This window comes from Amblyraja radiata, chromosome 3 (assembly GCF_010909765.2).
Source record: "Amblyraja radiata isolate CabotCenter1 chromosome 3, sAmbRad1.1.pri, whole genome shotgun sequence".
Classification (NCBI taxonomy): Eukaryota; Metazoa; Chordata; class Chondrichthyes; order Rajiformes; family Rajidae; genus Amblyraja; species Amblyraja radiata.
Window position 1 is genome coordinate 104,943,690 of NC_045958.1, and position 144,179 is coordinate 105,087,868.

The 144,179-nt window shown below is 49.5% G+C and overlaps 1 protein-coding gene and 1 pseudogene across 2 annotated transcripts; one reads left to right on the forward strand and one right to left on the reverse strand.

Moving 5' to 3' along the window:
* Positions 1–4,050: 4,050 nt before the first annotated feature.
* dab2 (DAB adaptor protein 2) lies at positions 4,051–65,654 on the reverse strand. Of its 2 annotated transcripts, XM_033018501.1 has the most exons (15): positions 65,443–65,653; positions 43,962–44,125; positions 32,676–32,815; positions 30,027–30,125; positions 28,764–28,895; positions 27,767–27,853; positions 27,370–27,387; positions 25,534–25,584; positions 24,790–24,852; positions 19,150–19,668; positions 18,360–18,477; positions 13,340–13,927; positions 9,746–9,831; positions 7,070–7,141; positions 4,053–4,558 (listed from the first exon to the last, which is right to left on the reverse strand). In XM_033018501.1, the coding sequence occupies exons 2-14, from the start codon at positions 44,038–44,040 to the stop codon at positions 7,076–7,078; spliced, it is 2,046 nt and encodes a 681-aa protein (XP_032874392.1). In that variant the 5' UTR covers positions 44,041–44,125; positions 65,443–65,653; the 3' UTR covers positions 4,053–4,558; positions 7,070–7,075. The 2 variants fall into 2 exon arrangements, with proteins under 2 accessions (XP_032874393.1, XP_032874392.1); XM_033018502.1 differs by lacking the exon at positions 19,150–19,668 and having other exon boundaries at positions 4,051–4,558; positions 65,443–65,654.
* Positions 65,655–134,879: 69,225 nt separating this feature from the next.
* Positions 134,880–144,179, forward strand: part of LOC116971583 — an 11,007-nt pseudogene continuing 1,707 nt past the window's right edge.

Consider the following 144,179-nt stretch of genomic DNA (forward strand, 5'->3'; position numbering starts at 1 on the left):
TGGAGCTAAGGAATAGGCAACGTTTCGGGTCGAGACCCTTCAGATCTATCTATCTCTGCCTTAAAAACATCCACTGACGGCCTCCACAGACTTCTGTGGCAATGAATTCCACAGATTCACCACCCTCTAACTAAAATTCCTCCTCATCGCCTTCCTAAAGGAACGTCCTTTAATTCTGAGGCTGTGACCTCTGGTCCTAGACTCTCCCGCTAGTGGAAACATCATCTCCACATCCACTCCAGCCAAGCCTTTCACTCTATCCAATTTCTTTGACTCTATAATTTGCCCAGTCTCATTTTCACTTCACGCTGCCTCGACAAGGCCAGCAGCATAATCAAGGACCAGTCTCACCCCGGTCACTCCCTCCTCCTCCCCTCTCCCATCGGGCAAAAGGTACAGATGAGTGAAAACGCACACCTCCAGATTCAGGAAGAATTTCCTTCCAGCTGTTAACAGAACAATTGAACCATCCTATCACCAACAACAGAGCGGTCCTAACCTCCCATCTACTTCAGAAGAGTCTGAAGAAGGGTCTTGACCCGAAACGTCGCCCATTCCTTCTCTCCAGAGATGCTGCCCGTCCCGCTGAGTTACTCCAGCATCTTGTGTCTATCTCCCATCTACCTCATTGGAGAACTCCAAACTATCTTTAATGGCATCTTACCTTGCCTTACCTCATTCCCTTTACACTCTTTCAGTTCACTGCGGGCGGCTTGATTCTAATCATGTATAATATTTCTGCTGACTGGACAGCACGCAACAAAAAAACTTTTCATTCTACCTCGGTACACGTGAAAATACTAAACTAAACCGCCCAAACTAACCATCCTGAAGTCTGCAGAAGGGCTCCAACCGTCCTTTGTCTCCAGAGATGCTGCCCGACCCACTAAGTTACTCCTCCTGCACTTCGTGTCCATCTTCAGTGTAAACCGGCGTCTGCAGGCACCCACTTTGGGATGGTCTGTGTTAACTCAATTACATGGCGAACCCATATTGAGTTACGTAGAAAATAGGTGCAGCAGGAGGCCATTCGGCCCTTCGAGCCAGCACCGCCATTCATTGTGATCATGGCTGATCGTCCCCAATCAATAACCCGTGCCTGCCTTCACCCCATATCCCTCGACTCCACTAGCCCCTAGAGCTCTATCTAACTCTCTCTTAAATCCATCCAGTGACTTGGCCTCCACTGCTCTCTGTGGCAGGGAATTCCACAAATTCACAACTCTCTGGGTGAAAACATTGGGAACATTTTTCCTGCATCTAGCTTGTCCAGTCCTTTTATAAAGATCCTGAATCTGGTGGTAGGGGCGGCATGGTGGCGCATCGGTAGAGTCACCGCCTCACAGCGCCACATCTAGCTTGTCCAGTCCTTTTATAATTTTATATGTTTCTATAAGATCCCCCTCATCCTTCTAAACTCCAGTGAATATAAGCCTAGTCTTTTCAATCTTTCCTCATATGACAGTCCCGCCATCCCAGGGATCAATCTCGTGAACCTACACTGCACTGCCTCAATCACAAGGATGTGGTCTCACCAGAGCCCTGTACAACTGCAGAAGAACCTCTTTACTCCTATACTGAAATCCTCTTGTTATGAAGGCCAACATTCCATTAGCTTTCTTCACTGCATGCTGTACCTGCACACCAACTTTCAGTGGCAGGTCTCGCTGTACCTCCCTCTTACCCAACCTAACCCCATTGAGATAATAATCTGCCTCCTTGTTTTTGCCACCAAAGAGTTGGAAAGGCTACGGAGAAAATTGACACGGCTGTTGCCAGGACTCGAGGGTCTGAGCTACAGGAGAGGTTGAGCAGGCTGGGACTCTATTCCTTGGAGCGCAGAAAGATGTGGAGTGATCGTATAGAGGTGTATGAAATCAAGGGGAGGAATAGATTGGGCAGATGTGCACAGTCTCTTGCCCAGAGTAGGGGAATGAAGAACTGGCCGGCGGGTTTAAGGTGAAGGCCTTTGAGATCAGCCACAATCACAATGAATGGCGGTGCTGGCTCGAAGAGCCGAATAGCCTCCTCCTGCACCTATTTTCTATGTTTCTATGAAGGGGGAAAGATTTTATAGGCATTTTTTCCCCACACAATACGTGATGGGCATAAGGTACGAGCTGCCGGAGGAGGAAGTTGAGGCAGGGACTATCGCAATGTTTAAGAAGCAATTAGACAGGTACATGGATAGGACAGGTTTAGAGGAATATGGGCCAAATGCTGGCAAGGTGAGACTAGTGTGGCTGGGGCGTGTTGGTCGGTGTGGGCAAGTTGGGCTGAAGAGCCCTGTTTCCACACTGTATCACTCTAGTGTTCCCCTCTCCTCCCCCTTCCCTCCCGGCTCCAGAATCTGAGAACAATGACCAAGAACACCCTATTTAATGCTGCATTAATACATTTAATAAAAGATCACATTAGACTGATTACATTTGCATTACAGATAAAGCTTAGGCAATCTAGGGTGTCCAGTTTGCTGAGCCATTGGAGTGGAGATTGGATGGGTCAGAGCTGGGCCGGTGGGGACTAGTGGACGGAGTGTCGGCAAGGTCAGGCGGGCGTGGGGGCAATGCTGGTGTTGCCACCAAATCAAGCCTACACACCTTGGGTAGAACTTCCCCCCCCCCCCCTCCCCCGTGGTCCACAGAGGGAATCATTGCATCTGCAGTGAACACGTGTAGGTGAGGGGATGCGTTGGAGCGCGACGCACACTGGCTGTGTTGTGGTGCGTGTATGCTGGGTTTCAAAACACTACTTCAGTGGGCAAGGCTTGTAGCTGCAGGAAGCAAAACACTACACTGGTGAAGGGGTGTTTGGGGACTAGTTTGAAGTGAATTATTATACAAGCGTGCGAGTAGTGTATGCAGGCACTTTATAAGTGTGTGTGTGTGTGTGTGCACATGTGTGTGTGTGTGTGTGTGTGCACGCACGTGTGTGTGTGTGTGTGTGCGTGCACACACGTGTGTGTGTGTGTGTGCGTGTGTGTGCACGTGTGTGTGTGTACGCACGTGTGTGTGTGTGTGTGCACATGTGTGTGTGTGCGCGTGTGCGTGTGTGCATGTGTGCGCACATGTGTGTGTGTGTGCGTGTGTGTGTGTGCGTGTGTGCGCACATGTGTGTGTGCGTGTGCATGTGTGTGTGCGTGTGCGTGTATGGGACCTCTCGTGTGAGTGCAAGTGTGCAGCAGCAATGTTGGTCCCATTCATGAAGTGAATCCATGCCGGGGTTTTGCAGGGACCCGTGGGACAATTCCACATAGTACAACCATAGTGAACCGTTGTACATTGCCTTGTGGTTCCCCCGGGGGCTTTCATTTGGCTTCATTCAGGCCCTTATTCATCTTAGTGCTAAACCTTCCGTTGGAACCGGAAGTTTAAAAAAAAGTGTGCAAAATTAGCATTTCTTCATTTCAGGCTGGGCTCCCGCTCCCGCTCCCCCATCATTCTAGTGCTTGCATCGCCGCATCTGTAGTCTAGCCCCACGCCCAACCTCACGGCTGGAGACAGCACCTAGTCTTGGACACCAGGACCCCGTGGAGAAGGGGGGAAGATAGAGGGGGGAGATAGAGAGGGGATGGGGAGAAAGGAGGCGGTGGGGAGGGGGGGATGTGGGGGTTGGGGGGAGGAAGGGGGGGGGAGAGAAAGAGGGGGAGAAAGAGTGGGGATGGGGAGAAAAGAGTATGGGAAAGAGGGGGGAGAAAAGGGGGGGGAGAAAGGGGGAGGAGAAAGGGAGAGGAGAAAGGGAGGGGGGAGAAAGGGAGAGGAGGAGAAAGGGAGAGGAGGAGAAAGGGAGAGGAGAAAGGGAGAGGAGAGAAAGGGGGGGGAGAAAGGGGGGGAAAGAGTGGGGATGGGGGGAAAGGAGGAGGGGAAAGAGGGAGGAGAAAGGGGGAGGAGAAAGGGAGAGGAGGAGAAAGGGAGAGGAGGAGAAAGGGAGAGGAGAAAGGGAGAGGAGAAAGGGAGAGGAGAAAGGGAGAGGAGAAAGGGAGAGGAGAAAGGGAGAGGGGAGAAAGGGGGGGGGGGGAGAAAGGGGGGGGGAAAGGCGGGGGAGAGAATAGAGGAAGGGGGTGGAAAGGGGGGAAAGGGGAGGGGGGGAGGGGGGATGAGAAGGACGGGAAGGGATGAGAAGTCACAGTTTGGGAGATGCACTTCCCAATGTCCAAGCCTCCTTTCACATGGGTCTATAAATCCTCCATTGCCAAGATAGCAGATACTTCCCAATAAAGGCACTGAATGGTCGGGATTGAGTGATCAATATGAGACACAGGAAACAAAACAAAAAGCAGACAATTCAAAACATTGAAAAAAAAGGTGCACAAAATACACCGAAAGATGCCGCCAACAGGAGCCAAACCCTTCCACCAGACCAACACCCGCTGGCAGCTTAGACCGGCCTCCATCTCCTGGACACTGGGCAACATTCACGGTTGTAATCAATTGAAGTGAACAGCCAAGGGGATGGGTACAGTCCCAGCTTTGGTCAGTCGGTATGGACGGGGCTGAAATCCACAGGTATAGTCAATGCGGTCCACGGTGAGCCAGTTCCACTTGTCAAGTCATCTGCCCTGTGTGCAGACACAAGCCAGAGGGTCACTGTCGGACACAGCGGGTCCCGGAGAAAACAGAAACTCACAACGTCAAGGCAAAGGTCCATTGCATAACACGCAGGCACAATAGTCCATAGAGTCATAGAATGATACAGTGTGCAAACATGCCCTTCGGCCCAACATGTCCCAGCTGCACTAATCCCACCAGCCCACTTTTGTGCCATATCCCGCCACACCTGTCCTATCCATGTACCTGTCTAACTGTTTCTTAAACGTTGGATTAGTCCCAGCTTCAACTATCTCCTCTGGCAACTTGTTCCATACACCCACCCACCCTCTGTGTGAAAAGGTTACCCCTCAGATTCCTATTAAATATTTTCCCCTTCACCTTGAACCTATGTCCTCTGGTCCTCTATTCTCTTACTCTGGGCAAGAGACTGTGCATCTACCCGATCTATTCCTCTCATGATTTTATACACCTCTATAAGATCACCCCTCATCCTCCTGCATTTCAAGGAGTCCCAGACTATTCAACCTCTCCCTATAGCTCACACCCTCGAGTCCTGGCAACATCCTTGTAAAAGGAACATTTTTAGTGTAGGAAGGAACGGCAGATGCTGGTTTTAACCAAAGAGAGACACAAAAAGCTGGAGTAACTCAGTGGGACAGACATCATCTCTGGAGAAAAGAAATAGGTGACGTTTTGGGTCGAGACCTTTCTTCAGATTGAGAGTCAGGGGAAAGTGAAACAAGAGATATAGACGGTGATGTAGAGCGGTATAGAACAAATGAATGAAAGATATGCGTGAAGAAAGCAAAGAAAGCAAATGGCCTTTATAACAAGAGGAGTCGAGTATAGGAGCAAAGTGGTCCTTCTGCAGTTATACAGAGCCCTATTGAGACCACACCTGGAGTATTGTGTGTAGTTTTGGACCCCTAATTTGAGGAAGGACATTCTTGCTATTGAGGGAGTGCAGCGTAGGTTTACAAGGTTAATTCCCGGGATGGCGGGACTGTCATATGCTGAGAGAATGGAGCGGCTGTGCTTGTGCACTCTGGAATTTAGAAGGATAAGAGGGGATCTTATTGAAACATATAAGATTGTTAAGGGTTTGGACACACTGGAGGCAGGAAACATGTTCCCGATGTTGGGGGAGTCCAGAACCAGGGGCCACAGTTTAAGAATAAGGGGTAAGCCATTTAGAACGGAGATGAGGAAACACTTTTTCTCACAGAGAGCTGTGAGTGTGGAATTCTCTGCCTCAGAGGGCGGTGGAGGCCAGTTCTCTGGATGCTTTCCAGAGAGAGCTAGACAGGGCTCTTAAAGATAGCGGAGTCAGGGGATACGGGGAGAAGGCAGGAACGGGGTACTGATTGGGGATGATCAGCCATGATCACATTGAATGGCTGGCTCGAAAGGCCGAATGGCCTCCTCCTGCACCTATTGTCTATTGTCTATATGCCAAAAAGTAACAATGATAAAGGAAACAGGCCATTGTGAGCTGAGGGCTACGTTAAAACGAGTTACAGACAATGAGACTCAACAAGACGACTTTGAAGTTAGAGAACATTTCATACCACTGGGGTGTAAGCTGCCCAAGTGAAATATGAGGTGCTGTTCCTCCAATTTGCGCTGGGCCTCACTCTGACAATGCAGGAGGCCCAGGACAGAAAGGTCAGTGTGGGAATGGGAGGGGGATTTAAAGTGTTTAGCAACCCTGTGATCATGTAGGCCCAGGCAGACTGAGGGAAGTTGTGAGCAGCACAGTGGTGCAGCGGTAGATTTGCTGCCTCACCGCCCCAGCGACCCGGGTTCGATTCCGACCGCGGGCGCTGTCTGTACGGAATGTGTACGTTCTCCCTGTGACTGTCTGGGTTTTTTCCGGGTGCTCCGGTTTCCTCCCACACTCCAAAGGCGGGCAGGTTTGCAGTGTGGGAGGAAATCAACGTTGTCAGAGAAAACCCACGCAGGTCACGGGGGGAATGTACAAACTCCGTACAGACAGCACACGTCGCCAGGATCGAACCCGGGTCGCTGGGGCCGTGAGTGCTGTACGGCAGCATCTCTACCGCTGGGCCACTGTGCGGTCTATTCTCCTGCCTTCTCCCCATAACCCCTGACACCCTAATGGCCCTGTCCCACGGTACGAGTTCATTCCAAGAGCTCTCCCGAGTTTGCCCTGATTCAAACTCCGAGATTTACGGTAATGGCCACTCGTCGGTGCTCGGGGCTCTCGTGGACATTTTTCAACATGTTGAAAAATCTTCATGAGTCTTCCCGAGCTTACCTGCCATTGGCGAGTCTTCCCAAGTACCTGCCGTTAGCGCTAAGAGCCGCCAAGAGATGTTCCCGAGCTCCGACGTACCCGCTACGTTCATTCTCCGTGCTTACCACGAGTTTGATTATTTTTTAAACCCGGGAGAGCTCTTGGAATGAACTCGTACCGTGGGACAGGGCTATTACTAACCAACAACCTATCAATCTCCGCTTCAAAAATTGACCAAAGATCCAGAAGATCTCACACTTACCGAGTGTTAAGCAAATGGGTTTCCAAAGTGATCTTCGAATGGATCCGAAGATTGCTGTGAAATTGGAGCAGCCTAAACAAAATATAAAGTCACTTTAACCAGGTTTTAAACATCAATGGCTTAGCTTTATCGACTCAAAGACAGACGAGATGTCATCTCCCTCTCTCTCGCACTAGTCCATCATGGACTGACTGACCTTCCCATCAGCAAAGGGATCTACAGTACAAGAGTGGCTGTCTCAAAAAGGCAGCCGGCATCATCAGGGACCCACACCACCCCGGCCACACTCTCAGTTCACTCCTGCCGTTGGGAAGGTGGTACAGGAGCCTGATAACTAACATCCCGGTTCAGGGCAGCTTTTTCCCTGCAGTTATTAGGCCATTAAACATAAGATAGACACAAAAAGCTGGAGTAACTCAGCGGTTCAGACAGTATCTCTGGAGAAAAAGAATGGGTGATGTTTCGGGTTGAGACCCTTCTTCAGACCCGAAGTCACTCAACCCGAAATGTCACCCATTTCTTTTCTCCAGAGATGCTGTCTGACCCGCTGAGTTACTCCAGCATTTTGTGTCTATCTTCGGTTTAAACCAGCATCTGCAGTTCCTTCCTACACTGGCTATTAAACGCTACAACCTCCAAATACATAGACTTGAGGACATAATTTTTGGCTTAGTAGCATTGGAGTCATAGAGTGATACATTGTGGAAACAGGCCCTTCAGCCCAACTCGCCCACACCGGACAATAATGTCCCAGCTACACTAGTCCCACCTGACTGCGCATGGCCCATATCCCTCCAAACCTGTCTTATCCATGTATCAGTCTAACTGTTTCTTAAATGTTGGGATAGTCCCAGCCCCAATTACCTCCTCTGGCAGCTTGTTCCATACACCCACCACCCTTTGTGTGAAAAAGTTACCCCTCAGGTTCCTATTAAATCTTTTCCCCTTCACCTTGAACCTATGTCCTCTGGTCCTCGATTCTCCAACTCTGGGTAAAAGACTCTGTGCATCTACCCGATCTATTCCTCTCATGATTTTATACACCTCTATAAGATCACCCCTCATCCTCCTACGCTCCATGGAATAGAGACCCAGCCTACTCAACCTCTCCCTATAGCTCACATCCAAAATCAGTATCCTGTTCCTGCTTTTCCCCCCATATCCCTTGATTCCGTTAGCCCTAAGAGCTCTATCTAACTCTCTCTTGAAAACCTCCAGTGAATTGGCCTCCACTGCCTTCTGTGGCAGAGAATTCCACAGATTCACAACTCTCTGGGTGAAAACTTTTTTCCTCATCTCAGTTCTAAATGGCCTACCCCTTGTTCTTAAACTGTGGCCCCTGGTTCTGGACACCCCCCAACATCAGGAACATGTTTCCTGCATCTAGCCTGTCCAATCCCTAAATAATTTTAATATGTTTCCATAAGATACCCTCTCATCCTTCTAAATTCCAGTGAATACAACAAAGGAATTTTGCCTGGAGCTGGTGGGTCTGGACAAGGCTAGCACTCAGTCGCTGAGTGCAACAATGCCTCAGGAAGAACTCAACAGGTCAGGCAGCATCTGTGGAGGGAATGGAAAGATGGCGTTTTGGGTCAGGACCCTTCTTCACACTTGCTCACTGCTGGGTGAGGTGTCATCTCCGTTCAAACCATCTCCAAGGACCTCATCTGTGGAACTGATGCGCTACAATGCTGAGAACTATATTCTGCACTCTGTATCTTCCCCTTTGCTCTACCTGTTGTACTCGAGTTTGATGTGGTTGTATTTATGTCTGGTATTTTCTGATCTGAACCGCTCCCGTCCGGCAGAAGGTACAGAAGCTTGAAAGCGCGCACCACCAGACTCAGGAACAGCTTCTTCCCCTCTGTTATCAGGCTTCTGAACGGCCCTTCCACAAGCTAGGGTGCTGTCCAATTCACCTCTACCCCATTGCAGACAATAGACAATAGACAATAGGTGCAGGAGTAGGCCATTCGGCCCTTCAAGCCAGCACCGCCATTCAATGTGATCATGGCTGATCATCCCCAATCAGTACCCCGTTCCTGCCTTCTCCCCACATCCCCTGACTCCACTATCTTTAAGAGCCCTATCTAGGTCTCTCTTGAAAGCATCCAGAGAACCTGCCTCCACCGCCCTCTGAGGCAGAGAATTCCACAGACTCACAACACTCAGTGAGAAAAAGTGTTTCATTGTCTCCGTTCTAAATGGCTTACCCCTTATTCTTAAACTGTGGCCCCTGGTTCTGGACTCCCCCAACATCGGGAACATGTTTCCTGCCTCTAGTGTGTCCAAACCCTTAACAATCTTATATGTTTCAATAAGATGCCCTCTCATCCTTCTAAACTCCAGAGTGTACAAGCCCAGCCGCTCCGTTCTCTCAGCACATTGGACTTTGTCTGTGGAACTGATGCGCTACAATGCTGAGAACTATATTCTGCACTCTGTCTCTTCCCCTTTGCTCTACCTATTGTACTGGAGTTTGACTCGATTGTATTTATGTGTAGCATTATTTGATCTGTTTAGATAGCGTGCAAAACAAAGCTTGTCGCTGTACCTCAGTAACATGTGACATTAATCTTCACGGCACCTCAGTGACTGAGGGACAAGTACCAATATTAACCTTATCCCCACCATCCCAAGCTCAGCGTTCGATCATTGAAGGCTGGTACTCACTGCGGGAGGGGCAGCAAACGGGTCTCCACTCAAGTTAAAGAGATTCTGCACGGGAGCACCCGGACTAGCAGAGGTTGCTGGCAGTTCTGCAGAAGCAACAAGATCAGTCGTCAGCATCGAACCAAACCACGCCTCGTGTGCAAGTGCGCACATGCACAACGTGTGTTTGCAAGTGTGCAATAGACAATAGGTGCAGGAGTTGGCCATTCGGCCCTTCGAGCCAGCACCGCCATTCAATGTGATAATGGCTGATCATCCCCAATCTGTATGCACGCATGCATTCACACAACCAAGGTTCTGGAATCAAAGAGCAGGGAAACAGGCCCTTCGGCCCGCACACGCTGCCCTGACCATCAACCACACACTTACACCTATCCCATTTTCTATTCTCCCACATTCCCATCAAAGTGGGCGGCACGGTGGCGTTGCGGTAGAGCCACAGCCTCACAGCACCGGTGACCCAGGTTCGATCCTGACTATGGGTGCTGTCTGTACGGAGTTTGCACGTTCTTCCCGTGATCTGTGTGGTTTTTCTCCAAGATCTTCTCCAAGATTTTTTCCAAGATCCTCCCACACTCCAAAGACGTACAGGTTTGTAGGATAAATGGCTTGGTATAAAATGTAAAAATTGTCCCTATTGTGTGCAGGAGAGTGCGGGGATCGCAGGTCGGTGCGGACTGTGGGCTGAAGAGCCTGTTTCCATGCTGTATCTCTAAACTAAACGCCCCCAGTTCCTACCCCTCATCCACACACTGGGGGCAATTCACACCAACAAGGAACTTGTTGTACATGACTATAGCTTCATCGGAATCCGCTTTGCAGACACCAATTATCCTACAAACCCGCACGTCTTTGGGATATGGATGGAAACCGGAGCATCTGGAGGAAACCCACGCGGTCACAGGGAGAACGGGCAAACTCCACACAGGCAGCACCTGAGTTCATAAGTGATAGAAGCAGAATTAGGCCATTCGGTCCATCAAGTCTACTCCACCATAGATCACCATGGCTGATCTATCTCTTCCTCTTAACCCCATTCTCCTGCCTTCTCCCCATAACCCCCGACACCCGTACTAATCAAGAATCTATCTATCTCTGCCTTAAATATATCCACTGACTTGGCCTCCACAGCCTTGTGTGGCAAAGAATTCCACAGGACTTCAGATTTCGTGTCTATCTTCGGTGTAAACCAGCATCTGCAGTTCCTGCGTGCACATAGAGCGTGCGTTTGTTATTTCTCCACAGCCCACACCAAGATGTTCCATCTGACGGGCTGCTTCTCGACAGGTTATATCCCCTCTGGGGTACACAAAATTGCTGGGGAAACTCAGCGGGTGCAGCAGCATCTATGGAGCGAAGGAAATAGGCGACGTTTCGGGCCGAAATCCTTCTTCAGACCTATATCCCCTCTGGTCTCTGACTGATTGCTCACGCTTGCCCCCTGCTGGTGCCTCCGCCCAACATCACCACCTCTTCCGACCCCTCAGATTTAGCCACATGGAGTATTGAAGATCCAAGGACCCAAAGAGCTGGAGTAACTCAGCGGATCAGGCGGCATCTCTGGCGAGAAGGAATGGGTGACGTTTCGGGACGAGACCCTTCTTCGGACTGAGAGTCGGGGAGGAGGGTTTAACGAGAGACATGAAAAGGAACAGAACATATCAGAGCCGGCACCGATGAACCAGGTGGAGCCCACAAGTGTCCATTGTTAGCTGTGGAAGAGGTGATAATGAAGGGATATGAACAGTCACACTAGCAGGATGACTAGGGTGGGGCAGGAACTGAGAGAGAGGGAAAGCAAGGGTTACTTGAAGTTAGAGAAGTCAATGTTCATACCGCTGGGGTGTAAACTGCCCAAGCGAAATATGTGGTGCTGGTCCTCCAATTTGCGCTGGGCCTCACTCTGACAGTGGAGGAAGCCCAGGACAGAAAGGTCAGATTGGGAATGGGAGGGGGAGTTGAAGTGCTGAGCTACCGGGAGGTCAGGTAGGTTAAGACGGACTGAGCGAAGGTGTTCAGCGAAACGATCGCCGAGCCTGTCCCTGTTGTGATTAGGGGGAGGGGGAGCAAGAGCGGAGCTGTGGGATACCAATTAGACACGAGTGAGGGCCTCATCTATGATGGGAGAGGGGAACCTCCCATTCACTCTAAAGAAAAGAGGACTTCCCTGATGTTCTGGTATGGAACACCTCATCCTGGGCGCAATGCGGCGTAGACGGAGGAATTGGGAGTTGGGGATAGAGTCTTTACAGGAAACAGGGTGGGAAGAAGTGTAGTTGAGGTAGAAACATAGAAAATAGTTGCAGGAGGAGGCCATTCGGCCCTTCGAGCCAACACCGCCATTCATTGTGATCATGGCTGATCGTCCCCAATCAATAACCCGTGCCTGCCTTCTCCCCATATCCCTTGATTCCACTAGCCCCTGGAGCTCTATCTAACTCTCTCTTAAATCCATCCAATGATTTGGCCTCCACTGCCCTCTGTGGCAGGGAATTCCACAAATTCACAACTCTCTGGGCGAAAAAGTTTTTTCTCACCTCAGTCTTAAATGGCTTCCCCTTTATTCTAAGTCTGTGGCCCCTGGTTCTGGACTCGCCCAACATTGGGAACATTTTTCCTGCATCTAGCTTGCCCAGTCCTTTTGTAATTTTATATGTTTCTATAAGATCCCCCTCATCCTTGTTTGATCCTGTGTGCTGTATGTGTGGAGTTTGCATGTTCTCCCTGTGATCTTGTGGGTTTTCTCCGAGTGCTCCAGTTTCCTCCCATACTCCAAAGACGTGCAAGTGTGCAGGTGAATTGGCTTGGTATAACTGTAAATTGTCCCTAGTATGTACGGGGTGATCACTGGTTGGTTGCGGTCTCCGTATATGTATCCGCGCTGTATCTCTGAACTAAACTGCCCAATCGAGCCACCAGAGGGAACAGAAATTGAAATTATAACAAATGTATTTAGGGTGTAGGGTACTGTTAATGTGCGGGGATCGCTGGTCGGGGCAGACTCGGTGGGCCGAAGGGCCTGTTTCCACGTTGTATGTCTAAACTAAGACAGGTTTTTAACTAGTACGGGTGTCAGGGGTTATGGGGGGAAGGCAGGAGAATGGGGTTAGGAGGAGAGATAGATCAGCCATGTTTGAATGGCGGAGTAGACAGGATGGGCCGAATGGCCTAATTCTGCTCCTATCATGAACTAGTTCTAACTGAATAGTGAAAGGCCTGGATAGAGTGGATGTGGAGAGGATGTTTCCACTAGTGGGAGAGTCTTGGACCAGAGGGCACAGCCTCAGAATTAAAGGACATACCTTTCTGAAGATGAGGAGGAATTTCTTCTTCTCAGTCAGAGGGTGGTGAATCTGTGGAATTCATTGCCACAGAAGGCTGTGGAGGCCAAGTCAATGGATATATTTAAGGCAGAGATAGATATTGTTGATTAGTGCGGGTGTCAGGGGTTATGGGGAGAAGGCAGGAGAATGGGGTTAGGAGGGAGAGATAGATCACCATGATGGAGTAGACTTGATGGGCTGAATGGCCTAATTCTGCTCCTCTGAGTTATGACCTTGTTGTAACCGCGCGGCAGGAAGTCCAGACCGTTACCGTTTGTCGCCGCTGAAGGGATTTGGTTGATGTCAAAGTCATCGTGGTCGCCGATGTCCTGGGCCACCCCCACTTTGTTGCCGAAGTATTGTGCGAAGGGGGCGGAGGTGCCGGGGAGGGTGGGCTGTTCACTCCGGCGTGCCGGGATGGCCGGCGGCTTGGCTATCTGGAAGTCCTTGAACATCTCCTTCACGCTCTTCTTCTCCCTGTCCCCCAGCGGGTCTAGGGCGGTGAAGGCCCCGGTCTGGGGACTGGTCGCGGGGGCCGGCCGAGGCGGGGGAGGGGGCGGGGGGGACGTGCCCGAGGGCGGCATCAGCGGATGCGAGGGGCCGAAGGGGTTGGAGCCGAAGGGGTTGGCCTGGGGCAGGGCCTGGGTCCACACGGGGGGTGGCAGGGACAGCTGGCCCCAGCCGGTGGGTGGAGGGGCAGCCCCGAACGGGGGAGGCTGGCTCCACACCGTGCCCGCGTGGCCACCAAACACCACCGGCGGCACAAAGGGGCCGGCACTCCCGAGGATGGGCCTGGGGGGCAGAGGGCCGGCCTGGCCAAGTGGTTGTCCCCAAGTGGGCTGAGATGGTCCGGGTATGCCTGGAGAACAAACAGAGCACAAACAGAGTCATACAGCAGTGAAACAGGCCCTTCAGCCCAAACCCAACATGCCCCATCTACACTACACAAGGCACTCCATCTACACTAGTCCCACCTGACCTCATCCCTATAAATCTTCCTTGTCCATGTCTAAGTGATGATTGATTGAGAGGATTAGTCAGAGTTATATAACATGGAAACAGGCCCTTCCGCCCAACACACCCATGTTGGCCAAGATGCCCCTTCTACATTACACAAGATGCTCCATCTACACGAGTCTGCATTCGGTCCATATCCCTCTAAACCTGTCCTACCCACGTACCTGTCCAAATGTCTAAGTGTTGGTTTAGTCAGAGTTATACAGTATGGAAACAGGCCCTTCAGCCCGACCCTTCCATGCGTGACGAAACAGGAGCACCCGCAGGAAATCCACGCGGTCATAGGGAGAACGTACAAACTCCATACAGATAGTGCCTGTAGGGGTGGTTAGGATTGAACCTGGGCCCCTGGCGCTGTGAGGCAGCAACTCTACTGCTGCACCAGCATGCTGCACAAATGCAGGCAATTCAGTTTAGTTTATTGTCACGTGTACCAAGGTACAGTGAAAAGCTTTTGTTGCGTGCTGACCAGTCAGCGGAAAGACAATGCATGATTACAATCGAGCCGTCCACAGTGTATAGATACACTATAAGGGAATAATGTTTAGTGCAAAGTAAAGTCCGATCAAGGATAGTCCAAGGTACACAAAAATGCTGGAGAAACTCAGCGGGTGCAGCAGCATCTATGGAGCGAAGGAAATAGGCAACGTTTCGGCCCGAAACGTTGCCTATTTCCTTCGCTCCATAGATGCTGCTGCACCCGCTGAGTTTCCCCAGCATTTTTGTGTACCTTCGATTTTCCAGCATCTGCAGTTCCTTCTTAAACAAAGGATAGTCCAAGAGTCACCAATGAGGTAGATAATAGTTCAGGACTGCTCTCTGGTTGTGGTGGAATCAGTTGCCTGATAACAGCTGGGAAGAAACTGTCCCTGAATCTGGAGGTGTGCACACTTTCCAGATTCCATTTTTATACTTCTGTACCTTTTGCCCGATGGGAGAGGGGAGAAGAGGGAGGGGCCAGGGTGTGACTGGTCCTTGATTATGCTGCTGGCCTTGCCGAGGCAGCGTGAGGTGTAGATGGAGTCAATGGAAGGGAGGTTGGGTTTGTGTGATGGTCTGGGCTGTGTCCAGGATTCTCTGCAATTCCTTGCGGTCTTGGATGGAGCTGTTCCTAAACAGGTGCAATGGGGAGGTCCAACTGTTTTCCGTACTTGGCCCCAACCCAACCAGTGTTGTGCCAAGTTGGGAAGTTCTCCCAATGACCGAGCTTCCCCTACTAGGGTCACACACCGACCCTTTGGACCAACCTGCCCATGACACCCAAGATCTGTGTTGAGCCTTTCCTGTGCCTTCTCCGGAGACGGTTGACAGGCCTGGCTTTATCAGGGCCGGGGATGGAGGTGGTTCTCTCGGCCTACGCCGACGATGTAATTCTGATGTTCACCGACCCTGTTGACCTGCGGAGGATGCGTGAGTGCCAGCAGGTTTTCTCGGCTGCTTCCTCCGCCAAGATCAACTGGGGGAAGTGTTCTGGTCTCTTGGTGGGTAGGTGGCAGGTGGACTCCCTGCCGGAGGAGATGGCAGGTTTTGCGTGGAATACCACGCACCTCCTCTATCTGGGGGTCTACCTGAGTCCCGATGAGAGGGGGTGGCCGGCGAACTGGCAGGAGCTGGAGGCGAAGGTGATTGCCCGGCTGGGACGTTGGTCCGGCCTACTTGGTGTGCTCTCTTACCGGGGCAGGGCTGTAGTTATTAACCAGCTGGTGGCCTCTCTGCTGTGGTACCGGATGGCCACTATGGTCCCGTCCTCTTATTTTATAACCATGTTACAGAGGAGATTGGTCAACTTCTTCTGGGGCGAGAGGAACCACTGGGTCTCTGCTGGGGTTCTGAGTCTCCCATTGGAGGAGGGTGGTCAGGCGCTGGTCTGTATTTGCACCCAGGTGGCGGCTCTCCGACTCAGGACCCTGCGGAGGTACATCTACTCGGACTACCCCCCTAAATGGCACGTGTTGGCGACGTATTTTTTACGCCAGGGGCGCTGCTTTCAGGAGGGCTCACGGCTCCCATTAGCGGGCATGAGTCGACGCGCTAGGCGGGAGTTGCCTGGCTTTTACCGTGACCTCTTGAAGGCCAGGAATTTGGTCACCTTCAGCCAGGGCCCTACTCCTCAGGGGGAGGGGGGTGTCGTGGCTGTGATGGTGGGTGTTGAGGAGAGACGTGTGCATGGAACGATTCCGGACGAGCTTGCCCCCGTTCAGTCGGAATTGTTCATAGGGCCCAAGGCCCGGGTCCCTCCCCGAGAACCGGCCCCATGCAACATGAGCCGACTTTCCGAGATGCCCAGCGTACCGTTCTGTGACGCGGAGAGGCGCGTACTGTACAGGCTGCTCCTGCACACTCTCCACTTCCTCGCCCTCGTCTTTCGTCCAGACACACCCTGGCGGTCCGTGTTACCACCTGACAAGGGGAGCGGTCCCCAGTGGAGGTCTCTCTACAAGGGAGTCCTCCCCCTTTACATCGGGGACCTGGGGTGGAGAGTGTTGCACAAAGCCGGTTCACGGACTCCTCCCCTGCTTGTCATTTCTGCGGTGAGGTAGATACCGTGTTCCATGTGTACATAGAGTGTGAGAGGTTGCAGCCACTGTTCGAATATCTGAAAGGGCTGCTCCTCAAGTTTTGGCTACATTTTAGTCCAACATTATTAATTTATGGGCACCCGGTGCAGAGGGGGGAAGGATGGGAGGGAGGAGTGGGCCTCCCTGTCGGTCTGCTCCTGGGCCTGGCCAAGATGGCCATTCGCGGGTCCAGGCAGCGGGCAGTCGATGGCCGCACACCGGTCGCCTGCCTGCCCCTTTTCCGGGGTTACGTCCGAGCTCGCGTGTCCCTAGAAAGGGAACACGCGGTGTCCATGGGGACTGTGGAGGCCTTCTGTGCACGCTGGTCACCACAGGAGGTTGAATATATTATCGATAAGAATGTTAATATTTTAATTTGATAATTTTGTTTAAGTGTTAAGAGGGAACACGTGGTGTCCATGGGGACTTTGGAGGCTTTCCATGAATACTGGTCGCCGTTGAAGGTCGAGTGTTTTGTTGATAAACGGAACACTCGACCTTCAACGGCCATTCGTGGGTCCAGTTGACGTTGATGTTATTAATTTGACGATCATTTGTTTGTAAACTGTCAGCATAGGCAGTCTTTGATTGTGTTAATACTCTATGTTTATGTTTATTTTTTGAATAAAAGTAGTTTCATAATTTAAAAAAAAAAAAAAGATGCCTTGTCTAAGCTAGTCCCATTTGCCCAGAGTTTACAAATGTTACACCACAGTTCATAGGAGCAGAAATAGGCCATTCGGCCCATTGAGTCCACTCCGCCATTCAATCATGGCTGCATTTTCCATCTCAACACCATTCTTCTGTCTTCTCCCCATAACCCCTGACACCCGTACTAATCAAGCATCCATCAATATTCATTAAAAAAATATCCACTGACTTGGCCTCCACAGCCTTCTGTGGCAATGAATCGCACAGATTCACCACCCTCTGACTAAAGAAATTCCTCCTCGTCTCCTTCCTAAAGGAACGTCCTTTAATTCTGAAGCTGTGCCCTCTGGTCTTAGACTCTCCCACTAGTGGAAACATCCTCTCCACATACATTCTATCCAGGCTTTTCACTTGGGTAAGTTTCAATGAGGTCGCCCCTCATCCTTCTAAACTCCAGCAAGTACAGGCTCAGTGCCGTCAAATGTTCATCATATGTTAACCCATGGTCTTTCTTGGAAACCCCCTCAGGGGCGTGAAGAATGCCCTCTGGAGCTTGCTATAGGGGTAACTGGCGGGTCTTGCAAATATGCACAAGTCTATCATTGTTACACCACAGTTCAGTAACAGCCTCTCACAAATGTTGATTGCTCAATCACAGATGAGGGGGGACCTCATTGAAACTTACCGAATAATGAAAGGCTTTGGTAGAGTGGATGTGGAGAGGATGTTTCCACTGGTGGGAGAGTCTAGGACCAGAGGTCACAGTCCCAGAATTAATGGACATTCCTTTAGGAAGGAGACGAGGAGGAATCTCTTTAGTCAGAGGGTGGTGAATCTGTGGAATTCATTGCCACAGACTGCTGTGGAGGCCAAGTCAGTGGATATATTTAAGGCAGAGATAGATAGATTCTTGATTAGTACGGGTGTCAGGGGCTATGGGGGGAAGGCAGGAGAATGGGGTTAGGAGGGAGAGATAGATCAGAGATGAATGAATGGCAGAGTAGATTCGATGGGCTGAAGGGCACAATTTTGCTCTTGTCACCTGTGACCTGATGAAAGTGTTACCTGGGCTTGCCAGTGTAGATGTAGAGGCGGGCACGTTGAACAAGTCCAAGGCTCCGAGACCGGACGGGGCGGAGGGCTGGGCCATGGAGTTGTTGGGACCAATGCCGTCGCTCACGGTCTGCAAGAGATGAGGAACATTAAGGCTTCTCCAGAGGCAGGAAGGAGAACGCGGAGGGTGACAGGGAGGAAACGTGGACCATGGGGGTCTACGGGGTGGGGGGGATATCACAACACCCCGCTTCGCACTCATTCCACGCGCAGCCGCATAAACTGCCCGCAACCCGACCGCACAAGCCACATATTAAATCGCAAACGGCATTAGTCCGGCGTTAGTTCACGTGGCAAGCAGCCTCCCATAGTGCAGCGTTGCTCCCCCAACAGGAGCGATCCCAACCCCTCCTGAACTCCAGGAGGAGAAGCAAGGCAGAGGTGGAGCGAGGTCTAAGCATGCACGTGCCAACCCGCGGCATTGAGCGACGGACAAAGGTTGTCCACCGGACACGCAACCAAGGACTCCTTCCAAGCAGATTCCAAATTCCGAGGTCTTCCCAAAGCGGAGACCTCGGGAAGCAATTTGGGAATCTCAAGGGAGACTCCAAACCTTCAGCAGGTTACATCCCCTGAACTTCACCTCCTGGAGGTTGGAACTTGGAAGATCTAGGAGCTTGAAAGGAGGGGGGAGGTTAGAACGTGGAAACTCTAGGAGGCTAAGAGCTTGAGAAGCAGTGGGTTACAGCAGCCTGGAGCGCTGGTTATTGTGGGGTTAGTAGTTATTGCGAGGGTCGGTCACCTGAACGCCTCTCCTGCCCCGGCCTCCTTTGCTGCTCTGCGGAGGAGGGGAGAGCGTGATGGATTCGAGACCTTGTGCCAGGAGGTAGTTTGCAGTAGCCAGAGGGTCTGGTCGGAGCCCATTCGACACGGCCGCTACAGTGACGGGATGGGCCGGCTTGCTGACCGAGTCACTCGGGCCGGGGGCCAGTGGCAGTCCGTTTAGCGGCCAGGGTGCGGAGTCGAGGCTGGGGCCGGACAATTGGTCAAAGTCAAGGCTGTTGCTGGAGTCGCCGGGGAAGCCAAGGGCTCCCTCTGTCTGGCTGCGAGGAGCGGCGGAGTCGGCCGGTGGAGGTGCTGACTGCTTGGGCTCAGAGAAAGGATCATTGCCAAAGGGATTAGGGTCAGGCGTGGGGAAAAAACTGAGCGAGGACGCAGCTGTCTCATCTTGAAAGGGTTTGCCCGGCGCACAGGTGGTCAGGGGGTCCAATTCGGGAGAAGACAAGTCCAATAAGCAGCCCGAAGAGCCGTCATTACTTTCCTAATCATCGACAGAGAGGGAGAGAGAGAGAAGGGGGGAGAGAGAGAGACACAGAGACATTTAATCACAGGATCAATAGGCGCTAGAGAGACTACACAGAAATAGAGGTTGGTCATAGTTACAGAGCCCTTCGTTCCAACTTGCCCATGCTAACCCATACAATACAATACAATTTATTTGTTGTCATTTGAACCCAAAGGTTCAAACGAAATTTGGTTTCTGCAGTCATACAAACAAGAAGAAGAACCAAGACACAACACAATTTACACAAACACCCATCACAGCGAATCTCCTCTTCACTGTGATGGAAGGCAAAGTCTTATCTCTCCCCTGCACTCCTCGTTCTCCTCCCGATGTCAGAGTCAAAGCCCCTGGCGGGCGATGGTAAATAAGTTCCGCGGCAATTATAAAGCCGCGCCAGGCGATGCAAGGCCGCGCTCTGGGTCTTGGAGCCCCCGGCGTGCGCTAACAAGTTCCGCGGCCATTTAAAGCTGTGCCGGGCGATAAGGCCCAGCTCCAGGTACTCCTCAACCCCGCAACTCGGGCGGGAGAAGTCGCCGTTGCAGAAGCCCCGAAAAGCGGTCACCCAGCAGGGACCCGCGGGCTCCCGGTGTCACCGTCCACCGGGCCCACAGCTCACCATTAGTCCACACCTCTCTACGCCCTTCTCATCCATAAGTGATAGGAGAAGAATTAGGCCATTCGGCCCATCGTCTACTCCGCCATTCAGTCACGGCTGATCTATCTCTCCCTCCCTCTCAACCCCATTCTCCTGCCTTCTCCCCTGACACTCCCACTAATCAAGAATCTGTTAATCTGTGGTTTAAAAATATCCATTGACTTGGCCTCCAGTCTTCTGTGGCTACAAATCCGCAGATTCACCACCCTCCGAATAAAAATATTCCTCCTCATCTCCTTCCTAAAAGAACGTCCTTTAACTCGGAGGCTATGACCTCCTAGTCCTAGACTCTCCCACGAGAGGAAACATCCTCTCCACATCCACTCTATCCAGGCCTTTCACCATTCAGTTAGAACAAGTTCATAGGTTGTTATGGAGCAGAATTAAGCCGTTCGGCCCCATCGTAAGGAGAGGATTTTGTGTCTAGCCTTCATCAGGTAAAATACTGGTTCACCAGGGACGTCAAACCTGTAACACCCAAGGCCTTTAGTGGTTCAGTGACTGAATAGTATTGCAGCATTTGCCTCAAGCTGCCACCGTATAGCCCACGTGCATAACGCAAGACAAGATGCCAACCGTCCTAGAGTGAAGGTCACTTCAGTTCAAGCTTTGTCGCTGGCCCAGAGTGGGCAACAGGTTGGCATTTGCCCACTTCAACTTGGCCAGCTCAGCAAGCAACCAGTGTCATTTCCCACAGGGTAGAGGATTCTAAAACTAGAGGGCACAGGCTTAAGGTGACAGAACTTAAGGTGAGATTAATGCGGGAGCTCAGGGGCAATTTTTCCACTTGGGAGGCATCTGTATGTGGAACGAGCTGCCAGGAGAACCTTTAAATGGATATAATTACGACTTTTAAAAGATATTTGGACAAGTATGGACAGGAAGGGTTTAGAGGCCACAAATGGGGGCAAAAATGTGACTGGCGCAGAACGGCAGGATTCAGTGAGGCACGGTGGCCCAGCGGTAGAGTCGCTGCCTTACAGCGCCAGAGATCCGGGTCCGATCCAGACTACGGGTGCTGTCTGTACAGAGTTTGTATGTTCTCCCTGTGACCTTTGTTTGTTTTCTCCGGGTGCTCCGGTTTCCTCCCACATTCCAGGGTTTGTAGGTTAATTGGCTTCCTACATACTAGGGACAGTGATCGCTGGTTGGAGTGGACTCAGTGGGCTGAAAGGGCCTTTTTCCACGCTGTATCTCTAAAGCCATCTTGGTCAGCACTGACAAGGTGGGCCGAAGGGCCTGTTTCTACGCTGTATCGTTCTAGAACTTTAACATTACACAGCAGCGAGCTCACAAGGCCACGTTTAACACTGTCAAGAGAAGGCTGGCGTAAACAATAGAATTGTAAAAGTCCTCTAATCCTCCCGGAATGAGAACAGCTTCTAGCAAACACTGGTTGGAGGATTCATGCCGGAGACATTTCTGGCCACAGCCCAATTCAAGTCTGGCATGGTGGCCAATTCCTCCGGCATGCCGGCAACTCCAATGTGGACTGGAATAACCCACAGTGAACTCCACAACATTCCCAAGATAGACACAAAAGGCTGGAGTAACTCAGCGGGACAGGCAGCATCTCTGGAGAGAAGGACCGGTGACGTTTTGGGTCGAGGCCCTTCTTCAGACTGGGAGTCGGGGAAGGGGGAGCCACAGAGATATGGAAGGGTAAGGTGAGAAACCAGGAGATCAAAGAGGACAAAGTGCAAGGAAAATGTAGAATAGTATAGCGGCGCCTGCTGGCGCACGCAGGTATGGAACCCGGCGTTCGGGAAGCCGCAGTCACGTGACTCGGGAGGGGCTGCGGTTTCGCTTTCGCGCCACAGTTGTTTGCTGACCACCGTTGTGGTCAGACGTGTTTGCAGAGGCCTGTATGCCAAGGAGTGATTGTGTTAATAAATTAGTTCAGAAAACTTGGTTGTCGGCTTTGCCAAAATAGATCAATAAAGAAAAAGATAGATAAATGTGGAATTGTTAGTTCGGGGAAGGTGACAACGAAGCATACAGAGATAAAATGTAATCAAGGAGACAGTCTGACTGGTCGGTAAACACGGGTGGGAAGGGATGGAGAGTGTGGAAAAGCAAAGGACACTTGGAGTTAGAGAAGTCAATATTCATAACATTCCTGCTTGTTCTGGCAAACATTAACTGTACGCCTTCCCACTCAAATATCTGTTGCAACAGGATTTGATCACTCGACACAGACCTGCTCTAAATGTGTAGGAAGGAACTGCAGATGCCGATTTACACTGAAAATAGGCACAAAATGCGGGAGTAACTCAGCGGGACAGGCAGCATCGCTGCTGAGAAGAAATAGGCGTTGGGACCCTTCATCATATTGAAAGTAGGGGCTGGGGAGCGGGAGGTGAAGAGTTAGAGGCGAGAAAAGACCACTCCTTCATCCCCGCCCCTTACTTTCAGTCTGAAGAAAGGTCACCTACCCATGTTCTCCAGAGATGCTGCCTGACCCGCTGAGTTACTCCAGCACTCTGTGAAACGTCACCTATCCATGTTCTCCACAGATGCTGCCTGACCCGCTGAGTTACTCCAGCACTCTGTGTCTGTCGTACACCCGTTCTCAACTCTGCCTCCATTAGAATCCAGTCTCATGTGACCTATGGCATATCATTGTGTTGAATCATGCATGACTCTTACAAACATCTACAGCTGCACCGTAGAGAGCACACTGTCGGGATGCTTCACAGCTTGGTTTGGGAACAGCTCTGTCCAAGACCGCAAGAAATCACACAGAGTTGTAGATGTAGCCCAGTCCATCACACAGACCACGCTCCCCACCATTGTAGATGTAGCCCAGTCCATCACACAGGCCACACTCCCCACCATCGCCTCCATCTACACTTCACGCTGCCTCGGGAAAGCAGCCAACATAATCAAAGACTTGTCCCTGTCCCATCCCGGTCATTCCTTCTTCTCCCCGCTCCCGTCCGGCAGAAGGTACAGAAGCTTGAAAGCGCGCACCACCAGACTCAGGAACAGTTTCTTCCCCTCTGTTATCAGGCTTCTGAACGGTCCTTCCATAAGCTAGGGTGCTGTCCGATTCACCTCTACCCCATTGCAGATGGGAGAGGGGGAAGAGGGAGTGACCGGGGTGCAACTCGTCCTTGATTATGCTGCCGGCCTTGCTGAGTTAGCGTGAGGTGCAAATTGAGTCAATGGAAGGGAGGTTGGTCTGTCTGTGTGATGGTCTGGGCTGCCTCCACAATTTGCTGTGATTTTAGCATCACGGGGGCACGTTTACTGTGTAAAAGCAAACCATCACTGGCCACCCTTGGGAGAGGACAAGGGCTTGCTCAGCTGGCAATCCAACAAGACATCGAACTGGCCGCAAAGGTCAGGTAGAAATGCAGCCAGACCAACAAGATCCAGTGGGCCACGTGGCCTGTAGAGGGAGCCACCGAGCCGGTCCCTGCTCGTTGGCCTCAAGACCAGAGATGGAGCGGGCGATGGTGGATATGAGGAGCAAGGCCAGGAGGAGAGGCAACTGGGGCCTTGCCTTACGCGCCCCTCAAAACAGGTGCCCCCCGCGGGCACAAAGCTGGGCGGGCGAGGAGAGGGACATTGGTTCACTGGTCGACCCACACGTTTAAGGGATGGCGATGACTGGAGGCCCTGCAGCAGCCTGGAGCTCGCCTGGAACGAGGGTTGCCAACTGTCCCGTGTTAGCCGGGACAGCCCGTATATTTGGCTAAATTGGTTTGTCCCGTACAGGACCGCCCTTGTCCCGTATTTGACTGCTACTACTCGGGTCGAGGGGACTGTCGGGTCGGAGCACCGCGTCCGGCCCCGCCTCACCCGTCCCGACGTAGTGCAGCCCATGGAGTGCAGCAGCAGCAGCGCCTCGCCCGTGGCCCTATCGGTCGGCAGCCCAGCCAGCTGTTCAACCTCGGACCTTCGCCTACCGCCGAAACCACCGCCACCCCTCCTTCTCATGGCCGATCATCGGTTCATGAGTTGGATGGGGTGCCGGGGCCAAAACTCCTCAGCTGGCCCGCCGGCTGGGCTTTGTGTGTAGTCCAGCACCCGGGACAACTCATCATTCACCCAGCCACGGCCGAGTCGGTCAACGAATTGCCGTCGGGAATTTGTCCCGTATTTTGACCTTTTGTCCGTTATTTGGGAGTGGGAAAGTTGGCGACCCTAGCTGGAGCGGGAATCGCTCATAAGACCTCGAGCGTGGACTGGACATGGAAAACGGAGCCAAAACCTGGCGACTCTTGCCCGCGGTCTCAGTGGGCCTTCTCTGTACACTCTGCCAAATCGGGGATCGTGCTTAGAGATGGCAATACTTTATTGAACTGTACGCAATAAAAGAACTTCATCGCGTGTTTCACCAATATCGCGTCATTGAACATTGAAGGATGGTACAGGCCGAGAACAGTGGCCTCAGCGTCATGTACGCTGCCCAGGCCAGCAGAGACTTTGCTTACCGTAGGGGAGTGGATGTCAGGAGGTGTGGACATGTCGCCAAACAACTGCAGTTGGTCAATATCCTGCGGAAGGAAAGGAAACAATACAAGTTAAAATTCACAACAGGTTGGTTCATAAGATCATCAATGAGAGGAGCAGAATTAGGCCATTCTGCCCATCAAGCGGTAGAGCCACTGCCTCACAGCGCCAGACACTCGGGTTCGATTCCGACTGCCGCCGCTTGCCTTTACGGTGTTTGTACGCTCTCCCAGATTGGACTTTACTGGCTTTATCGTGTACTGAACATTAACCCCTTATCAAGATAGACACAACATGCTGGAGTAACTCAGCGGGACAGGCAGCATCTCTGGAGAGAAGGAATGGGTGACGTTTCGGGTCGAGACCCTTCTTCAGACTGGTTGGACAAGGGTCTCAACCCGAAATGTCACCCATTCCTTCCCACCAGAGATGCTGCCTGTCCCGCTAAGTTACTCCAGCATTTAGTGTCTATCTTCGGTTTAAACCAGCATCTGCAGTTCCTTCCTACACAATCCCCTAACATGTGTATGCACAGTGTAAATGGCTCGATTGTAATCACATATTGTCTTTCCGCTGACTGGAGAGCACGCTACAAAAGCTGTTCACGGTACCTCTGTACACATGACAATAAATGAAACTGAACTGAGATGCAGCAGCTTTAATTATTAGCTAACCACCCCCCCCCCCCCCCCCCCCCACCCAAAAAAAAACAAAATCCGACTTACATTCTTAATGCCGGACACTGCATCATCAAACTTCAGCAGTGGACTGCAATTCTGTTGGGGGGGGGGAGAAACATGGTAAACACTGTGCCACTATCAGTCCACTCCATAAGTCCCAGATGGTACGCACATGGGTTGAAATAATTGCATCTCATCTTAGAATAAAGGGGAGGCCATTTAAGACTGAGGTGAGAAAAAACTTTTTCACCCAGAGAGTTGTGAATTTGTTGAATTCCCTGCCACAGAGGGAAGTGGAGGCCAATTCACTGGATGGATTTAAGAGAGAGTTAGATAGAACTCCAGGGGCTAGTGGAATCAAGGGATATGGGGAGAAGGCAGGCAAGGGTTATTGATTGGGGACGATCAGCCATGATCACAATGAATGGCGGTGCTGGCTCGAAGGGCCGAATGGCCTCCTCCTGCACCTATTTTCTATGTTTCTTTGTGCGGCACGGTGGCGCAGCAGTAGAGTTGCTGCCTCACAGCACCAGAGACCCCGGTTCGATCTTAACTACGGGTGCTGTCTGTGCGGAGTTTGTACCTTCTGTTACCACGTGGGTTTTCTCCGGGCGCTCCGGTTTCCCTCCACATTTTCTAAGAAGTGCAGGTTTGTAGGTTCATTGGCTTCGGTAAAGTGCAAATTGTCCGTGGCGTGTAGGATCGCGCTCGTGTGCGGGCCTGTTTCCGCACAGTATCTCTAAATTCTGAAGTAAATCTTCAAAGGGGCAGGTTTCATAAAAACATAATCAAGAAACATTGTGTCAGATAGGAAAGGGGCATTTGAGTGACTTTGGGATAGGCGCATGGCTATGCTGAGAATGGGGAGGGGGGAATAAGGATTACGGAGAGGTAGGTAAGAGTTGGTCTGGGCATCATGTTGTTCGTAGACACTGTGGGCCAAAGGGCCTTATCTGAAGATAGACACAAAATGTTGGAGTAACTCAGCGGGACAGGCAGCATCTCTGGAGAGAAGGGATGGGTGACGTTTCAGATCGAGACCCTTCTTCAGACTGAGAGGCAGGGGAGAGGGAGACACAGAGATATGAAAGGGTAAGGTGTGAAAATGGGAGATCAAAAGGGACAAGGCTCAAGGGAAATGTAGAGTGAATCATTGTTAGCTAGGTGAAGATGACAACGAGGCATGCAATGTAAAATTGAATCAGGAGGACAGTCAAACTGGTCGGAGGACTAGGGTGAGGAAGGGGATGGAGAGAGAGGGAAGGCAAGGGTTACTTGTAGTTACAGAAGTCAATGTTCATACTGCTGGGGTGTAAGCTGCCCAAGCGAAAGATGAGGTACTGTTCCTCCAATTTGCGCTGGGCCTCACTGTGGAGACAGTGGAGGAGGCCCAGGACAGAAAGGTCAGTGTGGGAATGGGAGGGGGAGTTGCAGTGTTGAGCAACCGGGAGATCAGGTAGGCCTGATACTCCGCTGTAGTGTTCCATGTTCTGATATTTATGTCCAGAAGGTGGGATGTAGTTTGATGAATCAATGGCTTGGGTTTCGTTGAGAGATCCCTTCTCTCCAGATACTGCGTGGAAACAGGCCCTTCGGCCCACTGAGTCCGTGCTGACCAACGATCACCCCGTACACTAGTTCTATCCTTCACAGGAGGGACAATTTGCAGAAGCCTATCAACCAATAAAACGATACGTCTTTGGAGTGTGGGAGGAAACCTGAGCTCCCAGAGAAAACCCACGCAGGTCACGGGGAGATGGTCCAAAAACTCCGTACAGACAGCACCCGTAGACGGGATGGAACCCGGGTCTCTGGCGCTGTGAGGCGGCAACTCTACCGCTGCGCCATTGTGACGCCCTTCCAGAACATTGGAGATCTTACCTCAGTGGGCTTGTCATCCTGAAAGACAAAAGAAAACGAGGAGTTGAGTTCTGGCAGCACGTAGAATGGAGCGGTGTTGTGTCGCTCATTGGCAGAGTTAGACTGGCTGCATTGAGTTGGTTTTCATCATGGCATCATCTTGCACTAAACGTTATTCCCTTTATTCTGTATCTGTACACTGTGGGATTGTAATCATGTGTAGTCTTTCTGCCGACTGGATAGCGCGCAACAAAAATGCTCTTCACTGTTAACCAACCGACCAACACATTGATGTCCGAGCCCACACCCACAAGCCTCCCCCACCCAATGTTCCACCCACAGCCAGACCACCCCATTGGGAGGATGGGGGGGGGGGGGGGGGGGGGGGCTCCCTCCTTGCCCTGAAGAGCTTCCTCACCTCGGCCTGATTCTCCACTTCCTCCTTCTTCTTCAAGTTGTAGACCAGCTGGAAAAGGTCCTTCAGATCCACGACCAGCGGCTCTGCCTGGGAAACAACAGCTCACATGAGGGGAATAGCACAGGGTCCCGCGAGGTTCAAGTGGAAACCATTCACACCGACCAGGACAATGCTCGGCAGCTGCAATTATAGCAGCGGCGCAGCGGGTAGACCCGCTGACACACAGCACCAGACACCCAGGCTCAATGCTGCCCTCGGGTGCTGCCTACGCGGAGTTTGCACGTTCTCCCCGCGACCGCGTGGGTTTCTTCTTGTTTGAGACTTTATTTTAGAGAAACTGCATGGAAACAGGCCCTTCGGCCCACTGAATATACGCCAACAGGCGATCCCCGTACACGAGCACTATCCCGCGCACTAGGGACAATTCACAATTTTACTGACACCAATTAACCTAAGAACGTGTAGGGATGTGCCAGCATTGGGGAACATTTCGGGTCAGGCCACTTCTTCAGACCAAGAACAGACACACAGAGTGCTGGAGTAACTCAGCGGGTCAGGCAGCATCTGTGGTGAACATGGATAGGTGACGTTTCACAGAGTGCTGGAGTAACTCAGCGGGTCAGGCAGCATCTCTGGAGAACATGGATGGGTGACGTTTCACAGAGTGCTGGAGTAACTCAGCAGGTCAGGCAGCATCTGTGGTGAACATGGATGGGTGACGTTTCACAGACTGCTGGAGTAACTCAGTGGGTCAGGCAGCATCTCCGGAGAACATGGATGGGTCGGGGAACCTTTCCGATCCCGAAACGTCACCTATTCCTTTTTCTCTGGAGATGCTGCCTGAGCCACTGAGTTACTCCAGCACTGTGTCGATCTTCGGTATAAACCAACATCAGTTCTTTGTCTCTACGTTGGTTATGGAACGTTTAGTTTCTTTCCCCCACACCCACGTGGCCACCGCACCCTGTGCCCACCCCGTCATGGAGGGTCACCGTACCTGCTGGGCGGTCTTGATGGCGAAGAACTGGTGCTGGCCCTCTGCTCCACACACGTAGCCAAAGGCGCGGTTGTCGGTGACGTCGCGGGCGATGAAGGAGATCCTGTTGACCGTGTGTTCCTGTTCGATCACCTGTGTGGGGGCGGGTGGTACGAGGGCCGCAGTCAGTGACAGGAGCCCTTCACCCACACCCATCCCCTGCCACCGTGTCTTCCAGCATGGAAACAGGCCCTTCAGCCCAATATTGCCCACGCCGACCAACATGTCCCATCTACACTAGTCCCAACTGCCTGCGTTTGACCAATATCCCTCCAGAACCTGGCATTCATTGATCTTTTTCTCCCCACATCACCGTCTATATCTCTCGTTTCCCTCATCCCTAACCAGACTGAAGAAGGGTCTCGACCCGAAACGTCACCCATTCCTTCTCTCCAGAGATGCTGCCTGTCCCTCAGAGTTACACCAGCTTTTTGTGTCTATCTTCGGTTTAAACCAGCATCTGCAGTTTCTTCTTACACAGTTTCCATGTACCCTATCTAAATGCTTCTTAAACGTTGCGACAACAAACAATAAAAACAGACTTGGTTGGTAGTCCCCTTTCTGCGGAGTTTAATGTTATAATAGAGCGATTGTTCCTACTTTCTTTTTCTTTCTTTTCTAGGGTCTACTTTCTTACTTTACTTCCTTCTCTAACTTCTTTTCTAAGGGGCTTTCTTTTCCCAACACTCTCTTGCACTTCACGACTCTTGCGCACTTTCTTTACTTTCCTTACTTCTATCTTTTTCTTAAAGCTCAAAAAAATGAAGCGGTACAAAAAATGTATTAAGATATATGTGTTGTGTATTATTGTATCCAAGTCAGTGGATAATTTACCGTACTTCTAATAAAAATAATTTTTAAAAAAAAACTAAAAAAAAACGTTGCGACACTACTGATATACTTAACTACCTCCAACAGCAGCTCGTTCCATACACCCACCACTCATTGTAAAGAAAAGGTTGCCCCTCATGTTCCAATTAAATCTCCCCCCCCACCTTAAACTTATGTCCTCTGGATCTGGATTCTCCTACTCATAAGATCACATGACAGGATCAGAATTAGGCCATTCGGCCCATCGAGTCTACTCTGCCATTCAATCATGGATCTCTCCCTCCTAACCCCATTCTCCTGCCTTCTCCTCATAACCCCTGACAACCACACTAATCAAGAACCTCGGTACACGCGTCAGGAAACTGAACTGATTGTGCGCAGAAGAATACTCACTCCAGTCTTCTCGTCAATCAGCTTGATCCCAGACAGGGAGATGGTCAACCAGATCCTCTGCTTGTGCTGGCCCTGGGCACGGGCGGCGATGGCAATACCCTGGTCAGGAGAGTCATCAGACAAGTGGTCAACACAGAGTCACGTCAGCAGAGAACAGGCAACACAAGATCCCAGCCCACCTTACAGAAACCATTCCTGCACCAAAACATAACGTGACCCGTTTCCCCCCCCCCCCCCCCCCCCCCCCCCCCCCCCCACGTCACTGCCAGGAGATGGGCCTGAATTTCTTTAGTCAGAGGGTGGTGAATATGTGGAATTCTTTGCCACAGAAGGCTGTGGAGGCCAAGTCAGTGGAGATTAGTACGGGGTTACGGGGAGAAGGCAGGGGAATGGGGTTTGGAGGGGGAGATAGACCAGCCATGATTGAATGGCGGAGTAGATTTGATGGGCCGAATGGCCTAATTCTGCTCATATCACATGACCTTATGACTCTTTTCCCACATTGCTAGGACAACCCTGTTGGGCAGTAGTAGAGTTGCTGCCTCACAGTGCCAGATCCCAGGTTCAATCCTGACTACGGGTGCTTTCTGTACTGAGTTTGTACATTCTCCCTGTGACAGTGTGGGTTTTCACCGGGTGCTCTGGTTTCCTCCCACACTCCAAAGATGTACAGGTTTGTAGGTTAGTTAGCCTCCAAATTGTCCCTCGTGTCTGTAGGATAGTGTTAATTAACGTGTGGGGATCGCTGGTCGGCGTGGACTCGGTGGGCCGAAGGGCCTGTTTCCACACTGCTTCTCTAAAGTAAACTCACCTTCACACAGTGGGCTGGGTACACACGCACGCACACCTCACACTACCACCAGCATGGACCAAGACCATGTCAGAGAAAGACAGTACTGGAGTAACTTGGCATCCCTGGAGAATATATCCATGTTCTCCAGAGATGCTGCCTGACCCGCTGAGTTACTCCAGCACTGTGTGAAACGTCACCTATCCATGTTCTCCAGAGATGCTGCCTGACCCGCTGAGTTACTCCAGCACTGTGTGAAACGTCACCTATCCATGTTTCCCAGAGATGCTGCCTGACCCGCTGAGTTACTCCAGCACTGCACTTTGATTTGGACGCAAATGTAGACTGGTTTGGTTTTGAGATACAGCGTGGGAACAGGCCCTACGGCCCAGCAAGTCCGCACTGACCACCAATCAACCATACATTACTTCTATCCTAGACATCAGGGACAATTTACAGAAGCCAATTAACCTACAAACCTGCACGTTTTTGGAATGTGGGATAAAACTGGAGGTAAGGCACGCGTTCACGGGGAGAACGTACAAACTCCATACAGACATGGGTCAAGAATGAACATGGGTCAGTTATTACGTTTGCAAATGACACCAACTTTGCTGGGGTCACAGACTGTCTATGTAAACCAGCATCTGCAGCTCTTAATGTCCGAAAAGATCATCCACACATTCATCTCCTCCCGCCTAGATTACTGCAACTCTCTTTACACTGGCATCAGCCAATCTTCCCTGTCCCGCCTGCAACTGGTCCAAAACGCCGCAGCGAGACTCCTGACGGGCACACGAAAAAGGGACCACATCACCCGGATCCTGGCCCCTCTCCACTGGCTCCCTGTGCGGTTCCGTATACATTTCAAGACCCTCCTCTATGTCTACAAAGCCCTCAATGGGCTTGCCCCCTCCTACATTAAAAGTCTTTGCACCCACCACTCCACCTCCAGGTCCCTCAGATCGGCCAACTTGGGGCTGCTGAATATCCCGCGATCTAGGCATAAGCTCAGGGGCGACCGTGCCTTTGCGGTTGCAGATCCTAGACTGTGGAACAGCATCCTCCTTCCCATCAGAACTGCCCCCTCCATCGACTCCTTTAAGTCAAGACTAAAATCTTATCTATACTCCCAAGCCTTTCCTGACGTCCACTGAGCGAGGGCTATATGTATATATGTATGTAGTTTGTTTGTTTATACTATTCTTATAGCAAATGTAAAACACTTTGGCCAACGAGAGTTGTTTTTTAAATGTGCTATATAAATAAATGTGACTTGACCTGACAACACTACCAGAGAGGGTATAGGACAGGCCATGGCAGAGTCCACTATACAACATGGAAACAGGCTCTTCAGCCCAACTCATCCCTGCTAACCAAGACATCTCTCCATTTGCCTGGGAGGAGAACTGAAATGTATGCAAAAAAGTAACGATGATGAAGGAAACAGGCCATTGTTAGTTGTGGAGTAGGTGAAAACTAGTTACAGGCAATGAGACTCAACAAGACGACTGAAGCTGGTATAACCACTTGGGTGGGGGAGGGATGTCACCGATTCCTTTTCTCCCGAGATGCTGCCTGACCCATAGAATTACTCCAGCTTTTTGTCCCATTTGCCCATGTTTTGGCCATATCCTCCCTGCCCATGTACCTATCCAAATGTCCAAACTACCCACCTCCTCTGGCAGTTCGTCACAGACACTCACCACCATCTGTGTGCAAAATGTTGCCCCTCAGGTTGCTATTAAATCTTTCCCCTCTCACCTTCCGACGTTAATGTTTTAGCAATATCTAGTTTTGGACCAATGGTCCCCTGTGGGGGGTTGGGGGGGGGGGGGGGAAGAAAGCAGAGACCGTACCTTCAGTTTCATCATCGAATCCTGGCACATTTGATCTCCTCGGGCATCAGTCACATCATCAATACCAATTATCTTGGCCTTGTAGCGGATCCCGTCACCTTTGAACCTGGCCAGGAGGAATTCCTCGGTCTTCTCTGGACCTGGGAAGAGCAGAGTAGTGAAGCCATAGTGTTACAACGGTTCCATCACGGGTACTGACCTCCTCAACATTAAAGGGATCTACAGGAGATGCTGCTTCAATAAGGCAGCCAGCATCTAAGACACACACCAACCCTGTCCACGCTCTCATCTCATCGCTGCCTGTCCCGCTGAGTTACTCCAGCTTTTTGTGTCTATCTTTGGTTTAAACCAGCATCTGCAGTTCCTTCCAACACCATTGGGAGAGTACAGGGATCTAAAAACAGTGGCCTCCAGATGCAAGAACAGCTTCTTCCCAACAAACAACAAATGATCTTGGGTGTGAAAGTACACCAACACCTCCACTTCCTGAGAAGGCTTAGGAAGTTCGGCATGTCCCCGACAACTCTCACCAACCTCTACAGATGCGCCGCAGAAAGCATTTTATCGGGATGCATCACAGCACGGTTTGGGAACAGCACCGTCCAAGACTGCAAGAAATTGCAGCAAATTGTGGACGCAGCCCAGACCATCACACAAACCAGCCTCCCTTCCATTGACTCCATCTACACCTCATGCTGCCTCAGCAAGGCCAGCAGCATAATCAAGGACCGGTCTCACCCCTGGCCACTCCCTCTTCTCCCCTCTCCCATCGGGCAAAAGGTACAGAAGTGTGAAAACGCACACCTCCAGATTCAGGGACAGTTTCTTCCCAGCTGTTATCAGGCAACTGAACCATGCTATCACCAACTAGAGAGTGGTCCTGAACTACTATCTACCTCATTGGGGACCCTTGGACTGTGTTTAATTAGACTTTACCTTGCACTAAGCGAGTCAGGGTTCTGATTTTGGATGATCAGCCATGACCATATTGAATAGCTGTGCTGGCTTGAAGGGCCGAATGGCCTACTCCCGCACCTATTTTTTATGTTTCTATGTGACGTTTTATCTGCTGCTTTATCAAAGGGAGCTGAGGGAATGCTCTGTGTTCTGTTTCACAGAGACATGGCTCACCCCCAGCTCCCCAGACTCAGCGGTCCAGCCTGAAGGTTTCTCCATCCACCGTATGGACCGTACGCAGGCATCTGGGAAAGGGAGAGGAGGGGGCGCCTGCCTCATGGTCAACCCTGCGTGGTGCTTAGATGTGGCAATCCTGTCCATCTCCTGCTCTCCACACCTCGAACATCTGGTGGTGAAGTGCCGTCCCTTCTACCTTCCGAGGGAATTCACCTCCATCATCCTGATCGCGGTCTACATCCCACCCCAAGCAGACTTCCGTCAGGCACTGGAGGAGCTGCACGCCGTGGTCAACAAACACCAGACGTCTTACCCCGAGGCGTTTACCACCATAGCTGGGGACTTCAACAAAGCAAACCTCAAGAAATCGCTCCCTAACTTCCACCAACATGTCTCCTGCTGCACCAGAGGACCAAACACCCTCAACCACTGCTACACCACCATCAAGGATGCCTATCGTTCAATCCCTCGCTCTCACTTTGGTAAATCTGACCATACCGCGGTGCTGCTTCTTCCTGCCCCCAGAGGTGAGGAAAGATATGTGTTGAGGACTGCATCGCTACAAAAACCTTCTGAGTGTTTCCCAATCAGAAGCATTGGATGAACTACGAGATCCGCACTCTTCTGAAGTCCAGACACCGGGCATTCATGTCTGATGATACAGTGGTCTACAAGAAGTCCAGATACGACCCTTTGTAAGGCCATCAAAAAGGCCAAAAGGGACTTCTGCTCCAAGCTGGATGGTGAGTCAGATGTTCGGCAGCTGTGGCGGGGTCTGAATGCAATCACCTCCTACAATGCGAAATCAGGAGGAAGCTCACATGTCAGCGAAACATCACTCCCTGGCGAGCTCAATGCGTTTTACGCACGCTTTGATAGGGAGAACACTGATGTGCCTTCCCGAGCCCCCATTCGCTGTGATGGTATTTCAGTCTCAGTCACAGAGGCCGACGTCAAGAAATCCTTCAGAGGGGTGGACCCCCGAAAAGCACCTGGACCTGATGGTATACCCGGTCATGTTCTAAAAACCTGTGCGGACCAACTGGCTGGAGTTTTAACGGACATTTTCAACCTCTCACTTCTGAGGTGTGAGGTCCCCACTTGCTTTAAGAGGGCATTATACCGGTGCCCAAGAAGAGTAAGGTGACGTGCCTCAATGACTATCGACCAGTGGCACTAACGCCGGTGGTGATGAAGTGCTTTGAGATGTTGACCATGGCGCAAATCAACTCCTACCTCGACAAGAACCTCGACCCACTGCAGTTCGCTTACCGCCACAACAGATCAACGGTGGATGCGATCTCACTGGCTCTCCACTCTGCTCTGGACCACTTGGACAACAAAAACTCATATTCATTGACTACAGCTCGGCATTTAATACGATCATCCCCTCCAAGCTGGTTACCAAACTCTCAGAACTGGGTCTCTGCGCATCCCTCTGCAATTGAATCCTTGACTTCCTCATCCACAGATCACAATCTGTCCGTATTGGTGAAAATGTGTCATCCTCGATAACAATCAGCACGGGAGTACCTCAAGGCTGCATGCTCAGCCCCCTGCTGTACTCACTCTATACTCATGACTGCGTAGCCGGTCACAGTGCGAACTCCACCATCAAGTTCGCTGATGACACCACTGTTGTGGGACGAATCACTGATGGGGACGAGTCAGAGTATAGAAGAGAGATCTACCGACTGTCCAAATGGTGCCAGCACAATAACCTAACTCTCAACACCAGCAAAACCAAGGAACTGATTGGGGACTTTGGAAGGGGTAGGATGGGGACCCATAGTCCCGTTTATATCAACGGGTCGATGGTGGAGAGGGTCAAGAGCTTCAAATTCCTGGGCGTGCATATTTCTGAAGATCTCTCCTGGTCTGAGAACACTGATGCAATTATAAAGAAAGCACATCAGCGCCTCTACTTCCTGAGAAGATTACGGAGAGTCGGTATGTCAAGGAGGACTCTCTCGAACTTCTACAGGTGCACAGTAGAGAGCATGCTGACCGGTTGCATCGTGGCTTGGTTCGGCAACTTGAGCGCCCAGGAGCGGAAAAGACTGCAAAAAGTCGTAAACACTGCCCAGTCCATCATCGGCTCTGATCTCCCTACCATCGAGGGGATCTATCGCAGTCGCTGCCTCAAAAAGGCTGCCAGCATCATCAAGGATCCACACCATCCTGGCCACACACTCATCTCCCCGCTGCCATCAGATAGAAGGTACAGGAGCCTGAAATCTGCAACATCCAGGTTCAGGAATAGCTGCTTCCCCACAGCCATCAGGCTATTAAACTCAACTCAAACAAACCTCTGATCATTAATAGCCCATTGCACTTTATCTGCTTATTTATGTGTCTATATACTGTGTATATATTCAATAGTATATGGACACACGGATCTGTTCTGTATTTATGCCTATTATATTCTGTTGTGCTGAAGCAAAGCAAGAATTTCATTGTCCTATCTGGGACACATGACAATAAACTTTCTTGAATCTTGAAGTATAATTTATTCTCTTCTCACCCTAAACTATGCTCTGTTTTTCATTCCTCCACCCTTATCTGTTGCCCTCATGATTTAACACACCCCTTTCCGCTGACTGGATAGCAGGGATTCCCTGGATGGCGGGACTGTCATATGCTAAGAGAACGGAGCAGCTGGGCTTGTATACTCTGGAATTTAGAAGGATGAGAGGGTATCCTATTGAAACATAAGATTATTAAGGGTTCGGACATGCCAAAGTAAGGAACCATGTTCCTGATGTTGGGGGAGTCCAGAGCCAGGGGCCACAGTTTAAGAATAAGGGGTAAGCCATTTAGAACAGAGATGAGGAAACACGTTTTCACACAGAGAGTGGTGAGTCTGTGGAATTCTCTGCCTCAGAGGGCAGTGGAGGCCGGTTCTCTATATACTTTCAAGAGAGAGCTAGATAGGGCTGTTAAAGATAGCGGAGTCAGGGGATATGGGGAGAAGGCAGGAACTGGGTACTGATTGTGGATGATCAGCCATGATCACATTGAATGGCGGTGCTGGCTCGAAGGGCCGACTGGCCTACTCCTGCACCTATTGTCTATTGTCATGCAACAAAATCTTTCACTGTACCTCGGTCCCACTTCTGACACCATGTGCAAAGTACTATTGATACAGAGTCATTATGTATCATAACAAGTACTTTAATTAGAATACATGCAGAGGCCATCGAAATGAGTACTGTACGCTTGGAGTCGTAAATTGAACTAACTAACATGGCTGCCCGCATGCCACTAGGTGGTGCTGGTGTGGAAACCTGACAGGGATTATGGATCAGGTCAGCAGCAAAACCAGACACGGGTCAAATCAGCAATACTGTTTGATCTACACACGTGACAATAAACTAAACTAAAACTGAACTCTAAGATCACCCCTTCAGTCTCCTGCGCTCCAAGGAATAAAGCCCTTATAGAAACTTACAAAATTCACCAGACTGATTCCTGGGATGTCAGGACTTTCATATGAAGAAAGACTGGATAGACTCGCCTTGTACTCACTAGAATTTAGAAGATTGAGGGGGGATCTTATAGAAACTTACAAAATTCTTAAGGGGTTGGACAGGCTAGATGCAGGAAGATTGTTCCCAATGTTGGGGAAGTCCAGAACAAGGGGTCACAGTTTAAGGATAAGGGGGAAATCTTTTAGGACCGAGATGAGAAAAACATTTTTCACACAGAGAGTGGTGAATCTCTGGAATTCTCTGCCACAAAAGGTAGTTGAGGCCAGTTCATTGGCTATATTTAAGAGGGAGTTAGATGTGGCCCTTGTGGCTAAAGGGATCAGGGGGTATGGAGAGAAGGCAGGTACAGGATACTGAGTTGGATGATCAGCCATGATCATATTGAATGGCGGTGCAGGCTCGAAGGGCCGAATGGCCTACTCCTGCACCTATTATCTATGTTTCTATGTCATCGCCTGCCCGACATCTCCCTATAGCTCAGGCCCTCGAGTCCTGGCACCATCCTCGATAATCTTTTCCACATTCTTTCCAGCTGAACGACATCCTTCCTGTAGCAGTGTGACCATCACTGAGCACAGACAGAGGACAGTCACAGCATACCTGCAGGTGTTACTGAAAAGTTTACAACGGGAACTTTGTCCAAAAGTCAGTGATTTACCAGCTGCCATTAACTTGCGCAACCTGAAGAGGTCAAACAAGCCAAAGACCAGGAATTTACACGTTGCAACAGCAGCAGAAAGTCTCACAGGGATGAGTGGTTTAGTCACAGCCAAAACAAGCGCCAGACGACAACGGCACGAATGACTGCCAGTCGATCCATGCTCCCCAGACCCAGCGACCCTGGTGTGCAGTCTGCGCGTTCCCCAGACACGATTCCTAGCTATGTACCCGTTCCAAGGGCGCAAGAAATTGTGGACCCAGCCCAGACCATCACGCAAACCAACCCGTGTAAGAAGGAACTACAGATGCTGGTTTAAATCGAAGATAGAAACAAAATGCTAGAGTAACTCAGCGGGACAGGCAGCATCTCTGGAGAGAAGGAATGGGCGACGTTTCGGGTCGAGACCCTTCTTCAGATTGATGTCAGAGGCAGGACAGAGATAGAATGTAGGTGGAGCCAGTAAGACTCGTGGGAGAACTGGGAAGGGGAAGAGGGGGGAACGAGAGGGAAAACAAGGGCTATCTGAAGTTAGAGAAGTCAATGTTCATACCACTGGGGTGTAAACTACCCAAGCGCAAACCAACTTCCCTTCCATTGACTCCGTCTACACTTCACGCTGCCTTGGCGAGGCCAGCAGCATAATCAAGGACCAGTCTCACCCCGGTCACTCTCTCTTCTCCCCTCTCCCATCAGGAAAGGGATACAGAATTATGAAAATGCACACCTCCAGATTTAGGAACAGTTTCTACCCAACTGTTATCAGGCACCTGAACCATCTTGCCATCCTGACGTACTATGTACCTCATTTGAGATCATCGGACTATCTTTAATTGCTCATTACCTTGCACTAAACGTTATGCCCTTGTACACTGTGGACGGCTTGATTATAATCTTGTATAGTCTTTTTGCTGACTGGATAGCAGGCAACAAAAAAGTTATTTAATTTCCTCAGTACAAGTGACAATAAAAAAGTAAAATAAATGTTTTTTTTAATGCAGTTTAGTTTAATTTAGAGATACAGCACAGACACAGAACCTGAGTCCGAACCGACCAGCGATCCCCGCACACATTAGCACTATCCTACGCACGCAAGCAAAAAAATTTTTGTTGCATTTTACCAAGCTAATTAACCTACAAACCTGTACGTCTTTGGAGTGTGGGAGGAAACCGAAGATCTCGGAAAAAAACCCATGCAGGTCACGGGGAGAACGTACAAACTCCGCACAGACAGCACCCATAGTCAGGATCGAATCTGGGTCTCTGGCGCTGTGAGGCAGCAACTCTACCGCTGCTCCACCGTGCTGCCATCAGTAATAGAACTTGTCTCCCCCGACACCTTGTTCCATATGCCCACCACCTCCTGGTAAACTTGTACCTCAGGTTCTGGGGCCTTTGGTTTCTTTCGGCCCACCGAGTCCACACTGACCAGTGATCCCCGCACACTAACACCACCCTACACACAGTAGAGACAATTTTGCATTGATACCAAACCAATTAATTGGTTTCATGTGAATCCATGGTACTTGCTGGCTGTGCAAGATCAAGTGTAGCGTCCACATCTGACGGAGTTCTGGCCCAATGGAATTCAAATACCAAACTAGGAAGCTTCCACAAATCAAAGAAAACATCCCTCGCCCCGACTTGGCTTGTTAATTCAAAGAATAGATGATAAATAGCCCTGTCCCACGGTACGAGTTCATTCCAAGAGCTCTCACGAGTTTAAAAAAAAATCAAACTCGTGCTAAGCACGGAGAATGAACGTATAGGGTACGTCGGAGCTCGGGGACGTCTCTTAGCGGCTCGTAACGCTAACGGCAAGTACTCGGGAAGACTCGCTAACGGCAGATAAGCACGGGAAGACTCGTGAAGATTTTTCAACATGATGAAAAATGTCCACGAGAGCCCCGAGTACCGACGAGCGGCCATTACCGTAAATCTCCGAGTTCGAATCAGGGCAAACTCGGGAGAACTCTTCGAATGAACTCGTACCGTGGGACAGGGCTTTAAGGAGAGTGTACTCATGGCCAGGTTTGTCCGAGGCACCAGATTCACCCCATTACAGGAAGGATGAGGGGGCTTTGGAGAGGGTGCAGAGGAAGTTCACCAGGATGATGCCTGAATTGGAGGGGATTAGCTACAGGGAGAGGTTGGACAGACTGGGATCGTTTTCTCTGGAGCGCCAGAGGTTGTAGGGAGACCGGATAAATGTACATCAAATTATGAGAGGCATGGATAGGGTAGACAGTCAGAACCTATTGTGTAGGAAGGAACTGCGGATGCTGGTTTAAATCGAAGATAGACACGGAACTCTGGTGTAAAGGGCCTGTCCCACTTGGCCGTCATTTACGCGACAGGCCAGTAGTGACTGACGCGTGACGGTTACGCGTGTCATCATGCGTCCGCACAGCCTTCTGGAGCGCGTGACGTCATTTGAAGATAGACACAAAATGCAGGAGTAACTCAGCGGGACCGGCAGCATCTCTGGAGAGAAAGAATGCCTGATGTTTCGGGTCGAGACTCTTCTTCAGTCTGAAGAAGGGTCTCGACCCGAAAAGTCACCCATTGCTTCTCTCCAGAGATGTTGCCGGTCCCGCTGAGTTACTCCAGCATTTTGTGTCTATCTTCAATTTTCTTGGCCCCGCTCTGGGAGTAAGAGTGGAGGCGGATCCGGACAGCAATGGCCGTGAGCCCCAGGCTGAGTTCGGCGATTGTTTGCCTGCTTCTGCTGCTGTTGGAGGTGAGACGTTGCGTCGCGCCAGGGTCTTGGGCCTCTCCCACTTTGGCCGTCAGTTACGCGACAGGCCGTTGGCGCGCGAAGTTTTCTAGCAGGACGAATTCCACACTCCTCCACACCAATCCATGCGCCCATCCCCACGCTACCCACACGCTACCCACACGCTAACAGGTCGCGTAAATGGCGCGCGAATGATGGCCATGTGGGACAGGCCCTTAACTCAGCGGGACAGACAGCATCTCTGGAGAAAAGGAATAGGTGACGTTTCGGGTTGAGACCCTTCTTCAGACCCCAAGTCAATAGACAATAGACAATAGACTGCCTTCTCCCCATATCCCCTGACTCCACTATTTTTAAGAGCTCTATCTAGCTCTCTCTTGAAAGCATCCAGAGAGCCCGCCTCCCTCTGAGGCAGAGAATTCCACAGACTCACCACTCTCTATGAGAAAAAGTGTTTCCTCATCTCTGTTCTAAATGGGTTACTCCTTATTCTTAAACTGTGGCCCCTGGTTCTGGACTCCCCCAACATCAGGAACATGTTTCCTGCCTCTAGCATGTCCAAACCCCTAACAATCTTATATGTTTCAATAAGATAGCCTCCCATCCTTCTAAACTCCAGAGTGTACAAGGCCAGCTGCTCCATTCTCTCAGCATCTGACTGCCCTGCCATCCCGGGAATCAACCTTGTAAACCTACGCTGCACTCCCTCAATAGCAAGAATGTCCTTCCTCAAATTAGGGGACCAAAACTGAACCTATAGTCAGAACCTATTTTCCCACAATGGACATATCATATACCAGGGGGCGTAATTTTAAGGTGATGGGGGGAAAAGTTTAAAGGAAATGCTTGGGGCATTTTTTTAAACATATACATATTGGTGTATATGCCAGGGGTGGTGGTGGGGGCAGATAGGATAGTGGTGTTTAAGAGGTTTTAGGATAGGCACATGGATATGCAGGGAATGGAGGGATATGGATCATGTGCAGGCCAATAAGTGTTGGTCTTGGCATCATGTACAGCACAAACACTGTGGGCCGAAGGGCCTGTTCCTGTGCTGTACAGTTCTGTGCTCTATTTGTGTCAGGGCTTCAAAGTGCTATCCAATGTGGGAACTTGCCAACAGCAACCCCTCTCCCTGCGTTACCATGGAGATCACCAGCCCTTGTGGAAGCCTCAGCTGGCCAGAGACAAGGCCAAACCTCAGCCAAAGGAAAGGCTTTTCAAGCAGCTACTCCTGCAAGTTCACTGGGAAAACAATCTTCTAGGTACTGACCGCCCCACCATGGAAGAGATGTACAACGTGTCCTGGTTGGGTTGCTCCTGGGCCTGGCCATCCGCGAGTCATGGTGCCAGGCGGAAGAGGGCTCTGCCCGAGCCGGCTGCCTGCCCCTTTTCCGGACATAGTCCAGGCATATAGTTAGGCATCCAGCATGGAAACAGACCCTTCGTTCCATCTTACCCATGCTGACCAATACAGACCATCCTAGTCCCATTTGCCCAGATTTGGTCCAAATCCTTCTTTCCTATCCATGTACTGTCCTAGTGCCTCAACTACATCCTCTTGCAGCATATTCCATGCACCCAGCATCCTCTGAAAAACCGTGTGCCCCTCAGGTTCCTATTAAATCTGCCCACTCTCACAAGCCCCGTGTCCTCCAGTTTAGTTTAGTTTAGATAATTCTTAACAGCGCGTGGAAACTGTTCCTTCGGCCAACCGAGTCCACACCGACCAGCGATCCCGCACATTAACACTGTCCCACGCACAGTCGGGACAATTTACACTTATTCCAAGCCAATTAGACTGTATGTCTTTGGAGTGTGGGAGGAAACCCGAAGATCCTGGAGAAAACCCACGCAGGTCACGGGGAGAACGAACAAACTACGTACAGACAAGCACCCGTAGTCGGGATCGAACCCGGGTCTCGGGCGCTTCAAGCACTGTAAGGCGGCAACTCTACCGCTGCGCCACCGTGACGCCCTGTACTTGATTCAAATACCCTAGGAAAGAGGGTATGCGATCACCCTATCCATTCCCCTCATTGCCTGAAGATCACCAGGAGAGGAATCAAACTCAGCGCAACTTCTAACATGGATGAGTTGATCCGATCTAGACCACCACTAAGAGCTAGTGTCAGTAAAACAGCCTTGCCAGAGCGAGGCCCAATGCAAATTGGAGGAACAGCACCTCATATTTTGCTTGGATGGTATGAATATCGACTTCTCTAACTTCAAGTAACCCTAGCTTTCCCTCTCTCTCCATCCCTCTCGCACCCTAGTTCAGGGGTGGGGAACCTGCTGCCTTAAGGTCGCATGCAGCATTCTAGGCCATTAAGTGCGGCCTTTTGAATAAATCAAAATGTTGTCGAACAAATCCTTTTATTTTTATTAATGTGTTTTTGGTCGTCTTTTATTACTTTTATTTTAATCTTAAAATGAACGTATTTAAAATACCAAAGAGTAAAAGAAGTTTCAACAAAATAATCCTCCCTGACTGACGGCCACAATTAAAACATTAGTAAGTCATGAGGTCTATTTTAACACCTGTTCTGCTCACGATTTATTTCTAATGCGACTCTAGAATGTACGTTAACTTTGACATGCACGAAAAATGCTTTCTTGCTTTTCAACCACTTATCGCTGCGAATCTACATTCTCCTACCTAACCCAAATCAAGACGCCCTTAAGGTCACAAATGACGGATACCCATCTAGAAGATCAGCTGAAACTGCGACCCTCCATGTTGCAACCAAATATTCAAATGCTTTCCCACAAAAAGCAGTCACAACAAAGTCATTTAAATGTTAGTTTACTTTAGAATTAACAATTTTTTCTTGAAGTTAGTACATAGGAGTTAGATTTTTACAAAATAATGTCCATTTTGAAGTATATCTAATTGAAGTTTCTTGGATGCGGCCTTATTAGATTACAGCTAACTTAATGCGGCAGTCCAACATGAAAAGGTTCCCCACCCCTGCCCGAGTTCTCGGACCAGTCTGACCATTTTCCAAGCTAAATGTTATCTCTGGATGCTTCATTATCATCTTCTCCTGGCTAAAAACGACCTATTCTACATTCTCATTGAACCTCATCCTCTTTGATGTATCATTTTCACATCTTCCCCTTCCATATCTTTGTCTCCCCCTCCCCCGACTCTCAGTCTGAAGAAGGGTCTTGACCCGAAACGTCAACCATTCCTTCTCTCCAGAGATGCTGCCTGTCCCGCTGAGTTACTCCAGCATTTTGTGTCTGTCTACAGAGTTTCTTACCTTTTTTTTTGTCCTTTTTAGATGCTTTTGAGGGCGATGTCTCAGATTGAGTGGGACTGACCTCGACGGGGTCAGACATGTTGTTCTCTGGATGTGGAGGACACAAGGTGCAGGGAGACAGCTGGTCTGGAACTGGGAGAGGACCTCAGCTCACAGCATCCAACCTAGGGAAGGAAGGTTAGCAGCCGGGTCAGTGAGTTTAGTTTAGTTTTGAGATACAGCGCGGAAACAGGCCCACCGAGTCCGCACCGACCAGCGATCCCTGCACACCAGCCTACACACTTTACAATTACACCAAGCCAAGTAACCTACAAACCTGTACGTCTGTGGAGTGTGGGAGGAAACCGAAGATCTCAGAGAAAACACACGCAGGTCACGGGGAGAACGTACAAGCTCCGTGCAGACAGCACCCGTAGTCAGGATTGAACCTGGGTCTCTGGCGCTGTGAGGCAGTAGCACGACCGCTGCGCCACCGTGCCACGTGTCTAGAGTTGGCGGAATTGGCCCAAGTAGAGAGAGAGTCTACAGCACAAACAGGCCCTTCGACTCAACTTGCCCACGCCAACCAAGATGCCCCATCCAAATTGATCCCATTTGCCTGCATTTGGTCCATATCCCTCTCAATCCCAGCACAGTGGTAGAGTTGCTGCCTTACAGCACCAGAGACCAGGGTTTAATCCCAACTACGGGTTCTGCCTGCATGGAGTTTGCATGTTCTCCCCATGACAGTGTGGGCGTTCTCCGGGTGCTCTGGTTTCCTCCCGCACTACAAAGGTGCACAATTTGGTAGGCTAATTAGACAATAGGCAATCGACAATAGACAATAAGTAGGCCATTTGGCCCTTTGAGCCAGCACCGCCATTCAATGTGATCATGGCTGATCATCCCCAATCAGTACCCCGTTCCTGCCTTCTCCCCATATCTCCTGACTCCGCTATTTTTAAGAGCCCTATCTAGCTCTCTCTTGAAAGTATCCAGAGAACCTGCCTCCACCGCCCTCTGAGGCAGAGAATTCCACAGACTCAAAACTCGCTGTGAGAAAAAGTGTTTCCTCGTCTCCGTTCTAAATGGCTTACCCCTTATTCTTAAACTGTGGCCCCTGGTTCTGGACTCCCCCAACATCGGGAACATGTTTCCTGCCTCTAGCGTGTCCAAACCCTTAATAATCTTATAAGTTTCAATGAGATATCCTCTCATCCTTCTAAACTCCAGAGTGTACAAGCCCAGCTGCTCCATTCCCTCAGCATATGACAGTCCCGCCATCCCGGGAATTAACCTTGTAAACTTACGCTGCACTCCCTCAAAGAATGTCATTCCTCAAATTAGCTTTGGTAAAATTGTAAATTGTCCCCAGTGTGCAGGATAGTGTTAGTGTACGGGGTGATCGTTGGTCAGCACAGACGCGGTGGGCCGAAGGGCCTGTTTCTGCACAGTATCTCTAAAGACAATTTTTTTTTTTTCAGCACCCATAGTCAAGTTCAAACCAGACTTCTTCACCACATCCCACCTCAACTCAAGAAGTTAAACGAATCTTTCTGGCACATGACACAAATCCATGTACCTCGCTAAAAGCCTCTTAAACACCACCATTGTATCAGCCTCCACCGCCAACCCTGGCAGCACGTTCCAGGCACCCACTATTCTGTTTAAAGTGAACAACTTGCCCTGTGCATCTTTTAAGCGTTATTCCTCTCAGCTTCATCAATGCTCTCTTGTCTTTGGTATCTGCGGAGAAAGGTCTGCCTACCCCATCAATAGCTCATATTGCATGTGTTCTATCAGCTCTCAACTCAGCCTTTGATGCAAGGATCTCCCCATCCTTCCTGGAATGGGGAGCCCAGAACTGCACACGATACTCCAAATGTGGTCTAACCAAAGTCCTATACAGCTGCATCATGACTTCCTGACTTTTAAGGGCCTGTCCCACTAGGCGATCTTTTTAGGCGACTGCCAGGACCGTCATAGTCGTAGCAGGTCAGCGAAAAACCGGTGACTGGACTAATGGGCCTGTCCCACTTAGGCGATTGTTTAGGCTACTGCCGGCGACTACGACAATGGAATTCACTGGTCAGCACCGACGACAACCCACGTCACCTGGAGACAACGTACTCCATCCTGACAACAACCTACGACAGCACCTACGTCAGGAGAAGTCAAGCTACGACAAGCCCACGGTCTCCAAAATGTTTTGAACATTTCAAAATCCAATGGCGACCAGAGAGACGCTACAACTATTTGGGTGACTGAGGGGACTACTCACAACCATACAGGCGACACCCCGGCAACCATGTGGCGACAGCCTAGTCATCGCCAAAAAAAAAATTTGCCTAAGTGGGACAGGCCCTTTATACTCAATATCCCGAACAGTGAAGGCAAGTATACTATAAGACTTGTCCGCAATGCCACTTTCAGGGAGCTATGGAGTCTCAGTGGTAAAAGACTGAGAACGTTTAAAAAAAAAAAGAAAACTCAAAACACTTGGCCCACGAGATAACATCCAAGTCTCCAAGTACAAAACAAGGAACTGCAGATGCTGGTTTACTAAAAAAAAAAAGTGCTGGAGTGACTCCACAGCTTAGGGAGCATCTCTGGAGAACACGGATAGGTGATTTTCGGTCAGGACCCTCCCAATTCTCCTAATCCAGTCCCATAGTCTCTTCAGTTTGCGAGTCTCCAAATTAAGTTCATAATATTAAGTTCATTGGAGCAGAATTAGGCCGTTTGGCCCATTGAGTCTATTCTACCATTCACTCATGGTTGAGGTATCATTCTCTCCCAACCCCACTCTCCTGCCGTCTCCCTACAACCTTTGATGCCCGTACTAATCAAGAACCTATTAAACGCTGCTTTAAAAATACCCATTGACTTGGCCTCCACAGTCGTCTGTGGCAATGAATTCCACAGATTCACAACCCTCTGGCTAAAGAAATTCCTTCCCATCTCCTTTCTAAAGGTACGTCCTTTTGTTCTAAGGCTCAGGCCTCTGGTCCTAGACTCTCCCACTAGTGGAAACATCCTCTCCACATCCACTCTATCCAGGCCTTTCACTATTGGGTAAGTTTCAATGATGTCCCCCTCTCATTCTTCTAAACTCCAGCGAGTACAGGCCCAGTGCCGACAATCGCTCATCATATGCTAACCCAACCATTCCCAGAATCATTTTCTCTGGAGATGCTTCCTGACCCGCTGAGTTACTCCAGCACTCTGTGTCTTTTTTTTTGTAAGCCAGCGTCTGCAGTTCCTCGCCTCTACAAACTGAGTGGTGCTTACCAGCTGCAATCCCACTGCTGACTGTGACAGGAATGAGACGCAAGCCAGGGGCAGCAAGAGCCAAGGGTGGTGTTCAAAGGTTAAACTAATCAAGAGTTAAAACATTAGCTCCTAAACTGTAGAAACATTAACTCGGGACACCCATTAGTGAGAGATCGAGATGACTGGATTGTGTTGACTGCATCAGAGGCCAGTCACAGTGAGTAGTTTTAGTTTAGAGATACAGCACGGGGACAGGCCCTTCGGCCCACCGAGTCCGCGCCGACCAGCGATCCCCGCACACTAACACTATCCTGCGCACACGCACACTGGGGACAATTGACATTTTTGCACCAGGCCAGTTAACCTACAAACCTGTACGTCTTTGGAGTGCGAGAGGAAACAGAAGATGTCGGAGAAAACCCACGCAGGTCACGGGGAGAACGTACAAACTCCGTACGGACAGCACCCGTAGTCGGGATCGAACCCGGGTCTCTGGTGCTGCGAGGCAGCAACTCTACCGCTGCGCCACCGTGTCCCGGTCAGGAACGTCACTAACTACTGCACTAACTACCATCCCAGGCATCTACACCTGGGATAATAATAGTCCTCTCTGTTCAGAGTCCACTTGTGTCAAAAACAAAATCTCATCTTTAAAAGCCAGCATCTTGATAATATCTCAAGGCTAGACCTATTGCAAAAATTCAAGGGCCATGAATTTTGCCCCGACCTTGAGAATCACTCAGAGTTCGTCCAGAGCTTAGTTTTAGTCATCGCTAAAATAGTCCCACAGAGGAAGTTTGTAAATTATAGGTTTGAAACCGTGGGGGGGGGGGGGGGGGGGGGGGTTGGAGCAGTATTGCTGCATCACCCTTCAGGAATAAGTGGATGGTTTTACAAAACTACATATTGCCAGATCACAGGGTCAGTTATAGGGCAAGGGATAGAGTCATGATCAGACTGAAGAAGGGTCTCGACCCGAAACCTCAACCATTCCTTCTCGCCAGAGACGTTGCCTGATTCGCTGAGTTACTCCAGCATTTTTTGCCTGATTTGCCAAATACTTTGTCTCAGTCCACCGAAGGCCTGCTGGATCTTCTGGTTCCTAACCAGTTTTCATTCCTGTTCGCGTACTGACCTTTCTGTCCTGGGCCACCTCCACAACTAGAGCAAGGCCACACACAAACTGGAGGAACAGCACCTTATTCTGCTTGGGTAACTTACAACCCCTACAATATGAACATTGAATTCTCTTGGGCAATCACCTTCACCCCTCCAGATGCCAGGGTCTGCCATCTCATAGTTTAGGTTAGTTTAGATACAGCGCGGAAACAGGCCCTTCGGCCCACCGGGTCCGTGCCGACCAGCGATCCCCGCACATTAACACCATCCCACATCCACGAGGGACAGTTTTTACATTTACCAAGCCAATTAACCTACAAACCTGCACGTCTTTGGAGTGTGGGAGGAAGCCGAAGATCTCGGATGAAACCCAGGCAGGTCACGTGGAGAACGTACAAACTCCCTACAGACAGCACCCGCAGTCGGGATCGAATCCGGGTATCCGGTGCTGCATTCGCTGTAAGGCAGCAACTCTACCGCTGCACCACCGTGACCGCCCGTCACCTTCCTGTCACCGTTCTTCCCCCAACCCCCATACATCTTAATCAAAGCACTGGGGGCTCACCAGAGGTCCACTCCTGCACTGCTCAATATCTCGGACGGTAGTGAGCACTGGCTGTCTTTCGCCAGTTAGGGCATCAAGCATACTGTTGGGATATTATGATACAGATGTAGAAGATGTTGGTGAGGCTGCATTTGGGAGTATTGAGTTGAGTTTTGGTCGCCGTGCTACAGGAAAGCTGGAAAGAGCGCAGAGAAGATTTGAGGATGTTGCCAGGACTAGATGGCAGGCTAGGACGTCATCACTTGGAGCCCAGGAGGCAGTCTTAGAGGTGGATAAAATCATGAAGGGAGTAGATAGGGTGAACGCAGTCTCTTCCCCAACATTACAAAGAAACATAGACAATAGGTGCAGGAGGAAGCCTTTCCGCCCTTTGAGCCAGCACGGCCTTTCATTGTGATCATGGCTGATCGTCCCCAATCAATAACCCGTGCCTGCCTTCTCCCCATGTTTGGTCACCATGCTACGGGAAGGATGTTGCAGGAAATCCCAACATCCAGGATCGGGAGCAGCTTCTTCCCAACAACCATCAAGCTCTTAAACACGGATCCAAACAGTGAACTACGATCCACCTTGGTGACATTGAAGACTTCAGGCTTTTATGTTGCACCTATTTTGTTTCAGGTTATTGAACTTTTGTTACTTATGTCATCTATGCGTACCGTGCTTGCTGACCCGTTACGCTGCCGCAAGTACGGATTCCATTGTTGTTTTCAGTATAAGAGTCAAGAGTGTTTTATCGTCATGTGTCCCAGATAGAACAATGACATTCTTACTTACAGCAGCACAACACAATATGTAAATGTAGTACACTGTAAACAATATGATGCTTTCAAGAGTGAGCTGGATAGGGCTCTTATAAATAGCGGAGTCAGGGAGAAGGCAGGAACGGGGTACTGATTGGGGATGATCAACCATGATCACATTGAATGGCGGTGCTGACTCGAATGGCCGAATGGCCTACTCCTGCACTTATTGTCTATTATAAATGTGAGAAAAATTGTGACGCTGCATGCCACCTCCCCCCCCCCCCCCCACAACCGCACGTTGGGGGAACAGACCCAAGGGGTCTGCACTTGGTCTAGTATATATATATATACATATACACACACATGTATGTGAGTGTGTATATATATATATATGTATATATGTGTGTGTGTATATACACACACACACACACACACAATAAAACAAACAATAATAGTGCATTAATGACAATAGTCTATGTATTTCATAGCTTATTGGAGGTTGCAGTGTTTAATAGCCAAATGGCTGTAGGGAAGAAGTTGTCTGGACGTTAGTTGTTAGGCTCCTGTACGAGTGCGTGGCCAGGGTGGTGTGGGTCCCTGATGATGCTGCCTGCCTTTTTGAGGCAGCGACTTCGATAAATCCCTTCGATGGTGGGGAGGTCAGAGCCGGCGATGGACCGGGCAGTGTTGACAACTTTTTGCAGTTTTCTCCGCTCCTGGGCGTTCAAGTTGCCAAACCGGGCGGTGAAGCAACCCGTCAATATGCTCTCTACTGTACACCTGTAGATGTTCAGGTATGTCCTCTCTAACATACCAATGATGCACTTGCTTTGAGGCTGGGACTATTTCTCTTCGGAGCGTAGGAGGCTGAGGGGCGACTTTTGGTGTCGAAGATAACGAGGGACATGGATAAAGTGGACGGATACTTGATTATTAAGGGTGTCAAAGGTTACGGGGAGAATGTGGTTGAGAGGGAAAGGCAGATCAGCTATGACTGAATTGGGGAGTAGACTTGATGGGTCGAATGGCTTAATTTTGCTCTTGCGACTTGTGACCATGCAGTTTTTGACAGCCCAGGGTAGAGGACTCAAACCTCTCAACGGTACAATGCAATTACTTGAAAACTGAAGGCTCTAATCTACAAAACACACACACACACACACGAGAGGACACAGGAGGTTCAAGTCCACCGTAGGTTACCCCAGTAACCACTCTGTCCGGTTGTACATTAACAACAGGCTAAATGTGCAGCTTGGACTGAATCCTTGTATTCGAGGGTAGCCATTGTCCAAGTCTGGCACCCAACACCCTATGCCTCATCTACGCCAGTCACACCCGCCTGTGTTTGGCCCACATCCCTCTCAACTTTTCCTATGCACCCTCAAGGGCCCCAAACCTTGTCATTTGAACTACCTCCCCTGGCAGCAAGTTCCATACACACACCATCCTCTGAAAATATTGCCCCTCGGGTTCCAAATCAATATATTCCCCTCAGCTCAAACGATCTGATTAGGTGCTGGAAGGTGGTACATGTTTACTAGAACATCAAATAAACAGAACAGTTCAGGAACAGGCCCTTCAGCCCTCAATGTCTGTGCTGTAAATTATTCCAAGTTAAACCAATCTCACCTCCCAGATCCATATCTCTCCGTTCCCTGCATATCCACAAGTCTCAATCATCATCATCATTGTTGAAAACATCAACAGGCACGGTGCCTTACAATGCTGCGTACGACAGTGATCGCAACTTCTACTGAAGTGTGGATGGCCATTCACACATCACCCAACATCCAACGTCACAGAATTAGTGTGAACGGGAGATCGATGGTTGACGTGGACTCATTCATCAATATCCCTCCTGGGATAAATACAGTTCTATTGTATCGTAAGGGCCCATTCCCATGCTGCATCTCAGATGTAAACTCAAAAGGTTCCATTGCTAATCTAGACCAAGTCATTCATTGAATATTAAAGTGGCTGAAATTATTCATTTCTCAAAATAAAGTGGTGCAGCGGCAGAGATGCTGCCGCACAGCACCAGAGACCCGGGTTCAATCCCAACCATGGGTGCTAACTTTGTGTGGAGTTTGCACGTTCTCCCCGTAACCTGCGTGGGTTTCCTCCGGGCGCTCCCACATCCCAAAGACGTGCAGGTTTGTAGGTTAATGGATTTCTGTAAACTGTCCCTGGTGTGTAGGGCAGAACTAGGGTACACAGGTGACTGCTGGTCGGCAAGGACACATGTGGGCCAAAGGGCCTGTCTCCACGCTGACTCTCCAGACCAAAATATTTACGACCAGGTAGACAAAATTAAACAAAGTTTACGCACACCGATTTCAGAAGTTGACTTTCATTGAGAAGTCGATCACTGGATTAGTTACAGCAGCGGAAAGCTGAACACACCAGGTTAAACAAATCCACTGTGCAATGAAGGGCCGAGAACAGGCCCTTCGGCCCACAGTGTCCGTGCTGAACACGATACTAACCTCCTCTGCCTGCACATGATCCATGAGCCTATCTAAAAAGCTTCCTAAATATTACTATCTGCATCTTCCACCAGCCTCGGCGAGAAATTATAGAATTGAAATTCCAGAGAACACGTCGTTTGAGGAAAACATCACATAGGCGAATGGGCCATGGCTGGGGTTACAAGACGCAGGAAATCAAACGTTTAATAGTTGGAGGCAAGCGCCAAAATTCTATAAACAGCTCCAAAGTGGAGGTTATTTTAAACTGTGGAATGCAACATCCCAAAGTGGCGCAGCGGTAGAGTTGCTGCCTCACAGCGCCAGAGACCCGGGTTCAATCCTGAAAGCATCCAGAGAACCTGCCTCCACCGCCCTCTGAGGCAGAGAATTCCACAGACTCACCACTCTCTGTGAGGAAAAAGTGTTTCCTCGTCTCCGTTCTAAATGGCTTACTCCTTATTCTTAAACTGTGGCCCCTGGTTCTGGACTACCCAAACATCAGGAACATGTTTCCTGCCTCTAGCGTGTCCAAACCCTTAACAATCTTATATGTTTCAATGAGATACCCTCTCATCCTTCTAAACTCCAGAGAGTACAAGCCCAGCTGCTCCATTCTCTCAGCATATGACAGTCCCGCCATCCCGGGAACTAACCTTGTAGCACGGTCAGCGCGGACACGGTGGGCCGAAGGGCCTGTTTCCACGCCAAATCTCTAAACTAAACCCTAGGTTGTACAAGTTAATGATTGGTAGTTTAAGAACATTTGGTAGCCAATTGATTATGAAAGAGATTCAATTGATACTGAACCATGTCTTTGAATCTAAACAGAGCAAAAACCACAAAGGCCTTGGCAAAGTTGGACTGGGAGAAAGTACAACATCATCAAGAATGGCTTATTTATAGTTGCAAGTCATGAAGCTTTGAAGCCAGAATAGTACTTGGATAGTATGCCAGAAAACAGCTGGAGTCCCAGGATCACATTGCATTAGAGGTGAATATGTCAAAGAACAGCAAAACAAGGATCGGGGAAGTTCAGAAGTCAAAGGATGACGAACGATGAACAAAACACAGCTTCCAAAGACCTCACGAGGCAAGAAAAAGGAGACCTTAGTACCTTCACAAGGTGTTCCTTGAAGTGTCCACAGGTCTAGAACAAGCGATCACCACAAAATTAATGGGTTCAGTGTAAATAAGCAGATCAGGAAATCCCTATGGTTAGGGCTGAAGGATCCCGACCCAAAACATCACGTCCATGTTCTCCAGAGATGCTGCCCGATCCGCTGAGTTTAGTTTGGAGATCACAGCACGGAAACAGGCCCTTCGGCCCACCGAGTCCACACTGACCAGCGATCCCCACACATTAACACTATCCTACACACACTAGGGACAATTTAAATTTATACCAAGCCAATTAGCCTACAACCCTGTGCGTCTTTGGAATGTGGGAGGGAACCGAAGATCGGAACAAACCCCACGCGGTCGCGAGGAGAACGTAAAACTCCGCACAGACAGCACCTGTAGTCGGGATGGATCCCAGGTCTCTGGCGCTGTGATGAGTCTGTCCCACTTAGCTGTTTTTTCAGGCTACTGCCGGCAACACACACACACACACACACACACACACACACACACACATCACTTTCTTCACCAGCCAGTTATGCAGGCGGGGGACAGGGCAAGCGGGGACGCGCTGTCTGAGTGAAATTCACACTATGCAAAGCCAATGTGATACAGGCACACACCGCGATGAACAGGAAGGTTGGCGCTGGAATTAAGATGGGGTCACGTAAGTCCTTTAAAAGAGGAGGTGAAGGTGGGGGAAGGGAAAGAAGGGGGTGAAAAGGGGGGGGAAGAGAAGGGGTGGGTGGAGAGAAGGCGGGGAGGCGAGAGAAGGGGGCGGGAGAGAGGGGGGGGAGAGAAGGGAGGGGAGAGAGAATTGGGGGGGAGAGAAGGGGGGGAGAGAATGGGGCGGGGAGTGAGAAGGGGGGGGAGAGAAGGGGGGAGAGAAGGGGGGGATGTCGAGAGAACTGGGGGGGGAGAGAAGGCGGGGGGAGAGACTGGGAGAGAGAAGGGCGGGGGGAGAAGGGGGGGGGAGAAGGGGGGGAGAGAAGGGGGGGAGAGAAGGGGGGGGAGAGAAGGGGGGGGAGGAGTAAGGTGGGGGAGAGAAGGGGGGAGAGAAGGGGGGGAGAGAAGGGGGGGAGAGAATGGGGGTGAGGAAAGAAGGGGGGGGGAGAAAGGGGGGGGGAGAGAAGTGGGGGGTGGAGAGAAGGGGGGGGGAGAGAAGGGGGGGGAGAGAATGGGGGGGAGTGAAGGGGGGGAGAGAAGGGGAGAAACAAGGGGAGAGAAGGGGGGGAGAGAAGGGGGGGAGAGAAGGGGGGGGAGAGAAGGGGGGGGTGAGAGAAGGGGGGGAGAGAAGGGGGGGGAGAGAAGGGGGGAGAGAAGGGGGGATAGAAGGGGGGGAGAGAAGGGGGGGGAGAAGGAGTGGAGGGGAGAGAAGGGGGGGAGAGAAGGGGGGGAGAGGGGGGGAGAGAAGGGGTGGGGGAGGAGAGAGAAGGGGGGGAGGAGAGAGAAGGGGGGGAGAGAAGGGGGGGGAAGAGAAGGGGGGGGGGAGAAGGGGGGAAGAAAGGGGGGGGGGGAAGGGGAGAGAAGGGGGGGAGAGAAGGGGCTGTTGTACCACAGCAGAGTGACACTGGTACAACATCAGACAATATCTCAAAAGGTCGATCAGGCAGGAGACAAATGACCCGTTCTGTTTTCTATTTCCAACGTAAAAGTTACACAGGTTCCCAGAGCAACAGACCGGCAAGTGACATTCAGATCCACAGCCGAGATATTGTGGAGAATAACTCCAGTGTCCACAAAGCCCCTGTGTAATTTAGGATTCCGACTGGCTTAGTAGACCATGGTATATCAACGTGTTCTCCAAGATGCGATAATCATTTAGACTACATGCTCTGTACAAGCTGCATCAGGCTTTTCCACACAAAGCACTTGAGAAGAGATTCCCCAATGACAGTCTCATCCTGAGAGAGAGAGAGAGAGAGAAAGAGAGAGAGAGACACACACACACACTCCCAATCAGACAAGGATCAAGGATTCCCTAACTGCTCAGAGGATGATGCCGACAATTGTCACGGTGGCACAGTGGCAGAGTCGCTGCCTTCCAGCGCTTACAGCACCGGAGACCCGGGTTCGATCCCGACCATGGGTGCTGTCTGTATGGAGTTTGTACGTTCTCCCCGCGACCTGCGTGGGTTTTATCCAAGATCTTTGCTTTCCTCCCACAATCCAAAGACGTACAGGTTTGTAGGTTAGTTCATGGCTTGGTGCAAATGTAAATTGTCCCCAGTCTGTGCAGGATATTGTTAATATGCAGGGATCGCTGGTCGGCGCGGACTCAAAGGGCTGAAGGGCCTCTCTCCGCGCTGTATCTCTAAACTAAACTAAATCCACACCTTTTGCCTGTGATACAGCCATGGAGAAGCTTCACTGGAGCCTCTGTATCTGCCAAAGGGAATAGCCTTAGTACAGCACAGGCCCTTCAGCCCACAATGTCTGTGCTGCACATAATGCCAAGACCAACCGTGGTCAGGTATTGAGTGTTGTGTTCAGTTCCGGGCACCATGTTATAGAAAATATGTTGTCAAGCTAGAAAGGGTGCGGAGAAGATTTACGAGGATGTTGCCAGGACTCGAGGGTCTGAGCTGTAGGGAGAGGTTGAGTCGGCTGGGACTCTATTCCTTGGAGCGTAGGATGATGAGGGGTGATCTTATAGAGGTGTAAAAATTCATGAGAGGAATAGATCAGGTAGATGCACAGAGTCTCTTGCCCAGAGTAGGGGAATCGAGGACCAGAGGACAGGTTAAAAGTGAGGGGGGGAGGGGTGGGTGGGTGGGGGGAAGGATTTAATAGGAACCCAAGGGATAATTTTTCACACAAAGGGTGGTGGGTGTATGGAACAAGCTGCCGGAGGAGGTGGTTGAGGCAGGGACTACCCCAACGTTTAAGAAACAGCTAGACAGGTACATGGATAGGATAGATTCAAGAGACATTTATTTGTCACATGCACCAATTGGTACAGTGAAATTTGTGGTCACCATACAGCCATACGAATAAAATAAAGAGCACAACACATGATAGACTTTAACATAGACATCCCCACACAGCGGAATCAAAGTTTCCCACTGTGAGGGAAGGCACCAAAGTTCAGTCCTCCTCCTCATTGGTGGGATATGGGCCAAACGCAGGGTGGGTGGGTCTAGTGTAGATGGGACATGTTGGCCGGTGTGGGCAAGTTGGGCTGAAGGGCCTGTTTGTTTATGCTGCACGACTGGCTCGATTAACAACTCTGAACTGCCTGCACAAAATCCACGTCCCTCCTTGTCCTGCATATCCATAAATGTCTAAAAGGGCACTCTCGTATCTGGCTCCACCATCAGCCCCGGCACTGTGTTCACAGCTGTTCACCCTCCAAAAATATTTGTCCCGCACATGTCCTTTAAACTTTTCCCATCTCACCTGCAACTATGCCCTCTAGTCTGAGATGTCCACCAAGGGAAAAGAGGTTCTGACAGTCTCCGGATGCCTACGAGCCACCCCAGTAAACCAACTGCCCGTCCTCGCTGGCATCGCCCCGGCCAACATCAGACGAGAAGCAGCCACGCTGGCCCTCTCTCGAAAGGCACAGACCAGTGACTCCCACCTCCTCCATCAGACCGTCACAGAGACACCGCGACGTTTGCGCCTCGAGTCACGGCGCCCCTTTGCCACGCAAGCCCAAGAGCTGCTCTGCACAACACCAGCTGACGCTTCCAGGGCCGCCTGGGTCAAGGCGAGATGGAGAGACCAGTGGAAGTCAGCGGAACCATTCAGGCTACACCATTACATCAATGACCCCATGGACGTCCCTGGCCAGGACCTGCCTCGAAAGCAGTGGACAACCCTCAACCGCATGAGGACAGGCGTCGGACGCTATGGAGTAGTGATGAAGAGGTGGGGCCTCGTGGACAGCGCCTCCTGCGAGTGTGGGGACCCAACACAGACAGTGGAGCACATAGTCACCAGTTACCCCAAACACCGGTTGGCCACCGAATGGTGGACGAGGTCTGTTTGACCTGAACGATGAAACGTTGGCCTCGCTCGCTCGCCTCAACGGAGCTGCTTGTCTAAAAGACATGTGACAGAAGAAGAAGACTGTCTCCCACATTTATGCCTCTCAATTGTATAAACTATCTGGTCTCCCCTCAGTCTATGATACTCCAGAGCAAAAGATCCAACTCCCCTAGTTAATACCTTCCAATCCAGGCAGCATCCTGGTAGACCACCTCTGCACCCTCTCCAAAACCACATTGGTCGACTAGAATCACTCCCAATATACAACACAAATCAAAGAGTCATCTTACAGCATGGAAACTGGCCCTTCAGCCCATCTACACTAGTCCCACCTGCCTGTGTTTGGCCCACATCCCTCTAAACCTGTCCTACCCATGTACCCATCTATGCGTTTCTTAAGCGTTGCAATAGTCCCTGCCTCATTTACCTCCTCGGGCAGCTCGTTCCATACACCCACCACCCTTTATGTGAAAAAGTTACTCTTCAGATTCCTATTAAATCTTTCCCCCTTCACCTTAAACCCATGTCCTCTGGTCCTTGATTCCCCTAATCTGGGCAAGACTCTGCGCATCTACCTGATCTATTCCTCTCATGATCTTGTACACCTCTATAAGATCTCCCCTCAACCTCCTGCACTCCATGGAATAGAGACCCAGCCTACTCAACCTCTCCCTATAGCTCACACCCTCTAGTCCTGGCAGCATCCTCGTAAATCTTCTCCGCACCCTTTCCAGCTTGACAACATATTTTCCTATAACACGGTGCCCAGAACTGAACACAATACTCTAAACGCGGCCTCACCGGTGTTTCATGCAATTGTGACACGACCTCCCAAATCCTGGCCAATGTGCCAGAAGCCTTTTGGATCACCTTATCTACCTGTGATGACACTTACAAGGAACTATGAGATTCCATGTGCTGTCACAGCTGAACGCACTGGTGACGGGCCCACTCATCAATGGACTAATAGGCATGCCCCAGGCAAGAGGTCTTTCTTATTGACTACAAGAAACAAGAGGGATGCCCTCTCCAGGAAACCTTGGTGCCGAGATTGTTAGTTAGTCCTAGTCTATCTTAATGCAACCTGGCCAGCCAAATTCCTCCAGCACTTTATGTTCTACTCAAGGTTCCAGCATCTGCAGTTCCTCGTGCCTTTAGACAGGTTAACCCAGACCAGGAATGAGTGGGTGAACACACGATGAGCGTTTGTCGGCACTGGGTCTGTACTAGCTGGAGTTTAGAAGGATGAGTGGGGGGGGGGGGGACCTCATTGAAACTTACCGAATAGTGAAAGGCCTGGATAGAGTGGATGTGGAGAGGATGTTTCCACTAGTGGGAGAGTCTAGGACCAGAGGTCACAGCCTCAGAATAACAGGACGTTCCTTTGGAAAGGAAATTAGGAATTTCTCTAGTCAGAGGGTGGTGAATCTGTGGAATTCATTGCCACAGACGGCTGTGGAGGCCAAGTCATTAAGGCAGAGACTGACAAATTCTTGACTAGTGCGGGTGTGAGGGGTTATGGAGAGAAGGCAGGAGAATGGAGCTGAGAAGAAAAGATAGATCAGCCACAATTGAATGGCGGAGCAACTGAGTTGGCCAAATGGCCTAATTCTGCCCCTATAACTTATGAACAGCACAGGAACAGGAACAGGCCCTTCTGCCCACAATGTCTGTGCCGAACATGATGCCAAGACTAACTTGTGTGTCTGCACGAAGTCCATATCCTTCCATACCCTGCATATCCATACACTGACCTGAAAGCCTGTTAAATGACATTATAATATCAGCTTCCACCAGACCCAGGAGTGCCACCCTCTAAAAATATGTCCCGCAAATTTACTTAAAAACTTTTCCCCCTCTCATCTAACACCTATGCCCTGCGGTATTTGATATTTCCATTCAGGGAAAAAAAGTCTCCCCTCACTTTCCAGCGCTCCGTTCAGAAAACAATCCGTTTAGTTCAAAGTCACGTGTACTGAGGAACAGTGCGAAACCTTTTTGTTGCGTGCTATCCAATCAGTGGAAAGGCAACACATGATTACAACTTAGCCGTCCACAGTGTACAGACACAGGTTGAAGTGAATAACTGTACTTAGTGCAACATAAAGTCCGATTAAGGATAGTCCAATGAGGTAGATGGGAGGTCAGGACCGCTCTCTAGTTGGTGAGAGGATGATTCAGTTGCCTGATAACAGCTGTGAAGAAACTGTGATGGAAAAAACTGCAGATGCTGGTTCAAATCAAAGGTAGACACAAAATGCTGGAGTAACTCAGCCTGAAGAAGGGTCTCGACCCGAAACGTCACCCATTCCTTCTCTCCAGAGATGCTGCCTGTCCCGTTGAGTTATGCCCCTGTCCCAGTTAGGAAACCTCTGGAGATTTTGCACCCCACCCAAGGTTTCCGTGCGGTTCCCGGAGGTTTTTGTCAGTCTCCCTACCTGCTTCCACTACCTGCAACCTCCGGCAACCACCTGCAACCTCCAGGAACCGCATGGAAATCTCGGGTGGGGCGCTAAGTCTCCAGAGGTTTCCGTTCAGGTTTCCTAAGTGGGACAGGGGCATAACTCCAGCGTTTTGTGTCTACCTTGAAAAGAAACTGTCATTGAATCTAGAGGTACACAAAAATGCTGGAGAAACTCAGCGGGTGCAGCAGCATCTATGGAGGGAAGGAAATAGGTGACGTTTCGGGCCAAAACCCTTCTTCAGACTGATGGGGGGTGGGGGGGAGAAGGAAGGAAAAAGGGAGGAGGAGGAGCCCGAGGGCGGGGGGATGGGAGGAGACAGCTCGAGGGTTAAGGAAGGGGAGGAGACAGCAAGGGCTAGCAAAACTGGGAGAATTCAATGTTCATGCCAACCCAGGCGGAATATGAGGTGCTGTTCCTCCAATTTCCGGTGTTGCTCACTCTGGCAATGGAGGAGACCCAGGACAGAGAGGTCAGATTGGGAACCTGAATTGGGAACCTGAATCTAGAGGTGTGGGTTTTCACACTTCTGTCCCTCTTGCCCGATGGGAGAGGGGAGAAGAGGGAGTGACGGGGGGCGGGGGGTGAGGCAGGCCCTTGGACTATGTGCAACCTCCCCCTGTAGCTAATTCCCCCAAATCCAGGCATCATCCGGGTAAATGGAAGATGGAGACTACAGGAGGTGCGGTGCAAAGTTGGGGATCAAGATGAAATATTTAGCAATAATGTTAGGATTTGCTGAAAAGCAGCATGTTGAAGCATTCTCTAGAGTCATAACATCAGGGGGTGGAATGCAACACAAGATAAATGCCTCAATGTCGGCTGCCGAGGTCAATGCGAACAGCGAGGTCACCAAGTCTCGATGGTCATTTGTTGCTGTAATCAACAGCCAGGCAAGATTTAATCTCCCAGCTCTTAACAGAAGTGAAGATAAAGCAGGCAGCAGATCAATGCTTGCCTCAATGCACGGCTGCCCAGTCATGTTGGAACATGCTGGTTACTTATTTAACTGACATTAGCACAGAGGAGACGCACTGATTGAAACAGGAGGGATCGTGGCCAAGGCACTGGGGCTGCGGGGACTTTAACCTCAGCTCTGTACGCGCTCCACAGCTCGCAGTCTACCAGAGGCACTTCCAACGCAAACCCATTGCACTCCACCAGACTGGAGACACACCGCCAGTCCGACAGACCACCGCCATCCCACCTACACCTCACGGCCTCTTGCCATTCCTCAGCTTTCTAAAAGGCTGAAAGGGCACAGAGTGCTGGAGTAACTCAGCGGGTCAGGCAGCATCTGTGGAGAACATGGATAGGTGACGTTTCACAGAGTGCTGGAGTAACTCAGCGGGTCAGGCAGCATCTCAGGAGCGGGTCGAGTTACTCCAGCAGTTTCTGTTTTATGCAAGATTACAGCATGTGATTGTGTTATTGTGTGTCCAGTCCCATTAAGATGGAGGGGGGTTGGTGTGGTGGAACTAACCTCCACACAACTTGGACTGGGAAGAAGAGCTCATTCTGCTGGGTAGCCTATTACCCCTGCCACTGCCTCACGGCACCAGGTGCTGTCCGTGTGGAGTTTGCACGTTCTCCCGGTGACGTTCTCCCTGTCACCGCGTGGGTTACCCAGAGTGGCCTCTGTAAATTGCCCCTAGTGTGTAGGGAGTGGATGAGAAAGTGGGATAACATAGAACTAGTGCGAACCAGTCATCGCTGGTCAGTGTGGACTCAATGGGCCGAAGGGCCTGTTTCCATGGCTGTATCTCCAGACGCGAAACCCATGAACATTGAATTTGTCAATTTCAGTTCACCCTCAAATTTCTTCCCACTCATCCAGTTTCTTTCCCCTCTATCCATCCACTTATCCACCCACCCCTCTCCTCTTCTTTCCCCGCCCACCATCCCTCCCTCCGGTTCCACATTTCATGCCTCACCTCCAGATTCCACCCACTCCCTTTCGACGACACACGGACATCACCTCCTGCTGCGATTACCACCCCCACCCAACTCATGTCCCCATCAACCCCTCCTCACCAGAGCCACCTCCTCCATCAGTCTGAAGAAAGGGTCCCAACTTGGCATCAAGTTGGGAAAAGGGGAAGTACAACGGGATCTGGGGGGGGCTTGTACATCAGTCTATGAAAGTAAGCGTGCAGGTACAGCAGGCAGTGAAGAAAGCGAATGGCATGTTGGCCTTTATAACAAGAGGAATCAAATATAGGAGCAAAGAGGTCCTTCTGCAGTTATACCACACCTGGAGTATTGTATACAGTTTTAGTCCCCTAATCTGAGGAAGGACATTCTTGCTATTGAGGGAGTGCAGCGTAGGTTTACAAGGTTAATTGGTGGGATGGCAGGACTGTCATATGCTGAGAGAATGGAGCAGCTGGGCTTGTACACTCTGGAGTTTAGAAGGATGAGAGGATATCTTATTGAAACATATAAGATTGTTAAGGGTTTGGACACGCTAGAGGCATGAAACATGTTCCCGATGTTGGGGGAGTCCAGAACCAGGGGCCACAGTTTAAGAATAAGGAGTAAGCCATTTAGAACGGAGACACTTTTTCTCACTAAATAGCAGTCACAGACTCTGAGGTGAGTGTGGAATTCTCTGCCTGTGTGGAGTGTGGAGGCAGGTTCTCTGGATGCTTTCAAGAGAGAGCTAGATAGGGCCCTTAAAAATAGCGGAGTCAGGGGATATAGGGAGAAGGCAGAAACGGGGTACTGATTGGGGATGATCAGCAATGATCACATTGAATGGCGGTGCTGGCTCGAAGGGCCGAATGGCCTACTCCTGCACCTATTGTCTATTGTCTATAACCCAAGACACCATCAGCCCATTCCCTGCACCAGATGCTGCCTGACCCGCCAAGTTCCTCCTGCACTTTGTTCAAGCTCAAGATCCCAGCATCGGTTGCCTCTTGCATCTCCAAATGACTGCTATTTCACTGCTGCACAGGTTTAGTTTAGAGATACAGTGTGGAAACAGGCCCTTCGGCCCACCGAGTCCGTGCTGACCCGGGATTACCCCAGACACCAGCACTATCCTACACACACTAGTGACAATTTACCATTTTTACCGCAGCCCATTCACCTACAAACCTGCACGCCTTTGGAGGAAAGCGGAGATCCCGGAGAAAACCCACGCCGGTCACATGAAGAGCAGACAAATTTCATACAGACAGCCTCCAGAGTCATGATGGAACTCAGGTCTCTGGCGCTGTGAGGCAGCAACTCTACCGCTCCCTCCAGGTTAGAGACGGACTAGTCAGGAGCAAAGTTAAAAAGATGTCCACAGTTTTCGTTGTAGAGACGTTGTAGGAACTCAGTCTTCAAAACTGGCTCTGAAAACCACAGGGTCATTGTACAGATCCAGAGTTAGCTAGCACAGGGCTGAATGGCCCCGGTGTAATACAACAGGTACAGGCCATTCGGTACAGCAGGCAGTGAAAAAAGCTAATGGCATGTTGGCCTTTATAACAAGAGGAGTCGAGTATAGGAGCAAAGAGGTCCTTCTGCAGTTGTACAGAGCCCTAGTGTGACCACACCTGGAGTATTGTGTGCAGTTTTGGTCCCCAAATTTGAGGAAGGACATTCTTGCTATTGAGGGAGTGCAGCGTTGGTTTACAAGGTTAATTCCCGGGATGGCGGGACTGTCATATGCTGAGAGAATGGAGCGGTTGGGCTTGTATACTCTGGAGTTTAGAAGGTGAGAAGGGATCTCATTGAAACATATAAGATTGTTCAGGGTTTGGACACACTAGAGGCAGGAAACATGTTCCTGATGTTGGGGGAGTCCTGAATCAGGGGCCACGGTTTAAGAATAAGGGGTAAGCCATTTAGAACGGAGACGAGGAAACACTTTTCTCACAGAGAGTGGTGAGTCTGTGGAATTCTCTGCCTCAGAGGGCGGTGGAGGCCAGTTCTCTGGATACTTTCAAGAGAGAGCTAGATAGGGCTCTTAAAGATAGCGGAGTCAGGGGATATGGGGAGAAGGCAGGAACGGGTAACTGATTGGGGATGATCAGCCATGATCACATTGAATGGCGGTGCTGGCTAAAAGGGCCGAATGGCCTACTCCTGCACCTATTGTCTATTGTCCCACAATGTCCATGCCCAGCCTGTTGCTAAGTTAAACTAACGTCATCTACCTGCATGTAATCCATATCCATGTGCCTGTCTAAAAGCCTCTTAAACACCACTATCGTATCTGCCTCCACCACCACCACCCCTGGCAGCGCGTTTCAGGCACCCACCACCCTCTGTGTAAAAAAAACTTGCCCCGCACATCTCCTTTCAACTTTGCCCCTCTCACCCGAAGGATTTGCCCTCGAGCATGTTATTTCCACACCAGCGGGAACAAGGTTAGTGTGGAAACAGGCCCTTCGACCCAACTTGCCCACACCGGCCAACATGTCCCATCTACACTAGTCCCACCTGCCCGCGCTTGGTCCATATCTCTCCAGACCTGTCCCATCCATGTACCTGTCCAAATGTTTCTTAAACATTAAGATAGTCCCAGCCTCAACTACCTCCTCTGGCAGCTCGTTCCATACACGCACCACCGTATGTGTGGAAAAAGTTGCTGCTGAGGTTTCTATTAAATCTTTCACCCCCCCCCCCCCCTCTCACCTGAAACCTATCTGACCCTCTATCACCATGTTTACCTCAACTCAAGAACAAATCCCATCTGCTGGGGTGGTCATTAAGGGGGAGCTTTTCCTAGCCCCCTGTAGCCCTCCCCAAGGGAAGTTTGTAATGGGGAGACAAGAGCTCAAAGCAAGACAGGGTATAAGGAATATGACCCGGACAGACGTGGAGAGAGAGAGGGAGAGACAGAGAGAGGGGGGCACTCATTATAGAATGAGGGCAATAAATAACCGCGGATACACAGTCAACAACAGGCCACAGCTGATGTCGGCGTTAAGCCCTCTCGCTCCACCCGCTACCACATCTAACTCTGCTCACAGTACAGAGCAAGGCAAGGCTGCAGTGGGTGGCAGTGGGAGAGGGAGAAGGGGGGAGAGAGAGAAAAGGAGGGGGGTAGAGAGAGAAGGGGAGGGAGAGAGAGAGAGGGGGGGGAGATAGAGAGAAGGGGGAGAAAGAGAAGGGTGGAGGGAGGGAGAAAGAAGGGTGGGGGGGAGAGAGAGAAGGGGGAGAGAGACGGGGGGGGGAGCGAAAATGGGGAGGAGAGAGAAAATGGGGGGGAGAGAGAGAGAAAGTGGGGGGGAGAGAGAGAGAGAGAGAGAAAAGGGGGAGAGGGAGAGAGAAGGGAGAGAGGGGGAGAGGGAGAGAGGGAGGGGGGAGAGAGAAGGGGAGAGGTGGTGAGAGAGAGAAGGGGGAGAGATAGAGAGAAGGAGAGAGAGAAGGGGAGAGAGAGAGAAGGAGAGAGAGAGAGAAGGGGAGAGAGAGGGAAGGAGAGGGAGAAAGAGAGAAGGGGAGAGGGAGAGAAAGAGTGTGGGGAGAGAGGAGAGAGAGAAGGGGAGAGAGAGAATGGGAGAGAGAGAAGGGGGGAGAGAGAAGGAGAGAGAGAGAAGGGGGAGAGGTGGAAGGGGAGAGAGAGAGGGAAGGAGAGAGAGAGTGTGGGGAGAGATAGAAGGGGAAGGAGAGTGGGAGCGAGGAGAGGGAGAAGGGGGAGAGAGGGAAGGAGAGAGAGAGAAGGGGAGAGAGAAGGGGAGAAGGGTAGAGAGAGAGAGGGGGAGAATGAGAGGGGGGGGGGGGGGGGGGGGGGGGGGGGGAGAAGTTGTGGAAACTCACCGGTGACCAGGCAGGGTGGTGGCGCCGGCCCCATGACACATGTCCCCCCTGCCCTGGTGTCCTGCAAGGCACCGAGGCGGGTTCGATCCCGGGTCTGGTCGGGGAGGCAAGAACCGTTGTCTGTTCTCGGGTAGAAGTTCGCTTCTGATCAGATCAGATGCTGGCGGCTTGGCTGGAATGCGCCGTCAGTCTGTGGGCTGGAGCACAGCCCCCTTTTTGCTTTCCCCCACCCACCTTCCTTCCTTCCCAGGCCATTAACCCTCTGCTCGCCTCCCGTCTCACCCCTCCTCTCCCAATACCCCCCCAACACACACACAGGTCCGTGGCTGGACCCCCTCCCTTGGCCACACTGTGAAGCCCACCAGAGAAAAAGTCGAAAAACCACACCATGGGACATGTTCCCCTCCGGGTGCCTGCACGTTGGTCCCTAGAGAAATCCAGCAGGAGGCCATTCGGCCCACCCCCCTCCCCCCTTCTTCGTTGACTTAGGAAAGGAATTCCTGACCTTTCCACAAGGGGTCAGGACAGACCCTCCATCCAGGATCTCCCCACAAGTCATTGTTTTCTTTTTACAAACTCTTTGGAAAACTTCACAAACTTGGGCAAAAAGTTTTTTTTTCAAAAAGGAAGATAGACAGATTGCTGGAGTAACTCAGCGGGACAGATAGGATCTCTGGAGAGAAGGAATGGGTCGAGACCCTCCTTCAGACTTTAAAAAAAAAAAAGAGAGCATTTTAAAATTCACAGCATGGAAACCAGATCCCTCGGCCCGCCGAGTCCACAACAACCATCCCGTTCACACTAGTTCTATGCTATTCCACTTTCTCATCCAGTCCCTACACACTAGGGGCAATTTACAGTGGGTGGCGCAGCGGTAGAGTTGCTGCCTCACAGTGCCGGAGACCCGGGTTCCATCCTGACTACGGGTGCTGTCTGTACGGAGTTTGCACGTTCTCCCCGTGACCTGCGTGGGTTTTCTACGGGTGCTCCGGTTTCCTCCCACACTAAAAAGACGTACGAGGATTTGCAGGTTAATAGGCTTGGTATAGGTGTAAATGTTCCCTAGTGTGTGTCGGATAGTGTAAGTGTGCGGGGATCGCTGGTCGGTGCGGACTCGGTGGGCCCCAAGGGCCTATATCTGTAAAACAAACACTAAAACTCAACTAAAGGACCTATTAGCCTACAAACCCGCGTGTCTTTGAGATCATGGCAAATCTCTTTGGCCCCATTTCCAACTTCAGGACTTGAAACGTCCCCCATTCCTTCTGTCCTGAGATGCTGCCTGTCCCGCTGAGTTACTCCAGCATTTTGTGTCTGTCTCAGGATATCCTTCACTGGATAAAGAAAGCTGGAAAGGTGGAGGGTTTAGGACAGGAAGGTTTTAGGTGGTTACAAGACAGATAGTTGGACAACTAACCCCCTGAGTTACTCCAGCACTATGTCTTTTGTAAACCAGCATCTGCATTTCCTCATTGCATATGCATAGCTCCTGTTTAAAAGGACGAGAGGGAATCTCATTGAAACATATAAGATTGTTAAGTATTTGGACGCGCTGGAGGCAGGAAACATGCTCCCGATGTTGGGGGAGTCCAGAACCAGGGGCCACACACAGTTTAAGAATAAGGGGTAAGCCATTTAGAACGGAGACGAGGAAACACTTTTTCTCACAGAGAGTGGTGAGTCTGTGGAATTCTCTGCCTCAGAGGGCGGTGGAGTCCGGTTCTCTGGATGCTTTCAAGAGAGAACTAGATAGGGCTCTTAAAGATAGCGGAGTCAGGGGATATGGGGAGAAGGCAGGAACGGGTTACTGATTGGGGATGATCAGCCATGATCACATTGAATGGCGGTGCTGGCTCGAAGGGCCGAATGGCCTACTCTTGCACCTATTGTCTATTGCCTATTGTCTATTGTCACTAGTCCCAACCTTTGTACTCAATCCCATTCCCAATGTAGTTTAGTTTATTATTAACACGTGTACCGAGGTACAGTGAGAAGCTTTTTTTGTTGTGTGCTATCCAGTCAGTGGAAAGATTATGCATGATTACAATCCAGCCTCCCACAGTGTACAGATACAAGATAAAGGGAATAACGTTTAGTGCAAGATAAAGTCCGATTAACGAAGAGTCTTGATCCGAAAGGCGTAGTCTTGGCGATCGCTTCGCCCAGCACCTCCGCTCGTTTCGCAATAAGCAACTCCCCCATCCATTCCGAATCCGACCTTTCTGTCCTGGGCCTCCTCCATGGCCAGAGTGAGGCCCAGCACAAATTGGAGGAGCAGCACCTCATATTTCGCTTGGGCAGTTTACACCCCAGCGGTGTGAACATTGGCTTCTCCAATTTCAGGTAGTCCCTGCTTTCTCCCTCCTTCCCCTCCCCAGCTCCCCCACAGCCCACAGTCTTGGCCTCTTCCTTTCATCTTCCTGCCCCTCATCACCACCACATTGGGTCTCGATCCGAAACATTACCTATTCCTTCGCTCCATAGATGCTGCCTCACCCGTTGAGTTTCCCCAGCATTTTTGTCTAGTCTCGATCCGAAACGCCACCCATTTCTTTAATCCAGAGATGCTGCCTGTCCCGCTGAGTTATTCCAACATTTTGTGTCTATCACCGTTTAAAGATAGTCTGAGACTCGCCAGTAAGGTGGGTTGGAGGTCAGGACCGCTCTCCAGTTGGCCAGATGATACTTCATGAAGGGGCAAATATTCTCAAGAATTCGGAGAGCCCGGACAAAATGGAAAATAGTTGCAGGATACCATTAAAATCCAGTTAACAAATCTCCAAGGTTCTCGTGTGGAAACAAGGTTCTCAAAGCTAGAAATGGCTGAGTCAGGAATCTGTGTTGGAACCTGGGGTGATGCATGGTTTGTTCAGGACAGGTGGCCATTGATCCAGCGCTGCCAGGACTCGAGTCAGATTCCCCCGGTTGCCAATCACTTCAACTCCCCCTCCCATTCCCACACTGACCTTTCTGTCCTGGGCCTCCTCCACTGCCAGAGTGAGGTCCAGCGCAAATTGGAGGAATGGCACCTGATATTTCACTTGGGCAGCTTACACCCCTTGCATTCCCTCTCTCCGACCCACCCCCCACCCTAGTCATCCTGTTAGTTTCACTGTGACTCTCCCTTCGCCATCACCTCTTCCACTGCCAACAATGGACCATTGTGGGCTCTACCTTTCCGTGGTCATCGGTGCTGGCTCTGATTTGTTCCGTACTTTTTCATACCTCTAGTTTCCCTCTCCCTTGACTCCCAGTGTGAAGGGTTTCGACCCGAAACGTCACCCATCCATGTTCTCCAGAGATGCTGCCTGACCCACTGAGTTACTCCTGCACTTGGTGTCCAGTCAGACACAGTATTTCCAGGCATTTGAGACATCGTCAGTGGCCAACACATCAAGCTAAACTATTCTCCTCAGCCCGCACCCGATCCATCCCATGTGCCCCAAATCTAAAACCCTTCGGAACCACCCAGTGCAGCACGTTCCAGGCACCCACTCCGAAAATCCTTGCACTATGGGCAGCATAATGGCGCAGCGGTAGAGTTGCTGCCTTACTGTGCCGGAGACCCAGGTTCGATCCTGACCTTGGGTGCTGTCTGGGTGGAGTTTGCACGCTCTCCCCCTGACCTGCGTAGATATTCACCGAGATCTTTGGTTTCCTCCCACACTCCAAAGACGTACAGGTTTGTAGGTTCATTGGTTTCAGTAAAATTGTACCTGGTGTGTGTAGGGTTGTGTTAATGTGCGGGGATCGCTGGTCGGCAAGGACTCGGTGGGCCGAAGGGGCAGTTTCCGCGCTGTATCTCTAAACTAAACATGCAAGTTTGTAGGTAAAATGGCTTCTGTAAATTGCCCCTAATGTTTGGGATGTGAAACTGGGATAACATAGGTACAGGTATACAGGTGAGCAATGGTCAGCGCAGACTCAGTGGGCTGAAGCACCTGTATCTCTAAACTAAACTAGGGTGGCACAGAGGTAGAGTTGCTGCCTTACAATGCCAGAGACCCAGGTTCGATGCCGACTACGGGTGCTGCCTGTACAGAGTTTGTACGTTCTCCCCGTGACCGCCTGGGTTTTCTCCGAGATCATCGGTTTCCTCCCACACTCCAAAGATGTACAGGTTTGTAGGTTAATTGGCTTGGTATAAATGTAAATTGTCCCTAGTGGGCAGGGTGGTGTAAGTGTGTGGGGACAAGTCGCAGGTCGGTGCGAAATCGTCGGGCCGAAGGGCTTGTCTCTGTGCTATCTCAAACTAAACTAAAAGGGCAGGTTTATAGGAACATAGAAAATAGGTGCTGGAAGAAGCCATTCGGCCCTTCGAGCCAATGTGATCATGGCTGATCATCCACAATCAGTAGCCCGTGCCTGCCTTCTCCTCATATCCCTTGATTCCATTAACCCCCTAGAGCTCTCTTTTAAATTCATCCAGTGAATTTGTCCCTACTGGCTTCTGTTGCAGAGAATTCCACAAATTCACAACTCTCTGGGTGAAAAAGTTTTTTCTCATCTCAGTTTTGAATGACCTCCCCTTTATTCTTACACTGTGGCCCCTGGTTCTGGACTCCCCCAACATTGGGAACATTTTTCCTGCATCTAGCTTATCCAGTCTTTTTATAAATTTTATATGTTTATAGGTAAATTTCCTTCTGTAAATTTCCCCTCATGTGTAGACAATAGACAATAGACAATAGGTGCAGGAGTAGGCTATTCGACCCTTCGAGCCAGCACCGCCATTCAATGTGATCATGGTTGATCATCCCCAATCAGTACCCCATTCCTGCCTTCTCCCCATATCCCCTGACTCCACTATCTTTAAGAGCCCTATCTAGCTCTCTCTTGAAAGCATCCAGGGAACCTGCCTCCACTGCCCTCTGAGGCAGAGAATTCCACAGACTCGCCACTCTCTGTGAGAAAAAGTGTTTCCTCATCTCCGTTCTAAATTCTAAGTGTAAGATGTGAAACTGGGATAACATAGAACTACTATAGGTGATCGGTGGTCAGCATGGACTCAATGGGCTGAAGGGCCTGTATCTCCAAACTGAACTCATTCCCTTTAGACATCCCCTCCTCTGACCTTACAGCAATCACTAAGCTCTGACCACTGCCCAGCAGCTGAGGAATGTACTAAATTAAATAGCTCAGCCCAAATTAAACTTGGGCCTCGTCTGACTCAGTTACTATACTGGGGAGATTACCGGGCACAGGAACTGAAGTGTGGTTGTAAGCGATGAAAACTCAGTAAGAGTTAGCTTGTTTCCACACAGGTCATAGAGTCAGAGTGATACAGCGCGGAAACAGGCCCAACTTGCCCACACCGGCCAACATGTCCCACCTACACTAGTCCCCCCTGCCTGCGTGTGGCCCATATCCTTCCAAACCCGTCTTATCCATGTACCTGTCTAACTGTTTCTTAATGTGTCGGGATAGTCCTTGCCTCAACTACCTCCTCCGGCAGTTCGTTCCGTACACCCACCACCCTTTGTGTCGAAACATTACCCTTGAGGTTCCTATTAGATCTTTTCCCCTTCGCCTTAAACCTCTGGTCCTCGATTCCCCTACTCTGAGCAAGAGACTTAGTGCATCTGGGCCAGGATTGTGGCTTGTTGCTATGGCATGCAAGACCATCGGACACCACACTTCCCACTGATTGTGTAGATACAAGGAACTGGAGGTGCTAGTTTACAACAACAACAAAAAGACAAAGTGCTGGAGTAGATCAGTGGGTCAGGCAGCATCTCTGGAGAACATGGGATGAGCTACTCCACCACCGTCTGCTTCCCACTAATTAACCTCTACTCCCATAGTTTAGTTTGGAGATACAGGGAGGAAATGGGCGCTTCGGCCCATCAAGTCCATGCTGACCGGCGATCCCAGCACATTAACACACACCAGGGACAATTTTACATATTTGCCAAGTCAATTAACCTACAAACCTGCACGTCTTTGGAGTGTGGGAGGAGACCGGGGCACCTGGAGAAAGCCCACGCAGGTCACGGGGAGAACGTACAAATTCCGTACAGACAGCACCTGTAGTCGGGATCGAACCCGGGTCTCTGGCTCTGCGAGGCTGCAACACTACCGCTGCGCCTCCCGTGTAGTTGTAAATCTTTAAGCTCCACTTTGAACTTGTTCAATCAAGAGAAAACCACACCTCTTGTTCTGAATATTCCCAGCGAGGAAAAGATCTTCAGCATCCACGTCATCCCCTTCAGAATGGTTTCAAATGGTCCAAATTCTAACAAGCATGGGCCAAATTTATCCCTAGATTCAACCCTGAACTTTCTCTGCACCAACTCAGGTGTTTTCTCCCCTCCCCCCCTCACCTTAAATCCATGCCCTCTGCTTCTCATTCCCCTACTCTGGATAAACGACTGTGCATTCACCCTATCTAGTGCCCTCATGATTTTACACACCTCTATAAAATCAACCTTCAGAACAAAGAATAAAGTCCTAGTCTGCTCAACCTCTCCCTATAGCTCAGACCCTCGAGACCTGGCAACATTAGTTTAGAGATACAGCGGTGAAACAGGCCCTTCGACCCACTGGGTCCGTGCCGACCAGCGATCCCTGCACACTAACACTATCCTACACACACTAGGGACAATGTTTTTTACATTTGCATCCAAGCCAATTAACCTACAAACCTGTACGTCGTTGCGAATGCAGCGTCGGAGACTCGGGACGATCCTGACTACGGGTGCCGTCTGTACGGAACACTCCAAAGGCGTGCAGGTTTGTAGGCTAATTGGCTTGGATGCAAATGTAAAAAACATTGTCCCTAGTGTGTGTAGGATAGTGTTAGTGTGCGGGGATCGCTGGTCGGCGCGGACCCGGTGGGCCGAAGGGCCTGTTTCCGTGCTGTATCTCTAAACTAAACTAAACTAAACTAAACAAAAAAAGCATTCAAAAGGCTTTTAGATAGGCCCATGGAATTGCAGGGAATAGATCACCTACAGGCAGAAGGGGTTAGTATAATTTGGCAGCATGTTTAGCACGGACATTGTGGGCCGAACGGCTGTTCCTGTGCTGTTCTATATTCTAGTTCAGTCATTGTTATTTGAGCCATACACTCTACCCTCACAGGGAGGCCCGGTGGCACAGTGGGTAGAGTAGATGCCCCACAGTGCCAGAGACTCGGGTTCAATCCTGACTATGGTTGTTGTCTGTATGCAGTTTGCACGTTCTCCCCGTGACCTGTGTGGGTTTTCTCCTGGGTGCTCCGGTTTCCTCCCACACTCCAAAGACGTGCAGGTTTTAAATTGTCAATTAAATTAAATTCCAATTAAATATAATGTGTGTAGGATAGTGTTCGTGTGCAGGGAACGCAGGTCGGCGCAGGCTCGGTGGCCTGTTTCCGCGCTGTATCTCGAAATTAAACTAAGTAACAGCCCCTGCATGAGATGGGAAAATGAAAACGTATTTCCTCTGTTGCAGTCCAATTGAGTCAGGATTCTCGCATTCAGCCACAGGCTGCTGCAGGCAAGGCTCCAGCAATTCCCACCAGTTTAACCCAAGACAACCCGGACTCGATATCGGGGGCAGCAGTACTCACAAGTCACGTTATTAATGTGGAGCGGGCGCAGTCAAGATTCTTCAGGATGTTACCTAGGCTTGAGTTATACAGTAGAGAGAGGTTGGATAGGCTGGGACTATGTGCGTAAGAAAGAACTGCAGATGCTGGGTTTAAATCGAAGATAGACACAAAATGCTGGAGCAACACAGCAGGTGAGGCAGCATCTCTGGAGAGAAGGAATGGGCGACGTTTCGGGTCGGGCTCGACCCATTCCTTCTCTCCAGAGATGCTGCCTCACCCGCTGAGTTGCTCCAGCATGTTGTGTCTACCTTAGGCTGGGACTTTGTTCTTTGCAGCTGAAGGGTGACATTAGTGGTGTACAAGATGATGGTGAGGGGCATGGAGAAAGTGAACACCCCCCTTCCCCCCCTCTTCCACCACCTGGGTCGAGGATTCTAAAACGAGAGGGCACAGGCTTAAGGCGAGAGGGGGGAAGTTTAAGAGGGAGCTTTTTCCACTCAGAGGGTGGTCTGTATCTGGAACGAGCTGCCAGAGGAAGCTGGAGACGCGGATACAATCTCAACTTTTTTAAGATATTTGGAACAGATGTGTAGATAGGGAAGGGTTTAGATGGGCACGGGGCAAATGGCTCAAAGGGCCGAATGGCCGACTCCTGCACCTATTGACTATTGTCCAAATGCAGGTAAATGGGACTAGCCCAGAATGCCAAAAGTGGGCCAGCATGGACAAGGTGGGCCGAATGGCATGTTTCCGTGATGTAGGGTTCCACGACTCCATGACGAGTCAGGCATTGATTGCAACTCAGCCCTCAGCTGGAAGGGGGAGTGTTGGGGATGGCCACCACACAGAGCCCTTGATGACAAGAGGAACGACAGAGGAACGGCAGAGGAACGACAACACTACTACTTAAGCCGCTTGGGGGGTGGAGTGGCCAGGACAGGGCTCAGGAGGAGGCCAGGACACATGGAAGAGTGGAAGGAAGGCAGACTCCAAGAGCCCGTTAGAAGGCCCGGAATCCTGCAGACCCCCAGCAGTTGCCATGGATACTTTTGAGTCGACTCTTCTCGGAGCCAGCGCAGTGGGAGCAGGCCCATGGCAAGGCAGTCGGCTGTCCGCAGTGTTGGAGAATACACTTCCTGCCCCCAGGTCTCCATGGAAACGAGGTTAACCCATCCGAGTCTGAAGAAGGGTCTCAACCCGAAACGTCACCCATTCCTTCTCTCCAGAGATGCTGCCTGTCCCGCTGAGTTACTCCAGCATTACGTGTCTATCTCTTGTGTTTAACCCATCGCTTGCCGGCTGCCAGCCTATGCCGGCTACCATTAGCATTTGGGTGGACCAACACATTGGGTTGCTCAGTGGATGGGCCAGGGAGGGAAGGGGGGTAGAGCAGCGTCTCTACCCCACTACTAGAGCCATGGACAACTCTTCACCCCCCCACACCCCATCCCACCCCTTCCCCCATCCAGAATGAAGCCAAGCCCTGAATGAGGGGGAAATTAATAGCATTCATCTCAAGACGACTATACTATGAACATAGAGATATAATGCTGAGGCTCTATAATGCGCTGGTTAGGCCGCATTGGGAGTATTGGGAGCAAGTTTGGGCCTCATATCTGAGGAAGGATGTGCTGGCTCTGGAGAGGGTCCAGAGGAGGTTTACAAGAATAATCCCAGGAATGAGTGGATTAACATATGATAAACGTTTGACAGCACTGGCCCTGTACTCGCTGGAGTTTAGAAAGATGAGGGGGAACCTCATTGAAACTTACAGAATAATGAAAGGCATAGATAGAGTGGATGTGGAGAGGATGTTTCTACTAGTGGGAGAGTCTAGGACCAGAGGTCAGAGCCTCAGAATTAAAGGGTGCTCTTTTAGAAAGGAGGTGAGGAGGAACTTCTTTAGTCAGAGGGTTGTGAATCTGTGGAACTCATTGACACAGAAGGCTGTGGAGGCCAAGTCAGTGGAAATTTTTATGGTAGAGATAGTCAAATTCTTGATTAGAATGGGTGTCAAGGGTTATGGGGAGAAGGCAGGAAAATGGGATTAAGAGGCAGAGATCAATGGCGGAGTGGGCTTGATGGGCCGAATGGCCTAATTCCACTCCTGTCACGTGAACTTGTGAAAATGTGATAATTTGTAGACTTGTATTTCACATTAATTGGTTCAAAGAGGGACTGTGTGTGTGTGTGTGTGTGAGAGTGTGTGAGAGTGTGTGTGTGCGTGTGCGCGTGCGCATGTGTGTGTGCGCGTGCGTGTGTGTGACACAGCCGAAATAACACAGAGGGACTTGGAGGAGCGAGAAGGAAGAGCAATCATCAAGAATACTTTCAAAGTAAAGAAATGCTGGAGTAACTCAGCGGGTGAGGCAGCATCTATGGAGATGAGGAATAGGCAACGTTTCGGGTCGAGACCCTTCTTCAGACTGATGTGGGGGGGGGGGCTGGAAAAAGAAAGGAAGAGGCGGAGACAGTAGGCAATGTGGGAGAGTTGGAAAGGGCGAGGGGGGGGGGGAAGGAGCGAGAAAGCAAGGACTACCAAACTTAGTTGGTGCCCTTTATGTGGCAACTCTTTGCATACTCGTGTATTGTAGGCAAAATAAATAATCTGACTGTACCAAGTACATGTGACAATGAAGTATCAATCAGTATTCTTAGGATGGCACAGTGGGGCAGTTGATAAAGTTGCTACCTCACAGCACCAGACACCCCAGCTCCATCCGAACCTCCGGTGCCGTCTCTGTGTGGAGTTTGCATGTTCTCTCAAGGACCGCGTTGGTTTTGGACAATAGACATTAGGCCATTTGGCCCTTCGAGTACGCCATTCGGCCCTTGGAGCCAGCACCGCCATTTACTGTGATAATGGCTGATCATCCACAATCAGTACCCCGTTCCTGCCTTCTCACCATATCCTTTTACTGCGCTATCTTTAAGAGCTTTATCTAACTCTCTCTTGAAAGCATCCGGAGGATCGGCCACCACTGCCTTCTGAGGCAGAGAATTCCACAGACTCACAACTCTTTAAGAAATTTAAGAATAAGGGGCAAGTCATTTAGAACGGAATCAAGGAAACATTTTTTCACACAGAGTTGTGAGTCTGTGGAGCTCTCTGCCTCAGAGGGCGGTGGAGGCCGGTTCTCTGGATACTTTCAAGAGAGAGCTAGATAGGGCTCTTAAAAATAGCAGAGTCAGGGGATACGGGGAGAAGGCAGGAACGGGGTGCTGATTGGGGATTATCAGCCATGATCACATTGAATGGCGGTGCTTGCTCGAAGGGCCGAATGGCCTACTCCTGCACCTATTGTCTATTGTTTCTGGGTGAAAAAGTCTTTCCTCATCTCCATTGTAAATGGCCTACCCCTTATTCTTAAACTGCAGCCCTGGTTCTAGACTTCCCCAAAATAGGGAACATTTTTCTTGCCTCTAACGTGTCCAATTCCTTAATAATCTTATATGTTTCAATAAGTTCCACTCTCATCCTAAATTCCAGCGAATACAAGCCCAGCCGCTCCATTCTCTCAGCATATGACAGTCCCGCCATCCCGGGAATTAACCTTGTAAACCTACGCTGCACTCCCTCAATAGCAAGAATGTCCTTCCTCAAATTAGGGGACCAAAGCTGCCCACAATATTCCAGGTGTGGTCTCACTAGGGCCCTGTATAACTGCAGAAGGACCTCCCTGCTCCTATACTCAACACCTCTTGTTATGAAGGCCAACATGCCATTTGCTTTCTTCACTGCCTGCTGTACCTGCATGCTTACTTTCAGGTTTTCTCCGGGTGCTCCGGTTTTCTCCCACATCCCAAAGACGTGTGGGTCTGTAGGCTGATTGGCCCTGTAGATTGCCACCCCCCCCCTCCCCCACCCGGTGTGTAAGGAATGCATGAGAAAGTGGGATAACAAACCTAGTGTGAACAGGTGATCGATGGTCAGCATGTACCCAGTGGGCCGAAGGGCCTGTATCCACATTGTATCTTTCAATCAATCTGAAAAAGTGTAGACTCAGCTGAAATATAATGGAGAGACAAGGAACTGCGGATGCTAGATTCTAGAGCAAAACAAAGTGCTGGAGGAACATTTCGTTTGAAAGCACACAGAGGGTGGTGGGTACCTGGATCGCGCTGCCAGGGGTGGTGATGGAAACAGATATGACAGTGGGGTTTAGGGAATTTTGGATATGCAGGCAATGGAGGGATATGGCATCATGTTCAGCATTGTGGGCCGAAGTGCCTGTTGCTGTGCAGACACAAGGAATTGCAGGTTGCTGGTTTACAAACAAAGTGCTTAAGTAACTGGAGTAAAGGTCAGGCAGCATCCTTGGGGAACATGGATAGGTGACGTTTGGGTCAGGACACTTCTTCACACCAAGGAACGGCTTCAACCTGAAACGTCACCTATCCATGTTCTCCACAGATGCCGCCTGACCCGCTGAGTTACTCCAGCACTCTGTGAAATGTCACCTATCCATGTTCTCCACAGATGCTGCCTGACCCGCTGAGTTACTCCAGCACTGTGTGAAACGTCACCTATCCTTGTTCTCCACAGATGCTGCCTGACCCGCTGAGTTACTCCAGCACTGGTCCTGCTCTATGTTCTAACACAGCAGGACAGGCAGCATCTATGGAAGGTGCGGACCGGGGATGATGTGGGTCGGTGATCCTGTGGAGAGTGGGCAGCTTAGATGGGTAACGGGAGAGCGATGCAAGGGTTCCTCACTCCAAGGCAAATCACGAGGGGTCCTACAGACAAGGATTCAAGTTTAGTTTAGAGATACAGCGTGGAAACAGGCCCTTCAGCCCACCGAGTCCATGCCGACCAGCGATCCCCGCACACTAACACTATCCTACACACACTGGGGACAATTTACACTTATATCAAGCCAATTGACCTGAACATTTTTACGTCTTTGGAGTGTGGGAGGAAACCAGAACACCCGGAGAAAACCCACGCAGCCTACGGGGAGAACGTACAAACTCCGTACAAACTGCACCTGCAGTCGGGATCGAACCCGGGTCTCTGGCGCCGTAAACGCTGCAAGGCAACAACTCTACTGCTGCACCACCCTAAGTCCCAGGAATTAGTGGGCTAACATATGATGAGCGTTTTGTCAGCACTGGGCCTGTACTCGCTGGAGTTTAGAAGGATGAGGGGGTACCTCATTGAAACTTACCGAATAATGAAAGGCCTGGATAGAGTGGAGAGGATGTTTCCACTGGTGGGAGAGTCTAGGACCAGAGGTCACAGCTCCAGAATTAAAGGCCATTCTTTTAGAAAGGAGGCGAGGAGAAACTTCTTTAGTCAGAGGTTGGTGAATCTGTGGAACTCATTGCCACAGAGGGCTGTGGAGGCCAAGTCAGTGGGTATTTTGAAGGCGGAGATAGATAGATTCTTGATTAGAACGGATGTCAGGGGTTATGGGGAGAAGGCAGGAGAATGGGACTAGGAGGCAGAGATCAGCCATGATTGAATGGCGGAGTGGACTCGATGGGCCGAATGGCCTCATACTACACCTACAACTTGTGAAAGGGGTTAGACTCAATCCTACAGTCGCCCCTCCCCCCCGCACCCCCATGTCTCAACGTCAGGGGGAGTTCTGGGAGACACAAAGCAAAGTGCGATGGACCTCTGTGCAAATCTCACCCCAGGGAGACAGCAGGAGGTTGGAGCAGGCGCAAGGCAGAGGCTACAAAGGAAGGATTGTGGCGCTCCTGGAGAATAGGTGCAGGGGGTTGGAGCGCTGCCAGGGGGTACATAGTGCAGCCTTGTACAACCTTCCCCAAGGCAGACAGCCCTGCCCGCAGCAAGCAGAGTAGCAGCCCCGCACCGCGACCTGCCTGCAGCTCACATACACACACACGGAACCAATTATCTAATTAGGGGCAGCGTTGCCGGCCCTGTGCAGAGTCAGTCAGGAGAGGCAGTGTGGAAACAGCCCATTGCAGGCTTCCTTCCCCCGTCCTCTCCACACCCACTCCCACATTCCTGCACTTGGACGCATGCACGCACGCACGACGCCAGTGGAAGAGTGCTCTTGCTGCCGACTCTGTTAACCCTGCGTGTGCCGGCAGCAACTGGCAGCAAGGAGCTGCAGGAGTTACTCCAGCTTCCTCTGGGTGTCCATGCAGCATCTGTGGTCAGAGTCATACAGCGCGGGAACCGGCCCTTCGGCCCAGCCTGTCCATGCTGACCAATATGCCCCCCATCTGCACTGGTTCCACCTGCCCACTTGGAAGCGGAGTTTTATAAGGTGGAAACAGGCCCAACTTGCTCACACCGGCCAACATGTCCCATCTACACTAGCCCCACTTGGAGGCAGAGAGTTTTATAGTGTGGAAATAGGCCCTTCGGCCCAACTTGCTCACACTGGCCAACATGTCCCATATAGACTGGTCCCACCTGCCCAGATATCTCTCTAAACCAGGGATTCCCAACCTTCTTTTGTCCCGTTTACCCCTGGCAACTTTAATAGCACATAGCAATGTTATTTCACTTATTTATGAGCAGCTAATGATGAACAGATACCGGTATAGGGAGGTTTCACGGCAGTCGGGTCACGATCCATGACCCGTACTGTTGCTACGCTACTCCAAATGGATTACACGCGATGTACTGCAGGTAGGCACTGACCATTGTTTCCAGCGTAGCGGGCCCGTTAAAACCCGCTGAAATTGTCAATTTCTGCGCTGTAAATAATTATGGAAATCGGGATAAGCGTGTGAGACATTTAGCCTACTTCAGAATTCCAAAAGTGAGGAGAAATGACGGTAGAGAGAAGCGGGAGCTGAAGGGACAACAACAGCCCGAGTGTTTGGCTAACATTGGCCGTTTGCTCACTGCATTTCATCAACTAAGGCATTATTTGTGTTTTTTCTTGATTCCTTTGGCATCTAAAAACTTTCAGGTGATAAATCTGGCTGTAAATTTTTTAAATCGCCCATGGTTCCCAAGTGGGTTTTTACATACAAAATGAAAACGCATCTGAAGAAAAATTTACAACCAGATTTATCACTTCTGAGAATTTTTAGACACCAAAGGAATCAAGAAAAAACACAAATAATGCCTTACTTGATGAAATGCAGTGAGCAAACGCGATAATTCCCAATATTTTCAATTCCGATATCTGCACAGCCAATGTTTACCAAGCACTTTAGCTGCTGTTGTCCCTTCAGTTCTCGCTTCTCTATACCTTCATTTCGCTTCACCTATGGAATTGTAAAGTTGGGTACATGTCTCTCACACTTACCCCGACTTTTTTTCACAATTTTTTTCAGCGCAAAAATTCAACATTTTGGCGGTTTTTAACAGGTAGAAAAGTACGCGTTTCTTGTATTAATAACATATACCGGAAGTGACGGATGTCCTCCAGATGGATTGAGCCAAAGATGTATTGTGCGGTTCCGTGCGTCAAGCCCTATGACCCAGTGACCTTACGTGCAACCCCCCTATACCAGAACCAAACACAGTCAGTCAATGAGAAAAAATATGTGCAAATCCAGAATCAACACATTTACCCCCTGGGTAGGTGAAATTTACCCCCTGGGGATAAATTTATCCCAGGTTGGGAACCCTTGGTGTAGAAGAGTGGATGAGAAATTGGAATGAGAGCGTAGAACTAGTGTGAACGGGTGGTCGATGGTTGTTGTGGACTCGGTGGGCCGAAGGGATCTGTTTCCATGCTGTAAATTAAAAATGCTCTTTTAAAAAGTCTAAAGAAGGGTCTCGACCCGAAACGTCACCAATTCCTCCTCTCCACAAGTCCTCTCTGTCCCGCCAGTTACTCCAGTATTCTGTGTCTATCTTCCATTAAAAAAAACTTTTTGCAAAGGTTTGTGAAGTTTTACCAAAGAGTTTGTTCAAAGAAAACAATGACTGGTTGGGAGATCTTGCACCCTTGCTCCAAACCTTTCCTATCCATGTACCTGTCCAAATTTTTTTTTTACATATTACTATAGCCATCTCCACTACCTCCTCCAGCAGCTCGTTTGACTTCCACAGTGAAGAAGTCTGAAGAATGGTCTCGACCTGAAGCGTCACCCATTCCTTCTCTCCATGGATGCTGCCTGTCCCGCTGAGTTACTCCAACAATGCGTGTCTATCTTCGGTGTAAACCAGCATCTGCAGTTCGATCTCACGCACCAGCTGAAAAACCTGCCTCTTGGGTTCTTATTAAATCTTTCCCCTCTCACCTTAAACCCAAGTCCTCTGGTTCTTGATTTCCCCCAGCCGAAAAAAAGACTGTGCACCTACCCCATCTATCCCTCTCGTGATTTTGTACACCTCTTATAAGATTACCCCTCAGCCTCCTGCGCTTCAAGGAATGAAGTCCTACCCTGCCCAACCTCTCGCTACAGCTCAGCCACTAGAGTCTTGGCAACATTCTGGTAAACCTTCTACTGTATAGAGTTTGTGGGACAAGGACTCACTATTCCCCCCACCCCCCCCCCCCCCCCCCCCCCCCCATGAAGGGTGGTCACCACATTGTTGGCAGTGAAAACTAATACAAAGTGTCCTCCAATAAGGGGCATCACTACAGGGGGGAAGTGGTGGTAGAAACATAGAAAATAGCTGCAGGAGAAGGCCATTCAGCCCTTCGAGCCAGCACCGCCATTCAATGTGATCATGGCTCATCATCCAGAATCAGTACCCCGTTCCTGCTTCTTCCCCATATCCCTTGATTCTGTCAGCCCTAAGAGCTAAATCTAACTCTCTCTTGAAAACCTCCAGTGAATCGGCCTCCACTGCCTTCTGTGGCAGAGAATTCCACAGATTCACAACTGTCTGGGTGAAAAAGATTTTCCTCATCTCAGTCCTAAATGGCCGACCCCTTATTCTTAAACTGCAGTCCCTGGTTCTGGACTCCCCCAACATGGGGGACATCTAGCCTGTCCAATCCCTTAAGAATTTGGTGGTGGCAATACTGCTAGCTCTGGCACCTTCAATATTGAAAGTGATACTTCAATACAGGTATTCTGAGGGGTAGGATACGAGTAGGTTAACCCAGACCAGGAATGAGTAGGTTAACGTATGATGAGCGTTTGTCGGCACTGGGCCTGTACTCGTTGGAGTTTAGAAGAATGAGGGGGGGACCTCATTGAAACATACAGAATAGTGAAAGGCCTGGATCGAGTGGATGTGGAGAGGATGCTTCCACTAGTTGGCAGAGTCTAGTACCAGAGGTCACAGTCTCAGAATAAAAGGACATTCTTTTAGGAAGGGAATGAGGAGGAATTTCTTTAGTCAGAGGGTGGTGAATCTGTGGAATTTTTTGCCACATAACGCTGTGGAGGCCAAGTCAATGGATATTTTTAAAGCAAAGATAGATAGATTCTTGATTGGTATGGGTGTCAGGGGTTATGGGGAGAAAGCAGGAGAATTGGGTTAAGAGGGAGAGATAGATCAGCCATGATAGAATGGCAGAGTGGACTTGATGGGCCGAATGGCCTAATACTACTACTATTATGACCTTATGAGGATATACATTCATTTAGATGGACAAGGGCTGATAGTCAACATGGTTTTGCATTTGGGAGGTCATTTAAAAAAAAACTGAATGAGTTTTTTTTTTAAGGATGTGACCAAAATGGTGGATGAGGGCAGAGTAGTAGATGTTTTATACATGGACTTGAGCAAAGCATTCGACAAGGTGCCACATGGTAGGCTGCGATGGGACGTAAGTTCCTATGGAATTCAAGGAGAGTTACTGTAGCTGAATGGATAGAAAATTGGCTTCATGGAAGGAAGCAGAGGGTGGGCCCATTGGCCGGTGTGGGCAAGTTGGGCCGAAGGGCCCGCTTCCACACTGTAAGACTGACTTTGTATAGATGCCATGCGTTAAAATATAGACACCATGTATTAAAGAGTAGAACACAAAGTGCTGGAGTAACTCAGCAGGTCAGGCAACATATTCAGAGTAACACGGAGAGCTGATGTTTCTGGTCAGGACCTTTCTTCAAACTGATTGTAGTAGGATCTCTTCTGCAGTTGTATAGGGCTCTGGTGAGACCACATCTGGAGTATTGCGTACGGTTTTGGTCTCCTAATTTGAGGATGGACATCCTTGTGATTGAGGCAGTGCAGCGTAGGTTCACGAGATTGATCCCTGGGATGGCGGGACTGTCATATGAGGAAAGATTGAAAAGACTAAGCTTGTATTCACTTGAGTTCAGAAGGATGAGGGGGGGTCTTATAGAAACATATAAAATTATAAAAGGACTGGACAAGCTAGATGCAGGAAAAATGTTCCCAATGTTGGGCGAGCCCAGAACCAGGGGCCACAGTCTTAGAATAAAGGGGAAGCCATTTAAGACTGAGGTGAGAAAAAACCTTTTCACCCAGAGAGTTGTGAATTTGTGGAATTCCCTGCCACAGAGGGCAGTGGAGGCCAAATCAGTGGATGGATTTAAGAGAGAGTTAGATAGAGTTCTAGGGGCTAGTTGAATCAAGGGATATGGGGAGAAGGCAGGCACGGGTTATTGATTGGGGACGATCAGCCATGATCACAATGAATGGCCGTGCTGGCTCGAAGGGCCGAATGTCCTCCTCCTGCACCTATTTTCTATGTTTTTTTTCTATGACCTTGACACTGTGTGTGATTCTTGGTGCACTTTGACCATGTTCTGGGACCAAGAGTGGCCACTGCAATTAGTCTGAACCCCCTTCTCCTACCATCTCCCCATAAATCCCGACACCCGTACTAATGAAGAACCTGTCTATCTCTGCCTTAAAAATACCCACTGACTTGGCCTCCACAGCCGTCTGTGGAAAAGAATTCCACAGATTTACCACCCCCTGTCCAAAGAAATTCCTCCTCTTCTCAACAAAATTCTTTACTTGCGGCAGCATAACAGATTTCTAAACAGTACAGTTTATTGATACAGCATTGAAACAGTCCCTTCAGCCCAATGAGTCCACACCGACCAGCGATCCCCGGACATTAACACCACCCTACACACACACATACACACTAGGGATAATTTTACATTTATACCAAGCCAATTAACCTACAAACCTGCACGTCTTTGGAGTGTGGGAGGAAACCGAAGATCTCGGAGAAAACCCACGCAGGTCACTGGGAGAACGTGCAAACTCCGTACAGACAGCACCCGTAGTCAGGGTGGAACCCGGGTCTCTGGCGCTGTAAGGCAGCAACTCCACTGCTGCGCCACCCTATATAGACAATAGATAATAACAAATTCAATAAATAATAAACCCTATAAAAAGCAAGATTCTAGCATCTGGAGTTTGCTGGGCCTCTAGCAGAATTCGTCGAGAGTTTTGCATGTTTTTTAAATCCACAAATGAAGTTCATTTTTGAAATAAAGTCTTAAAGCGAGTGCAGGGACAATCTCGTGAGGATCGTGTTGTACATGGAGCTCGAAAGCGGAACATGTTGTGCTCTTTTGATTTTTTTCAACTCCAAGCCAGTTTCTCATTTCTTCTGGACAAAAGGACTCGGAGTCAGGATGGGGGGGGGGGGGGGGGTGGAAGCTCACGAGGCAGCCCCCCCCCCCCCCCCCCTCTCCCGATTGAGAGCGAAGGCTTTGGCTGCTTTGTCAATGAGAACAGGAAATTCCCTCAGCCCAGGCATTCAAAGGAGATTGTTTCCTGTCCGTGCAGGAATCTTGAAGAGTTTACAAGAACTTTCTCCCCCCAACCAGTCGATTTGCTGAGCAAGGAAACTGAACAGCGGTACCACAGGGGCCATTGGCAGGGCAGAGAGTGAATCGGATACAAACTAATCCTTCCTGCCATTGTACCAAGGGGTTTTGCAGTCCTGATGCCAGGCACAAGAGGCAGGAGTTAAGGGCCTACTCCACTTGCCGATTTTTTTTTCCGGCGACTGCCGGAGTCATATCAGTGTCGTCAAAAGATTTTGAACATTTCAAAATCCAGTGGCGACACAAAAAAATGCTGCTACACTTGAAAAAAAAACGCGCGTCAATACGTCCTCACCGCCGCGAATTTTTCGGTGACCTGATACGTCAGTCAATGATGCCGGCTGGGGCAGTCGTCGAAAAAAAAATCGCCAAGTGGGACAGGCCCTTGACTCAGCAGGACAGGCAGCAACTCTGGAAAGAAGGAATGGGTGACGTTTCGGGTCGAGACCCTTCTTCGGACTGAGAGCCTGGGGAAGGGAGAACGAGAGATATAGACGCTACTTAGGACAAATAAAATGAAAGATGTGCAAAAAAGCAACGATTATCTAGGAAAGGTGGAGCCCACAATGGTCCATTGTTGGCTGTGAGCTAGGAGATAACGAGTGATACAGACAGGGGAACACAACGGGATGACAGTGAAACTAGTACAGCGACTAGGGTGGGGGAGAGGGCCGGAGAGGGAGGGAGGGGAGGCAAGGGTTATTTGAAGCTGGAGAAGTCAATGTTCATACCATTGGTCTGAATTAGTCTGAAGAAGGGGTTTGGCCGAAACGTTGCCTATTTCCTTCGCTCCATAGATGCTGCTGCACCCGCTGAGTATCTCCAGCTTTTTTGTGTGTGTACCTTCGATTTTTCAGCATCTGCAGTTCCTTCTTAAACTCAATGTTCATACCATTGGGGTGTAAGCTGCCCAAGCAAAATATGAGGTGCTGTTCTTAAAATTTACATTTGGCCTCACTCTGACAGTGGAGGAGGCCCAGGACAGAAAGGTCAGTGTTGGATTGGGAGGGAGAGTTCAAGTGTTTGCCAGCCGGGAGATCGCGTAGGCCCAGGCGGACGGAGCAAAGTCGTTCAGCAAAACGATCCCTGAGCCAATGCTTGGGTTTACCGATATGTAGGAGTCCACACCTGAAACAGCGGATACAGTGGATGAGGTTGGATTGCAGGTTGCATTTGCTCCAGAATTCACGCTTGGCAGGTACGCCGACTGCGATTAACTCTGTCACCTGCAATGTCCAGCTCTTGGGATCAAAGATGGCCTGATCAGGGCCACTGAGAATAGAAGTTAGAGAGTCATAGAGTGATACAGCATGGAAACAGGCCCTTCGGCCCAGCTTGCCCACGCCACCCAACATGTCCCAGCTATGCTAGTCCCACCTCATATTCATAGGCTGATACAGCATGGAAACAGGCCCTTCGGCCCAGCTTGCCCACACCGGCCAACATGTCCCAGCTATGCTAGTCCCACCTCATAGTCATAGACTGATACAGCATGGAAACAGGCCCTTCGGCCCAGCTTGCCCACGCCACCCGACATGTCCCAGCTACACTAGTCCCAACCGCCAGCATTTGGTCCATATCCCTCCAAACCTGACCTATCCATGCACCCGTCTAACTGCTTCTTAAACGTTGGGATAGTCCTTGCCTCAACCAGCTCCTCTTGCAGCTTGTCCCATACTCCCACCACCCTTTGTTGGACAAAGTTACCCTCAGATTCGTATTAAATCTTCTCCCCCCTTCCGGAACCCGCTGTCAATAACGCAGTGAGGAGAATAAAAAGATGAAGGGGCGGAGTGTGTTGTGCAGCCCGCGTGTAGTGTGCAACTTGCGGGGAGCGCGCAGCCTGCAGACTGCTTCTGTGGCGACCAGCTGCTGTTGAACCTGAAGCCTCAAGCCTCTGAGTGAAGCCGGAGTGGGACCGGGATCTAATGCGTGAGGCCGAAAGCTGAAGGTGTGGGGTGAGCAGAGTGCATGCCACCCCCCTTCCCCCTCACCCCCCTCACCACACCCCCCCTTCCCCCTCACCCAGCCCCCCTTCCCCACACCCCCCTTCCCCATGCCCCCTCTCCCCACCCCCCATCGCACCGCCCTCCCCCACATTTCACTCCCCCATCCCCCACACCCCCCTCACCTGAGTGGTGGAATATTGCTTTGGGGGAATGGGTTGCGTTGGGGGGGACCAGACCTCCCGTGTGACTGGGACTCAACGGGTCCCACAGTCTAGTGCTTATTTTAAAAAGGAATGAACTTATAGGCATTAAATCAAAATGGTGTTGCTTTCACCCAAGAAGCATTCAGGTCAATGAGTTGCCCAGCGGTCCCAGACAGTGGCCATGGTCCCCGTGGACACCATGTGGTTGATGAAGCCACACTTGGAGTACTGTGTTCACTTTTGGTCACCCTGCTATAGAAACAATGCCATTCAGCTGGAGAGAGTGCAGTGAAGATTTACGATGGTGTTGCCAGCGTTCGAGGGTCTATAGGGGGAGATTGGGAAGGCTGGGACTAGGGAGGGCGAGGGGTGGTTATATAGAGGTGTACAAATCATGGGGGGGGGGGATTAGATAGGGTGAATGGAGAGAGTCTTTTACCCAGAGTAGGGGAATCAAGGGCCAGAAGACATGAGGTTAAGACGAGAGTGGAAAGGCTGCTTGTCCCGCTCATTGGAGACCCTCAGACTATCCTTAATTAGACTTTACCTTGTATTACATGTTATTCCCTTTCTCCTGCATCTGTACACGGTGGACAGTTTGATTGTAACCGTGTATTGTCTTTCTGCTGTCCAGTTAGCACGCAACAAAAAGCTTCTCACTGAAACCTCTATATACCTGACAGCAAGCTAAGCACTAAGACAGATGGAATATTCAAGGCAAAGATTTCTAGCCTAGGACATTGGGCTCTGGAAAGGCAAGGATTAAAGCTCCCCTAGCCCCTGATCAGACATTGCCCTTGGAACTCTTCCAAAGTCGGCCCAACACAGTTTAACGGCAAGATTGCTCTGTGCGTTGAGATAAGGGCTGATTAGAGTGGGACTCAAAACTAACGCAAAAGCACAATGCTTTGCAAAAATATGTCACCGAGGAGCCCAGGCTGCTTCTTCAGATAGCAAGAACATAAAACAAAGCAGGCTAACGAAGGGCTAATTAGAGCGACTTCAATCTTCACAAGTTGCCCTATCTTTCACAGTAACAAACATCTTAGCCACTAGACAAAACACTGAGAAACCTCCTAATCAGCGAGTGGTTTCACAAGCCACAGCTGAAGTACCTTCGGGGCCAAGTGAGGGAATTAACCAGCTCGGCGCCAGGTAAGAATGTACCTTCATGTGGAAACAAGGAACTGCAGATGCAGGTTGATGGACACAAAGTGCTGGATAACTCACTCAGCAGGTCAGGCAGCATCTCTGGAGAAAAAGGATAGTGTGTATTCCATTTAGAGAGACAGCGTGGAAACGGGCCTGAGGCTCACCGAGTCCGCGCCGACCAGCGATCTCCCCGTACACCACACACTAGGACAATTTACAATATTTTACCAACGCCAATTAACCTAAAAACGTGTATGGCTTTGGAATGTGGGAGGAAACCCGAGCACCCAGAGAAAACCCACAGGGAGAACGTACAAACTCCGTACAGTCAGCGCCCGTAGCCAGGATCGAACCCGGGTCTCTGGCGCCAACCCGCAAATCTAATCTAGGCTTCAACTACGCTACTGCGCCAGTTCCCCCGGAGCTCTCAGTCTTTCAAATATTTATCACCACTTTAATGCATCTACTAATCCAGCCTCCACCACTAGAGGGATTCACCACCATGTTTCTAGATACGTCCACGCAGCATCTTGTGATAGTCATGGCTCCGTGGTCATTAGCAAAGTTAATTGGGATAGGGAAGGTTTGGAGGCATATGGACCAGACACAAGCAGGTGGGACTAGTGTAGGTGGGGCATCTTGGTCAGCACAGGCAAGTTGGGCTGAAAGGCCCACTTTCATGCTATTTGACTATCTGACAACTTCCCACTCAAAGCCCCTTTAAAATGTGTCGGAAGGAACTGCAGGAGCTGGTTTGCATCAAAGATAGACACAAAAAGCTGGAGTAAATCAGGTCAGACAGCATCTCTGGAGAAAACATCACCCATTCCTTTTCTCCAGAGATGCTGTTTGACCTACCGAGTTATTCCAGCTTTTTGCTGGAATAACTCACAAGATGCCGGAACCACTGAGATACTCCAACTATTTGGGTCTAGCCGATTTAAAATGCCTCCATACCCACATTAAAACCACAACCTCATGTTAAAAAGGGGAAAAGATTCCGGCTTAACTATGCCTTTGTAACTGTACATGACTTTTATCTTTCATAGAAAAAAGGTGCAGGTGGAGGCCATTCAGCCTGTCGAGCCAGCACCAACCCAACAACCAAAGCCCTCAATCCAGAGTTAAGAATGATATTTGACCATTCTTCAGCACAATGCTAACCACACTTTAGTTCAAATACTTGGTGGCAAATTGGGAGATCTTAAAGCAAGTTTGTTTCCCCGAGTCATAAGCAAAGGTTATATCATAAGGCAGTTACTTCAACTTTATCCAAGATAGACACAAAAAGCTGGAGTAACTCAGCAGGTCAGGCAGCATCTCTGAAGAGGAGGAATATGACATTTCAGCTAAGAACCCTTCCTTAGACTGCTCCCTTTCTTAGACAACATGCATGGACTAGGAGGTCCAAGTACCAAGTAGAGAGAAAATAAAAATAACTAGAAGCACTCAGTAGGTCAGACATGGAAATTATCACCCCACAGATGCTGCCTGACCCACCAAGTTTCTCCAGAGCTTTGCTTTCTACTCAATGTCCCAGCTGATTCAGGTCTCCAAAGCTACCAAACTGAAGAAAGTTTATACCAAAGACAAAAAACTTACAGCTTACAGACAGGGAACTTGTCTGAAGCAGGTGGACACACAAAGACAGCAGTTCCGTCAGAAACTTAGACAAAATACAAACTAAACTCACAATAATGTGATAGTGGATTCAATTTGGAAACCGCGGAGAGAGGATATCAGCAAGAACAGTCAACGCAAACCATTTCAGCTGCAACAGTGCACATTTTAACTGTGCCCAACCCTACTCCATTCATCCCCAAACTTACCAGAGCAAGGAAAAAGAACCTCCACTACTCACCAGCCAACACCACCCAAAATCCCCCACTGGCCCAAGGTGACCAATCTGCTCCCCTTCCTGTCAGGGTCACCTGATTCCCGGTGTCAGCAAATGGCACATCCTGCCACCCACTACTCCATATCCCGCAGTAGAGACGCTCGCTCTTATCTTAGCTGTCAGCAAAACCATTATCCTGGCTGCCTTATCACCAACACAACACGTGCCTGCATCATATTCCTTTGCCTCTAATTAGCCAAGCTCCAAACTCCCCTTCACCCCGGCCAGGTTTTTTTTTTCCCTTTGAATGTCCCCAGCAGCACTTAGTGTTAAAGCTTGGTGTTAAGTTCAGAGAGACAGCATGGAAATGGGCCCTTCAGCCCACCCGGTCCATGCTAACCCATTCACACTGGTTGTACGGTGTCCCACTTTCTCACCCGCTCCCCATACACCAGGGGCAATTTGCAGAGGGACAATTAACCTGCAAACCCGCGCGTCTTTGGGACGTGGGAGGAAACCGGTTAGGGAACCAATAGGTTCCTGCAACAACCTGCAACAACCAGGTTCAGGAATAGCTACTTCCCCTCAGCCATCAGGCTATTAAACCTGGCTCGGACAAAACTCTGATTATTAGCAACCACTTTCTGTTATTTGCACTACCAGTTTATTTATTCATGTGTGTATATATTTATATCATGGTATATGGACACATTTATCTGTTTGTAGTAAATGCCTACTATTTTCTGTGTGCTTAAGCAAAGCAAGAATTTCATTGTCCTATACAGGGACACATGACAATAAACTCACTTGAACTAGTGGGTGGGAAATGAGAGGCTTCAAGAGAAAATGGAGGAAGAGGGGCAATGGTGACTGGGAACTGGGGGAAAAGATAAATGTGGAACTGGGGGAGCTGATGGCAACAGTGAATGGGGAACCGGGGCAACAGTGAATGGGGAACTGGGGCAACAGTGAATGGGGAACTAGGTCAACAGTGAATGGGGAATGAGGGCAACAGTGAATGGGGAACTGGGGCAACAGTGAATGGGGAACTGGAGCAACAGTGAATGGGGAACTGGAGCAACAGTGAATGGGGAACTGGAGCAACAGTGAATGGGGAATGAGGTCAACAGTGAATGATGACACTGTGGGGAACATTTTCTAAATGGGAGCGAATCCAGCAACAGTGAATGGGGAATGAGGGCAACAGTGAATGGGGAACTGGAGCAACAGTGAATGGGGAACTGGGGCAACAGTGAATGGGGAACTGGAGCAACAGTGAATGGGGAATGAGGGCAACAGTGAATGGGGAATGAGGGCAACAGTGAATGGGGAATGAGGGCAACAGTGAATGGGGAACTGGGGGACGACAGTGAATGGGGACCTGGGGCAACAGTGAATGGGGAATGAGGTCAACAGTGAATGGGGAATGAGGTCAACAGTGAATGATGACACTGTGGGGAACATTTTCTAAATGGGAGCGAATCCAGCAACAGTGAATGGGGAACTGGAGCAACAGTGAATGGGGAATGAGGGCAACAGTGAATGGGGAACTGGGGCAACAGTGAATGGAGAACTGGAGCAACAGTGAATGGGGAACTGGAGCAACAGTGAATGGAGAACTGGGGCAACAGTGAATGGGGAATGAGGGCAACAGTGAATGGGGAAGTGGGGGACGACAGTGGATGGGGAACTGGGGTAACAGTGAATGGGGAATGAGGGCAACAGTGAATGGGGAATGAGGGCAACAGTGAATGGGGAATGAGGGCAACAGTGAATGGGGACGACAGTAAATGGGGAACTAGGTCAACAGTGAATGGGGAACTGGGGGACAACAGTGAATGGGGAACTGGGGGACAACAGTGAATGGGGAACTGGGTCAACAGTGAATGGGGAATGAGGTCAACAGTGAATGATGACACTGTGGGGAACATTTTCTAAATGGGAGCGAATCCAGCAACAGTGAATGGGGAATGAGGGCAACAGTGAATGGGGAACTGGAGCAACAGTGAATGGGGAACTGGAGCAACAGTGAATGGGGAACTGGAGCAACAGTGAATGGGGAACTGGAGCAACAGTGAATGGGGAACTGGGGCAACAGTGAATGGGGAACTGGAGCAACAGTGAATGGGGAATGAGGGCAACAGTGAATGGGGAATGAGGGCAACAGTGAATGGGGAACTGGGACAACAGTGAATGGAGAACTGGAGCAACAGTGAATGGGGAATGAGGTCAACAGTGAATGGGGAATGAGGTCAACAGTGAATGATGACATTGTGGGGAACATTTTCTAAATGGGAGCGAATCCAGCAACAGTGAATGGGGAACTGGAGCAACAGTGAATGGGGAATGAGGGCAACATTGAATGGGGAACTGGGGCAACAGTGAATGGAGAACTGGAGCAACAGTGAATGGGGAACTGGAGCAACAGTGAATGGAGAACTGGGGCAACAGTGAATGGGGAATGAGGGCAACAGTGAATGGGGAAGTGGGGGACGACAGTGAATGGGGAACTGGGGCAACAGTGAATGGGGAATGAGGGCAACAGTGAATGGGGAATGAGGGCAACAGTGAATGGGGACGACAGTAAATGGGGAACTAGGTCAACAGTGAATGGGGAACTGGGGGACAACAGTGAATGGGGAACTGGGGCAACAGCGAATGGGGAACTGGAGCAACAGTGAATGGGGAATGAGGGCAACAGTGAATGGGGACGACAGTAAATGGGGAACTAGGTCAACAGTGAATGGGGAACTGGGTCAACAGTGAATGGGGAATGAGGTCAACAGTGAATGGGGAACTGGGTCAACCCATTGATGACACTGTGGTGAACATTTTCTAAATGGGAGAGAATCCAGAAATTGGAGATGCGAAGGTGCAGGACTCCCAAAAAATTGTTTTGCAAGTCGAATCGGTAGGAAAGAAAGCATTTATTTCAAGAGGGCTTGTATACAAAAACAGGGATGAAATGATGAGGCTCTACAAGGCGCTGGTAAGTCTGCATTTGGAATATTGTGAGCAATTATCTGAGGAAGGATGTGTTGGCGGCTCTGGAGAGGGTCCAGAGGAGGTTTACAAAAATGATCCCAGGAATGTGGGTTAAAATATGAGGTTTTGGGGGCCCCAGTAAATGGGGAATTAGTTAAGGGAGGGCACCAGTAAATGGGGAATTAATTAAGGGAGGGCACCAGTAAATGGGGAATTAGTTAAGGGAGGGCACCAGTAAATGGGGAATTAATTAAGGGAGGGCACCAGTAAATGGGGAATTAATTAAGGGAGGGCACCAGTAAATGGGGAATTAGTTAAGGGAGGGCACCAGTAAATGGGGAATTAGTTAAGGGAGGGCACCAGTAAATGGGGAATTAGTTAAGAGATAATATATATAAGCATCTGGATAAACAGGGTTGAGAGTAGGGAAGATTCAAACAAGGGGACATGACTTGAGAATTAAGGGACAGAAGTTTAGGGGTAACATGAGGGGGAACTTCTTTACTCAGAGAGTGGTAGTTGTGTGGAATGAGCTTCCAGTGAAGGTGGTGGAGGCAGGTTCGATTTTATAATTTAAAAATAAATTGGATAGTTATATGGACGGGAAAGGAATGTAGGGTTATGGTCTGAGTGCAGGTAGATGGGACTAGGGGAGAATACTGGTTCGGCACGGACTAGAAGGGCCGAGATGGCCTGTTTCCATGCTGTAATTGTTATATGGTTATATGGAGGGCACCAGTAAATGGGGAATTAGTTAAGGTAGGGCACTAGTAAATGGGGAATTAGGGGAGGGCATTAGGGGAGGGCACCAGTAAATGGGGAATTAGGGGAGGGCACCAGTAAATGGGGCATTAGGGGAGGGCACCAGTAAATGGGGAATTAATGGGGCATTAGGGGAGGGCACCATTAAATTCAGTGTTCCCCTGTAACTGTTCCCAGTGGGCAGGTCCGCACAGAACAGCAGCATGTTTCTGGGCTTTGCCATGCGTTGTTAGTTCCATGTTCCCAGATCCACTGGTACTGGTGTTGGGCCTGGCTGATTGAAAGATACAGCATGGAAACGGACCCTTCAGCCCACCGAGTCCACACCAACCATCGGCCACCCATTCACACTAGTTCTGTGTTATCCTACATTCTCATCCACTCGCTACACTCGCTGGGGGCAATTTACAGAGGGCCAATTAACCTACAAACCCACACGTCTTAATTCAGTTTAGTTTATTGTCACGTGTACCGAGGTACAGTGAAAAGCTTTTTGTTGTGTGTTAACCAGTCAGCAGAAAGACTACACATGATTAAAGCTGTCCACAGTGTACAGATACAGGATAAAGGGAATAACATTTAATGCAAGGTAAAGTTCGGTTAAGGATAGTCCGAGGGTCTCCAATGAGGTAGATAGTAGTTGAGGACCGCTCTCTAGTTGGTGCTAGGATGGTTCCGTTGCCTGATAACAGCTGGGAAGAAATTGTCCCTGAATCTGGAGGTGTGCGTTTTCACACTTCTGTACCTCTTGCATGATGGGAGAGGGGAGAAGAGGGAGTGGCCGGGGTGAGACTGGTCCTTGATGATGCTGCTGGCCTTGCCGAGGCAGCGTGAGGTGTAGATGGAGTCAATGGAAGGGAGGTTGGTTTGTGTGATGGTCTGGGCTGCGTCCACAACTCTCTGCGATTTCTTGCTGTCTTGGGCAGAGCTGTTCCTGAACCACGCTGTGATGCATCCGGATAAACATGTCTTTGAGATGTGGGAGGAAACCGGAGCACCCGGAGGAAACCCACATGGTCTCAGAGCGAACGTGCAAACTCTGTACAGACTCCGTACCCGAGGTTAAACCGGGTCTCTGGTGCTGTTAGACAGCAACTCTACAGAACCGCCCATTGACACGTGTAGCAAAAATAAACCTGTGTCGTTGTGTCTGCAGTAGCAACATGTGGCCATGGAGGGGCAGTGTGACTCCATTACCCGGCTCCTATCTGACAGGGTGGTGCAGCGGTAGTGTTGCTGCTGCCTCACAGCGCCAGTGACCCGGGTTCTATCCTGACTACGGGTGCCCTCTGTATGGAATTTGTACTTCTCCCTGTGCTTGTGCGGATTTTCTCCGGGTGCTCCGGTTTCCTCCCACACTCCACAGACGTGCGAGTTTGTAACAGTAGCTTACACCCCAGCGGTATGAATATTGACCTCTCTAACTTCAAGTAACCCTTGCTTTCCCTCTCTCTCCATCCCTCCCCCATCCTAGTCTTCCGAACTTTCACTGTCCTAATAATTTTTTATCTTTGTATGCCTCGTAGTCACCTTCCTCTAGATAAGTAAGTAGTTAAGTAAAGGGCCTGTCCCACCAGCATGCGATTGCATGCGTCTAGTGCGATCAAACGTGGTGGCTTGAGGCGTACGGCCTCGTGGGGCCGTGTGTTATGCGGAGCTGGTCCCGACATCATACTCACCAATCAGCTGGGCAGGAGGCGGGCCGACTGAATTTGGGCAGCGCACGGCGTCGGGCGGTTACATCGTCACGCATCGGCACGCCGGGCGGTGACGTCATCGCGCAACACCACGTGCTAGGCGTACGCCATCAAGACGCTGCGTACGGCGTCAAGACGCTGCGTACGGCCTCAATGTGGCTGCGGGCCGACAAGCCGTTGCCGCGCGGAATTTTTGGCCAGTGTCAGTTTTTCGGAGCCCCGCGCGATGTCGGGACCAGCCCCGCACAACTCCTTACGGCTCCGGCGATCGAAGTGGGACCGGCCCCACGAGGCCGTACGGCTCAAGCGACCACGTTAGGTCGCGCTTGCCGCATGCAGTCGCATGCTGGTGGGACAGGCCCTTAAGTAAGTTTATTGGCCAATTATTCACATACAAGGAATTTGCCTTGGTACTCCACCCACAAGTAACAACATGACATACAGTGACAGTTACGAATGACTCAGAAAACACTAAACATTAATAATAATAAAACATTAATGATAAAACACCATTGATCAGGCATGTGAACCAACAAAATACCAGATCAAAGGGAGGCTACAGATTTTTGGCTGTTGAGTAGAGCAACTACTCGTGGATAAAAACTGTTTTTATGTCTGGCTGTGGCAGCTTTGACAATCCGGAGTCGCCTTCCAGAGGGAAGTGATTCAAAGAGTTTGTGGCCACGGTGAGAGGGGTCAAAAATGATCTTGCCCACTCACTTCCTGGCCCTTGCAGTGTACAGTTCATCAATGATCCATTCTACATTTTCCTTCAGCTGAGTCCCTTTTCATCTCCCGTTTTCACACCTTACCCTTCCATATCTCTTGTTTCCCTCTCCCCTGACACCTAGTCTGAAACGTCAACCATTCATTCCTTCTCTCCAGTAATGCTGCCTGTCCCACTGAGTTTACTCCAGCATTTTGTGTTTATCTTTAGGTTTGCAGATTAATTGACTTCTGTAAATTGTAAATTGTTCCTAGTGTGCCCCTAGTGCTAGTGTACAGATCGCTGGTCGGCGCGGACTCGGTGGGTCGAAGGGCCTGTGTCCACGCTGTATCGCTAATAAAAAGTCTACAATTTAAGGTACTAAACCAGTTCACCAGAGTGTGCATGGCGACTGGATTATCTTCCTGCAGATCGAGAAGGAAATGGAAATTTTATCATCCCTGTCTTGAAAACATTGCGTAACTCCTATTCCTGGTAAAACCATTAAATTTAATTTGCGGCCACAGACTTTAAATAGGAAGTTGTTGACAGAAGAGGGAAGATCATAGTGGTTTGAAGAAAGGTCTCATTCTGAAAAAATTGAAACGTCAGCACTCTGTGAAGCCTCACTTATCCAAGCTCTCCAGAGATGCTGCCTGACACGCTGAGTTACTCCAGCACTCTGTGAAACATCACCTATCCATGTTCTCCAGAGATGCTGCCTGACCCGCTGAGTTACTCCAGCACTCTGTGAAACGTCACCTATCCAAGTTCTCCAGAGATGCTGCCTGACCCGCTGAGTTACTCCAGCACTTTGTGTCCTTTTATGTATCTGCAGTTCTTTGCTTCTGCGCAGACAAGACTGATCTCTTAACCTAATTCACCAGTTTCATGCCCCATCTACTCTAGTCCCATCTGCCCACATTGGGCCCATATCCCTCTAAATCTGTCCTATCCATGTACCTGTCTAAATGTCTTTTGAATATTGTTATTGTCCTGCCTCAACTACCACCTCTGGCAGCTCGTTCCATCCACCCACCACCCCCTGTGTGAAAAAGTTGCACCTCAGGTTCCTATTAAATCTTTCCCCTTAAACTTATGCCCTTTAAGTTCAAGGTTAAAATACTAGTCACCTCGCCTTCAAATTTAAAGTAAAATTTAATTTGCGTCTCGGTGTGGAAACAGGCCCTTCGGCCCATCTCGGCCATGCTGACCAAGATGCCCATACGCCAGTTCCACTTGCCTGCATTTGGCCTATAACCCACTAAACCTTTTCTATCCATGTACCTGTCCAAATGTCTTTTGAACTGGATATCTGCAAGTATCTGGCAGCTTGATGCATACACCCACCACCCTTTGTGTGAAAAAGGTGCCCTGAAGTTCCTGGTTCTGTGCTGTCATGACGACAACTGAATACAAGGAAATGCACAGCAGCACGGAAACAGGCCCTTCGGAATGTCTGAATGTTCGTGCTGAACATGATGCCAATTATATACTCATCACGTCTGCCTGCACGTGATCCATATCCCTCCATTCCATGTGCCTAATCTAAACACCCCTTAAACACCACTATCATATCTGCCTCCACCACCATCCCTGGCAACACGTTCCAGGCACCCACCACCCTCCGTGTTGTCATACGTTGAAAGAATGGAGCGGCTGGGCTTGTACACTCTGGAGTTTAGAAGGATGAGAGGGATCTTATTGAAACATATAAGATTATTAAGGGTTTGGACACGCTAGAGGCAGGAAACATGTTCTAGATGTTGGGGGAGTCCAGAACCAGGGGCCACAGTTTCAGAATAAGGGGTAGGCCATTTAGAACGGAGATGAGGAAAAACTTTTTCACCCAGAGAGTTGCGAAACTGTGGAATTCTCTGCCTCAGGGGCGGTGGAGGCCGGTTCTCTGGATACTTTCAAGAGAGAGTTATGGGCCCGTCCCATTTGGGTGTCATTTGCACGTCATTTACCCGACATAATTTATGCGTCACGACTCACGACTGATACATGCATGGTGCGTTGTGACGTAGGCAGTGATGCGCGGTTGCGCGCGCAGCCCCAGGATTTTGGGATGTACAAAATCTTTGCGCGCCATCTGCGTGACGTGCAAATGACGCCCAAGTGGGAGAGGCCCTTTAGAGAGAGCTTTTAAAGATAGCGGAGTTAGGGGATATGGCGAGAAGGCAGGAACAGGGCTACTGAATGTGGATGATCAGCCATGATCACAGTGAATGGCGGTGCTGGCTTGAAGGGCCGAATGCACCTATTGTCTATTGTGTAAATAAAACTGCCCCGCACACCTCCATGAAACTTTCCCCTCTCACCTTATAACCCATCTCCTCTGCCTGGATGTGACCCATATCCTTCTATCCCCTGCATATTTAAGTGTCTATCTAAAAGCCTGACACTGATATTTTTATGGAAGGTATTATAATATTGAAGTACTTTTTTTCCGCTAATAATGTCGGGGGGGGGGGGTGGGGGCACAGAAAAATTAAAAGATCCCAAGGGTGCCATGAGCTAAAAAAGGTGGGGAACCACTGCTTTTGGCTAAACTAGAAACAAAACTCGTAAACACACACCTCCTTCTGCATGAAAAAAGTTGCTCATCAGGTTCCTATTAAATCTGTTCCCTCTCACCTTAAACCCGAGGCTGCATTAATCCCTGATACTGCTGTTGAACTAGTTTGACCCTCCCTTGTTCTGCAGTGCATTTCCCAGTTTATCTGCTAGTCCTTTGAAAACAAAATAACACCTTTGATATGGAGTCAGCCGATCTTAAAATCTCACACAGTGCAGCAATTATCGGAAACAGAGTCTCTAGGCTTGCATTGCTCAATGTTTTTTTTTGAACGGAGAGGGAGAATTGGAATCAGCCCTGTTTCCAAAATAAAATTATAACGATATCATCTTTCTAATGGCATGAAGCCCTGATTAAGTTATGCAGGATTGATTGGAAGAATTGATACAGGTCATAACTTCATGTTCATTATTGTGATCGGAGCAGAATTAGGCCATTCGGCCCATCAGGTCTATTCCGCCATCCAATTGCGGCTGATCTATCTCTCCTTCCTAACCCCATTCTCCTGCCTTCTCCCCGTAACCCCTGACACCCATACTAATCATGAATCTATCTATCTCTGCCTTCAAAATATCCACTGACTTGGCCTTCTGTGGCAATGAATTCCACAGATTCACCACCCTCTGACTATAGACATTCCTCCTCATCTCCTGTCTAAAGGAACGTCCTTTAATTCTGAGGCTGCGACCTCTTGTCCTAGACTCTCCCACTAGTGGAACCATCCTCTCCACATCCACTCTATCCAAGCCTTTCACTATTGGGTAAGTTTCAATGAGGTCACCCCTCATCCTTCTAAACTCCAGCGAGTACAGGCCCAGTGCCGTCAAATGCTCAGGGGTGATTCAGGGGAGATTCAATATGTCCACACTCTCTGTATTACTGCCTCGCCACAGCTTGTAGAGATGTAGAAACAAGGATCTGCAGATGCTGGTTTTACCAAAAACAAAAGCACAAAGTGCTGGAGTAACTCAGCACCTACCCGCAGATAGAAGGATAGTGTTCCCACGACCACCAACATTTCCCATCTACACTAGTCCCACCTGCCCGCTTTTGTCCCCTACCCCTCCAAACCTATCCTGTCTGAAAAAGGGTCTCATAGAAACATAGGTGCAGGAGGAGTAGGCCATTCGCCCCTTCAAGCCAGCACCGCAATTCATGGCCATGGCTGATCATCCAAAATCAGTACCCCATTCCTGCTTTCTCCCCATATCCCTTGATTCCTTTAGCCCTAAGAGCTAAACCTAACTCTCTCTCTTGAAAACATCCAGTGAATTGGCCTCCACTGCCTTCTGTGGCAGACAATTCCACAGATTCACAACTCTCTGGGTCAAGACATTTTTCGTCATCTCAGTCTTAAATGGCTGAGCCCTTATTCTTAAACTGTGACCCCTGGTTCTGGACTCCCCCAACATTGGGAACATTTTTCCTGCATCTACCCTGTCCAATTCTTTAAGAATGTTATATGTTTCTATAAGATCCCCTCTCAACCTTCTAAATTCCAGTGAATACAAGCCCAGTCGACCCATTCTTTCATCATATGTCAGTCCTGCCATCCCAGGAATTAACCTGGTGAACCTATGCTACACTCCCTCAATAGTAATGTCCTTCTTCAAATTATGAGACCAAAACTGCACACAATACTCCAGGCGCGGTTTCACCTGGGCCCTGTACAACTGCAGTAGGACCGCATTGCTCCTAAACTCAAATCCTCTCGCAATGAAGGCCAACATGCCACTAACTTCCTTCACTGCCTGCTGTACCTGCATGCTTACTTTCAGTGACTGATGTACAAGCACACCCAGGTCTCGTTGCACCTCCCGTTTTCCTAATCTGACACCATTCAGATAATAATCTGCCTTCCTGTTCTTGACACCAAAGTGGATAACCTTGTAGTGCGTGGGTCTCAAAAGGAAGCACGAAGTCCAGTGTTTTGAGAGGCACCTTTTATTATGTTCCTCCTGGTTGTAGGGAAGACCAAACAAGAGAACCCCAAACCCCTGCCTTTAAACCCTCTGGCTAAGGGCCGCCTCCGGACTGAATCACTCCCGTGCCGAGGGGTTCGACAGTATGATGGCACGACCCTTGGGAGCCGCCACAGGACCCCCCCCCCCCGAACCAGAGGCACGAAACGCACCGGCGGGCGCACGACCCGGCCGGCCCGCGTGCGGAAGTCAGCCGCTCGTGGGGCTTGCGGAGGCATAGGTGGAGGGACAGGTCGAGGGACCGGCAGGAGGACAGGTGGAGTGACAGGCGGAGGGAGCCATGAAGGGGGGGGCCCTCGAGGCCGAGGTTGGGCAACCAGCACCGGCTGGTCAATGTCCAGGTGTGCCGGCTTCAAACGGTCAATCGACACTGCCTCCGGCCGGCCCCCCATGTCCAGGACAAAAGTCGACTGCCCGTGGTCCAGCACCCGGAACGGGCCCTCGTACGGCCTCTGGAGTGGCGTCCGGTGGGCATCATGGCGCAGGAAGACGTATATGGGCAGTCCCTGAGGGCTGATGGCACGTGTGGGCGAAATGTCCCATGGCGGGACGTCGGGACGGGTGCGAGCCTGCCAACTCGCTCGCGAAGGCGCTTTAGGGTGGATGAGGGCATTCCCTGCTGCCCCGGCGCCGACGGCACGAACTCCCCCGGGCACCGTGAGTGGCGACCCGTACACGAGCTCCGCCGATGATGAGGCCAAGTCCTCTTTGGGAGCAGTCCGGATGCCCAGCATGACCCACGGCAACTCGTCCATCCAGTCCGGGCCGGAGAGTCGTGCCTTCAGTGCTGCCTTTAGCTGCCGGTGGAATCTCTCCACCAGACCGTTAGCTTGCGGGTGGTAAGCCGTGGTGTGGTGTAGCCGCACCCCCAGCAAGTGAGCCATGGCTGACCACAGCTCGGAGGTGAACTGTGGCCCCCGGTCTGAGGAGATGTGCGCCGGCACCCCGAAGCGAGCAATCCAGTGTGTGGACAACGCACGAGCACACGTAGCCGTTGAAGTATCGGCCAGCGGAATGGCCTCCGGCCACCGCGTGAAGTGGTCCACCATTGTAAGAAGGTGGGTGATGCCCCGGGACGGTGGGAGAGGCCCTACAATGTCTACGTGGAGATGGTAGAATCGCCGGTGAGGTAGACCAAACTCCTGGAGAGGCGCACGGACATGGCGCTGGATTTTTGCCGTCTGGCACGGAATGCAGGTGCGAGCCCAATGGCCAACCTGCTTGCGCAGACCGTGCCACATGAAACGAGCGGCCACTAGTGCCGTTGTCGCCCGGATTGATGGGTGAGCCTGTCCGTGGATCACCTCGAACACCCTCCGGCGCCAGGTGGCAGGGACGATGGGGCGCGGCTGACCGGACGACACATCGCACAGGATTGTCACTCCCCCAGGACCGAGAGGGACATCCTCAAGGCGGAGGCCGGAGATGGCAGTCCGGTAGGCGGGCACCTCATCGTCCACATTAAACTTCATCTGCCATGCATCTGCCCACTCACCCAACCTGTCCAAATAACGCTGCAGCCTCATAGCATCCTCTTCACAGTTCACACTGCCACCCAGCTTTGTGTCATCTGCAAATTTACTAATGTTACTTTTAATCCCTCCATCTAAATCATTGATGTATATTGTGAATAGTTGCGGTCCCAGCACCGAGCCTTGCGGTACCCCACTAGTCACTGCCTGCCATTCTGAAAGGGACCCGTTAATCCCTACTCTTTGTTTCCTGTCTGCCAACCACTTCTCTATCCATGTCAGCACTCTACCCCCAATACCATGTGCCCTAATTTTGCCCACGAATCTCCTGTGTGGGACCTTATGAAAGGCTTTCTGAAAGTCCAGGTACACTACATCCACTGGCTCCCCTTCGTAAATCCATCCTGACTTGGACCGATCCTGTAACTGCTATCCAAATGTGCTGTTATTACTTCTTTAATAATTGACTCCAGCATCTTCCCCACCATTGATGTCAGGCTAACTGGTCTATAATTCCCTGCTTTCTCTCTCCCTCCTTCCTTAAAAAATGGGATAACATTAGCTGCCCTCCAATTCACAGGAACTGATCCAGAATCTATAGAACATTGGAAAATGATCACCACTGCGTATACAATTTCTAGAGCCACTTCCTTAAGTACCCTGGGATGCCGACCATCAGGCCCTGGGGATTTATCAGCCTTCAGTCCCAATCAGTCTAACCAACACCATTTCCTGACTAATGTGGATTTCCTTCAGTTCCTCCGTCACCCTCAATCCTCTGTCCCCTAGTACATCTGGGAGATTGTTTGTGTCTTCCAAGACAGAACCAAAGTACCTATTCAACTCGTCTGCCATTTCCTTGTTCCCCATAATAAATTCACCTGTTTCTGCCTTCAAGGGTCCCACACATGTCTTAACTAATGTTTTTCTCTTCACATACCTAAAGAAGCTTTTACTATCCTGCTTTATATTCTTGGCTAGCTTATCTCCGCACCTCATCTTTTCTCCCCGTATTGCCTTTTTAGTTATCTTCTGTTGCTCTTTAAACATTACCCAATCCTCTTGCTTCCCGCTCATCTTTGCTATGTTGTATTTCTTCTCTTTTATTTTTATACTGTCCCTGACTTCCCTTGTCAGCCATGGTCGTCCCTTACTCCGCTTGGAATCTTTCTTCCTCTTTGGATTGAACTAATCCTGTACCTTCTGTATTATTCCCAGAAATACCTGCCATTGTTGTTCCACTGTCATCCCTGCTAGTGTATCTTTCCAGTCAACTTTGGCCAACTCCTCCCTCATGGCTCCATAGTCCCCTTTGCTCAACTGAAATACTGACACTTCCGTTTTACCTTCTTCCTCTCAAATTGCAGATTAAAACATCATATTATGGTCACTACCTCCTAATGGTCCCTTTACCGTGAGTTCCCTTATCAAATCCGGTTCATCACACAACACTAAATCCAGAATTGTCTTCTCCCTGGTAGGCTCCAGCACAAGCTGCTCTAGGAATCCATCACGGAGGCACTCCATAAACTCCCTTTCTTGGAGTCCAGTACCAACCTAATTTTCCCAGTCTACCTGCATGTTGAAACCCCCCCATAACAACCATGCATTATTTATGTTACATGCCAATTTTAACTCTTGATTCAATTTGAGAGTCGGGCGAGAGGGAAACGAGAGATATAGACGGTGATGTAGAGAGATATAGAACTAATGAATGGAAGATATGCAAAAATATAACGATGATAAAGGAGACAGGCTATTGTTAGGTGAAAACGATAGCAATGAGTCCCCCTAGTCTTTACCTTTCACCCCATCAGCCGTCGCACACAACATATAATCCACCAACTCTAGGACTGTTTGAATGAAAAATAAGTTTGCACATGTGACAGTAAAATAACCCTTGACCCTGGTAGAAGACAGGGTCGACAGTCAGAACCTTGTGGTCCCAGGGTGCAAAGGTGAAAGACAAGAGGGCTATAGCTTTAAGGTGAGAGGGGCAAAGTTGAAAGGAGATCGACGGTCCAGCCGTGCGGATTTCACCAGCAGGAGCTCGCAGTCTCGGGTAAGATAACGATGTCGGGAGCTCCTAAAGCCGCACGATGTTCGACAAACCCCGACACGGGGTCAGATCGCCCGGCAAGGGGAGCTGACATCCATCCCCCCGATGGTGAGAGGGGCAAAGTTTAAAGGAGATGGGCAGGGCAAGTTTTTTTACACAGAGGGTGGTGGGTGACTGGAACGCGCTGCCAGGGGTGGAGGTGGAGGCAGAGGCAGATACGAGAGTGGTGTTTAAGAGGCTTTTAGACAGGCACATGATGGATATGCAGGGAATGGAGGGATATGGATCACGTGCAGGCAGTGGAGTTTAACTTGGCATCATGTTCAGCACGGATATTGTGGGCCGAAGGGCCTGTTCCTGTGCTGTACTGTTCTGTGTTCTATCACCCAGAGGCCAGTGGGCAGCAAGGGTCTGGTGGAGGTTCAACAGTTAAATTCCTCAACTGCTAACCAGAAGCCTAAACTAATGTTGGCAGAGTTCTGAGTTCAACTCTCAGTTTAGCTGCTCTGGAATCTTTCAAACAATCCTCAAGCTTACCACCAGGTGGCGCTTCGATGGCAGCCTCGCCTACAGGCTGTCTGTCCTTTTCGTTTTTTTGTTGTTGTTATTTTTAGTGTGTTTAAAAAGTTTGTGTGAATGTTCTCTGGTGTGTTTTATGTGGGGGTGGGGAAGGGGGTCGGGGGAAACTTATTTTCAATCTCTTACCTTGCCAGAGATGCGATTGTTTTCCGGATCGTATCTCCGGTCGCTCTGCGGCCTAACATCATGGAGCTGGCGGCCTTGCTCGGGACTGACGTTGAGCCCCACCGCGGGGCCGTGAACTTACCACCGGAGCCTGCGATCCGTTGCTTAGGATCAGTGCTCCAACTGACCTGCGGATTTCACCATTAGGAGCTCGCAGCCTTGGGTAAGATAACGATGTCGGGAGTTCCTAAAGCTGCCCGACGTTCGACAAGCCCCGACCTGGGTTCGATCGCCGGGCGCGTTGAGCTGACATCCTCACAATGCAGGAGCTTGATCGCCCTGACGAGGAGGCCCACTGCCAGCTACGGGAGCCAAGTTCGCCAGGTCAAAAGCAGACATCAAACTGCACACGACCTATCAGCTGCTATGATTAATGTGTCAAACTGGTTGCAGTTTTCTGATTTGCATCTAAATTTGTCAAAGACTGTCTGTATGTTTTTCTCCAAAAAGGCAAGTACTGATGCAGATCTGGATGTGTTTGTTCATGGAACAAAACTTAAAATTGTAAAGGAGTTTAAATATTTAGGAATCGTGATTGACTCACAGCTCGGTTTTAAACAACAGGTAAAAAGAACAGTGAATTTAATTAAATTAAATTTGTCCAATTTTAGATATATTAGGAATAATTTAACTACTGATTCGGCTAAATTATATTTTAATGCTATGATTATCTATTGTCCCTAGTGCTAGTGTACGGGGTGATCGCTGGTCGGCGTGGACTCGGTGGGCCGTATGGGCTGTTTCCGCGCTGTATCATTAAAGTGAAGTACATTCTACAGCTTATCTAAGTGTAACATTATCTCCACATTGTTGTCTACCGATGACCTCTCAACCCCTGCCTCATCAAGGCCTTGTCTGCCTCTGCCTTAAAGATATTCACACCCTTGGTTCCTGTGCTGTCATGGTCATGGTGTTCACCTCTCTTTGAGAAACGGAGATTCAGCAGGCACTCTCCTCAGGGGGAAAGATTGTTGCTTCTTCTTCAACGAGGGACGTAAATCATGCACTTTGACCCCCGGATCCCTCTGCACCTCAGAATCTTGCTCCCCCTCACTAGAGTTCGATCCTGACTGCGGGTGCTGTCCATACAGAGTTTGTACCTTCTCCATGTGACCTGCGTGGGTTTACTCCGGGTGCTCCGGTTTCCTCCACCATTCCAAAGACGTGCAGGTTTAGAGGTTAATTGGCTTTGATAAATTATAAATTATCAAGTCAAGTCAAGTCAAGAGGGTTTATTGTCATGTGTCCCAGATAGGACAATGACATTCTTGCTTGCTGCAGCACAGAATATGTAGTGTGTAGGATAGTGCTAGTGTACGGGGTGATCGCTGGTCGGTGCGGACTCGGTGGGCCGAAGGGTCTGTTTTCACACTGTATCTCTACAGTCTAAAGTCTAACTTTAGATAATATGCTTTTATTTTGGCCAAAATGCACTATTTCACATTTTCTCACATCAGTCGGGAGTCACGAGTATTTAATTGTCATATGTACCACACAATGGAACACTGAAATTCTTACTTGCAGCAGCATGACAGGCCTGCAATGCGCATAGCTAATATATAATATGAAAAAAATCAATAAATTAATAACACCAATGCAAAAATGTCCTGTCCACTGTGAAACCAAAGACAGTCCACAGTTGATGCGGTTAGTGTTGTTCAAGATTTCAAGAGAGTTTATCGTCATGTGTCCCTGATAGCTTTAGCACAACAGAACATAGTAGGCATGAATACAGAACAGATCAGTGTGTCCATATACCATTATATAAATATATACACACATGAATAAATAAACTGATAGTGCAAATAAACAGATTATTGGCTATTAATGTTCAGAGTTTTGTCCAAGCCGAGTTTAATAGCCTGATGGCTGTGGGGAAGTAGCTATTCCTGAACCTGGACATTGCAGTCTTCAGGCTCCTACCTGAAGACAGCGGGGAGATGAGTGTGTGGCTCAGATGGTGTGGATCCTTGATGATGCTGCCAGCCTTTTTGAGGCAGCGACTGTGATAGATCCTCTCGATGGAAGGGAGGTCAGAGCCGATGATGGACTGGGCAGTGTTTACTACTTTTTGTAGTCTTTTCTGCTCCAGGGCGCTCAATTTGCCGAACCAAGCCACGATGCAACCGGTCAGCATGCTCTCTACTGTGCACCTGTAGAAGTTAGAGAGAGTCCTCCTTGACAAACCGACTCTCCGTAATCTTCTCAGTAAGTAGAGGCACTGATGTGCAGTGTTCAAGAGCCTGATGGTTGTTGGGATGAAGCTGTTTTCAGACTCCTGTACCTTCTTCCCGATGGTAGCAGAGAGATGAGAGGGTGGCCGGGTTGGTGTGGCTCTCTGATGACTCATCAAACTCTTCAGACTCCATTTGCCCTCTCACTGAACCAACCCATATCCTTCCTTGTGCCTTCACAAGGGTGGCACGGTGGCACAGCAGGTAGAGCTGCTGCCTCACAGCGTCTGGCACCCGGGTTCCATCCTAACTATGGGTGCTGTCTGTATGGAGTTTGCACGTTCTTCCTGTGACCGTGTGGGTTTTCTCCGGGCGCTCCAGTTGCCTCCCACACTCCAAAGATGTACAGGTGTCTATTTTAATTGGTTTTGGTAAGAATTGTAAATTGTCCCTAGTGTGTAGGGTAGTGCTAGTGTACGGGGGAATCGCTGGTGGGCGCGGACTCGGTGGGCAGAAGGGCCTGTTTCTGCATTGTATCTCTAAACCATACTAAACTAAACTTACTGTCCTGGGCCTCCTCCACTGTCAGAGTCAGGCCTGGCGGAAATTGGAGGAACAGCACCTCATATTTCGTTTGGGCAGCTTACACCCCAGCGGTATGAACATTGACTTCTCTAACTTCAAATAACCCTTGCTTTCCCTCTCCCTCCTGGGGCATCTTGGTCAACATGGGCAAGTTGGGCTGAAGGGCCTGTTTCCACGCTGCATGACTCTATCCTCATGTTATTCTGTTCACACTCCTGTGAAGCTGCGGTAAGTAGGAATGATAGAGGAAGGAACTGCAGACGCTGGTTAAAACCGAAGATAGGCAGAAAAAGCTGGAGTAACTCAGCGGGACAGGCAGCGTCTCTGGAGAGAAGGAATGGGTGACGTTTCGGGTCGAGACCCAAAACGTCACCCATTCCTTCTCTCCAGAGACGCTGCCTGTCCCGCTGAGTTACTTTGTGTCTGCCTTCGTAAGTAAGAATGACACAGTTTCGTGATGGAACATATGACAACTAAACACTCTTGACTCTTGATTTCCCTGTGACTGCTCTTGGGAAATAATTGCCTGAAGCTGCAAAAGATTAGTAATTTTTTTAAATTCTCATTGTGGCTGCTGGGATTTAAAATGGGGATAATTAAATAAATGTGATTTGAAAATGCAAGTTCAGTGAACCGCAAAACTGTTGTAAAATCTCAGCCGGTTCACCGATGTTTTTTGCAGGGAGTTCATATGCTGAACTCGTCCAGCTCATACCCATAACTAGAGTCGGGGAGTTGTCCCACTAGTTCATACCTTCTAGGACCAGAATTAGGCCATTCGGCCTATCAGGTCTACTCCGCCATTCAATCATGGTTGATCTATCTTTCCCCCCAACCCCATTCTCCTGCCTTCTCCCCATAACCCCTGACACCCGTACTAATTAAGAATCTATCTATCTCTGCCTTAAAAATATCCACTGACTAGGCCTCCACAGCCGTCTGTGGCAATTAATTCCACAGATTCACCACCCACATTAAATAAATTATTTCCCATCTTCTTTCTAAACGAATGCCCTTTAATTCTGAGGCTCTGGTCCTAGATTCTCCCACTAGTGGAAACATCCTCTCCACATCCACTCTATCCAGGCCTTTCACTATTTGGTAAGTTTTAATGAGGTACCCCCTCATCCTTCTAAACTTCAGTGAGTACAGGCCCAGGGTCGTCAAATGCTCATCATATGTTAACCCAATTATCCCCAAAATCATTCTTGTAAACCTCCTCTGGACCCTCTCCAACGCTGAAGAAGGGTCTCGACCCGAAACGTCACCCATTCCTTCTCTCGAGAGATGCTGCCTGTCCCGCTGAGTTACTCCAGCATTTTGTGTCTTCCTTCCTTAGATATATTCCTCACAACAGCACTCACTAGTGTTCGATCTTCTTCAATGTGGCCCAAAACCCCATTGCCTTCAGCTCTACATATCTCTGCAGATCAGTCTTGGGCCTAGCACATCGATGTAAACAAGCCTGGACCATCACAGTGAACGGCAGGGCCCGGTGGAATGTTGTACAGCAGAGCGATCGACATGTGCAGGTACATCGTTCCCTGAAAGTGGAGTCACAGGTTGGTCAAGAAGAGTTTTGGAACATTGTTCCTTCATCAATCAGGTCATTGTGTGTAGAAGTTGGAACACCTTATTATGTTAAGGCGGCACAGTGACACAGCGGGTAGTTCTGCTGCCTCGCACAACCAGAGACCCGGGTTCGATCCAGACCTCAGGTGCTGTCTGTGTGTGCGTGTGTGTGCGTGTGTGTGGAGTTTGCACGTTCTCCTCGTGACCGCGTGGGTTTTGGTGGGTGCTCCGGTTTCCCCGCACTTCCCAAAGACGTGTGGGTCTGCAAGTTAATTGGCCTCTGTAAATTGCCCCCCAGTGTGTAGGGTGGATGAGAAAGTGGGATAACATAGAACTAGTGTGAACGGGTGATCGAAAGTCGGCGTGGACTGAACGGCCTGCTTCCATGCTATCTCTAAAACACAAAAAGGCCGTGTTCAACGTTGGCGAGGAGCATTTGGATTATTGTGTTCAGTTTTGGTCTGCCATAGGAAGGATGTTTTTTAAGCCGGGAAGAGTGCCGAGAAGATTTACGAGGATGTTGCCAGGACTTGTGGGAAGCCTTCACTCCATTCACCTACCGCCACCTGCGTTAAAACGTTTCCCCCGCAGGTTCTTATTCAAGAGCTCGGAGAAGCAGCAATCAATGAGAGGCAGGGAGAAGAGATTACTGGCTGAAACCCATGCGAAAGAAGGTGTCAGAGGGGAAAAAACGGTTTTAAACTGTGGAATTTGATTTGTAAATTGGCGAATTAGGCAAATTATCAGCCAATATAAGCAAGGTTGCTCTAAAGGAGCAGCAGTGGGGGAGCGGCCTTGCGAGGGAAAAGCCTTGAGAGTAAAGTGTGAGTCTTTGGCTCGAGTGTCTTTGGCGAGGAGGCTGAGGAGAGGAGGCAACGCAAAAAGCTGGAGAGGACGGGACGTGGTGAACACATGACGGGTAAGATGAGGCAGTGTGATGTTTGCAGGATGTGGGAGCCCAGGGACACGGATGGAGCCTCTGGCTGCTACAACTGAGGCACTGGAGAAGCAGCTGGATGACCTCAGAGCCATCTGGGAAAACGAGAGTATCCTGGACAGGACCTACAGTGAGGTTGTCACGCCGAGGATACGGGAAGAACCAAGGTGTGTGACTGTGAGAAAGGGTGGTAACCGTGGAGTGCAGGAGACCCAGGTGGCTGTGCCTAATGAAAACAGGTACGCCCTCTTGGGAACTGTCGGGGGAGACGATGCTTCCAGTCCGAGCGGCGGACACGTCGGTGGCTCCAATCCTGGAGATGGGACTCGACCGGCGTCGGGCAGAGCCATAGTGGTGGGTGACTCCATTGTCCGAGTAGTGGACAGGAAATTCTGTGGCGGCAGACAAGACGCGAGGATGGTCTGTTGCCTCCCTGGTGCCAGGGTTCAGGATGTCACAAGCCAAATTCTGAACATCCTCGAGAGAGAAGGTGAACAGCCGGCAGTAGTTGTGCACGTAGGCACAAACGACATCGGGAAGAAGAGGAAGGAGGTTCTGCAACATCACTTCAGAGAGTTAGGAAGCAGACTGAAAAGCAGGACTTCTAGGGTGGTTATCTCTGGATTACTTCCGGTGCCTCGTACTAGTGAGGACAGGATCAGGGAGATAGGGGATCTGAATGTGTGGCTGAGGGGCTGGTGCAGGGAGCAAGGATTTAGATTTATAGACCACTGGGATCTCATCTGGGGTAGGGGTGACCTGTACAAATGGGACGGGTTACACCTTAACTGCAGGTTTGCTAGGGCTACACGTGTGGGTGTAAACTAAATAGTGGGGGGGAGGGATTGACAAATTGGGAGTATAAAGATGGAGTTGAAGGGGAAGTGAGTACAGGAAAAATTACAAAAGAATCTCAAATTAATGGGAATTAACGGTGCGAGGGGGGGGGAGGGGAGGTGAATACGGAGGTCAAAGTGCTATATATGAATGTGCGAAGTATAAGAAATAAAGTGGACGAGCTTGAGGCTCAGTTAGAAACTGGCAAGTATGATGTTGTGGGAATTAATGAGACATGGCTGCAAGAGGGCCAGGGCTGGGAACTGAATATTCAAGGGTATACCTCCTATCGAAAAGACAGACAGGTGGGCAGAGGGGGTGGGGTTGCCCTGTTGGTGAGGAATGAAACTCAGTCCCTTGCAAGGGGTAATATTGAAACAGGAGATGTGGAGTCAGTATGGATAGAACTAAGGAATTGTTAGGGTAAAAAGACCCTAATGGGAGTTATCTACAGGCCCCCAAACAGTAGCCTGGATATAGGGTGCAAGTTGAATCAAGAGTTAAAATTTGCATGTCGTAAAGGTAATGCTACTGTTGTTATGGGAGATTTCAACATGCAGGTAGACTGGGAAAATCAGGTTGGAACTGGACCCCAAGAAAGGGAGTTTGTGGAGTGCCTCCGTGATGGATTCTTAGAGCAGCTTGTACCGGAGCCTACCAGGGAGAAGGCCATTGTGGATTTAGTGTTGTGTAATGAACCGGATTTGATAAGGGAACTCGAGGTAAAGGAGTCATTCGGAGGTAGTGAACATAATATCATGTTTTAATCTACAATTTGAGAGGGAGAAGGGTAGATCGGAGGTGTCGGTATTACAGTTGAATAAAGGGGACTATGGAGCCATGAGGGAGGAGCTGGCCAAAGTTGTCTGGAAAGATACACTAGCAGGGATGACAGTGGAACAACAATGGCAGGTATTTCTGGGAATAATACAGAAGGTGCAGGATCGGTTCATTCCAAAGAGGAAGAAAGATTCCAAGGGGAGTAAGGGGTGACCGTGGCTGACAAGGGACGTCGGGGACAGTATAAAAATAAAAGAGAAGCAGTACAACATAGCAAAGATGAGCGGGAAGCCAGAGGATTGGGTAATGTTTAAAGAGCAACAGAAGATAACTAAAAAGGCAATACAGGGAGAAAAGATGAGGCACGAAGGTAAGCTAGCCAAGAATATAAAGGAGGATAGTAAAAGCTTCTTTAGGTATGTGAAGAGGAAAACATTAGTTAAGACCAAAGTTAGACCCTTGAAGACTGAAAAAGGTGAATTTATTATTGGGAACAAGGAAATGGCAGATGAGTTGAATAGGTACTTTGGATCTGTCTTCACTAAGGAGGACACAAACAATCTTCCTGATGTACTAGTGGCCAGAGGATTTGGGGTGATGGAGGAACTGAAGGAAATCCACATTAGGCAGAAAATTTTGTTGGGTAGACTGATGGGACTGAAGGCTGATAAATCCCCAGGGCCTGATGGTCTGCATTCCAGGATACTTAAGGAAATGGCTCTAGAAATCGTGGACGCATTGGCGATCATTTTCCAATGTTCTATAGATTCAGGATCAGTTCCTGTGGATTGGAGAGTAGCTAATGTTATCCCACTTTTTAAGAAAGGCGGAGAGAGAAAAGAGCGAATTATAATAATAATAATAATAATAATAATAATAATAATAAATGTTATTTAATGGGCGCCTTTCAGACATCTCAAGGACACCTTACATAGTAATCGGAATAAAAACATATAATCGGAATAGAACAGGTAAAAAAGACATCACAGAGACACAAATTAAAAACAGAATTCAATCCAAAAACAGAAAATCATAAACACAGTGTGAAGAGAGAGCAGCGGCAGCCAAAGCGCGCCAGCGTCCACTCTCCCTTCACGGCAGCCATCTTGGACACAGACCTACAGGACTACAATTAGACAAAAAAATCATCCCCCCACAGTGGGTAGCACTGTGGAGGAAGGCACAATGTCCAGTCCCCACCCCATGTTCACCCCAAAGTCAGGCCTATTGAGGCCACCGCAATTGCCTCTATGGAGGCCCGATGTCCCTGGCCGTTTTCACCGGGTGGTCTTGCCCCGGCGTCGGGAGAGTCCTTTCGGCGGCTGGGCCACCTGGAACGGCCGCTTCCTGGTTGGAGCCCGCGGCTGCCGAAGCCGACAAGGCCGCGCCGGTTTGGAGCTCCCAGGCACCCGATGATAAAGTCGGCGCCGCCTCTCCGCACTGCCGCCTCTCCGCACTGCCGCCTCTCCGCTCCGCAGACCCTCAGCCCGGAGATGTTGCTCTCGGCGGTCCAGCTCGCCAGAGCTCCAGCGCGTCGCTCCAGCGCGGCGACCCAGGCAAGGCATCGCCCGCTCCACTCCGCTCCGCTCCAGCGCTCCAACGCTGTGCCGCCGAGGCCGAGGTGCTGGGCGGTCCCGGCCAGGAAACGGTGCTCCAAGCCCGCAGGTAGGCCACGAGGACGGGTCGACGGGCAGCCCGGAGAAAAGGCTGCCACACCGACCAGGTAGGGACCTAGAAATAAAGTTACACCTACCCCCCCACATTAAAAGACCATATCCCCTACAAACAAAAAAACAGGACTCACTAAAAACTATTTAAAAAAACGGATTTAAAACGGACGGCTGCTGGCTAGCAGCCGTTCACCAAGATGGCTCCTCCTCCTTATTATAGACCAGTTAGCCTGACATCGGTGGTGAGGAAGATGCTGGAGTCAATCATAAAAGATGAAATAGCGGTACATTTGGATAGCAGTGACAGGATCGGTCTGAATCAGCATGGATTTACGAAGAGGAATTCATGCTTGACTAATCTTCTGGATTTTTTTGTGGATGTAACGAGGAAAATGGACAAGGGAGAGCCAGTGGATGTAGTGTACCTGGACTTTCAGAAAGCATTTGATAAGGTCCCACATAGGAGATTAGTGGGCAAAATTAGGGCACATAGTATTGGGGGTAGAGTGCTGACATGGATAGAAAATTGGTTGGCCGACAGGAAACAATGAGTAGGGATTAACAGGTCCCTTTCAGAATGGCAGGCGGTGACTAGTGGGGTACCGCAAGGCTCGGTGCTGGGACCGCAGCTATTTACAATATACATTAATGATTTAGATGAAGGGATTACAAGTAACATTAGCAAATTTGCAGATGACACAAAGCTAGGTGGCATGTGAATGTTATGTGATGTTATGTGAATGCAGGGTGGGGGAGTGGGCAGATGAATGAAAGATGCAGTTTAATGTGGATAAATGTGAGATTAACCACTTTGGTAGCAAAAACAGGAAGGCAGATTATTATCTAAATAGTGTCAAGTTGGGAAAAGGGGAATTATAATGGGATCTGGGGGTCCTTGTTCATCAGTCAATGAAAGTAAGCATGCAGGTACAGCAGGCAGTGAAGAAAGCGAATGGCATGTTGGCCTTAACAACAAGAAGAGTTGAGTATAGGAGCAAAGAGGCCCTTCTGCAGTTGTACAGAGCCCTAGTGAGACCACCCCTGTGTGCAGTTTTGGTCCCCTAATTTGAGGAAGGACATTCTTGTTATTGAGGGAGTGCAGCGTAGGGTTACAAGGTTAATTATCGGGATGGCGGGACTGTCATATGCTTAGAAAATGGAGCAGCTCGGCTTGTATACTCCGGAATTTAGAAGGATGAGAGGATATCTCATTGAAACATATGACTATTACGGGTTTGTAGCCGCTAGATGCAGGAAACATGTTCCCGATGTTGGGGGAGTCCAGAACGAGGGGCCACAGCTTAAGATTAAGGGGTTGGTCATTTAGAACAGAGACGAGGAAACACTTTTTCACACAGAGAGTTGCCAATCTATGGTATTCTCTGCCTCAGAGGACGGTGGAGGCCGGTTCTCTGGATACTTTCAAGAGAGAGCTAGATAGGGCTCGTAAAGATAGCGGAGTCAGGGGATATGGGGAGAAGGCAGGAACGGGGTACTGATTGTGGATGAACAGCCATGACCACATTGAATGGCGGTGCTGGCACGAAGGGCCGAATGGCCTACTCCTGCACCTGTTGTCTATTATAAATCTTAAACATAGTGAAAGACAGGCTTTAGACTTCATAGATACAGCGCGGAAACAGGCCCTTCGGCCCACCAGGTCCGTGCTGACCAGCGATCACCCTGTACTGTAATTCTATCCTACACACTTGGGACCATTTACAATTTATTGAAGTAAATTAACCTACAAACCTGCTCGTCTTTGGAGTGTGGGAGGAAACCGGAGCACCGGGAGCAAACCCACATGGTCACGGGGAGAACATGGAAACTCCGGGCAGACAGCACCCGTAGTCGGAATGGAACCCGTGTCTCTGGCGCTGTGAGGCGGCAACTCTACCGCTGCACCACCATGCCGCCATTGGCCACATGTACGTCAGGGACATTGTGGGCCGTAGGGCCTGTTGCTGTGCTGTTCCATGAAGCCGAGAGCACCTGGGAGTAATCCCACGCGGTCACAGGGAGAACGTGCAAACTCCACATCGCAGACGGTGCCCGAGGTTGGGATCGAAGCCGGGTGTCTGGTGCTGCGGTTTTGAACAAACTCAGGGATGGTACTGCTCCCGAACACTCGCATCTTCTGGAGTGAAGGACTTCGTCTGCTCTCACACACACAGCCTCTGTAGAACCTGCATCTCGACTGCCCGAGCTAATGAAAACCTCCCCGCTGCATTCCTGTCATGTCTTGCAAGAATTCTGCTGCATTTTTCATCACTACCCTCCGAGGTTTTTGATGCATTCTGCTGCAACATACCAACGTTACAAATGTCACAGAACTGTACACCACAGGAACAGGCCCTTCTGCCCACAATGTCCCTAACGCTCATGATGCCAAGACCAACTCCTATCTGCCTGCACATAAAGTACATGCGGTGGTGCAGCGGTAGAGTTGCTACCTCACAGCGCCAGAGACCCAGGTTCGATCCTGACTACGGGTGCTGTCTGTACGGAGTTTATACGTTCTTCCCGTGACCTGCGTGGGTTTTCTCCGGGTGCCCTGGTTTCCTCCCAAACTCCAAAGACGTACAGGTTTGTGGGTTAATTGGCTTGGTGTAAATGTAAATTGTCCCTTGTGTGTGTAGGATGGTGTTAATATGCGGGGATCACTGGTTGGTGCGGACTCGGTGTGCGGAAGGGCCTGTTTCCGTGCTGAAACACTAAACTAAAAACATGTCATTGGAGCAGAATTAGGCCATTCGGCCCATTAAGTCTATTCCACTATTCAATCATGGCTGATCTAACTCTCCTTCCTAACCCCATTCTTCCTGTAACACTGGAAGCCTTACTCATCAAGAACCTGCCAATCTCTGCTTTAAAAATACCCACTGACGTGGCCTCCACAGCCACCTGTGGCAATGAATTCCACAGATTCACCACCCTCTGGCTAAAAAAATTCCTTATTTCCTTTCTAAACGTCCATCCTTTTATTCTGAGGCTGTGCCCTCTGATCCTAAACTCTCCCACTAGTGGAAACATCCTCTCCACATCCACTCCATCCAGCTCTTTCACTATTGGGTAAATTTCAACGAGGTTTCCCCTCATCCTTCTAAACTCCAGCGAGTACAGGCCCAGTGCCGTCAAACACTCAATTTCCGGCATATCAAGGTGCCTATCTAAAAGCCTCTTAAACACCACTATCGTATCTGCCTCCAGCACCACCCCAGGCAGCACGTTCCAGGCACCCACCACCCTCTGTGTAAAAAGAGCTTGCCCCGCACATCTCCTTTAAACTCTGCCCCTCTCACCTTAAAGCTTTGTCCTCTGGCTCTGCTCTTTGTTATTTCCACCTCTGACTGTTTACCCCATCAATGCCTCATAATTTTCTATATTTTAGATTAATCTTATCTACACCATAATGTCATATACTATCGATGGGCTAAATGGCCTAATTCTGCTCTTCTAAATTTATAATCTCAGCGAGTCCACCAGTTCATTGTAAAGACTGGGCTTGTATTCACTGGAGTTTAGAAGGATGAGGAGGAATCTTATAGAAACATATAAAATTATAAAAGGACTGGACAAGCTAGATGCAGGAAAAATGTTCCCAATGTTGGGCGAGTGCAGAACCAGGGGCCACAGTCTTAGAATAAAGGGGAGGCCATTTAAGATTGAGGTGAGAAAAAACGTTTTCACCCAGAGAGTTGTGAATTTGTGGAATTCCCTGCCACCGAGGGCAGTGGAGGCCAAATCATTGGATGGATTTAAGAGAGAGTTAGATAGAGCTCTAGGGGCTGGTGGAATCAAGGGATATGGGGAGAAGGCAGGCACGGGTTATTGATTGGGGACGATCAGCCATGGTCGCAATGAATGGTGGTGCTGGCTCGAAGGGCCAAATAGCCTCCTCCTGCACCTATTTTCTATGTTTCTATGTTTCTATAACCTGTTATCTCTGAGATGGTTCTGAATAATTTCCTCTGATATTTCTGGGGCAAAAAATTATATTTGAGCCAGTGAGCGAAAATGTTTGAGAGTGGGTCTCGTAATCTGGTACAGGGAGAGGTTTAGTTTAGTTTAGTTTAGAGATACAGCACGGAAACAGACCCTTTGGCCCACCGAGTTCGCACGGCCAACGACCAGCACGCTAACACTATCCTGAGGACAACTAGGACACTATGGACAATTTTTACACTTACACCGAGCCAATTAGCCTATAAACCTGCACTTATTTGGAGTGTGGGAGGAAACTGCAGATCTCTGAGAAAACCCACACAGGTCACGGGGAGAACGTGCAAACGCCGTACAGACAGCACCCGTAGTCAGGATCGAACCTGGGCCTCTGGCGCTGTGAGGCAGCAGCTCTACCGTTACGCCACGCTGCCGCCAGGTTGAACAGACTTGGATTGTTTTCTATGGAATTTCGGAGGTTAAGGGGAGATCTGATAGACGTATATTAAATGATGAGAGTCATAGATAGGGTAGACAGTCAGAGCCTTTTTCCCCAAGGTGGAAAAATCAAATACTAGAGGGCACAGCTTTAATGTGAGAGGCGGTAAAGTTTAAAGGAGGTGTGCGGGGCAAGTTATTATTTACACAGAGGGTGGTGGGTGCCTGGAACGCGCTGCCAGGGGTGGTGGTGGAGGCAGATATGATAGTGGTGTTAGATATGATAGTGATATTAGATATGCTGATGGATATACTGGGAATGGAGGGATATGGGTCATGTGCAGGCAGATACGAGATGGTGTTGGCATCATGTTTAGTACAGACATGATGGGCCGAAGGGCCTGTTACTGCTGTAACGTTCTATGTGCTAGTTCACCTGGTCAGTGTTTATTGTTTTGACCCACGGATACTTTATCAGTACATGGGGTTAACCGCTCCCTTGGTCACCGATGTTCTGGCTACCACCCCCCCTCCTCCCCCCCTCCCCCCTCCCCCCCTCCCCCCTCCCCCCCTCCCCTCGGCCGCATAGTGACCAAAGCTGGCATCTATTTTGAATGGGCTGGAATACAAAAAGAGGGGTGTAATGCTGAGGCTCTATAAGGTCAAACTGCATTTGTAGTATTGTGAGCAGTTTTGGCACCGTATCTGAGGAAGGATGTGCTGTCTCTGGAGAGGGTCCAGAGGAGGTTAACGAGAATGATCCCAGGAATGAGTGGGTTAACATATGACGAGCGTTTGACAGCACTGGGCCTGTACTCGCTGGAGTTTAGAAGGATGAGGGGAAGACCTCATTGGAACTTACCGAATAATGAAAGGCCTGGATAGAGTGGATGTGGAGAGGATGTTTCCACTAGTGGGAGAGTCTAGGACCAAAGGGCATAGCCTCAGAATAAAAGGACGTACCTTTAGAAAGGTGATAGGAAGGAATTTCTTTAGTCAGAAGGTGGTGAATCTTCATAAATTCATGTTGGAGTAGCGGAATAAGGCCATTTGGCCCATTGAGTCTGTGGGATTCATTGCGAGATTTTTAAGGTGGAGATTGACGGATTCTTGATTAGTGTAGGAAGGAACAGCAGATGGTGGTTTAAACCGAAGATAGACACAAAAAGCTGGAGTAACTCAGCGGGTCAGGCAGCATCGTTGTAGAGAAGGAATGGGTGACGTTTCTGGTCGAGACCCTTCTTCAGACTCTCGTATCGTCACCCGTTCCTATCTCCAGAGATGCTGCCTGTCGGGCTGAGATGCTTGATCAGTACGAGCATCAGGTGTTACGGGGAGAGGGCAGGAGAATGGGGTTGAGAGGGAGAGATAGGTTAGCCGTGATTGAATGGCGGAGTAGACTTGATGGGCCGAATGGCCTTATTCTGCTCCTAGAACCCACGGACCGTGAACGGCTGGACCGCTGATCCGCACGGTCCACACACTTCCGAGAAGCTCGTTCCCAGCGGGTTCCAGTTCTTGTTCGAACCATCACACCCCCCCACCCCCCACCCCCCCCCCCCACCCCCCCTCCTCCATCCCCACCGTCACTTGGCTTTTGAAACTGATAAATGATTCAAGCTTTGATGGAACGCTAATTGGATTGCGTTGCCGAGCTGGAACAGTGGGACGGAGTTAGTGCTTGGACGCGGGCCAGAGCTGATGGTGATGTGCTCACTGATCACTCATGAACGGAACTCATTAATGAGGAGCGCAGTACCGTCCCAGACTGATGACATTAGGAGTCCCTAAGGTGGGGGGCTGATGATCCCAAGCAGCTTTGCAGGCACTCAGAGGAGATAATTGCCCATTATCTCTCCACATGCCTGATGCAGCTTGGTTCGGGAACAGCTCTGCCCAAGACCGCAAGAAATCGCAGAGTCATTGTGCACGAGGCCAGGTCCATCACAAGCAGACCAGACTCCCCCCCCCCCACCAACGACTCCCTCAACACTTCACACGCCACGGGATCACAGCGATGCTGCTGGTAGACACACACACAATGCCGGAGCAACTCAGTGGGACAGGCAGCATCTCTGGAGAGAAGGAATGGGTGACGTTTCGGGTTGAGACCCTTCTTCAGATCCTGCAACTGGGAAACCTGCTGCCTCCGAGCTCTGGAGACCCACGTTCCATCCTAACATAGGACATAGGACACGGGACATGGGACATGGGACATGGAGCATACAACAGTACAGCACATGCACAGGCCCTTCAACCCACAAAGTCAGTGCCGAACATGATGCCAAGACTCTCGCTTATCTGCCTGCACGTGATCCATATGCCTCCATTCCCTGCATATCCATGTGCCTGTCCAAAAACCTCTTAAACACCACTATCGCATCTGCCTCCACCACCACGCCTGGCAGCGCGTTCCAGGCACCCACAACCCTCTGCGTGAAAACACTTGTCCTGCACATCTACTCTCACCTTAAAGCCACGCCTTCTGGCATTTCATTTTTCCATGCTAGGGGAAAAAGGTTCTGACTGTCCACTCTATCTATGCATCTCATAATTTTATAGACTTCTATCAGTCTCCCAGCAACCTCTGGCGTTCCAGAGAAAACGATCCAAGTCGGTCCGACCTCTCCCTGTAGCTAATACCCTTCAATCCAGGCATCATCCTGGTAAACCTCCTCTGCAACCTCTCCAAAGCCTCCACATCCTTCCTGTAATGGAGGCGACCAGAACTGCGCGCAATACTACAAATGCAACCTCACCAAAGTCCTGTAGACCTGCATCATGACTTCCTGACTCTTAGACTCAACGCCCCGACCTATGAAAGCAATCATGCCATATGCCTGTTTTTCCACCCTATCTATTTGTGTCTCCATTTGCCGGGAGTCATGGACTTGGATCCCAAGATCCCTCTGTGCATCAATCCTTTTAATGATATATTTTCCTCTTACATTCCCCTTACAGTTCCTGCCTAATAACATTGTGATATGCCTTACTCTCAGTCTCAAGACCCAGTCTGAAGAAGGGTCTCGACCTGAAACGTCTCCCATTCCTTCTCTCCAGAGATGCTGCCTGTGTACCGCTGAGTTACTCCAGCATTCTGTGTCCGTAAAGCTTATGGAGTGTGATCACCATCTCCAAGCTGCACTTCCGCTGAAAGACCGACCACCTGACCAGGCTTGTTTCCCAACACAAGGCTCACTATGTTCCCTTCTCAGGTTGGTCTCTCCACATTCTGTTGCAAGAAACCCACTTAGATACGCCTCACAAATTCTGCCCCTTCGAAGGCTTTGGCACTGAGCAAGTCCCAGACAACATTGGGGAAGTTAAAATCACCCACTTAGACAACTAAGTCTGAGAAAGGGTGCCGACCCAAAACCTCACCTATCCATGTAGATACAATGAACTGCAGATGATGGTTTACACCAAGGAAAGACGCAAAGTGCTGGAGTAACTCAGTAGGTCAGCCCTGATTTGTCCTGGTCTTTTCTCGCCTCTAGCTCTTCACTCCCCTCCCCACCCCTAAGTTTCAGTCTGAAGAAGGGTCCCGATCCGAAATGTCACCTATCCAAGTTCTCAGAGATGCTGCCTGACCCGCTGAGTTACCCCAGCACTCTGTGAAACGTCACCTATCCATGTTCTCCAGAGATGCTGCCTGACCCGCTGAGTTACTCCAGCACTCTGAGAAACGTCACCTATCCATGTTCTCCACAGATGCTGCCTGACCCGCTGAGTTACTCCAGCACTCTGTGAAACGTCACCTATCCATGTTCTCCACAGATGCTGCCTGACCCACTGAGTTACCCCAGCACTCTGTGAAACGTCACCTATCCATGTTCTCCACAGATGCTGCCTGACCCGCTGAGTTACTCCAGCACGTTGTTTCTTGCTTTCGTAAATCAGCATCTGCAGTTCCTCGCCACCACAAGGCCGCCCTGTTGCTTTGGAATCTTTTGGTAATCTGTCTCACCTGACCTCGGGTGCTGTCTGTGTGGAGTTTGCACGTTCTCTCTGTGACCGCGTGGATTTCCTCCGGTTGCTCTGGTTTCCTCCCACGTCCCAAACATGTGCAGGTTTGTAGGTTAATTTGCACTCTGTAAATTGCCCCTAGTGTGAAGGGTGTGGGTGAGAAAGTGGGATAACATAGAACTAGTGTGAATGGGTGATCGATGGCCAGCATGGACTGGGTGGGCCGAAGGGCCTGTCTAGTCTTTTCTCTGACTGGATAGTAGGCAAGCAAAAAGGTTTTCACTCCACATTGGCACACATGATAATATTAAATTAAACTAAACTGAAATAACTCTCGGGAAAGCAGCCAACATGAGGGGAAATCCATTAAAATATAAACATATAATACAAGAATAACACCTTGCAGTGCTTTAGGGATTACACTCAAATCCTCCGTGTATGCAAAGTATTCATTTGAAGCGCAGGTGTCAGGGGTTAAGGGGAGACGGCAGGAGAATTGGGTTGGGAGGGAAAGATAGATCAGCCATGATTGAATTGCGGAGTAGACTTGATGGACCACATGACCTAATTCTGCTCCTATCACTTACAAATTTATGAAATCTGGCTGTTATTCATTAACTGGCCCATTGCCTGTAAGGGAGAAATGTTTACTTTAGTTGATCACGGTGGAGTTGCTGCCTCACAGCGTCAGAGACCCGGGTTCGATCCTGACCACGGGTGCTGTCTGCACGGAGTCTGTACGTTCTCCCCGTGACCTGCGTGGTTTCTCTCCAGGAGCTCTGGTTTGCTCCCACACTCCAAAGACGTAGGTTAATTGGCTTTGGTAACATTGTAAATTGTAAATTGTCCCTAGTGTGCGGGGATCGCTGGTCGGTGCAGACCCGGTGGGCCGAAGGGCCTGTTTCCCCGCTGTATCTCTGAACTGAACCTTCATTTAGATATCACATCAATCTTTGCTCTCTGGCCTGATTTCACTTCTGTCACTTAAGAGATTTAAACTGCATCCAATCCGACGCCTGTCTTTAGCATCGCTAGAAAAACCACTTCCTTTAGTCTGTCTCTAAAAAGATGAAGTCTGATCGAGTCTGATAGAGTTTTTGTTTCCCCTTCACTGAGTAAAAGATTTTGTGCATTCATTCTATCAACAGTTTGTAGGATTCCTTGAAAGTGGCATCACACATCTACATCGGTGAGACCAATAGGAGGCTTGGCGATCGTTTCGCTGAACACCTCCGCTTGGTCCGCATTAACCAACCTAATCTCCCGGCGGCTCAGCATTTCAACTCCCCCTCCCATTCCGAATCCAACCTTTCTGTCCTGGGCCTCCTCCATGGCCAGAGTGAGCACCAACGCAAATTGGAGGAGCAGCACCTCGTATTCCGCTTGGGCAGTCTGCACCCCAGCGGCTTGAAGATTGACTTCTCCAATTTCCGGTAGCCCTTGCTGTCTCCTTCCCTTCTCAGCTCTCCCTCAGCCCTCAGACTCCACCTCTTCCTTTCTCCTTTCTTCTGTGAGAGTTTACAATGTGCTACAATGCTGAGAACTATATCCTGCACTCTGTATCTTCCCCTTTGCTCTAACTATTGTACGCGAGTTTGAACTGTTACATTTATGTATAGTGTTGTCTGATCAGTTTGATAGTCCTGAACTCATTGGCGACCCTCAGACTATCCTTGATCGAACTTTGCTGGCTTTACCTTGCACTAAATGTTATTCCCTTATCATGTATCTATACACTGTAAATGGCTCGAGTGTAATCATGTAGGCCCTTATGCCCAACTCATCCATGCTGACTAAAGTTATTAATCTACTGTCCCATTTGCCCATATTTGGCCCATATCCCGCTAAACCTTTGCTATCCATGTACCTATCCAAGTGTTTTTTTAAATGATGTTATAGTCCCTGCCTCACTAACTCGTTCCATTATCCCCGTGACCCACTGTGAGAAAAGGTTGCCCCTCAAGTGCCTATTAAATCTTTCACCTATCTCCTTCAACCTATGTCCTCTGATTCTCCATCCACCCCGACCCTGGCCTTCGCCCTATCTAGGCTGATTGTGAAGATCTATGGGCTCCCTGAATTGTATTGGTTTCTCAGTGTCTATTCCCTTGCGTGCTATCCAGTGAGATCACACTATACACGGGTACAAACAAACCGCACACAAGCTCAACAGGACGTGCAAAGAGAAAAAATGCCAGAGTGCAGAATATAGTGTGACAGCACCATAGTGTTAGAGTTACTGAAGAAAAGCCCATTGCCAGAGTGAGCACCACCGGAAATTGGAGGAGCAGCACCTCATATTCCGCTTGGGCAGTCTGCAACCCAGTGGCCTGAACATTGACTTCTCCAATTTCCGGTAGCCCTTGCTGTCTCCTCCCCTTCTCAGCTCTCCCTCAGCCCTCTGGATCCACCTCCTCCTTTCTTTTTCCCGCCCCCCCCCCCCCCCCCCCCCCCCCCCCACCCTGCATCAGTCTGAAGAAGGGTTACAGCCCGAAACGTTGCCTATTTCCTTCGCTCCATAGATGCTGTGTTTCTCCAGCATTTTTGTCTACCTTCAATTTTCCAGCATCTGCAGTTCCTTCTTGTCCAGAAGAAAAGTGCAAGGTCTGCAATGTGGTAGGCTGGAAGATCGGGACTTCACCCCCAGCTTATGGGAGTTCGGTAGTCTGATAACAGTGGGGAAGAAGCTGTTCCCGAGTCTGGTGGGTGCTTTCAAGATTCTGTACCTTCTACCCGACAGGAGAGAGAATGACCCTCAGATTCCAATTAAATCTTTTCCCCCTTCACCTTGAACCTATGTCCTCTGGTCCCCGATTCACCTAATCGGTAAAAGCACCAGAAGTAATATATAGATTAACATTTTCATAGTCGTAGAGTGATACAGTGTGGAAACAGGCCCTTCGGCCCAACTTGCCCACACCGGCCAATAAGCTCTGAGCACTGAACTGCAAAAGACTATATTATTATTGCACTATATTTGTTATTTATTTAACTTTGTTTTTCTCTTCCCCCGTTATGTACTATATTTACATATTCACATATTCTGTTTTGCTGCAGCAAGTAAAAATGTCATTGTCCCATCCGGGACATATGACAATAAAACACTCTTGACTTGATTCTTGATGTCCCAGCTACACTAGTCCCACCTCCCTGCGTTCGTACCATATCCCTCCAAACCTGTCCTATCCATGTACCTGTCTAAATGTTTCTTAAACGTTGCGATAGTCCCAGCCTCAACTACCTCCTCCGGCAGCTTGTTCCATACACCCACCACCCTTTGACGAAGTTACCCCTCAGATTCTTATTAAATCTTTTCCGCCCTCACCTTAAACCTATATAATCTGGTTCTCAATTCATCTACTCAACAGACTCTGTGCGTCTACCCGATCTATTCCTCTCATGATTTTGTACACCTCTATAAGACCACCCTTCATCCTCCTGCACTCCAGGTAATATTGTCCCAGCCCACTCAACCTCTCCCTATAGCTCACACCCTGTAGTCCTGGCAACATCCTCATAAATCTTCTCTGTACCCTTTCCAGCTTGACAGCATCTCTCCTATCACATGGTGCCCAGAACTAAACACAATACTCTTTTTTTAAAATATTTATTTAATTAGAAGCAATTATACAAGGAGAAAGTAATCGACATAACAATTATACAATTTTCGTACAGCTTCAATTTTAACATTTTATAAACTAATAACAAATTGGAAAAAAGGAAAAAAGGGAAAGAAATAAGAGAAGAAATAGAAAAGAAAGAATTTCGAAAAAGACACGAAAAGAGAAAAGAAAAAGCCCAGAACTAACGAAGAAGTGAAAGAAGTGGAGATGTATCCCACTACCCTTCCCTACGCCCGCTCACCCGATCTTAGCATCGGTTTTGAGTTTGTGTTCAACCATTACGTTGTTGAAGAAATTCAATGAAATGAGACCATATTTTCGAAAATTGATCTGGTTTGTCAGTCAAGACAAGCCTTATTTTTTCTAGATGTAGTGTCTCGGTCATTTCTGTGATCCACATCTTCACTGTGGGGACTGTTATCTTTTTCCAGAATTTAAGTATAAGTTTTTGTGCGGTTATTAAACCACAGTCAAGGAAGCGTCTTTGAGATATCGTTAGATTAGGGCAGCCCTCTGACATTCCTAATATTATTAGTTTTGAATCTGGCTCCAGTTGAGTGTTAAGTGTTTTAGAAATGATATTGAATATTCCCGTCCAGAAGTTTTGTATTTTTATACAGGATACAAAAGAATGAGTTATGGTGGCTTCTTGGAAGTGACATTTATCACAGAGAGGAGGGACAGTTGGGAAGTTCTTGTTCAATTTGGTCTTTGCTGAACACAATACTCTGAATGCGGCCTCACCAATGTCTTATACAGCTGCTACAGCACCTCCTAACTTCTATACTCAATATTCTGACTGACGGTCTGCCATGGAATGAAGGAAAGCAGAGCCTGGTCTCAGTGACAGGTTAAACACTGGAGGGTATGGTCAAAGATGCGGCAAGTAGTCTATTTATAAATTGTGAACATGATGGGAATGAGTCAATGGGAAATATGCCAAAGGCACACTGTGTTTGTCTGGGCTGCAGAAGTCTACGATGTTTAACAGTGGGATGACTGTGTGTGCGCTGTGTCTGCATTTCCTTCAACAGGCCTCTCCTATGTTAGGGCTGAATTTCCCCCCATCTTCCATCCTCCCACATTACAACTTTTGCACTTTTTTTAACCTGCACTTTCACTCTGGCTCTAACGCTACATTCTGCACTCTGGTTATTTTCTCTTTTGCATTACCTGATCTATTCACTTGCAATAAGTCATACAGTGTGGAAATGTGCCCAATGCCCATGCTGGCCAACATGCCATATCTACACTAGTTCCACCTGCCTGCGTTTGGCCCATATCCCTCTAAACCTGAAAAGTCTGAAGAAGGGTCTCAACCCAAAACGTCACCCATTCCTTCTCTCCAGAGATGCTGCCTGTCCCGCTGAGTTACTCCAGCATTTTGTGTCTATCTTCGATTTAAACCAGCATCTGCAGTTATTTCCTGCAAATTCCCTCTAAACCTTTCTCATCCATGTAGCGTCCAAGTGTCTTTCAAATATATAGTCCCTACCTCAACTACCTCCTCCGGCAGCTCGTTCCATTCACCCACCACCCTCTGAGTGTAAAAGTAGTCCCTCAGGTTCCTTTTAAATCTTTCACCCCCTCATCTTAAACCTATGTCCTCTGGTTCTTGATTTCCATAAATAGAGTTAGTGCAGGGGTGATCGCTGGTCGGCATGGACTCGGTGGGCCGAAGGGCCTGTATCTCTAACACTAAACTCAAACAACAACCAACACATGATCCCGGGCCACTGCACACACACAAGCCTACGGATCAGGAGAAGGGAAAGGGTTCTTCATCTTGAGACTGTTTCCTTGTGAATGCCCCACCACTCTACAAGGTCCAGCTGACCTGATGTATTCTCGTCTCACCTCTCCAACTAAATCCTCGGCGACCTTTCGCTAACGCTCTCAGTCTTTTTTTCCCAGGGTAGAGGATTCTAAAACTAGAGGGCACGGGCTTAAGGTGAGAGGGGAGAGATTTAAGAGGGAGCTCAGGGGCGGCTTTTCCACTCAGAGACAAGAGACAAGACAAGAGACATTTATTTGTCACGCACCAATTGGTGCAGTGAAATTTGGGGTCACCATACAGCCATACGAATAAAATAAAAAACACAGAACACGATAGTCGTTAACATAGACATCTCCACACAGCGGCATCAAAGTTTCCCACTGTGAGGGAAGGCAGCAAAGTTTAGTTCTCCTCCTCTGTTGTCCTCTGTTGTTCACGCGTGGTCGGGGGGCTCCAGAACCCTCCGTAGTCGCCCGATGTTCAGGCCCGCTCGCCGGGAACGACAGAACTCCGACGTCGGGATGGGAGAACAACCTCAGCGGCTTGGACCTCCGAATCGGCCACTTCCTACCGGAGCCCGCGGCTCCCGAAGTCCACAGGCCGAGCTGGGCGGAGATTCACGCTGGCGACCCTCGGCAAAAGGTCCCAGGACTCCTCGATGTTGGGCAGCGCCGCCCACGCTGGAAGCTCCGCAAACCACAACTCAGCAATGTTGAAGCAGCTGGCCCAACACTCCTGCGATTCAAACGGCGATCCCAGGTAAGGCATCGCCTGCTCAGCGATGAATCCAATGCTGCATCACTGCTGCTGAAGCTGTGGTCCGGTCCCCGGTCTCCGGCAGGAAAGGCCGCACCATTCCAGTTGGTGGGCCGCGAGAGGGGGGCGAGGACGCGACTCGGAGAATAGTCACGTCCTCGCCCGAAGTGAAACGGATTCCCCCTTACACTACCCCCCTCCCCCACATAGAAATACTAAAAAAATCCTCCACAACAAACTTTTAACAAACTAAAAATTAAAAAAAGATAGAAAAACAGACAGACTGTAGGCAGAGGCTGCCATCATGCGGGTAGTCTGTATCTGGAACCAGCTGCCAGAGGAAGCTGTAGAAGTGGAAGGTTTGAGTGGTATACGGGCCAAATGCAGGCAAATGGGTTGAGCCCAGAATGCCTACTTGACCAGCATGAGCAAGGTGGGCCGAAAGGCCTGTTTCCATACATTGCAGCTCTAAGGCTCTTTCGGTCGGGAACACAACCTCTAACCTGTCGCAGCATCAGCCAACATCCCGTTCCGTCCGGCAGAGAAGATTCCCAGGACCACAGCCAAAAGAAACAGTGATGGCTGTGGATCCGGGCGTGGGACACTACTCCACATCATGAAGGCAGCGCTATTAGTTGGCTCCCGACCCAGGAGACCCAGTCCAGGGCAATGTCTGCGGAGAGAGGAAGGGCAGGTCACAAGGTGGGACAGCCCCAGTGGTGGGGAGGGGAGAGTGAGAGTGGAGCAACTTTAGCAGTGAGTCAAGAGTCTGTGTTTTCTCCCACGTTTTCCCGAGTTTTCAAACTCGCAGAATGTTCGTAACAAGTCCGTAGGAGGCCGTAGCGAGTCCGTAGATATAACGTAGCGGCTCGTTATGCCAGCCATAGGTACTCGGGGCATCAGGTAAATTGGGACGTTTTTTCAGCATGATGAAAAATGTCCATGTGTAAAAACAAATAGCCCCGAGTACCTACGGCTGGCATAACGAGCAGCTACGATATATCCACCGACTCCTACGGACTCGTTACGAACATTCTTTTTTTGTCTAACTGTAGTCTTGTAGGTCTGTGTCCAAGATGGCTGCCGTGAAGGGAGAGTGGACGCTGGCACGAATTGGTTGCCGCTGCTCTCTCTTCACACTGTGTTTTTGATTTTCTGTTTTTGGATTGAATTCTGTTTTTAATTTGTGTCATTGTGATGTCTTTAATTACTTGTTTTACTCCGATTATATGTTTTTATTCCGATTACTATGTAAGGTGTCCTTGAGATTTTGTATGAAAGGCGCCCATTAAATATAAAATTTATTATTATTATTATTCTGCGAGTTTGAAAACTCGGGAGAATTTGTGAATAACTCGGGAAAGTGGGACAGGCCCTTTAGAGGGGGAATTGGGAGAGGGGGTAGGACAATTTTAGCAGTGTGTTAGCGGGGGTTGGAGATGGGGTGGACAGGTGGGACAACTTTAGAGGTGGGAGAAGGGGAATGGAGAGGGGTGGTTGGACAACTCCACTGATGGGTTGAGGGGAGGGTGAGGGAACTTCAGCAGTGGGTTTGAGGGGGGGGGGGGGGCGTGGGATAACTGTAGTGATTGATTGGAGGGTGGGTGGGGTGGGGAGTGAGAGTGGGGCAACTTTGGGGGTGGGTTAGAGAGGGGATGGGAAGGGAGTGGCACAACGTTAGTGGTGGGTTAGAGGGAGGGTGGGGAGGAGGAGACAACCTTCTCATCCACGCTCTAGACTCCGCACAGCCGGTAGGCCGCTGCCTCACAGCACCAGAGACCCAGGTTCGATCCGATCCTCGCGTGCTGTCTGCACCGAGTTTGCACGTTCTCCCTGTGACCGCGTGGGTTTTTTGCCGGTTGCTCCGGTTTCCTCCCACATCCTAAAAACGTGCGGGTGTGTAGCTTGATTGGCTTCTATAAATTGTCCCTAGTTTGTACGGAGTAGTTGAGAAAGTGGAATAACATAAGACTAGTGTGAACGGGTGATCGATGGTTAGCGTGGACTCGGTGGGCCGAAGGGCCTGTTTCCATGCTGTATCTCTAAACACTAAAACTAAAGTAAAGATTGGGATTTAGGGGAGAGGGGGTGGGGGGAGAGTGATGGGAATTATTTTTTTGTGTGTTGTGTAACCCTATACTTAAAACAAACTTACTCTGGAACCATGTCAACCTCTACAAGTCATGCATTTGTCTAATTAGTTTAGTTTAGTTTACAGATACAGCGCGGAAACAGGCCCTATGGCCCACCGAGCAGTGATCCCCGCACACCAACACTATCCTACACACACTAGAGCCATTTTCCATTTACACCACGCCATTTAACCTACAAACCCGCACGTCTTAGGCGTGTGGTAGGAAGCCGGAGATCCCGGAGAAAACCCGCGCAGGTCACGGGGAGAACGTGCAAACTCTATACAGACACGCACCTGTAGTCAGGATCGAACCTGGGTCTCTGGCGCCATGTGGCAGCAACTCTACCGCTGCGCCACCGTGCTGATTTACGAGGATGTTGCCAGGACTCAAGGGCCTGAGCTGTAGGCAGAGGTTGGGCAGGCTAGGACTTTATTCCTTGGAGCGCAAGAGGATGATGGCGAGATCTTGGCCGTTTCGCTCCTTCAACCTTTGCGTTTTGGTTTTAGACTCCGATATCTTGGGAAAATCCAGCGTGACCTTTGTCCATCAGTTTTGGTTAGCTTGTCTGTCGTACAGACAGCGCCCGTGGTCAGGATCGAACCCAGGTCTCTCGCGCTGTAAGGCAGCAACTCAACCGCAGCGCCTCTGTGACGCCCTTGACTACAAGTGTTTAACAGAGGGTCAGGGCGAAAAGGGGTAGTGGTTTAGTTGAGAGATACAACACGATACATCACAAAAACAGGCCCTTCGGCCCACCTAGTCTGTGCCGACCATCGATCACCCGTTCACACTAGTTCTATGTTATCCCATTTTCTCATCCACTCTCTACACACTAGTGGCAATTTACAGAAGGCCGATTAACCTACAAACCCGCACGTCTTAGGAAACGCACGCCCGGGGTCACGGGGAGAACGTGCAAACTCTACTCGCAGGCAGACAGCACCCGAGGTCAGGATGGAACCAGGGTCTCCAGCGCTACGAGACAGCAGCTCTACCCGCTGCGCCACCGTGTCACAATGGTTGCAACAGGAATCTCAGCGATTTCAGGGAATTGAACAGCTGAACGTGACTGCACTAGTTGTTCCACAAAAATTCCCCCAATGTAGAGGCCGCACATGAATCACAACTCACTGAAAGTGGCAAAGCAAGTGGAGAGGGTGGGTGAAGAGAACATTCGGTACACTTGCGGTCATAGGTCGGGGCGTTGAGTCTAAGAGTCAGGAAGTCATGATGCAGCTCTATAGGACGTTGGTGAGGCTGCATTTGTAGTATTGCGCGCAGTTCTGGTCGCCCCCATTACAGGAAGGATGTGGGGGCTTTGGAAAGGGTGCAGAGGAGGTTTACCAGGATGATGCCTGGATTACAGGGTTTCAGCTACAGGGAGAGGTTGGGCGGACTTCAGTTCAGTGTAGAGGTACAGGAGCTTGAAATCTGTTACATCCACATTCAGGAACAGCTTCTTCCCCACAACCATCAGGCTATTAAACTCGCCAACAAACAGACCCTGAACTGTAACAGCCTATGCACTGTATCTGTTTATTTATGTGTATATTGTATCTGAACTGTTCTGTACTGTTGCTTACAATACTCTGTTGCGCTGCAGCAAGCAAGAATTTAATTGTCCTATCTGGGACACATGACAATAAACTCTCTTGACTTGACTTAGAAACATAGAAAATAGGTGCAGAAGGCCATTTGGCCCTTCGAGCCAGCATCGCCATTAATTGCGATCATGGCTGATCGTCCCCAATCAATAACTCGTGCCTGCCTTCTTCCCATATCCCTTGATTCCACCAGCCCCTAGAGCTCTATCTAACTCTCTCTTAAATCCATCCAGTGACTTGGCCTCCACTGCCCTCTGTGGCAGGGAATTCCACAAATTCACAACTCTCTGGGTGAAAAAGATTTTTCTCACCTCAGACTTGAGGTACAGTGAAGAGCTTTTGTTGTGTGCTAACCAGTCAGCGGAAAGACAACACATGATTACAACCGAGCCGTCCACAGTGTACAGATACATGATAAGGGTATAACGTTTAGAACAAGTTAAAGCCAACAAAGTCTGATCAAGGATAGTCCGAGGGTCACCAATGAGGTAGATAGTAGTTGTGATAGGATGGTTCAGTTGCCCGATAACAGCTGGGAAGAAACTGACCCTGAATCTGGAGGTGTGCGTTTTCACACTTCTGTACCTCTTGCCCGATGGGAGAGGGAAGGAGGGAGTAACCAGGGTCGACTTGGTTTGTTCACCCATCAGATCTCACCTCCCCCTCCCCAGTAAACTTGTCGTTTCAGGGTCAATCACTTGAGAACAAGTCTGAAGAAAGCAAACATTTTTAGTTTAGTTTAGCACTGTCGTGTTGCATCACAGATTAGTTTTGGAACATCTCTGCCCAAGACCGCAAGAAATCGCAGAGAGTTGTGGACATAGAGCAGACCATCACACAGACCACACTCCCCACCATTGTAGATGTAGCCCAGTCCATCACACAGACCACACTCCCCACCATTGTAGATGTAGCCCAGTCCATCACACAGGCCACACTCCCCACCATTCTAGATGTAGCCCAGTCCATCACACAGGCCACACTCCCCACCATTGTAGATGTAGCCCAGTCCATCACACAGGCCACACTCCCCACCATTGTAGATGTAGCCCAGTCCATCACACAGACCACACTCCCCACCATTGTAGATGTAGCCCAGTCCATCACACAGACCACACTCCCCACCATTGTAGATGTAGCCCAGTCCATCACACAGACCACACTCCCCACCATCGCCTCTATCCACACTTCACGCCGCCTCGGGAAAGCAGCCAAGACTAGACCCACCCCGGTTATTCCTTCTTCTCCCCGCTCCCATCCGGCAAAAGGTACAGAAGCTTGAAAGCGCGCACCACCAGACTCAGGAACAGCTTCTTCCCCTCTGTTATCAGGCTTCTGAACGGTCCTTCCATAACTAGGGTGCTGTCCGATTCACCTCTACCCCATTGCGGACATTGGACTTTGTCTGTGGAACTGATGCGCTACAATGCTGAGAACTATGTTCAAGAAAGAACTGCGGATGCTGGAAAATCGAAGGTAGACAAAAGTGCTGGAGAAACTCAGCGGGTGAGGCAACATCTCTGGAGCGAAGGAAATAGGCAATGTTTCGGGCTGAAACCCTATTTCCTTCGCTCCATAGGTGCTGCCTCACCCGTTGAATTTCTCCAGCACTATTGTCTACCTTCTATGCTGAGAACTACCCTGTATATTCTGCACTCTGTATCTTCCACTTTGCTCTACCTATTGTACTTGAGTTTGACTTGATTGTATTTTTGTATAGTATTGTCTGATCTGTTTGGATAGCGTGAAAACAAAGTTTTGCACTGTACGTCATGACAATAAATATACCTAACCGTAAACTAATGCTGTTGTTTCAAAGGAAGATCACGGACTGCTGTGTTCTTCATTTCACTGAAACACAACTCGCCCATTTTCCCCCTGACCCTGCTCTACAACCTGACGCCTTCTACATTTATCATAGTGATGGTACGGAATCCCCATATAGACACAAAATGCTGGAGTAACTCAGCGGGACGGGCAGCATCTCGGGAGAGAAGGAATGGGTGGCGTTTCGGGTCGAGACCCTTCTTCTGACTGAGAGTCAGGGGAGAGGGAGACGTGAGATATGGAAGGGTAAGGCGTGAAAATGAGACAAAGATGAAGGAAAATGTAGAACAGATCATTGTTAGCAAGGGGAAGCTGACAACGAGGCATACAAAGATAAAATGGAATCAGGAGGACAGTCAGACTGGTCGGAGAACTCAGATGGGGAAGGGGATGGAGAGAGAGGGAAAGCAAGGGTTACTTGAAGTTAGAGAAGTCAATGTTCATATCGCAGTTTCATTTAGTTTATTATTGTCACATGGACCATGGTGCGGTGAACAGCTTTTTGTTGCGTGCTATCCAGTCAGCGGAAAGACAATACATGATTACAATCAAGCAGTCCACAGTGTACAGATACAGGCTAATGGGAATAACGTTAAGGGCAGTGAAGTCTGATTAAAGATAGTTTGAGGTAGATGGGAGGTCAGGGCCGCTCTCTAGTTGGTGATAGGATGGTTCAGTTGCCTGATAACAGCTGGGAAGAAACTGTCCCTGAATCTGGAGGTGTGCGTTTTCACACTTCTGTACCTCTTGCCCGAAGGGAGAAGGGAGAAGAGGGAGTGGCCGGGGTGAGACTGGTCCTTGATTATTCTGCTGGCCTTGCCGATTAATGGAGTCAACGGAAGGGAGATTGGTCTGTGTGATGGTCTGGGCTGCGTTGGCAATTCACTGCAATTTCTTGCGGTCTTGGGTGGAGCTGTTCCCAAACCAATCTGTGATGCATGCCAGTAAAATGCTTTCAACACCAGAAGTTGGTGAGGGTTGTTAGGGACATGCCGAACTTCTTCAAATCTTTCATTCATTTGTTCTGTATCTCTCCACATCACTGTCTATATCTCTTCTTTCCCTTTCCCCTGACTCTCAATCTGAAGAAGGGTCACGACCCGAAACGTCACCCATTTCTTTTCTCCAGAGATGCTGCCTGTCCCGCTGAGCTACTCCAGCTTTTTGTGTCTATCTTGGGTTGAAACCAGCATCTGTGGTTCCTTCCTACACATTTTACACTCATTGGTGTGTGTATTGTATTTATCATTGCTGGGTGTCACTGTTGGCTCTGTGAACCTCCTGTTACAAGGAACTTTGTGGCACATAGATATACGTCAGCAGAAAATAGCCTAAAATAAGCAGAGGCCGCAACTGTTTTCTGGAAAGCTCCAGGACATCTCTTTTTTTGTTTAAAAGCTGGCATCTCGTCAGCAGTACGTAGGTTCACGCATGTGTCCGTGGCTCAGGAAAACATCAATGAATGGTGTTAAATGCGTGTGTTATGTGCTGTCATGGACTCTGTCGTGGGAATCTCGGGAGGTGGCGAGGGGACATCAACTCAACTCAAAACTGCCCGGTTGATAGAGGATGTGGACACAGCAACTTGTAACAAAGCACAACCTGCTGGAAGTACCGAGCTGGTCGCCCAGCGTCTGTGGGGAAGTGAGGGAGGAAGAGTGAGGGAGGAAGAGTGAGGGAGGGGGAGAGAGAGGGAGAGAGGGGAGAGAGGGGAGAGAGGGGGAGAGAGGGGGAGAGAGGGGGAGCGAGGGGGAGCGAGGGGGAGAGAGGGGGAGAGAGAGAGCGCCTCACCAAATACAGGTTAAGTGACCACTATTTGGCAGTTGAAAAAGGAAGACAGAAGAGGTGTTGGCAACCAAGAGAAAACAGAATATGCGGCCACTGTTTGACAGATGAGGTTGAAACAGAGGTGCACTTCCTCCTAAAATGCAAACAAATTGACAAAACAAGGAAAACATACTTTGTCAAACTCAGTCTGGCAACCCCTGATTTTAAAGAACTAGATGATATATCAAAACTAAGAATAAGCCTTGGCGAAGGAAATACGGCACATCTTGGTGCACAATACGTAATATCATGCCATAACCTGAGAGACGGTGAATGACCAACATGCACATATGCACGCACACACTAACTGACATTAACTGACACTAAGAAACTAATATTGAATTGCTAAACAGCAGGAAATAGGCAACGTTTCGGGTCCAAACCCTATTTCCTTCGCTCCATAGGTGCTGCCTCACCCGTTGAATTTCTCCAGCACTATTGTCTACCTTCTATGCTGAGAACTATATTCTGCACTCTGTATCTTCCACTTTGCTCTACCTATTGTACTTGAGTTTGACTTGATTGTATTTTTGTATAGTATTGTCTGATCTGTTTGGATAGCGTGAAAACAAAGTTTTGCACTGTACGTCATGACAATAAATATACCTAACCGTAAACTAATGCTGTTGTTTCAAAGGAAGATCACGGACTGCTGTGTTCTTCATTTCACTGAAACACAACTCGCCCATTTTCCCCCTGACCCTGCTCTACAACCTGACGCCTTCTACATTTATCATAGTGACGGTACGGAATCCCCATATAGACACAAAATGCTGGAGTAACTCAGCGGGACGGGCAGCATCTCGGGAGAGAAGGAATGGGTGACGTTTCGGGTCGAGACCCTTCTTCTGACTGAGAGTCAGGGGAGAGGGAGACGTGAGATATGGAAGGGTAAGGCGTGAAAATGAGACAAAGATGAAGGAAAATGTAGAACAGATAATTGTTAGCAAGGGGAGGTGACAACGAGGCATACAAAGATAAAATGGAATCAGGAGGACAGTCAGACTGGTCGGAGAACTCGGATGGGGAAGGGGATGGAGAGAGAGGGAAAGCAAGGGTTACTTGAAGTTAGAGAAGTCAATGTTCATATCGCAGTTTCATTTAGTTTATTATTGTCACATGGACCATGGTGCGGTGAACAGCTTTTTGTTGCGTGCTATCCAGTCAGCGGAAAGACAATACATGATTACAATCAAGCAGTCCACAGCGTACAGATACAGGCTAATGGGAATAACGTTAAGGGCAGTGAAGTCTGATTAAAGATAGTTTGAGGTAGATGGGAGGTCAGGGCCGCTCTCTAGTTGGTGATAGGATGGTTCAGTTGCCTGATAACAGCTGGGAAGAAACTGTCCCTGAATCTGGAGGTGTGCGTTTTCACACTTCTGTACCTCTTGCCCGAAGGGAGAAGGGAGAAGAGGGAGTGGCCGGGGTGAGACTGGTCCTTGATTATTCTGCTGGCCTTGCCGATTAATGGAGTCATCGGAAGTGAGATTGGTTTGTGTGATGGTCTGGGCTGCGTTGGCAATTCACTGCAATTTCTTGCGGTCTTGGGTGGAGCTGTTCCCAAACCAATCTGTGATGCATGCCAGTAAAATGCTTTCAACACCAGAAGTTGGTGAGGGTTGTTAGGGACATGCCGAACTTCTTCAAATCTTTCATTCATTTGTTCTGTATCTCTCCACATCACTGTCTATATCTCTTGTTTCCCTTTCCCCTGACTCTCAATCTGAAGAAGGGTCTCGACCCGAAACGTCACCCATTTCTTTTCTCCAGAGATGCTGCCTGTCCCGCTGAGCTACTCCAGCTTTTTGTGTCTATCTTGGGTTGAAACCAGCATCTGTGGTTCCTTCCTACACATTTTACACTCATTGATGTGTGTATTGTATTTATCATTGCTGGGTGTCACTGTTGGCTCTGTGAACCTCCTGTTACAAGGAACTTTGTGGCACATAGATATACGTCAGCAGAAAATAGCCTAAAATAAGCAGAGGCCGCAACTGTTTTCTGGAAAGCTCCAGGACATCTCTTTTTTTGTTTAAAAGCTGGCATCTCGTCAGCAGTACGTAGGTTCACGCATGTGTCCATGGCTCAGGAGAACATCAATGAATGGTGTTAAATGCGTGTGTTATGTGCTGTCATGCTGCCCGGTTGATAGAGGATGTGGACACAGCAACTTGTAACAAAGCACAACCTGCTGGAAGTACCGAGCTGGTCGCCCAGCGTCTGTGGGGAAGTGAGGGAGGAAGAGTGAGGGAGGAAGAGACAGGGAGGAAGAGAGAGGGAGGAAGAGAGAGGGGGAGAGAGGGGAGAGAGAGGGGGTGAGAGGGGGAGAGAGAGGGGGAGAGAGGGGGAGAGAGGGGGAGAGAGAGAGCGCCTCACCAAATACAGGTTAAGTGACCACTATTTGGCAGTTGAAAAAGGAAGACAGAAGAGGTGTTGGCAACCAAGAGAAAACAGAATATGCGGCCACTGTTTGACAGATGAGGTTGAAACAGAGGCGCACTTCCTCCTAAAATGCAAACAAATTGACAAAACAAGGAAAACATACTTTGTCAAACTCAGTCTGGCAACACCTGATTTTAAAGAACTAGATGATATATCAAAACTAAGAATAAGCCTTGGCGAAGGAAATACGGCACATCTTGGTGCACAATACGTAATATCATGCCATAACCTGAGAGACGGTGAATGACCAACATGCACATATGCACGCACACACTAACTGACATTAACTGACACTAAGAAACTAATATTGAATTGCTAAACTTGCTATTCTGTTGTACTGCTTACAGCTGCAAGAACGTGTAGCAATAGAATAGAATAGAATAGAATGCATTTATTGTCATCCAAACCTAGATTTGAATGAAATATAATTTCTACAGTTTTTTACATTACAAAACAATCCAAGACCCACACTTAACACAGTTTACATAAACATCCATCACAGTGAGTCTCCAACATCTCCTCACTGTGATGGAAGGCAAAGTCTTTATCTCTTCCCTTTGTTCCTTCTCCCGTGGTCCAGCAGTCCAACTGCAGTGTCGAGGCGAACTGGGGCTCCGATGTTAAAGCCCCCGGCGGGCGATGGTAAGTCCTGAGGCCGTTTAAGCTACGCCGGGCGATGTTAGGCCCCGGCTCCATGTCCTTTAAACCCGCGATTCCAGCGGGAGAAGTCGCCGTTGCGGAGCTCGGAAAAGCGGTCTCCCACCAGGGACCTGCGAGCTCCCGATGTTCCTGTCCACCGGGTCTGCGGCCGGTGCCTCCGAACTCCAAAGTCGGGTCGCAGCCGCACGCCACAGGGACATATCTATCCATGCACTGTATTTATATTTATGCATTTTAAATATGTATGTTATGTTTTATACTTTGGCAATATAATGAATTATTTTATCATGCCAATAAATTTTTATTTAATTGGTAAATTGAAATTGAATTGAGAGAGAATGAGAGAAAAAAGAGAGAGAGAGGGTAGAGAGGGAGAGAGGGAGACAGAGAGAGAGAGAGAGAGGGGGAGAGAAGGGGAGAGAGAGAGGGGGGGAGAGGGAGAGAGAGAGAGAGTTACAGGTTTTAGACAGAATCGTGCAGCAGATAAACAGGCCTTTCGGCCCACAATGTCCGTGCTGAACAAGATACCAAGACTAACTCTTATCTGCCTGCACATACTCCATGTCATTCATTCCCTGCATATCCATATGTCAACCTTGAATGACTATCGTATCTGCCTCCACCACTGTGTAAAAATCTTGGCCTGCACATCATTAATCTTTCCCCCTCTCGACTTAAAGCTCTGCCTTCTAACCTCGGACATTTAGACCCTGGGGGAAAAGGTTCTGACTGTCTACCCTATCTACGCCTCTCGTGATTTTACACCTTCCCTATCAGTCCTTCCCTCGACCTTCACATTCCGGAGAAAATAATCCAAGTCGAACATCTCCTCACACTTCCTCCTCCTTAATCTCAAACTGCCCTGGCATTTCATACTGAAGCAACGACCAAGAAAGCACACCAATGCCTCTACTTCTTTAGAAGGGTGAGGACGTTGGGCATGCTCCCACCAACTCTCACCAACTTCTACAGATGCGCCACAGAAGCTTTGTATCAGGATGCGTCACAGATTGGTTTGGGAACAGCTCCATCCAGACAGCTAGAAACTGCAGAGAGTTGTGGCCGCAGCCTGCTTCCTGTTTCCTCCCACACTCCAAAGACGTACCGGTTTGTAGGTTAATTGGCTGGGTTTAAATGTAAATTGGCCCTAGTGGCCCTAGTGTGTGTGGGATAGTGTTAATGTGTGGGGATCGCTGGCCGGTGCAGACTCGATGGCCTGTAGGGCCTGTTTCCGTGCTGTATCTCTAAACTAAACTAAACTAAACTAAACTAAACTAAACTGGCCTTTAGACTACTCCCACATGTCAGATGTGGACTTACCCAATAACATCTGCTAGCTCACGAGCTACTGACTAATAACATTGTAGTTTGCCTTACTCAAGATCAGTAACTTCCCACAAGGTCCAGCCTTCTCCCTATTCAAAATGATGAACACAAAGTGTTGGAGTAGCTCAGTGGATCCGGCAGCATCTCCGGAGAGAAGGAATGGATGACGTTTCACATCGGAACCCTTCTTCAGACTCTATGAACGCTTAAAAACCTATGGAGTCATGATCACCCTCCCCAAAATGATCTCCCACTGAAACACCAGCCACCTGGCCAGGCTTATTAACCAACACAAGGCCCAGTTTGTTCCCTTCTCGGGTTGGACTCTCCACACAATGTTTCTAAAACCCTCTTGGATGCACCTCACAAACTCTGCCTCCTCATCTCCTTTCTAAAGATACGTCCTTTTATTCCGATCCTTTTTTGATCTGTTTGGACAGCATGCAAAACAAAGCTTTTCACCGCGCCTCGGAGCACGTGACAATAAGAAACCAAAGCCTAACCCTGAAGCTAAATCAGTAAGAGGACACGAGGAGACTAAAGAGGGATGTCGATGGTCAGGTGAGTGGGGAAAGGTGTGGCAAATGGTGTGAAGTTTGAGAAGACTTTTAGCAAAGGAGGGTGATGCATGAAAGCTGAGTGATTGCAGAACTCGGAGAGATCCAGGTGTTCAGTGCGTAAATCACAAAGGGCCCTTGTCATATGCGGTGAGTCATAGGGACAGTAAGCAGAATGTTGAGGACAATTAAATGCATGAGTGCGGAGTTTATGCTTCACTTTAGTTTAGTTTAGTTTAGTTTAGCGATACAGCAGGGAAACAGGCCCTTCGGCCCACCGAGTCCGCACCGACCAGCGATCCCCGCACACTAACACTACCCTACACACACTCGGGATTATTTTTACATTTATACCAAACCAATTAACCTACAAACTTATACGTGGCCGATTAGGCCGATTAGGAAAGGGGGAGATGCAACGAGACCTGGGTGTCATGGTACACCAGTCATTGAAAATAGGCATGCAGGTGCAGCAGGCAGTGAAGAAAGCGAATGGTATGTTAGCATTCATAGCAAAAGGATTTGAGTATAGGAGCAGGGAGGTTCTACTGCAGTTGTACAGGGTCATGGTGAGACCACACCTGGAGTATTGCGTACAGTTCTGGTCTCCTAATCTGAGGAAAGACATTCTTGCCATAGAGGGAGTACAGAGAAGGTTCACCAGACTGATTCCTGGGATGGCAGGACTTTCATATGAAGAAAGACTGGATAGACTCGGCTTGTACTCGCTAGAATTTAGAAGATTGAGGGGGGATCTTATAGAAACTTACAAATTTCTTAAGGGCTCGGACAGGCTAGATGCAGGAAGATTATTCCCGATGTTGGGGAAGTCCAGAACAAGGGGTCACAGTTTAAGGATAAGAGGGAAGTCTTTTAGGACCGAGATGAGAAAATAATTTTTTACACAGAGAGTGGTGAATCTGTAGAATTCTCTGCCACAGAAGGTAGTTGAGGCCAGTTCATTGGCTATATTTAAGAGGGATTAAATGTGGCCCTTGTGGCTAAAGTGATCAGGAGGTATGGAGAGAAGGCAGGTACGGGATACTGAGTTGGATTATCAGCCATGATCATAATGAATGGCGGTGCAGGCTCGAAGGGCCGAATGGCCTACTCCTGTACCTATTTTCTATGTTTCTATGTCTTTGGAGTGTGGGAGGAAAAAAAGATCTCGGAGAAAACACACTTGGTCACGGGGCGAATGTACAAACTCAGTACAGACAGCACCCGTAGGCATGATCGAACCCAGGTGTAAGCGCTGTAAAGGCAGCAACTCTACTGCTGCATCACCGTGCCACCCTTTAGTTGTAGAGGATAATGGTGAGATCATTACTGGATGATGGTATATAGAATTGGTCTGTAATCAAAGAAAGAAATACTCAGACACAGGTTAGTCAGTGAGAACTGCTTCAGTCTGAAGAAGGGTATCAACATGAAATGTCACCCAGTCCTTTTCTTCACAGATGCTGCCTGATCCGCTGAGTTACTCCAGCACTCTGTGAAATGTCTCCTATCCATGTTCTCCAGAGATGCTGCCTGACCCGCTGAGTCACTCCAGCACTCTGTGTCCTTTAGTCCATCGAAACATTCCAGACCACAATCTTGGATCACCCGCCTCTCTGGGTTCCATCTTCTATCTATATGACTAAAAGTCTGAACTTGACCGCTTTTGGCCCACTGTGCTGCAATTTCCAAGAGAACGCCGCAACCTACGGCCGTCATTTTTGGCCACCTCGCTCAGAGCCCCCCTCCCCCTTCCGTGACTGGAGGATTTTTCCCATCGATGAAAAATCAGAGAGATATTAATGTTTTTTTAAAATTCGCCATTCTCTCTGCTGCCCCCGCTGGCGGCAGGGGTGAGGGACTATAAAACCCGGAAGTGTAGTCCCTCACTCAGTCTCTGCCAGACCCAGGAAATGAGAGGGCCATGGCTCTCTGAGATGCGAATAACTGAACGCAGGTCTACTCCACGGTGAGTCCCCTCAATGCGGCTGTAAACTGGCTGCTGCCCAATTGTTTGCCTCGCCTTTTTTTAAAGTTTGTGTTCACAAAATGAATTTTGGTTGTCGGGTGGCTGCAGCCAAATTGTTTGCCTTGGCTTGGCTTTTAAAATCGTTGCAACAGTTGGCTGCCAGCCCAAGAATCCATTTGGCCCACAATACTAGCCCTCTGGAAACCAGTACCTTCGGCCCGCAACACCCATATTAGCGCAACTGAAAGCCCCCCCACCCCGCACTGGCGAGCAATATTGGAATTGGTGGAGATGTGGAATATTGCGTTGGTGACCAGCCCTCCCGTGTGATGCTGGGACCCAACGGGTCCCACTTAGTCTAGTACTCAATATGTGTAGGAAGGAACTGCAGATGGTGGTTTAAAATGCAGCATCTCTGAAGAGAAGGAACAGCTGACGTTTCAAGTCGAGACTATTTTACAGACTGAGGTCCCTCACTCTGATAGTTCCCTGACCTTCCTATGTTCCACTGTATACATACCTCCACAGTCACACTAGTACAGGCCGCTGCCTCACAGCGCCTTGATCCTGACTGCTGTTTGACTCTGGGTTTCCTCCGGGTGCTCCACTTTCCTCCCACATCCCAAAGGACGTGCATGTTTGTCGGTTACTTAACCCTCTGTAAATTGCCCCCTCGTGTGTAGAATGAGATAACATAGAACTGGTGTGATGGGGGATTGCAGGTCAGCTGGTCTGTGGGTCAACTGGCCTGTTTCCATGCTGTGTCTCCGAATCAAACTTCCAGTAGCTGTACCCATTACAGGAAGCATGTGGAGGCTTTGGAGAGGATGTAGAGGAGGTTTGCCAGAAAGATGCCTGGATTGGAGGGTATTTGCTAATGTATTTTATTCTGGGAAACTGCAAAGGAAAGCATGTGCCAAAACTCAGTTGTTTGTGAAATATACAAATGATAGGAAATTACGATGCAACTGGATAAAACTTTGGTCGGGCCACATCTGGAGTTTAGAATCAGGCCCTTCGGCCCACCGAGTCCATGCCGGCCGTCGGTCACCCGTTCACTATGTTATCCCAATTTCTCATCCCCTCCCTGCACACTAGGAGGCAATTTATAACTTACAGCGGGCCAATTAGCTTGCAGACCCGCACATCTTGGGGTTGCGGGTGTAAAAACCCACACGATCACGGGGAGAACGTGAAAACTCCGCGCACACAGACAGCACCCGAGGTCAGGATCGAGCCCGGGTCTCTGGCATTGTGAGGCAGCGGCTCTACCCGCTGCACCACTGTATCGTTTGCTGTTCCGGTCTCCCCATTACAGGAAGGATTTGGTCGCTGTCATCTCGCTGCTACCATCGGGAAGAAGGTGCAGGAGTCTGAAATCCGTGACCTCCAGGTTCAAGAACATCTTCTTCCCAACAACCATCAGGCTCTTGAACACTGCACAACACTAAACTCAGCAACTGTGATCTTCAATAGGGTGATTTCACGAAAGGTCACTGGACCATAGTTCCTCACCCACGTGACCGCAAAATCCAACTGGGGTACAAGCGTCACTACATGTACCCCAGTTGGATTTTGCGGTCACGTGGGTGAGGATCTATGATCCAGTGACCTTTCGTGAAATCACCCTATAGACTGTCTTTGGTTGCACTACCGACTTCGGCTTTGCTTTCAGGTTGGATTACCAGGCATTAGTCTGAAGATGGGTCCTGTCCCGAAACGTCACCTATCCCTGTTCTCCATAGATGCAGCCTGACCCGCAGAGTTACTCCAGCACTGTACATTTCTACATTGTATTTGTATATATTTGCGAGCTGCTGCTTTAATGGGGATGGCAAGCTGCAGCAAGCAACAATGTGAATGTTCCATTGCCAATACATACAACAATTAAACACTCTCGATCCTCTGGACTACCCATGCACAATCCCGGGTGGATATGAGGAGATCATATCTGCTTTTGGGATAGTCCCCGAACTAGGAGTCTCTGCTTCAAAATAAAACCTCACCCA

What these genes read in the sequence shown, in the direction of transcription:
- dab2 (XM_033018501.1), bottom strand. Translation starts at nt 44,040, where the DNA reads ATGTCTGACCCCGTCGAGGTCAGTCCCACTCAATCTGAGACATCGCCC. An exon ending in CCCTTCAGCGGCGACAAACG is followed by an intron (nt 9,832 to 13,339) that starts GTAACGGTCTGG and finishes TTGCTTCTGCAG; the next exon opens with AACTGCCAGCAACCTCTGCT. An exon ending in CGTTTGCTGCCCCTCCCGCA is followed by an intron (nt 7,142 to 9,745) that starts GTGAGTACCAGC and finishes TATTTTGTTTAG; the next exon opens with GCTGCTCCAATTTCACAGCA.